At 36.9% G+C, this 144,179-nt stretch overlaps 1 protein-coding gene across 2 annotated transcripts; it reads left to right on the plus strand.

Moving 5' to 3' along the window:
- The first annotated feature begins 2,949 nt into the window (after positions 1-2,949).
- On the plus strand, positions 2,950-63,136 carry GABRG1 (gamma-aminobutyric acid type A receptor subunit gamma1). Of its 2 annotated transcripts, XM_066548464.1 has the most exons (9): positions 2,950-3,353; positions 19,888-20,036; positions 28,044-28,111; positions 40,956-41,176; positions 43,961-44,043; positions 45,226-45,363; positions 45,482-45,634; positions 48,759-48,970; positions 53,727-63,136. In XM_066548464.1, exons 1-9 carry the CDS (start codon positions 3,262-3,264, stop codon positions 54,003-54,005), a joined length of 1,395 nt encoding a protein of 464 aa, XP_066404561.1. In that variant the 5' UTR covers positions 2,950-3,261; the 3' UTR covers positions 54,006-63,136. The 2 variants fall into 2 exon arrangements, with proteins under 2 accessions (XP_066404561.1, XP_066404562.1); XM_066548465.1 differs by lacking the exons at positions 2,950-3,353; positions 19,888-20,036; positions 28,044-28,111 and adding an exon at positions 40,799-40,840.
- The last annotated feature ends 81,043 nt before the right edge of the window (positions 63,137-144,179 follow it).

Raw genomic sequence — 144,179 nt, forward strand, 5'->3', positions numbered from 1 at the left:
TTAACAATGTATTCACTTTTTTTTCTATAGACTTCACCAATTTGAAACTTTCATCTGAGAGGTTTTGGGTTTCTTCTCTTTGAAACCATTAGTTCAGTAAGTAATCAGTTAAATACAATAGTCTCAAGACCAGACTTGTAAGAACTCAACTTTTTAACATGGAAAGCTGACAGTAGTCTCAAGCAGTTTCTGAAAGATGGCCTTACTTTCCTACTGACCCCAGAGTTATGCATCTTCTTTAACAAATTCCTGATAGACCTAAAATGGTTTTGAAAGACAGTGAATTATGAAGCTCTGTTCTTCTATTGATAGATTCATTAAATATGACTGTAGAAGATAGAGATGTGGTTTTCCATTGCAGAAGCTATTCTGGTTTGTTCCTCCTTAGTAATAGTAGTGATGTGAATCCTGCAGTTTTGCTTAACTTTGGTTAATTTGATGATTCTGAAATGATGCCTAGCAGGTCTGAAGAGACATGATTAACTTGTTTCTTCATCTTGGTTGCTGTTTTTTTTTAAAGATGGCCTTCTTACTTCCAGCATCAGAAGGTGTTTTTAACTGAGAATTTAAATACTGTTGTTAGGTTAGCTGTGCCAGTACCAAGCCCAGGAGAAATATCTGCAGGTCTTAGTAACTAACTCACTATCTTTTAGTGTTTTGTCCTGTATCAATATCTCCTTCTTTTGACACCCAACTAGGTGATTTCCCCAGCTTTTCTTTGATATTCTCTTTTCTATTTTTCTGTTTTAAAATTCATTTATTGCTTCTTTTATTTTCTTCAGGAATACAGACAATCTGAGTTGATTTCTTTCCCTTCATGTATTCTTCTGATGGTAAAAGTTTTTTTTGTTATTTTCTGTTCCCTCTTTGCTTTTCAAAACTTTTATACCTATTTCTCATCTAGTATTTTACTTAATTATGGAATAATTTCTTCTCTAGTTTTTAGAGGGATGGATTTCTATTTGCATGAAAGTACAAGAAAAATTCACTACCTGAAACCAGCTTGTCCAGATGTCATCCTTAACCTGAAACCAGCTTGTCCAGATGTTATCCTTAGTTTTGTCTCATTTGAGAAATAGCATTGGCGCTGCTTTTAATTTTTTTAACAGTACTTCTATATGCCTTAGTGTTCTTAACCCTGAAATCAAATGAAAAATTCCATTTTCTCACTATTTGTGCTACATGTTATTTTAGCTGTAATCTTCCACCTCTTTCACTGTTAGCAAGCTGCTGGATCATCACAGGGGTGAAATTAAGTTTTTAGGTAGATGCTCCAAACTGCTCATGTAGAAAGAAGATGTCTTGGAATCCTGTAAGTATGTTTAAACTTCTTATGTCAAATTTTTGCAGTACTTACTTTAATTGCGTATCTCTCAGTGACAGGGTAGAATTTTATAGAGTGGTAAAGAGCTTTAATGATTCCAAAAACATCAGAATGCAAAGACATAAGCATTTATTGCATATTTTGCAAAATGCAGTCGATTTGACAGATAAATTTATAATAAACCTAAGGACCCAGGCCATTTTCAGGGCAGAGGGATTTCCCAGAGAGAAAGGGACTTGGGGGTGGGCTGTGCTCATTGTCTTGCTGAGAGGGACAGCAATCCTGCTTCTTGGAGCTAGTGCCACCAGCTGCAGCAGAGGAGCTGCTTCTGCACTTACTCTGTAATAAATGCAATGCTTTGAGCTTATGCCTTTGCCATCATGCTAGGATGCTGCCTGCTGTGTTAATCCACCAGTAAAGAGACCTCAGGTCATGCAATAATATGTGCCTTTACCGTCTGCCAGTACCCCCAGGACTGGCTATTAATTTTCAAGTTGTTGAATTTTCATTTAATGTACTGCAGCTCTCTGAAGCATGGTGAGTTTCTTTAACCATTAAAGCAGTAAGCTGTATATATAAAATAATAAGCAGATGATGATGTGTAAAGAAGACATAACACTGCCTTTCACAGGAAGAACCACTGGATGGGGGATTATTTACATTTCTGCACAGTGACAACTTGACTCAAAGGAGGATGATGATGATGGCTATAAAACGGTTTGCTACTTCCACCGAGAACTCGGTGCACAGGTTACTCTATAAGTGCCCTGTAGAGAGCTGCGAACAAGGGCATCGCCGGGGACGGGGATTTGGCTTGGTGACAGCCTGAAGCCGAGAGGAGAAATACGCGTTATCCAAGCGCTGGTCCCGCCGGGACGTGCCCACTCGCCCTTACTGCCGGTCGAAGCCTGCGAGCGCGGAACCTGTGGTCTCTGCCGCGGCGCTTTTCTGCCTGAGGTTCAGGGATGTGCGTGCGGGCTTGCTGGGGGCATGTCTGGCTACCTTCCCGCCTACGTCTGCGGAGGGAGCAGCCGAGAGGAGACACGAAGGAAAAAAGAAGAAAACCCCCCATCCCCTTGCGGTTTGCATGCCCTAGCGCATTTCGCAGCGCAGCACGGCGCGTCGGCCGCCTCCCGCCCGTCCCCGCGGGGCGCTCCGCGGCCGCGCAGAGCCGCCCGAGGCCGCCGAGCCTGCGCGCAACTCCCGCGGCTGCCCCTGCGCGCCCGGCACGCCGCCTGCCTCCAGCGCGGCTCTCGGGACTGCGGCTGCAGGGCTGTGCTCCCTCTCCTGGGGACCAACGAGGGGATGGCGGATGCCCCCTTCCCCGCCGCTAGGGCCGCCCCCCGCAAAATCTCGATCGTGCCAGACGTGGAGACCCGCGGGTGCCCGTGCACATCCCCCGGCGTCTCAGCTCCTGGTTGCGGGTCTCCGCTAGGCTGGGAGGACCGGACCGGCTGCCCCTCGGAGAGTCGCCCTCTGAGTAGCTTCAAAATTAGAAATATTTAAATGTATATGCGTAGCTATAAACATGCATTTAACATTTTATACATTTTGCCTATTTATATTTACATGTATATGTACATACGTAAGCTTTATTTCATTTCCCTCTTTGGAGGAAAATACCAAATCAATGCCACCCTTTCTCCCAGGCATGTTTCCCTTCTAGTAAACGAGGCTCCACCTCTGCTAGGGATTGATTCGTCCAGCAGTTTTTAGGATAATTTATGAAGCAACCTGATGAGCCTATTGGGCGAGTTGCTCGGTCCTTGCAGAGTGGGTTTCTACCTGTTTGGGTGTTTTATTTTATTTTTTTCCCCCTTCCCCTCCCCTCCCTCTCCCTCTCCCTGCCGTGTGCCGGGGGGTGGTGGGATCGGTAGGGTCGCAATTTCCCAGGCTCTCCGGAGAAAACTCGGGCAAGGGAGAGCTCCTTCTCGCTCATGGATGCGTGGGGGGGCCCCGCGCCCCGCTGGATCCGCCGCCGCGGGGCCCGGCTGCTGCTGCTGCTGCTGACCGTGCGCCTGGGGAGCGGGTGAGTACGGCGGGGCGCCGCGCCTCCCCCCGCCGGGACACGGTACCTGCGCATCGCGCCCCAGGCTGAGCTGGGGGGCTCGGGGCGGGGGCCGGGGCAGGAGGGGCGGCGTGTTGCGCCCCCAAACTTCAACCAGAAAGGTGTCGGTGCTGCCGCTGTGGCTCCCGCGGGCGGCTGCGGCGGGAGCCGGCTCCGGCAAAGTAAAACTTCAGCCGCATCCCACTTGTTCGCTGGGCGGGTTGGTGAGTCCAGGCTCGGCTCGGTGCTGGAAAAGTCTCCCCGTGCCGAGGGCGGCCCGGAGCCCCGAGCTCCCCGCGCGGTGCCGCCCGTCCCCGCCGGCGGCTGCGGGGAGAGGGCCCGGGAGCGCGGCCGGCGCTGCCGCTCCTGCGGCTGCTGGTGCGGGGCACCCAGCGCGGCCGCGGGACCCGTGCGGAGCCCCCGCACGGCACCGGCTCCTGCCGCTGGGAGAGGGATCGGGCTCACGCGTGGGATGGAGCAGGGCAGCTGCTCAAGTCCCCGAAGTTGAAAAGGTGCGTTTTAAGGGAGAGTTAGAAAATTGAGCTGGAGACCTCTGAAGAAACAACAGTTTGGTACAGCTGTGTACATGTGTTATTAGTACCCATAACAACGAAAACCAATGTGATAATTCAACTCCATTAATGATGCAGAACTAATGTGAACCATTCCACAGGTTATACTCATAAAAATCACAAAGCAGCACTTCAGGTATAAATAAAGGGTATTTGACTGTTGCTCAGTGTGTGTTTCTTTTAAATGAAAGACGAAGTTATCATTCTAGAGGATATAAAAATATGTAGTGTAAAGGCTAGCAAAAAGGAGGAAAAAATCTATTAAACATTTTTAAGGCTCATGTAGACCCCTTCACCACTGAATGATGTGTGAGGTATGTTGATCTCATCCCATCTCTCATCTTCAGAAGGCTGCTGTGTTATCCTAGTAGAAAAACCAGTGATTATACTTTTCTTAACCTGTGTCTTTTAAAACCTTGATAAATTATGGAAATGTTTTTCAAAGACATTGATGAAAATGATACCAGTGCAGCTGTGTGTCTTCAGAATGTTTCTTAATGATCGTAGTGTACCTCAGGTGTGAAAGAAATTATCAAGTGGTTTGAGAGAAAAGAATATGCATGCTAATTTATCAGTTCAAAGACTTTGTAACAAAGGAGGAGAACTAGCCAAAAAAAAAATTATTTTGCTTTGCTTGTCAGACTGTGGTTGGGATTATAAAACTAGGTGTAGATTACTATGGATGCATCTCATTAACATTATAATCTATAAATAAGTTGATAAGAAGTGAGAAAAAGAGGTAACTTACATGCATTGTTTTTTTTTCTGTGTTCCAGGACATTTCAGATAAAAGGGAACCTTTGGTATGAATATCTATGTATCTGAATCAACTGTTTTCAGCCTTGACTTTTTTTTCAGAGGCTACATGGAAAAGTGGTGTTTGAAAAATTTCCCCCCCCCCTCCTTTTTTTTTTCCTTTTAAGTGACCTCAAATGGACATGTGTTGCAGATCATGATTCTCTGGTATGTAGAGCATTGCAATTCATGGGTGCTTGCTTAGGACCTTTGGCACTCTTTAAAGTCTGCTACAAAGTAGGATGGAAATACTATTTTTCTGCTTCTTTGGATGCCTCTCTATAGTTTTGGCCCAAGATTTTTCCTTGAAGCTCAAAGTAAAACACAGGAGTAATGCTTTTTCTCAAGAGTAGACGAGGCTGCACTAACTCTGCCAGTTTTTCTAAAACTATCTTGCAGGAGCCAGTCTGCCTTTTCAACAGATATTTTTAAAAGGATGCAAATTGCATCATTTTTAGTATGCATGTATACACAAAGTACTTTGGGCTGAGTATGAATAAAGTTGCTTCAGCTGCAACAAATGGAGCTAAAGCCTAAGCAAAGGCACTGGAAGTTGAGCCCAACCAAGAGTTTATTCTATTAAGATACTGCCCCAAAAGCTGTTCCGTGACATTGCACCAAACTTCCCACACCAAAGTGTGGGAACTCTTTCCCATAAAGAAGCTGTTTACCTCCAGTTCTTCACCTTCAGCACTAGCAGATCAGAATGGCCAATGCCCTTGATTTAATTCCATGGGTCAGTATTTTGAAGGACTACTTTTGTCAATCTGAGATATCTCTTCTGTAGCAGAAATTGGGCCGTGAGCCTTTCTACAAGATATGTGCAGGGAAAGAATACTTACCCAGCAGTAACTGCAGTCCTAAATGTCTGACAAACCCATTTTTCTTGTTGAATTCAAATAAACAGATAATTGATAGGCAGAGCAAAAGAACTGACAATATAATTAATGTTATTTTCTCAGTTCCACCCGTACAAGTACACCATAACTGTAACTTTTCTTCCAATTTATACTTCTTTAAATGGTACATGCTGGTCAGCATGCCTAAAAGTATATTTTAAGCTTAACTTAATTTTGGCCATATCTTCCCTTTCAATTTGTAATCTGATGTTTTAAAAGCAATTATAAATGCTCTATTGAAATGCAACTGTCAGCAAGTACAAATGTCAAGCGATATTTTCTTTTCAAAGTATCTGTTAGGAAAATATGTAATACAGCCTACGTTTTCCTCTCATATAAATTCCTGGATCAGAGTTAAGCCTGTCATAACAATGTTGGTTTCTTAGCGCTTGATAATAGTGATTTACTGTTTCATTTGAACATCTGTGATGTTTATTCATTATTATCCTCACTCTTATGTGCTTTGTTCATGATGTGACAACAAAGAACTTGTTATTCAGCAGTCCCAGTGGTTTAAAATACAGTTTATTATATTGAAAGTTTGTTAATATTTTCTTTTGTTGGTATAAAGTTTAAAGAGACCTAAATATTGAGAAGTACTTATAGTCTTTGCACATAATCTTCTTACAGCGGTTTCAATGAAACCTTCAAACTATGTCGAACTGTTAAATAAAGAAAAGGCTCTCAGCAAATTGAAACAAATTTTCATTTACTTTTAACTTTCTGTTTTTTAAATCTGCCTGATGTTAAAAAAAGCACCTTTGCTGCAAATTCAAGCCTTTTTGAGCTGGACAGAAAAGTTTACAGGTGAGCACTTGTTGAGCTTGTTCAACTTCTTTTTCTGAATACAGAAGTCTATCTACAGAGTAGATTACAAGGAGATCGGGAGAATAATAAGGTGTTTTTTCTTTGAAGCTCTAGACAGATTGTATTAATCTGGGTAAAACAGAACACCTAGTACATAGGACCACTTAAATGGACTAGGTATATGCACTGTTTGAAAGTGAGTTGCTTTGGTTTGGGCTATCATAAATTTAAACTAAGAGTCGTATGTGTTGAATTCACAGAAAAACAAAAGTGATTGTCTCAAACCCCTTTTTTGTAGTACCATTTATGATAGAAGAGACTAACACTTTTTGAATTACCTGCATAACTTTCTTGCACTGCATCCTAAATTGGTCATGTGCATGAGTAAAATAACAATATCATAACTTAGTTGGTAAAGAGCAGCAGAGACAAGTATGAATTACAAATTACTGTAAAACACTGACAGGAACCTTTAAAGGCTGGTGGATGACAATGACACTAACTTTTATTTCTTAATTTCTCTGAATAGCAATAATTTGTACAGAGTGATTCAGATGCAACTGAATTAATCTGAATTTGACACAGAAGTCCTGATTTTGAATTTTTACACACGCAAACATTATTTAAGACTGAAAATAATGTGGTGAGTTCAGTGGCCTACAAGTCAATGTAAAAAATTGATTATATATATATATATAAACCCAAAATGGTAAATAATGGAGCAACACTGAACTAATAAAGGTAACAAGAGAGATTAGGAAGGTCATCAGGAGTTCATCAGAACAGAACTTATTTCAAAGAAGAGGGCAATTTCATTGATATGGATATGGTGGAAATAAATTGTTTCTAAAATATGCTTTAATTGGGGATTTTCCAGTCAGTAGGATCTGTTGAGATAATCTGGTCTTATATAAGAATGTATAAGAGGCTAAACAAAACTGGAGAATTTACTGTGGCACCTCTATTAGGTTTGCTCCTTCAGTTTAACTAAGTTCCTGCATACAGACTTGGTGAGGAAGAATCTGATGAAATATTACACGGTATTTCTAGTCTGAGGTTTCTCTGGCTTCCAGCCAGTGGATCTCCTGTTCCCAGTGTAACCTGCTACACCTGGCTCAGCCACTGGATCCCGTTGTCCATCTCTTTGTGGGAAAATCCACATCTTCTTTTATACTTCTGGTTCTGCAGGGTAGCCTCAAGGTATAGACCAATGGCTGCAGCTGCTGTTCAGGAGCAGAGTGTGGTCATCAAAGCTCCTCCTTGTTCTGATTGCCTCTGCCAAGTTTTGCCCTGACAAGAACTCAGAGCATCTCAAGTGAATCCCGAAAATTCTTAAAGGAATCAGTATTTTGGTCAGAAAACATCCTGGTTTCTTTCTCTTTCCAGCCTAATCTTTCATAATATGTTGTAGAAACCTCCTCACCTCAGGGCGACAGGAAGCTCCAGTGTGGTTAGATTCCACGCAGTTGTTGCAGGATGAATGATCTAGTTCAAAATGAAAGTTGTGTACAAATGTGTCACAATTGGAGACACTCTCTGCAGTGTGGAAATGTCCACTGAATTGGATTCAGCCATGCTGCAGTCATTTGAACTAACCTTTGAAGCACATCCCTGGTAGGTGTCGTTTAAGAGACGACTTGATAGCCACTTACATTCTTCTCTCACATGAGTAAACTGAGATACCTACATTTCTTCAGAAAATATTTAATTATTTGCTTGACCACTTTTTTGTGCGCTTTCCAATTTTTTGTCTGAAGAAGAGATACACACAGAATATTTCTTCACTGCTACTTCATACTGCTCAGATCCTGTCTCACAGGATTAGCTCCAATATTGTTCAGGTGTAACTCATGTTCTTTTTGCCTTGGTTGTCAAATTCTTTTCTGTGTCACTGCATTCGTGTCTGGTAAGGTGTGAATGTCTAATTCTCTGTTTCTAAATTTATATGCAGCAATTTTTCTTTGTTTTAAGGAAGACAGACAGACTTAGTGGATAGGAAAAATCTGAGGTAGAACAAAGGGGATACATCCCCTTTGGATTAAATTATTTGATGTCTCAAATAGATTGTTAGTCCTTTTCTTTAATATGGTTATCTTCTTGTTTAAGGCAGTGTATCATGAGGGATTAAGTGTTATTATTAGTAGTGGTAATGTAGTATTATTGTCCAATTTGTCTTTCTAAATAAAGTTTGACTGGATAGAATTTATATTAGTAAAAAAATGTAGCATTCAGTGTCCATTTAGATGGTAAAATGTAAATGTAAGTCACGAAAATTTTTTTATTTCATTGTCCAATGTTAAATTTGCATGACAGAATAAATTATGTAGATTTTTTAAAAAAAATAATGTGTCCTCATTGTTTTCTCTGGAGGAGAACAGTTCTTAATATCATTGCCATACAGCCATTGGATATGGATTGGGTTGTGTTAGACCTGCTGTAGGTGACCTATGGACGTATACCTTAGGTTCTTGCTTTGCCAGTGAGGGCTATCCAGCTGATGGCCTGTGCGTTGTGTCCAGCAGGGGACAACTCTGACTACCATAAATTTTAGTTACCATCTAACAAGAGGTGTAATTCTTCTGTTTGAAAGATATGTGTAATGTAATACACAACATCAGAGAAGACAATTTTGTGCATAGAGACAGCAAGCTTTTGATTACATGGTTTAGGTATTTCCATTAGTCCTTACAGAGTATATTCATCTTTCCATACAATTATTCATTAACTTAACTGACCTTTGGATTAGTCCATAATTGCCTAATTTTACACTAAAATTTCAGTAGAACCTATTAATTATATTTCTAGTGGGTACATGTTGTCATTGCCTAGTTATTGTAGTTGTGTGGCTTTTACTGTAATTTCAAGCTGAATTTACTTATATGCTGCAATTACAGTGTGCAATTCAATGCAAGTCTCTGGTTCTGTTGCTGCTTCAGTCATGCATATTTCTTTGGCTCTTGTGGGAGGAGGATAGCACCTGCTCACATGTGTAGCAGAATTTGGAACTATTTCACAGAAGTTTGGTTTTGTGAAGTGTTTTGGTAGATTTCTTGTCACCTGAAGATTTTGCAGGAAATATATGATGAATTGTGTTAGAACAAATACTCAAATGGATATGCTGAAATACCATCAGCTTAAATGACTGGAAATGCCTTATAAAGGGTTGCTCATATTTTTTGAGATGCTGGTGATATTTAAGAAAATTAACTTTGCAATTCGGTGAATTTTATAGTTAGTGTGGGATGGCATTTAATTAGGTTAACATCTTTTTTTTTTTTTTAGGTTATAGTTCTCAGCATTCATTTATCAAAGATTTGTTTTAAGTCTAGTTTCACTATGGAAAGTGTATCTTAGATCAAAGCACTAAGCCCATCAACAGTGTATCTGCTCATTTTGAATTTGATGGCAATTAACTTTCCATCAGTCAAGTGAAGATAATGTGTGAATGATGTGCTGATGTGTGACACATGGATTTATGTGTTCCTGTCTTTGTGTCTTTGTGTGATGATCAGTCTGAAACTTCCAGGAGATCTGGTACTGCCATGGTTAGTACGTGTTTCACATAACCAGAGAAGTTATCAACACTGGGACCTTCCTTAGCAGTTTGGGGATATTTTGACCTTTTTTTAATACCTGTTGTCCCTCTTCAATTATATCTACTTAGGTTCTATAATTTGCTTTGGTTACCCTCTTACTTTCTGTTCAAGTCTTCATTGGTTTCCTGCTGCTTTGTCTAGATGAACAGTGCACTATGGCTGTTTACATTTTGGTTATTTGATTGCATGCTTTGGCCAAAACCCACAAAGAAAGTAAAACCTACCAATGGAGAAAACCAGATTGCACCTCAAGTCCTGCGTTCAGTTCTGGGCCCCTCATTATGAGAAAAAACATCGAGGTGTTGGAGTGTGTCCAAAGTAGGGCAATGCAGCTGGTGAAAGATTTAGAGGTTAAGTCCTGTGAGGAGTAGCTGAGGGAACTGGGGTTGTTTAGCCTGGAGAAAAGGAGGCTCAGGGGGCTCTTACCACTCTCTACAACTGCCTGAAAGGAGGTTGTAAAGGTGGGGGTCAACCTCTTCTCTGAGGTAACTAGAGACAGGACAAGAGGAAATGGCCTCAGATTGTGCCAGAGGAGGTTCAGGTTGGACATTGGGATAGATTCATTCCCAGAAAGCATTGGAAGGGGCTGAGCTGGGTGGTGGTAGAGTCACTATCCCTGGAGGTGTTCAAGAAATAACTCTGTGTCACTTGATGCCATGGTCTGGTTGACAAGATGATGATCAGTCAAAGGTTGAACTTGATGATCTCAGAGGTCTTTTCCAAACTAAATGGTTCCATGATCCTGTGAAAAGACATCATACAACATGTTCTTTAAGTTTGTAATCAGAAAACAAAGTAATTGCTTCAAGGAAAGAGAAGTGAGAAGAGTGTCCTATTTCCTTCTTTGTCTGAGGTGGAGCAAGAACTGCTCAGAGTATCGGGAATAATGATTTCAGCCATAATGTTTCTTGAAGACATTTTTTTTCCATCTTGAAATATTACTTTTTTACCAAGTTCATATGTTTGCAGACAGGGCTGCTGTTCTGAGGGAGCAGGAGAGCCTGGGGTAATGGGTTGACAGGAACATTATAAAAGTCATCAAGGATGAGTGCTAAAATCTTGCACCTGAATGGAAAATCCCCCTCAGCAGGACTGGAGCTGGCTAGCTGGGGAGCAGCTCTTCCAAAAGGACCTGGAGCTGCTGTTGGAGAGCATGGCACCTTAGCAGCAGGGAGGGCCAGCAGCCTCCTGGGCTGTGGGATCAGTACACATTCAGGAAGTTGAGGAAATTGACTGTCTCCCTCTGCTCAACCCTTGTGAAACTGCATGTAGATACTGCATCCAGTTTGGGGTTTAAACTGGAGGGGGCTCAGGAGAAGATACCAAGCTGGTCAAGCAGGAGCACCTGTCCTAAGAGGCAAGGGCTGATCTGACTGGAGAAAAGATGACTTGATGTGGATTCAGCATCAGTCCCCAGCATTTACTGGGAGACAATCCAGAAAACAGAGGTAGGCACTCCTAGTGGTGCATGGTAAGAAAATGAGAAACAATGGTGATGAATTGCAATCTCAACTAGATATAAAGAAAAAATTGCTAAAAAGATAATTAAACAGCAGAACAAGATATCCAGTGAAGGTTTGGGATGTCTTTCCCTGGAATTTTATATATCAGCTGGATTAGGCAAGCACCCTGGTCTGAATTCAGATTCAGCCCTTTGACTAGAAGTAAACTTTTCAAGATTCCTTCTAAATTTTATGTGAAAACTAATAATTTCTCTGGAAAATTGCAGAAATCAGCTTGTATTTTTTGTTTTGTTTTGCTATGTGTGCAAAGTGCTAGCTCCCTATTGTGTAGCACAAAAAGAGAATTGTAGAAACAGGTAGTTTTCTGCCTCAGGTCTCTACAACTGAGTATTTTTGTCATCACATATGGAGATAAAGACATGGTCAAAGTAAGATTGCTATATTAATCAAGCTGAATATGTTTGAGAATCCAGCAGCTCTGAAGTGGTGCAGAGAATTACCTGTACTTGGCTAGAGAGATGTGAGAAAAATTGTCAATTGATTTCTGGGCTGCAGCTTGATAGGACTAGAGGCAGCAGTTATACTGGTTTGACCATATCAGTCTTTGGATGAACTTTCAAGGAGAGAAGATAAATTTTGTATTATGTTAGAAGACTGATGGATAAAGAATATCTGAGATGCTTTGAGTCTTTATGACAATTTAGTGAGATCAGTAAAATCTATTTGAATTAATAGGATTTGACCAGTGTTATTTCAAACAGCATGCAGCCTTATGTGAAAACTGACTTGGAGAAGAGCAATTTGTGTGGATTTCAGAACAAAATTGTTCTCCCAGAGGATAGCTTTAATAGTATCTGTTGTTCCTCTTGTTAAAAATCCACACTTCTATAAATATTTTTTGCAGTCAGATTGTGCCTTTATTCAGTGCTCAGAGTTAAGTCTGGTTGTATTGTTCAGTAATTTTGAATTAGTTTTTAATATATAGATGTCACAAAGATGTTGAAGATTTTTTGAGAAATGTGATAATGCTTTTAAGTGAAGGTATCACTGCAATTAAAATTAGTTGGACTGAAGTTAGTGTGTTGGAGGAAATGTTTAATATCTTTCAGAGATGTGCTTCAAAGATGTAATGGCTCAAAAGACCTTAATCATCCAATACTTGTGATATGCATGAACATACCACAAGGTTAGTGGTCCACTCAGATACATAGGCAATGCTTTTTGTTACAGGGAGTGAACACCAGAGGCGCATGTTTTTATTCTGTTATTGCTATGATTGTTCATTTTTTTTTGCAACAAAGCTTATTTAATACCAAGTGAACTTCCCTATGTAACTTATACTTCTAGTGTTCAAATGTTTCTGTGTAGGAATTCCTAATATTTTTTTCACGCTTTTCCCTGATAATTAATGTCCAAATTAATCCCTTCGCTAAACACTAAGGAAGAAGAAGGGAAAGAAAAAGCAGGGCAGGAAATTATAAACAGCCAGACAAATATGAAACAAAACAAATAGCACAAGGCACTATGTGTATTCAGAAGAAGAATCAACCTAAGAGTATGTGGTTGGTGTACTGGAAAGAAGATATAGGGAATAAGTAAAACATACTTCAGTGGGAGAGAGAAATACACTTTGACACACAAAAGAATATGCCCAAGTCTGGCAAAGCAGAAAGGGGGAGAAATTGATGAAAACATTGGAGATGGAATAGATGGGGGGAAAGAGATTTTTTCAAGAGAATGTCTAAACCAGTTTGGGAAGGATAAAGAGGAAGGACTATAATATCAGGGGGTCTATATCCCACAGGATTATGAGGCGTAAGTGGTGCTTTTTGGACACATATTTTCAGTAGCTGTAGTTTTTTGCTTGCAGTTACTTTTATTTTCCCAGAAAATTTCTGTGACACATAAAGCATATCAGGGACGATGCTGATGATGAAATGCAAGAGTTCACTTCCACAGAATTGTAAGGGAACTGATGACTATGAAGTCAGCCATAAAGTCTGAAAGATAAATTTTGAGAGATGAGTCTTGAGAGTGAATGCTTTAAACCATTCACTACTGACAGCTAGCAGTGATAGTGAGCTTTCAAGTCTTTTCTAGAAAAATGGAATTGATTTCTATTTTATGAGTCATGATTATGTGGTCCTAATTATTTTTTCTATTTGAGAGAAGTATTTGCATACCTGAAGGAGTGCTGGTAAATTCTCAACTTCTGAGGGTACTACAAGTCTAACTGACATCCATGTTTTATCTTAAGAAGATTCAATAACATATGCAAATATATAATTTAAATTTCTGACATGAGAGTAATTATTAATTCCACATTGAAGTTGCATTTTTTCTCTGTATTTAAGGAACTTTGCTCTGCTTCAGGCATTTCTTAAACTTATCATCCTGCCAGAGTTCAGATTTTCATCTACACCTGGTCCTATGCCCTGGTCATTCACATGGCACAATTAAGTACTTGCATTTGTGTCTTCTGAACTAGAATCATCACCAGCCTCTGTACAAATGTCTGATTCTGGACATAAGTGTGTCAGTGACCATGTTTAGCTTTTCAGCAGAGCTTTAGGTCTTTTCTCATGTGTGGAATTTGGCTAGTTCAGGTGAGCTCTGACCTCGCATTGATGGGGCCATGAAATAAATACACTTTACCACATACAAGCATACAATGCTTGGTGCTCTGGAGCAAGCTAGTGTCTGGTTAGATGATCTGTTGGAAAACTTTCCTGGGAACCTTACCTGTCTTGACTGACTTGTTATGAAGGCCAGTCTGGTTAAATGAACTATTTTCACAAACCTGTGAAGCAGTATTATTGTTTACAAAGTAATCTGTCGTGTTAACAATTCAAGAAATATTTTTTGATTTTTGGTGGTTTTTTTTTTGTTTTTGTTTTTTGTTTGTTTTTTGGGGTTTTTTAAGTAATACAAAATAAAGGTTAAATTGCATTATATTTAGACAAAGGATGTATCCTGGGGAGCACAGCCAGTGAATAACAGCTGTCTTATGGCATATTTCATCATTTAGGTAAGTGTCACTGTGCCCTACCCCTGTGTTGGTAAAACTACTGAAGCAACTGAAGATCCTCAGGTAAATGAAGTAACACAACTAACCTTACTGTTTTCATTCACATATGTAAGGCAACAAGGAAAGAAGTGTATTTGTTTTAGCTCTGTCAGCATAGAAATTATCTGAAACACTCACTTTCCTCCTTATTTATTTATTAAATAATCATCACAGTATTTCTTGTACAGAAGGATCACTATCTCCAAATAGACGAGGCCCCTATGAAGGTTGTCTAAACCTCACAGATACCAAGAGCTTGATTGAGTTGCTTCTGCACAGACTTAAAGCTTCAGCAGAGATAACTCAGGTTCCTTGACAAGTCTCTACTTTTCCAGATGTCTACAGGTTCCCTATAAATCAGCCCATCTTGGAGGACTGGATATCCTTCCATGTGTTGGATAAGAATAGGAGCCTGGGAATGGACAACTAAATTGATGCTTAGCTATATTTAAATTCTCTCACTTATGCCATACATGTACTTCTGTGCATAATACTTTGACATGTGTGATGCAAATAGCAGTCAGAACATTTTCACTATATTAATTTTTCTTCCAGTTCATTGCATAACTTGACAGATGTTAATTGCAGCACAAAGGTCACCTGACTGATTTTTATCATATTTAAAGGAGAACAAAAACCTATGATATTAAGATTATTCTGAAGAGAAGCACATTGCCTGATGTTAAAAAGACTTATTTAGTCTTTAGTCACTTGTGCCCAGAGATTTATTAGTCATGGTAATGTCTCAAATTAGTTGAAGGACAGAGAGCATAATGGGGGCACTTTTTGCCTAATTGCAGTTTACTGTTGAGTTTATGAGGGTAGCTGAAGTGTTACAACAATAAGCATCTTAAGAGGTGAGGTGTCTTTCTTATTTATAAAATCATTAAAATCAGAATTAGCACCTGTATTAATAGACATAAAGTAGCACTCTGCCATGGAACAGAAATGTTTTAATGTTTGATGATGTGTTTTTGTTCTCAATCATAATCTCTCCAGACATTCTGAAAAAGACAGTGAGTGAACTTAGCTGGAACAAATACATTTTACAGTAAATGGAGAGATGATCAAGTATTATGTTCTGCGTATAGTGAAATAACCTTTAGATGAACTTGGAAAGGAAAAGAATTCCTCTTTAATTAAGTTTGCCTTTCTTCTTGGGGTTGTGAAAGAGACAGGATAGTGCTACCATTAAAATGGGAATGGAGTTAATTGGCATTAATCTTCATAGGTTTTTCAGATTTATTTTAATGACGAAGAAGTAAAAAGGTCCTCAGCCCAAGTTAACTGTCACTAAATAATTGAATACCTGAATTTAACATTTTATTTTCTGGTTTAGAATGAAGTTTGCTGCCTTCTGTTTTTCCTTCTATCCCATTCCAAACCCTGGAGAAAATGCTGGAGATGCACAAAAACTTGGCAAAAGGTTAACCAAAAGTTTTGACCCATCTTGTTTTCTAAAGTGAATGTTTCTTTATAGAATATGGCCTAGCAAGGTCGATTAAGTGATAACACCATCTCAACTGACCCTGCAGACTTTTTACATCTGAAGGGATTTCTATCTTTAAAACAAACTAATTAAAATCTCTTTAACATGACAAATGTTTAGCATGACAAATCTGTTTAGCATATTGGTAATTCAGATTCCTGGAAGTGAATATGGACACAGTGCCTGTCCTGTTGCCTTCACATGACTAGGTGCTCTTTTGAGAGAGCTTTGTGCAACTCCCCCCAAGCCAACTGGACTGACAATTCAAGTTGGCAGGTGGTGTGCTCTGTTTCACTGAAGGGTGTACAAAAGACTTTCTGTATATTCTGGTCACTTCCTCCTTCCATCCAGTATCATTCATTCTTACCACAGTCTTGTTGCTGCACATCAGTGGCTGTGGTTTAGGAATCAGAACTGCAGAACCGGGTGCCATAAGCATTTCAGAGATACTATAGTCTTTACTGCACACTTGGTGATCTTGGGCACATTTTAAAGACAAGTTCAGAAGATGATAGTCAGGTAGTGAGATGGGTTTATCTCAATGAATCACCTCTGAAAAAAATAGCTGTTTTCACCTTGTAGAACAGCAGTGATTCAGGTCTTCCACATTTGGTTACATTATTATCTGATTCATGTTGGTTTCTTTGGTGTTTTACCAAATGGGTTAGTGAGTCACAAGCTCTTGTTGGCTATGTGTACTAGTGTAGAAGTCAATTGTGTTTCTCTTTGTGCGGTTGGACTTTTTTCAGTGTACAGTATTTCCAAGATAAAATCAATTAGTTCTGTGTAAATAGTCAGAAAGGCACATTTTTAAACCAAGACTTGTCAGACACCAAGTAAAGAAATGTTGCCTCTAATAAAACTGTCTTCTTAAATGGATTTATTTACTGGTGCCTGAAAAAATGCTTAGATGTTGGGATGGAATTTTTCCCTCTCCCCCTGAAATTGCATTAATAGCTTTCTGTAAGCTGTCATTGAATACCTATTTGTAGTTCAGAGTTTTAAAATTGGCAGAGGACCAGAGATACTCCAATTAAGTAAGACAAAAAGTAAAAAAATAAAAAGTGAAAATCTGAAATCGGTTTTATTTGCATTTTTTCTTGTTGTTAATTTCCAGTTTATTTAAATATATTAAATTATAGAAAAGAGCAGGTTGCTCAGAGAGGTTGTGCAGCTTCCATTTTGGATGTCTGCAATAGCCAACCTGATCAAGCCATGAGCAACCTGCTGTGAGCTCAGAGCAAGCCCTGCTTTGAGCAGGAAGCTGGAGTAGAGAGACCTCTCATGATCTCTTTCCGACGTGATTTGTCCTGTGAATCTATAAATAAAATTAAGGACTCTTTGAAATGTCAAGATATTCAAGTGACTGTGAGTTGAGGTGTTGTGGTTGTAACTCCTATTTGGTTTAGGTGGTCATGGCATGACCTCTTGTACTTTCCATTTTGGCTAAATCTCTGCTGTTCTTAATAGCATTGTGGAAAAAAGTTTAAAGAACAACAAAGTAGTGTCATAATCACTTCAAATTTTCTGCAAATAATTGGGCTGACCCAGAGAATCAGGTGCCCTGTATATGTAAGGAACTCTGTTAATTTCACTATACTTTCTACTGTTTATGGGATGGAAGACAAAAAGAAGAAGGTCAGTTTTGTGGTGATTATGTGTTTTTCCTTAGAGAGCTAGTTATAAATTAACTTTTAACTCCTCATCATCTTAATGCCTCTGGGAAAAGTCTGGGATTGCCTCTTCACTCTGAGCAACTGTAAGCTAATTTATAAAGTAATTAGATGCCAAAAAGTGCAAGCAGATCATAAATAGATATAAGATATAATAATAATAATAATAATAATAATAATAATAATAATAATAATAATAATAATAATAATAATAATAATAATAATAATGCTGTATGGTAACAACGCATGAAAGAAACAGGTAGCTCCGAGGGAGAAAGAGTGTACAGTTATGAAACTTAGCTTCCTAGTTTTAGTGCTCCCATTAGTGGGATCCTGCTAATGGGAAATGTTAAATATTTAATAGCTGACATTTCTCTATGTAATGCAGTAAAGATTAAGTATTTTATGGTGCATTTCAATTTAAAAGAATGAAAGCACTTTTCAGGCTGTTACAGGGAAGCTGTCAGTGAGCCTTGTATTTAGACTGCATATTACTTTCTGCTATAATAGACTCTTTCAACTTGTTTGCAGCAAGCTAGGTATGAAAGCTCTGATATCTGAACAGTGCTTTTTGTTCATCCTCTGGAAACCTATTGAGCTGTGGCAAGGTTTCCTTTCCCAAATTAAGCAGGCATGCCAAAACCACTGAGAGTTTCCACAGCCATGGCAGTGTTGATTTTCAGTGAGACTTGCTAGTGTTATCCAAGAGGTGATGCAAGGCCTTTCTATTACAGACTGAGGTTTGAGGTTTGAGGCATTCCCACAAAGGGCTGCAATAAAAGGCAGGCATGCCTTATCTCACTCTGTCCTTTCCTAACTTCTTCTGTCCTGTCTTCACATGGAACATACTGGTGGTCTTCTTTCCTGTAGTAAATTTGCTGAAAATTTCCACTCTTAGTTTTGAGGGCAGCAGATGTCTGTGTAATTTAGAAGCCCTTAATAAAGCCGTAACGTTTTTAGTTTTGGTGTACAATGTGAATTGGCACAAGGATAGTAATTTAATTCCTTTCTTTTACTGGAATATTGTGCTTGTGTTAACATTGGATCTGATTTATAAGGGCTGCATATTTTCTGTAATTGCTAGCCAGTGCCCATTTGTGAAGGTAGGTTGTGTGACTGTTAGTTACTGCTGTCAATCTCAAGCAGTGTGCTTTACCTCAAGCCCATAGCATTTCCTTGAAATAAACTAGATGAGTAATATAGATAGCAGTTTTTAGCACTGGAGGAATACTGAAGTCCATACTCATTTGATTGAAATGGAAAGAAAACTACTTTGGGGCATTCTTTGACCTTTTGGTGACATCTGAGTGAATTTCAGATGCAACCAAAGTATTGCAATTTTTTTTAATGATCTAGGGATTCACTATCTATTGCTGCTTATCTAATTAAAAGATAGGTAAAAAATGAATATGTAATTATTTTCCTTGTACAATTGTTTAATCTTGATAAAATAGGTAGCTAATAAATGATCTGAAAATGGAGTACTATTCCTTTCAGTTAACTATACCATGTATACATTCAGAGACATAATTGGCTTATGTCTGGAGCTTCTGCTTCTCCTGATGCTTAGTTGTAGCACATGGATGTAATGTTTGCTTGCTTAAAATGTGAATGGAGTTTAATCAGTATGCAAGTCTTATTTTTTTACATCATATAACAGAGTCTACTAGGAAGGAGATTCTGTTGATGCTTTTTTAAGTGGCATACAATAGGTATGCTATTATGAAGATTAAGCATCTCTTAGAAATATCAGCAGTATTGCTTGAGAAAGAAATGCATGTAGGGAAAAGCTTTTAAAACAAAAACTTTTGTTTTAAAAGAGGAAAAGGCTGACAGTAAGCTGATGCCTGCTGCTGCCTTTGTGGGTTTGACTCGTGGCTTGAGTTTTTCTATGTGGGTGATGTGTAAATGCCTCTATTAACACTTACACTCTCCACCATCATAAAACAAAATATTGGTAAATATTTATATAGATATATATTGTAAATAAGGGCCTGCTTCTTTCTTTTGGCACCAGAATGCATTTGTGTTTGTACAAACTATTCTAAATAGTTTTCAATATTTTTATCTCTTTCTTCTCCAACTCTTGTGTATTCAGTTTCACCGTGTCATTTGTTTTTCCCAATTTTGTTTTTTTTTTAATCACACAACATAGAGCTGATAAAGCAGATGATGAGGATGATGAAGATCTAATGGTGAATAAAACATGGGTCCTTGCACCAAAGATTCATGGTGGTGATGTAACTCACATACTGGACTCCCTACTTCAAGGATATGACAATAAGCTTCGGCCAGATATTGGGGGTAAGCTCATAAAATGGTTCAGTGTAATAGAAAATGTGAACTAGAGATGATGTGCATTTTGTCAAAGATGGCAAAACTATGCTTTTTGCAATATTTAAAACGCAATATAGCAAGCTAAATATAAAACTAATAAAATACAGTAATTTTCTGGAACTAGTAAAAAAATGTTCAATGCAAGATAAGACCTCATGTTCTATTTATAATTTTTTTTTTTCTAATGGAAGGTATTGGTTTTGGGGGACAGTGAGCAATCTGTAATAAATTACTAAAAGGCAATTATACTTCGCTTTGTTTAAAAAAGATCTTTTGTCAGAAAGAATTGTAGATATAAACCAGCCATGGCCATTTCAAAAATTGATCTTAAGTCTTTAGGACTTCCTTCAAGAATTATCCCTAGACATTTTATTCTTACTGTAGGAAATTCATTGTGTCTATTTTGAGCAAATATAACTCAACTCAATTGTCTTCTTCCCTTAGGTAAGATTTTGAAAAAAAATTCAAGAGTCTAAAAGTATAACTTAGGACCCATTTTTTAAGTGGAATATAGGAAGAAAACCTGCATTGCTATAGATCAAACTTTGCAGCTATATGAAGGCAATTTTGTCTTTCAATAGTCAAAGCATCAATTTTTGTATATAACTATTATGCATAAATATTTGGAAGAATCTTGTTTTGAAAATATGTAGTACATGAAACCTTGCCGGCTCTTTGCATGCAGGATCAAATAAGAAAAACATATATTTTCTCTGAGTTTGTTTCCTGAAATGTGAAGGAAGAGGTGGAGGACATAAGTATTTGTGATGTACCTGGCACTCCTTATCAAAGGAATGCCATGTAAGTCTGTAAGCTATTTATACTTTAAACAGCACAACAATCTAGACCTGTTTCATTTATGTAGGGGAAGAAAAAGACACAATCTAAAATTATGCATCTTCCTTTGAAAGCTTCTGACAAAGTGTTTTCTTTCTCAAACTTCTGAGTTCTATTTTATTGGTGACTGTTATCTTAGAGATGTTGAAAGGCAATAATTCTATCCCTGTCATAATATAACACATATGAATCTCATAAAGTTTGGTTTAAGTCTTTTCCTTCATGTTCATTTAATTGAATTACTAAAAACATTTAGACAAAACGAAAAGTCCTCCAGCATGTTTTTCCTTAAATTCTCAATGTGTGACAAATGTGTAGCTTACTGTTTGTTTTTGCCCATTTGATGCAACAGACAGAAAAGTGATTGTGAGGAAATAAACTGTCTCTTCTAGGACTCCTTCTAATGATTGGCTTGTACGTGGGGATGAAAGAAAAGAGAATTCTTTTTCTCCTCTCTCCCCATAAAACTTACAAGTAAATGGAACAAATACAGAGGAGGAATTTATTCTGACATGTCAAATGTATTTAGATGGGCATGGAAGAATTTTGATGTAATTCTTACCTTTATTTTTACGGCTATGTTCTGAGTCTTGATAGGACGAGAACTGTCTTTCTGTGAGTAACTCAATGTACAGCTTTTTGGATTCAAAATATCAGTTCCCAAAAGAAGACACTTAGTTCTAGCTTCTCTCTTATAAATGTACCTCTTCTCAAAAGTTCTGTACCAATATGACATTGCTATCTGGGCCCTGCATCCATCCACTATATTAGAACATAAAGTTCATGAATAATCAGCCAGAGTAATGAAAAAAGGAAACATTTGGGAGTATTCGCTTTGTTTTGAAGAAATGTTAAGTATGATTCTGCCACAAGGAAGACATTTTGGACAACATAAGATGAAATTTCTGACTTCAGTTGAAAGCACTGCATTCTGTCCAGTTGTTTGGAAACTGCAGCAGATATTTGACAGACAGAAAAACAAAATCAGGCTGTAGTTTATTCATCTTAATCTGCTTCAAGTATGTGGATAAAATCTGGTGTCAGATTCCTTTCTTCACGAATGTCAGTTCTTGTACAACAAGGTTATTGAACTGGAATTTTCATTATCTTTCAAAACATTAGAATCCCACAGAACATTCTTATGATTGAATTACAAAGCTCATTTACAATAGCAACATTTTTTTTGTTTTGAACTTGGATTTTTGGGTTTGAATCCCAGAGCAGAATTTAGTTTTCTTCCTGGTGTTGACACAGAATTTCACCATCTCACAGTGAGATAAGAGTTTGATTGTTAAACACGCAGTTAGTTGAGGGACATGCTAAAGGAGAACCAAATGAAAACTGGCATTTTGGAGGCAATACTGAAATTTAATAGGGGAAAAACACTCTGTCATTTTCTGTTTGTCTCATTCAAATATCTCTGAGTTGTAGTAATTTCTTAACTTGTACCCTTTGCTATGTTTAGTAATCTTACTAGCCTTTAATTCAAGTTATGTAGTAGGCTTGAGTGTTTGGAGCATAAATGTTCTATCATTCTTCTACTCAGTATGAAGTAAGAGTAGTTATCAGATAAAGTCTCATATCTGTGGTATAAATATGTTTAATTACAGATACAACCTTGGAGTGTTGATATACTAATAAAGCAGTATTATTCTCACTGTAACATTACCTTCTGGGTGCATGATTTTATAACCATACTGTTTCAGCTCTAGTCCTGCATCAAAGTCACCATTATTTTTGAACTTTCCTTTTTAAAGGAAAGAATTCTGGCTTCTCATTTTTCACCCCTCTCATCCTAGGGGCACTGATCTATTAATATTATCCTATCAATGTACAGATAATTTTTTCCAGCAGTGATGTGTGTATGTGCGAAATACAACTGCACTGTCTGAAAATTTAATTAAAAATAGGAAACCGTCATCACATATCTACAACTTTAGTGAGTGTCTTCATTAACAGTTTAAGACAACTCATCATTAATGGAAATCTTAAGAGTTTGGGATAATTGGGTGGGAATTTAAGGATAATTGCTCATGGATGTAGAAAAATCGGATACCTAGAGAAATGTGGATAGTTGTTATTACCCCATAAGCAGAACATGGGTGAATAATTACATCTCTCAAGTGCACTAATATGAATAGTCATGTTCTAAGAGATATCAAGAATACATGGAAAATACAGGGCTTTCAAACTGAAGTGCTAATTCTCAAAAAATAAATGTATTAGAAAGTATTCTGTTGAACAGGTGCTCCTAGTGTAGCAGCAATGAAAGTATGATATAGGCAGAAAAGTAATAAGCTCAAAATTATGCCTAAAGATTTTTAGATTTTTATATATTTTTCACATATTTGTAACTTTGCGGACTGTTAATGTATAGTTACAACTTTTAGTACTTTTCCTGACTTCTCCCATCTTTTAACAAACTCCTGGTTGTCGCAGATATCTTTTCATTAAAAATCTTTCCTTAAGATTTTTTCTTCCTGAGAAGCTGAGACACTTCAGGAACAAAATGTAAACAATGGTTATCTGCTGCCGTGGAATGCAACAGGTGGATCCGTGATTGATCTCATCTGCTTGTTTGTAATTAATGGCCAATCACAGCAGAGCTGACTCTGACAGAGAGTTTGAGGCAGCTGCCTTTGTTATCATTCTTTCTTTTCTGTTCTTAGCTCAGCTATCCTTCTGAGATGAAACTTTTCCTTCTATTCTTTTTAGTGTAGTTTCAATGTAATATATATCATAAAATAATAAATCAAGCCTTCTGTAACATGGAGTCAGATCTACGTCTCTTCCCTCATCCCAAGAACCCTGTGAACACCATCACACTTAGTAATACATTCTTGGAATTCTGTTTATTACTCTAGCAAGGACATTTTGTTTTGCACCATACATTGTAGATACAATAATGTAGAGGGCTGAAAGATCGAGGAGCTCCAATGGGGCAGGACCTTGGGGAAGTTACCTAGCCAACTGTTCTTCTAATTAGACAATATTTGTTAGATATACTCGTTAAATAACCTTATAAAAATTGTAGAAATACTGTAATGCATGTGCATATCGCCATATTGTGCCACTGTGAATGCTTTCCATTAAGGACTTGCTTTTACATTCTCATTTTAACACTGTTTAGAAGGTTTTTGAATTTTATTCCAGGCAGCAAAACAAGTAGGAAAATACCAAGGAAAGTTAGAGAGAGATGTATTTTAAGAATATTTTCCAAGAATTGAAGAAAATCAAAATACAAGAGCAAAATGTAGAAGGTACATATTCAGGGAGTGTTGATGGTATTGGACGTGTGCACTGCATAGAAAATCATGGAAATAATAAAATTGGTGGGGTAGGAGTATCTGCAAAAGATGGATTTCTTTTAAGTAGAAGTGCAAAAAGTTTAGAGAACAGAGCTCTGCCTTCATCAAAATCACTTTGAAAAAATTCTTCAGAGGTTGACCTGGAAGCCTGCTGTAGACACTTGAGACTAAATTTTCAATATAAGTAGCCATTAAAGTAATAATCTTAGATAGCTGGTTGTTAGAATTATATTATTCCATTAAAAGCTATTACAAATTGAAGGACTCTGTTATTTCTGAATATGGTAGCCACCGAATTTATTTGCTGAATAACTACTTTATCACTATAGGGGATGCTTCTTTAGGCAAGTATTGAGGAGTTATAGAAAACATGCTCAAAGAAAATAAGCCTTGATGAAGTTACAAAAGTGGTCTTAGTTAAAGTTAAAGAGCATAAGAAGTATTAATTAAAAACAAAGGTGATGTGGCTTAGACCTACCTTCATTAGAAAATGAGGGAATTGTGGTAAACTATGGGGTTAGTGAATTTAGGTGGACTACCATGCTCTAGGTTAATGTTTTGAAGTAATGGATTGGAGGAATGAAAATAGCAGAATTAAGGAATAAAAAGTGCAATGTTCTAGACTTTTACAATAATGATTATTATTTGTGTCAGGAGATAGATGTTTATAGAATGAGAATAGCTGATAAGAAGAGCTCTTAAGTGTAGCAAGAAGAGATATATCAAATATTAAAAGCTGAAAATTGAGCGCACAAAAATATAGGCTAAAAACCAGGCACTTTAAATATCAGGGGCAATTACTAAAATAATTTGTCAATTATTGAGATAGATTTATATTGTTATGATTTTTCTTATGAGGAATAAACATTTTTCAAAATTTTTAAACCCAGAAGAAGTTTAGTCTAGTGAAAAAAAAAAAAAGTCAAAGCAGGAAATCAGAAAGTGGGTATATCTCTCTAGATTGGGCTTACCAAACAGGTTCCCTGGGTGCTTCAGCTGCATTAGAAGCTGACCTTATGGTCAGCTGCTCCTTTGTGCTCTTCTTTCTCTGTCTCCCCCTTCCTCTTGAATATGCACTCTCACCTTCTTGCTTTATTCCAGCCTGCATCATACTGTCTTTCAGTTTAAATATTGAAAGTGTTCAAGCCCTTTCTCCCCTTGTTTAGAGCACTGCTGCTCTGCACTTCATGCAGGATGTGTTAAATAGCCTTCTTCCTACTTGTGTTTTCAGGGCTGATAGCAAGTTTTAAAGTAGAATAGGAAGCAGTCAGGGTTGGAAAATCTTCTCAATTTGTTCTTCTCAAAGTATCAAGAAGGTATTTTCCTCCAGCATTTGTAATTTTTTTGAACTGTTATCACTTCTAGTTCAAGAACACAAGAAGTATTAATTAATCCTTCTAATTCAGAAGTACATTTCTCTGTACCATACAGAAGAACTAAGGTAACAAAATAAGCTTCTTCCAGTCCTCTTGAATTGAGTTTCTCTCTCTGGATCATTTATGTCAGTTAAAATAATTTCAACAGAGGCAGATTTTTAAACTGTTCACTAGCTCTTAATGCATCTTATAATCTTACTCAGAGCAGTATGGAACAGGGAAAATTAACTGAGTGCCTCACTACAGGAAAGCCCTTGTGGCAGATGAAGTACTGCATGATGCAAGTCAGAATTTCTTAAAATTGACACAGCCCCCATTAAAAACTGTGTCACTGACAGAGTTTGAAATTTAGTTGTTAATAAACATCCCAGTGGCTGGGATATCTATAGTGTGGTCTCATAGGAAATTTTTGATCAAGAATAATAATATTTTGAATTATTTTAGTAATTAATTTCTGTAGTTACGCTGGCAGATGACACAAATACTGTTGGAAAGGAGTGGCTGCATCTGCAGAGTGTTTAGCTCCTTCAGTATAATGAATTGAGAGGGGAAAAAAGAAGGTGGAGGAGAAGGAATCCTGTGAGTTGTATTTCAATGCAGTATTCAACATTACTTGAGGAATAAGGCAAGATATACTTTAATCCACCTCCTTGTGTTCTGCTCTAGCAGTGGGGTTGCTGTTATAAAAATAAATAGGATTGCAAATTAAAGGAAGAGGATATCCATTTGCAGAATGTGATATATGTCAAAAGGATTTCGTTAGACATATGACTAAATACACACATTATCAACTTCTTACTCTGATATTTCAGTCTATGTGTATGGGTTCTTGTGTTGTCTCCCTTCCTTTATGAGCTTTGCAGAAATTGGAAACATTTGTAGCTCAGAATCAAAGAATGACAGAATTGCAGAATATTTTGAGTTGGAAGGGACCCATAAGTATCATGGCAGGAAGTACTTATTTTTTCCCCCAGGAAATAAATTGGTTTCCAGAATCTGTTTAAACTTTCTCTGAAGCATGCTGGGGACAGTATGGTGATCAAGTGACTCTGTGCTCTGTGGTCGTACAGAAAAACCTTTGTGCAGCCTCACTAGTGTGTCTTTCTGTCAGGTTTATGTTCACACCATTAACCAGATCTGGAATCAGGGCAAATTTCCTCCCAAGTGAGCTTGGCAGGGAAAAGGTATCTTGGGATATTTAGGAAATGCATCTTGCCTGTCATTGTAGTTGTCAAGGAGGTCACTGTTACAGTCTTGCTTTCTGTATATCTGTTAAAGTTTTCAGAAATTAGGTTTGTTGTTAAACCCTTGGCTTTTGCTGTATAAAAAAGTTAAATCTGATGATCTAGGGTCCCTCTCCTATGAAATCAAAATGCCTTTTTTTTTAACTTCCCACTTTTTTTTTTATCTGCAGCTTGAAAGAGATGGTTGTTTTATTTTGCCATACCATAAAAGGACTAGCAGAGCTCTATTATTATTATCCCTCTTCATTCCATTGGGTACAAGGACATATATTTTCTTGTGTCCACATTCTGCTTCTCCAGCGCAAACCAGAAGATGCTTGGTAAAATGATGAAATTATAATGCATCCTCTCCTCTTTCATTTGTGCCCTTTTTTCTGTATAAACCAGTTAGGAGGAAAAAAAATGAGCTATGAGAGCTTCCTGTACTTCAGGTGTGCCTTTTATGGAAACTCTTAGACTTTGCATCCTTCTGAAAATGTACAGAGTAGAGAGTACATTCTGTACTGGAATACATTTTTAGAAGTTTTTGGTTTTTTGTTTGCACAGTGAAAGTGTTTTCCCTGTTTTTAAAGAAAAATAAGTTTGGTAATGTTTACCTTTTAAATAACTTTAATTGATGAGCTTTCAATTTGGTCCTTTAACCAGTGTAATAATCAAGCTGATGAAAGAGCATTAGTAATCCCTAGGTGTGCTGTAGCTTTATGACTTGAAGAAACCTGTGGTGAACAGTTATTTTTTATCTGTTACATATTCTCAGTAGAAATTGATAGAAGGCACTTCATATTGACTCCTTGCAGCTGGTAAACACATTTGTCCCAGACCTCATGGTTTGTTTTATGAAAAAAATGTTCCAAACTTGTTTTCTTTTTAGGACTGCATTTTTATGTTGGAAGAGAGTTTTTGGGTTTTTTTGTTTTATTTGTTCTTCCTTTCTTTGCCTTTTTGATCTGTCTTATATTGATCAAAAAGCACAGGTGGAGTTTGCATTATGAACTAAAAAGTTAAAGTTGATATTTCTAAAAAGTCATATGAAATAAGACAGCCAAGTCATATATGATCCTTTACAGAATGAAAAAAACAGAAATTAAATTGTTCTGAATCTAATAAAAGAATACCAGATGCACTGTTTTTAGTTAAATAAATTAAATTGCGCTAACAATGCACAGAGTTAATGAAATATGTAATTATTATGGTTACTATTTTGTTTAGTGAGAACTACAGTGATTGAAACAGATGTCTATGTTAACAGCATCGGTCCAGTTGACCCAATCAATATGGTAAGTTCTGATTATTGACACAAAATATCATCTGCATGTTGCTATGGGTTACTATTATGAAATAATTCTAATCTCATTCAAATTTTTCTTTATTTCTTACTGTGTATTCTTATGCTGTTGGATATGATTGAGATACATTTAGTCCCTCTGTTTGAAATTGCTGTAATTTTAAAAGTAGTTTTTCTTTTAGAAAAGTCAGGTCACACAGAGTCCATTTTATCAGGTCCTTGTTTTATTTTGTGTTGAACATTTCCACAATATTTGTGTATATCTGTTTTATTTCTGGCCTGGTTTGATTTCCTAGAGCTACTCTTCAGAAAAAGAACAACTGATGCAGTATTTGACCAAAACTATTTTCAGTGAAGTGATCTATTGTTTGGTTTTTCTTCAAATTCATTCAAATCAAAATTTGAATTAACTCTTTTGTTCTTCTTTTTCCGTTTAGTCTTCTGTATCCTTTTCAGTGTGTGTATGTATAAATGACTGGTTTCCTAGAAGTTAAGAAATACATCTCGCCTAGTTTGTGGTACACCTTTGAGATCTGACCTACCTGTTTAGTACCAACACTGAAATAACAGCCATTACGAGGAAGCTGGGGATGTGGGGTTGTCTTAGCTCTCTCAGGCTGTGTGTTGTATGAAATGGGGGAGGCTTTAGAAAGGCCTTTTGGCATGACTTCTGCCCAGGACTAAGAAGGGGCCTTGCCTTTGGGTGATTTTGAGTTTACCTCCTTTACTTCCTCCCTACAGAATTGCTGACAGTATTGAATTTGCATGACAGAGAAAAGTTTTGTTCAGAGGCTAGAGCATGCCAGTGCAGAGGGCTTCTGAGAATTTCCTGAGAGTGCAGTAATTCTCAATTATTATTAAGAATCTTGTGGTTTAGACATGTGTCATCAGGTGGGGGTGGAGAACAGAAACTTTCAGTGATGGGAAGCCAAGCCAGAAAATCCAGTGGTACTTAGATACTGTGGGAAAAGGTGCAGGTCTGTGGCAAAGGATACTCATTCTAGCATAATGGTCTAACCAGCTTAGGGTTGGCATTGCCTGGGGCTGTGGCAGGGAAGTCCATGTCCCAGGCCAGGACTGTATGTAATGAAATCTGTGACAGCATAAGAGTGACGGAGTGGGGAACATTTTCCAGCTTCCATGTCCAGTGTAAGTGTTGTCTTTGTTTTGTCTGTCTCCCTTCTGCAGTCTTTCTCTTTTGCTTCTCTCTGTCTAATCCTCTTTTGAATTAACTTACTGTGGAAGGAAACTGGGAGGATGTGTAAGGAGGATCTAGCAAGTGGTAGAGACTTCTTTTTCCATTAACCTGTGTAAATTCTTCAGAGGCTGTTTTTTCTGACAGTGATGCTGAAGCAGCATATCTGGGAGTATGTTTGTCTGAAAGCTTCAGAGAATATGTATGAGTACTGAACATATGCGAAAACTATGAGAACAAACAGTTTTTTTTTTTAATTGTCTATTTTCCTGTTGCTATTTGATAAACTTCCACTTTCATAATTGAGGTCTATGCATGACATTCATTAGAGTTTGTTTTTGAAGGCTGTTGTGTTTTGGCTTTTACCATTTAGCAAGATCTACAAACTATTTTAGATTCTATAGTCACTTCATGATTAAGATACGTTTTCCTAGAGCTTGTGATCTCTTCGGGCATCTGCATCCTGAGTAAATACTTTAAACAAGTGTCTGGATCACTAGAGTATTTAGGCTTCTAATACTAAGTCTAAAGACTTGAATCTGTCTTTTAGAGCTAGTCTGTGCTATGTATTGTTCAACAACCATGTAAAATGCAGCTAAGTGCCATTACATGGCACATTCAGGACTACCAGGGCATCAAGCCCAGCCAACATGGACTTGTGAAAGTAAGGTCAAGGCTGACCAACCAAATCTCCTTCTATGACAAAGTGACCAGCTTAGCTGATGAGGAAAAGGCTGTGTTCTATTTAGACTTCAGTAAAATATTTGACACCATCTCCCACAGCATCCTCCTAGAAAAACTGGCAGCTTCCTGAATGAAAGGAAGATCATGGGGGATGCACTTTGGCCCATACTTGAGAATTTGTGAGGTTCCCTAAAGGTTGTGTGGATTCAGTGTGCAAGTAATGGAAACTCTTGAAAAGTCAAGTATATACACTTTATGCAAATTGGTTTAATTCTCTTTCAAATGGCAGGAATTCTGTGATCAATTTGTTCATAAGACAGGACAAAAGTACGAATGGGTCTTTGAATATGACCTGTTTTTTTATTGTACAGTATCTTCTTTGAAAGAAGTTATAATTATTTTTCCCAATGTACATTTTTATTTCAATTAGGGAAGATAGATTCCAATCATTGTGGTGCCTGTCAGCACTGCAAGTGATCATGGTTAATTGGCTTACTCAGATGACTGTATGAGATTGACAGATGCTGTTCATGACAGCAGCTGAGTAAATTTTTTTTTCAGTAGCCTTGAGCATTGTGGGGTTTTTTTATGGATTATACTTAAAAGTCAAACCAAATATTTTTGCTAGCATTTCTTATGTAACCATCTCTAGAAATTGAGTAATACTTCACAAGTACAATTTAATGATTGTTCTCTCTTTTTTTTATTCCCTAAAAAGATTAGCTTTAATTGATTAATCTGGTTCTTGCAGTTTGATTACTGTAATTGGAAAATACTTCTAAGATTTTCTTGTTCAGGGAGAATCAGCCAAATACATGCAGTATTCTGCTCATACTGGGACAGCATAGCAGTTCCTTTTCAGCAGCTGGTCCCAATCCCTGTGATCAATTTGAAGGGAATGGTGAGGGGTGAGGGAAAATCCAGTTACTGTACAATTAATGGGCTGAACAGTTACTGTACAGAAAATACAGTTAAAGTACTGTACTGTACTCACAAGTGTTGCTGTAGCCTTCTGAAACCAAAGCAGAGAACAGACATCTTTTTAGTCCTGACTTTAAACAGCATTCAGTATTTTTCCTGTTTTCAGCTACAGTTTACCAATTGTCCCTTAATAAGTGTGAAGCCAGGAGAGGTACTGAAGGTTCCACACAAGTCACTAGGAAAATCCATGCTCTCTACTGTAAAATATGGCCTTCTATGTGCCATGTAATAGCATTGCTATGTAAGTCTTTTTGTGCTGTGGTTTGTTCTTAAATCTTAGATTAGTTTATGCTTTAGGAAATACTGGTTTTGTATTGTACCACTGCATCACTTAAGCCACATCTGGCATGGTAGCAGTAATGATAATAATCAATATAGTAGTAGTAGTAGTACTAATACTACTACAACTACTGTTTATTTTTACTTCACTCCCCTGATTTCAGTAGAGTGTGCCAGCACGGTGTTTGGAAATCCTGTTTGTTTCATCTCAGATTCGTAGCATTCACAGCCAGCACAAAAACCAAACTGCCTCTGAAGTACCTGAGCTTTCATACATAAGTGCTCTGTAGTTGCACAGGGCTAATCTGTGATACTGTAACTTGTTAAAGAAAAGGCAGGAGTGCTGAGCTGTGGATGTGGATAGGGGCAGACAACAATTCTGAAAAAGCTTCCTTTTTACCTGTGGTCAGTCTGTCAGTGTGTTGTGATAAAGTCTCAGTTTCTTGTGTTCGTAGCATTTGTGCATTTAAGTATTGATGTGAATGTATTTCTTAAAGCTTTTCCTTTGTTGCTTCTGCACAGTAGCAGAAGCAACATGGTCACCTTTTCTTCTCCTATGCTCAGTTTCTTCTTGGAAGTTTAATGCACAAATTTAGACACCTTTTTTTGTCAATAGCCTGCTATTCTGTGTCTCCTTTTGTCCTAAGGAATCTTAGTTCTGTCCTGTGTCACTCATATGTGTTCACAGTTGTTTTGTTAGCTCAATATGGCTGAATTGCAGCTTTAAAGCTTACAAATTTTCACGCCTTATTCACTCTCAGTTGCTGTGAATAGTCATTAATTTTTGCCATTGAGGACTGGAATCTAAAAATTTTCTATGATGTGATGAGTCTTAGAACGAGGAGTAGTCTCAATTTTAGTCTTGCAAATTCTGAATACAAAGAGATTTTATATTTCTTTATTTTTTAACCCATTGCATGAAAACTCTTGTCCAAATCTCCATTGTTACGCTACGTATTTCTGTAACCTTTCCAGCTGCAGCTTGGCTCCACTCATAGCATCTAGAGATGTCCTACAGGTAGAACTTTTCACTTTTTCTCCCGACTTATCTCTTGTTCAGGTTCTTCTTTTGTCTTCTCTTTCATTATATTTCACACATAAACTGTTCCCTTTCACTTTCAAGGTACTTCAAAACCTGTCCTCAGCGATTTTTAGTTCGTTTTTTTTCCTCAAGAGGCCATTTCCTGCCTCAGATCTTGCTAGTTTCTGCTCCCATGCTTTCAACTTTTTATATTAATTTCTCCCAAGCTGCCCTTTATGCTTGAAAGAAACTTCCTAAAAATGTCTGCAAAGCAACTTCATTGTTTCTCATTTTGTTTCTGTTTAAACTTACTTTTCCTTTTGCTCATTTCCCATTTTTCCCCCTCTGTGAAGGTTACAAAATATCACAAAGAATTAAGCTCATGTTGTGCTAAAGTTGTTATCTGTAATTATGCCCCCTTTGGCTTTCCAAATCTTGCCTTTTATGCTAAATTCAGGCCATCAGCTCCTTGCAGAGGTTATGTATCCTGTATAAGCAATATTGAGTGCCTGCATAGTTCAGTTATGATCTGAGATGATCTAAACCATGAGTAATGTTAGTGTAAGTATTACATAGCACTTCACTGAGAAGGTAAGGGTACTTACTAGTGTTAAAGATGACCCAAACAGCACTTTACTCTTTCTTTTTACCCCAAAGCTGCACAGACTATGTCTCTGTTCTGATGTATAGTTTATCTTTACTTCCTGTGCCCTAATGTCTTCTCCAAATACTTTCTGTCTTCTTCAGCTGTGGTGTGTCCCTTGTGTCTGCAGCTAAGACAAGATCCATTTAATTTTTTGTCTGTACCTCTTATCTCTGTGTCAGCTGTAAAATAAATATTTTGAAGAGCATTACACACCTGTTCTTTAATTCCTTACCTGTCTGTCTATATGGACATAGGTCGTGCTGCATTCCAGTTGTGTGAATAATTCTGCTGGCCTAGATTTGAGCTGGGTTTTGGAGAAGAGGCAGAGGGTGTGCTTTGATTGTTGCAGTAGCTTGTAACAGCTTGTTGTGATAGAGGCTGACCTCAGCAGTGGCTCTTATCACAGGGGTTTTTGTGGCTGCCTCTGTGTCTGTGCACCAGCGAGAGCTGCTGTAATTCACTGTCCCCTACAAGGGCTGCTGTCAGCATCTGTGCTGACACTACAGAGTCTCCTTCTCTCTAAAGCCAGGCAGATACAGCTGGGTTTCTCTCCTCACGGTGTGTGCTACAGGAAGTTCACTTTGCTGACAGGGGAATGCTCTGGAAGCTTTGTCCTGCAGCAGCACCTCCAAACTGTTTACCAAGAAAGTAACCCTACCCCTGGAGAGAGTGTTGCCTTGCTCCCATGGCAGCAGGGCTGACTGTACTGACCAAGTTTTTAGGAATGGAATATTCTTTTGCTGATAAGTGAATGCAGCTTCACTGCCTGTTGACCTTGGCTTCCATTTTATTCTGGTTTTGCCCAATTTTAAATTTCATCGAGTCTTTCACATCTGGGTGCTTATTTAGACCACCATGGAGAATGCACATTTAAAACACTTTTTCTTGGGCTATATTGAAGTGTGTCATTCACAAGCATACAGAAAATGCTGATTGAGATGTTGCCTTTTTGAATAACAGTGGTGTCTCAAGTGTAGAGTTTTATCCCCACAACAGGTTATGTTCTTGAGACCAGTAAGACTAGTAAGTAAGTAGAGGCTCCTTTTATGAAGTTCTTCATGGCTGTACGTGCTCTTTTATATTATTTATCTTGTATGGTGTAGCAGATGATTGGTGTTTGAAGGTGATTTCTGCCCCATCAACCAGAAAACCAAATAGGTATACTGTATTTCATGTGGGATCATGTATTTTACAGGAGTTGCAGAGTAGAAACCAAGCCACAAATAAGTCTGTCTGCCCTCAATGTTGGGATTTTTAACCATGGCAGGAAAACCATGTACATTAAAGACCAAACAGTAAGTGAGCAGTTAGTCTTGCTTTCAAAACAGTTGCACCATACAGAACGGTGAAGTATTCCCTTTGCTTATAAAGAGAAACTACAAAACCATGTATGCTTGAGTAATGTAAGGCTTTGCTGTTAAAGTTGCCTGTGCGTCCAGTTTTGGCTAGAGTGTCTCTAATTACAGCAAGGTAAATGTAGCTGCTTACTTTAGAAGGTACAGTCAATGGAGCAGATAAATCACTATTGACAATCTCTAAGCCAAATCCTTAATCCATTTATTCATGTGGTTTTATATATATATATGTATTTACACATTTGGTGGCTGGTTTCTTTCTATTTTTGTGGGGCTTTTTTGTTTGATTGGGTTCTTTTTGTTTCAGTTTGGTTTTCTGTTTCAGTTTTTGGGTGTTTTTTGGTTGTTGTGGGTTTTTGTTTTGTTTTGTTCTGAGTTCTCTAGTTTTTTCTAGAGTTTAATGTTTGTTCATGAGAGCTACTGGCTGAAATATTCAATATTCTATTGAAAAGTAAATCAAAATTTTTTATATAATTTTTACCATGAGAATGTATATAGATTATGTATGTAACTTGTCTACTTCCTCTCCCTATGCTCTCTTCAAATGACCAAATCTGATTAAATAAAAGTGTAGATTTTGCTGCAGTGCTTAAGTTTCTTTTCTAGCTAATCCTTTCACTATTGGCAAGATTTTAATGATAGCTCGTAATCTACAAAACATTGAAATGAGTCTTGCCTTTGTTGTTTGCATCTGTCAATTTGCATGTTCAAAATAAGGACTAGATTAGCACAGATGCCAAATTATGATGTGAAGAGTGAGATTTTTTCCTGAATTGTGACTATGTAGGTCTTGCTGTACTCCCTCACCTTCTGTAGATATGATTTGCCATATTTCCACTTACCCTGTGTATATGTTCTCATAGCATCCTCCAGTGTGATTATCTGTACAGTTATAGCAATCTGACTGATTAAAACTCTGGAAGCAGACACAATGCACTTCTGTTCACTGCATGAATTCTGTTAATTGCATGGCTGCAGCATCATTAATGTAATATTACAGGTATGTGTCAGAAGCACTGTGGTTTGTTGGATCTCTTCGGTTTCACCCTAAGGTCAGTAAGTTCAGATTGCTTTAGAGACCAAACAAAAATGGCTTAATAAACCAAAAAATTTTACTTTTTCTTTGGTCTCAGCCATGGGGACTAAGTTCTGAAACCACTGTTGGCCCTGAGGCAGCTAAAAAAAACTCTTTAAAGGGCTTTTAAAGTAACCTACCAGGCAGAGTAGCCACATTTTCAACATTTTGTTGGGAGGTTATGCATCAAGGATAGGTTATTTTAATAAATTACTTTATAGCCCCTTATTGATGTTCAAAGAAATTTGGGTGAGGGAAAAGGTAAAGGTTACGAGTGTTTATTGGCACCCCCCTGGGCAGATGAAGATAAATTGACTAATGATTGATGCTTTATTTTGTGCTTACCTCCTAGGAAAGCTTGTGGTTACTGGTTTTGTTTATGACTTTTTTTTTTTTTTTGTTTTTAAAATCTTTTCATCAGAATACTAAATTGGTATTTGGTATTAAATCACATCTCTTATTGTGAAAACATATAGGCTGGTAGAATGCTTTCTTTAGTTTCCCTTTCTTTTTTTTGCTGTAAAATTCCCTGCCTCACTGACATTGAATTCCAGTTTAAGAAATTAGAATGCTGAATAGAATGATAAAACACCTGACTAAAGTCATATCAACTTGTTAGTTCAACTGCTTTGAGAGGCTCCATATGAAACAGATTTCAAAATATGCCATTACAGGAACACTGAACTGCCCTTCACACAAAATTTTGAATCTAGTAGAAAAGCTGGGGTGGGTTTCTGAGCAAAGATGAAATGATAGGAATATGTTTTTATTTATATTTCTATTAAATTCGCTGGTCATTAGCTGTATTGGAAGCCTGTAGCTGGCAAAATTTTTTTTAGTTCTGAGTTTGGTTTTGGGACTCTTTCTTGATTTTCTGTTTCAGAAAACAGAACTAGGCAACTTTTTTCTGTTCTCAGACAAAATGTGTTGCATTTAACATAATCCAGCCAACAATTTAGCTACTTGTTACTTGCCTTCTCCAATTTTTTTTTTTATTCTGGAATATCAAATCAGTTGTTGGACTGTCGGGAAAAATATACAAAAATTCTTTTTTTCTTTTTGCTACATTTTTTCCTATCCTTATTGATATTATATTGGAATTTTTATGGTGCAGTTTATAAAGAGAAACAATCGTATTAGATGATATCTGCCTCTCTTTCTTTCACAGCTTTCCAGTAAATAAAAAAGTAATCCACTGACCTTTCTCAAAGTCTGACTTTAATTGAACTGTTCATGACAATGAAATGTATTGAGGATTTTATTTATCCCCCTTCAGTAGCTGTTCCTGCTTTGTTTGAAGTAATTGTTTTTATATATTAAATGACTTCCACTGAGGCTATGAATCTGTTTTTCAGTAGTCACAGTTTGTGCCCTGCCTGGCCCTTTAATGGTAATCTCTGATTAGTCACACTGTTCCCAGCCTTTGGAGTTTGCTAAGATCTTTTAGAGAGAATAGAGATGGAGGAGGATTGAAGTTATCTGTAAATAATTAGGCAGGTGGGCACTTCATGCCAGCTGTGAAAAAAAAGTACTCAGAGATTTAATCAAATGCCAAATAGGAGCCAAAATGTGCCATTGTTCTTGGACCATGTGAGGTTAAATATGAATAAGCTGTGACTAACGCAGCCATAGATGGATTCCACTTTATTCTTCATGCCTATTTTGCCATTAGTTTAATTTGAAAGAGAGGGTAGTAAACCAATTTTTATGGTTGCACAGTGGCATTAAATGGTGAGTTTCATCAAAGACTAGTAGAAGTGATAGAAGTGTTTATTTTAAATTTTGTAAGAAAACAATGAAAGCAAGATAGTTGGCTAGAAAGATGTGTTGCAATAAAAGAATATTGCATTAATCTTGTTGCTGTTATGCTTACTTATGCAATCTCTGAAAAAAGATAGGGCTTTTATTCATCTTGTTTCAGAAATAAAGTACTCTCAGAAAAGACAGTATGGTGATTTTTCTACCTAATTTTTAATAACTTTTAGGGACCCAGATTTCCCACTCTTAAAAGGAAGTAGGAAATATTTTGGGGTAAAAATGTGATCACATGTAAGATGCATTTTGTGAAGATTATGTGCTGCCTCAAGATGTGTTATGTACCCTCAGAGAGGTCGTAGGGTAAATAGATACGCTGAAGAATTAGTTAGTAATGTCACCAAGGAAGATGGTAGAAGTGGAATAAATGTTCTTGGGTGAAATCAGAGCACTGCCTCTGGGTTCCTTCTGAAAGAGCAGGGTGAGCTGCTGCTGCCACCCACCATGAGGCTGCAAGTCCTTGTCTTTCAGGTGGGATGCATGGTAGGATTATGCCTGTAGTTGGCTGATTCCAGAGGGAGAGGTAGAAGGATGTGTCTGAGTGCAGAAGTGTGAGTTTATACAAGGAGGACAAGTCTCTTCAGGTGTGTTACAAGAGGCTAGCACTTGGATCTCATTTGACATTCAGCAAGATGCTTGGAAGCAATACATTACTAATTTTCTGACATTAAATTATTGTGTACTGGGTTATTTTTGAACAATTATAAATGTATTGTGGGAACTCAGCACGTCACTCCGGATGTCCAGAGTTACCGAGAGAACCCTTGGGGGGCTCGGAAATCCTGGAATGTTGCCAGGAGCGTCTGGTGGCTTGACTTCGATCCCTCTATGGATTTGACACCTCTTTGAGGACATGAGAGTCACTTGGGAGTGAATGGTGCAGGAATGATGCGTTTACAGGGTGAAATACAGATTTTAGAGTTTTGGTACAGGGGGGTTATGGAGACAAGATGGAGGGATCAGGGCGTGTCTTGTCCTTCTTCTTTCTTCTTCTTGTCATCCATTTTCTGTGGTGATGTTGGCACTTGGGGATTGGTCCATGGTGAAGGTGCACTTGCTAATATGGGAGAAAGGTATTGGGAAATAAAGGTAAATATGATGTACGTAGTTTTTAGTATAAAAAGACACAACCGCCCCGTGGGTGGTCAGAGTGCCCTTGGCTGCCTTGCAGATCAGACCTCTGCTGGGCAGAAAGAAAATTCTGTAGATAAGAAATAATAAACAATCTGAAGATCAAAAAACTGCAGAGTCCAGACTCGTCCTTGAAGCACGGGCTGCCCCAGAACCACCCTATGCGTGTCTGGGCAGAGACAGACACCCGACCAGACAATGTATCATGAAGAATTATTCTTGGTGGGGTTTTTTTGGTTTTTTGTTTTCTTTCTTTTTTTTTTTTTGTTTTTTTTTTTTTGTTTGTTTGGTTTGGGTTTGGTTTGGTTTGGTTTTGTTTTGTTTTTTTTTGTTTTGTTTTTGGTTTTGTTTTTTTCCCCCAAGGGTTTTCTAAACAGCTTCTCTAATACATGCTGGTTTAATCTGAGGTAGAATTATTTTTCTGCTTAGTAGCTGGCACAGTGCTGCTGTTTGGAGTTAGCAGGATACAAACCTGCACATTTAATACTGAAAGGCAAAAGAATACAAGCATCTGAGTCTGCTGAGGCCATTCCCTTGTTCTTTGTGTTCAAAATAATCTTCCTTTTTTAGTCTAATTTATTAGGGTTGCTGGTATTCTATGACAAGCTGTGTTTTCTTGCATGGGTGGATTTGACTATAATGACTTAGATAATTTTTTTTCTCAAACCAGTCATTGCTACTGTGAAGTGGCTGTTAAGAGTAGCACCTTCAAACTCAGATGGTCTTCACTTTTCGTACACTTCATCATGTCTGTTGATTCTGCTCGCTTCTTTTTTCATTTCTCCTATTTGTATTGTAAAGGCAGTACATAAATCTTTGTTCATTCTGTCCCATTAAAGCCCATTAAAACACTTCTCTGGTGCCCTGCCTTGGGGTCTCCTTTATACTACAGCAAGGCAAGTTTCATTTTCAGTTGTAACTACAAATGAGCACAGAAAGCTGAATTTTAAGCTTAAACAGTTCCAGGGTTTTCACAGGTATCTGGAATTCTGTTTGCAGAAAAAGAAATAAGTCAAGGACTTGTTTTGACCTTCAGAATCTTCCTCTGATGGCAGTGACTCTCAAGAAATATGCAACGTTTTAGAACAAAGTCACCTTAAAACTATATTTTTATAGTATTTTTGTTCTCTCTGTCTCTCCACTGTTTGCCTCATGCATTACTTGTTCATAACCTTTGGAAAACACTAAGTTACCACGTGGTAATTCATCTGCCATACATCATAGAGCAAGAGGAAACCTCCCTCTAGCATATCTGTTTCCTGAATTTGTACTTCTCCCATCTGGAGAGGTGGGAAAATTAAGAGAGATTAAGATAGTTCTTGAATATCTGCCTTGGTACTTCTCAAGGATGACGTGCCAAATTTCTCAAACTTTCCTAAGAGATGGGTGGTATCAGTTGCTGAAGCCAGTGAGGAATCTGTAACTTGTACAGTTGGCTGCTGTGATTGCTTAAAAGGAAAATGAACAAAAAAAATCCACTCCAATCAATGAAGCCTTTAGCTTTCATTTAAAAACAGAATTGATTGACTGCACTATGGGTTTTTATTGACCAAGTAAACAAGTGCTTACCCCTTTGGCTCAAGCAAGAGTGTGGACACCGTCTCTTCCTCACTTTCTCCTGTCCATTAAACCCATAACTGAGAGGTGAGCAACCAGCACCAAGTGTTTCAGCTTGGCCTCCAGCTCTTTCCCTTCAGGGGAGCTGCCCAGTTCTCATTGAAGCCCTCATGGGGCAGCCGTGCAGGAAAGATCACATCTGCTGTGGGGTAGGGAGACTGTTGCCATTAAGGTCGGAGTATGGTCTAGAGCTCTGACAACACGGAGAGCTGCTGCTTTACCCCTTTGTCTGAAGTGCAGAAACAACAGGCTGGATTCTTCAGAAAGAAGAATTCTTTTATGCATCTGTATTGATATCCCTCTCAAGTTTTACTGTGTCAAGAATTATTTCATAAAATGGGGTTACCTTTTATCTATTTATTTTGTTTTTCACCTTTCTTTTCTGGCCATAAGTCTACAGAGGAATTTGATTTTCTATTACAGAAGGACTTCCTTGAGGCTTTAACAAGTAAAGTGGAATTTCTTCAGGGAAATTTCCTTCTTGCTTATGATTATGTATACTTTTGTGTGTATGTTGGTAGGTGTACAAGGCAGATGGTAACAGATAGTTCTGCAAACTGGCATGTTTGATTTCCACATATTCATGAATTCTTCATAATCTGAAATTTCTTGAAAAATGTTAACTTGTGTGTTGAAAAGTTTTGGGGAAAACATTGAAAGCTTACTTTGTTTGGTTCTTAAAAGTATAGAATATCTGTCTTAACATAGTCTAACCCTGAAGTACTAAGGTTGCCATTAAATTTCTGTCCAGGGCCCCCAGAGGTGATTGCAGTGTGCGGGAACCTCCAAGTTACACTCCCATCACATATCTTCTTCCTGAAGTAATCAGTGTGTGTCAGGGGAGAGGAGGTAGCGACAGAAGGCTGTGTTCATCTTTTGTCTCTCATTCTGGGTTCACTGGCTGCTGTCTGCTATGCAAATGGTAATACAAACAAGAATAGAGGAAGTGGCTTCGGATTTCTATATGAGTCAAAAAACAGTTGGCTTGCAGATGTTGGTAAACGTAAACATAGATATGGTTGTTTCTCTGTTTTTAGGAATACACTATAGATATAATTTTTGCCCAGACTTGGTATGACAGTCGTCTAAAATTTAACAGCTCAATGAAGGTGCTTATGCTTAATAGCAATATGGTTGGAAAAATCTGGATTCCAGACACTTTCTTCCGGAACTCAAGGAAATCTGATGCTCACTGGATTACAACTCCAAACCGTTTGCTTCGAATCTGGAGTGATGGAAGAGTATTGTACACTCTAAGGTGGGTTTCTATTATTTGGGTAGAAAAATAATCAAAACATATTCCTGTTATGATCAGGAATATGAAAATAATGAATATGAATCAAATTCCTGCCATCTCTTTTGTTATGGACCATAGGAATTTGCAAGGAATTGGTTAAACAAGAAAATAAAGATCATTTGATCATGAAAAATATAAATTTGCAGTATTGAAATACAATGCAGAGATAATTGACTAAGGACAACTGAAGGTAATAGCAAATTTTGATCTCAATTCAAATTTTGAATTTGATCTCATTCAAATTTTGAATTTAGGTACAGGCAAGATTTAAAAAAGGATGCTATTATAGTATATAGCATCATGGTGGTCTGTCACTAATATATTGCAGATAAATTATTTTTGGTTGAAATACTTTAAAATCTAATTTCCACCAAATTATATTCTGTAAGTAAAATATTAAATGCTTCAAATAATGAAAATGATAAGAAGTTTGATTAAAGCTAAGGCCCCAGTCCTGCATGTACTTCTTAACATATTTACACTTGTAAGCTATTAAAATCAGCAGATCTATTCATCCAGAATAGGCATAAACAAACATGTTGGTGATAATTCTACTTGGCAAATGGGAGATGCTTGTGCTGCTTTTAAGCTTAAGGCTATCTGTACTGATTTTTGAGTCACTTTTCAAACAGTTCTTGAAAGGCTGTAGTCTACAGAAACTATTTTAGGGTCATCTCTGTCATATTTTCTAAATATGCTGAACAAATCCTGTAATAAGTCAGGGGCTGATCAAGAAGTAGTCTATGCAGAGGATGCCATAAATATGATTTTGTTCTTAACAGTTTGTTTATTTAGTTATCTATAAAACAAAAAGTGGCACTTTAAATTACTTTCTTCTCAATCATTTATACTCTGTTCATATGCAGTATATGTTGTATGAACGATGTATGAATTTCTCATGTATCAAATGTAAGAATTAGAATGCTTTACAAGGATTCTCTTCACTTAATTTTTTCGTAGTATGCATTATTTGAGAGCATACAGACATCTCTGAAGAGCACTTTTTAAATGGTTTATTATGCCAGTTGGTGTTTATAAAAGTCTCTAGAGAGCCCCTTCTGTTGACATGCTAATTTTTTTTCTTTTTCTAATTAGCAATTATAGAGTCATACTTGGACTTTACCCTTCCATTGTCCTTCATTTTCAATGAAAAAAAATTTTCTAAAGAGATTCAAAGTAATAGAAAGAAATAAATATAAGCAAAAAATCATGTGAGCCCTCGAAGAGCAATAGGTTAGAATTACTGTGTCAGAACATGAGAAATAAAGTACAATGAGCTGGTAACAGAACAGCAGAACAGGCTGTCACCCTGCACTGCAACACACAAACATCTGTATGGGTGAAGATATGGCCTGAATTTGACCTAAGGTAAAACAACATTTGAGAGGTTCATATCTGGCTTGTTGAAGGAACAACAATATGATCTGACAGTTCTCCAGGTTCGTGGGCTCCCCTGTATCACCACTCTTTCCTTGTTGGTAATTGAGGGGGCAGACGTGGTGAAAATATTAACCAGCCTTACCGAATGTCCTCTGAGGGTGTCCCATGGTCTGTCCGTTGCACCTTCTGTGATTCCAGATCTAGTTGTGGTGCTTTGAACACAAGGCTCATCTTGTTTTCTTTTTCTTTGAGTGTTTAACAATCCAAAAATCGAAAGTGGAAAGTAAAGGCAATAAATGCATAGACCATAGCTAAAAAATTTGAAAAAGATCTCCATAGCGATGCAAGTATTCTACTTGAAAGTGTGGGGAAGGGTCTTTCTTCCTTTCTCTCACAGGTTCCTTATAAACCTTTGGTCAGGTCATAGTGGCAGTTTGTGTAGAATAAATACTTTGTTCAGAGACTTATAAAACTATCTGGCAGCATGTCTCAGAGTCTTTTCCTATCTCTTGTCTAATATGTAAGCATTGCACACAGTCAAGTATGTGAGCATTATGGCAATTTTTAAAGTTGATTTTAGAAGACATTCTGCCTTTCTATACAGTGTTGCCAACAAAGGAGGAGGTATTTTAAATGCAAAGAAGTCAGTTTGAAGTCTAGCCCCTTGCTTTGGCTTACTAGTGAAAGGTAGCAGAACTGGGTTTTGCACTTATTCCTTGGAAGTCATGTGGAAATTCGTGATAGCATTTTCAAAAGCAGAAAGTGATTTAGTTCAGACAGTTATGAGTCCTAAACCAGTTCTAAAATGTTTATAAGTTGTAAATTATTTGAATGCCTTAGACATTAAATAGGTAGAAACATAGTTTGCTTTTCCTGTCCAAATGCTTTTTTCACCAGAACTGCTTCCATGAGTATAGAGCAAGTCCAGTGTGCCCCACAATTTTTCTCTTATGTAGAGCCACCAGATACAATGATGACAAATGCAATGTGACTTGATAAATGTGTTCTGCAAAAGCTTCCTTTTTGTGCTATCATAAGCTCCTCTCTTTCCCCTGTCTTCAGACTCTAATTTTTATCCCTTATTTCTTGAAGAGCTGAGAGGTGCCCCAAAATCAATTGAAATTTTGGAAATGGCTTGAAATACCAATTGAAACAACACAGATCCTCAAGTTGCATGCAATAATAATTCCTGTTTTGTTCTTTGGTACTAATGCTGGATGTTGTTTTCCTGATACACAGGAGGCTATTCATAATATCCATTAATTGGCAAAATTTATTTCTGTGCATGTTGTTTACTATGTAGTATGAAGTGTCAGAATTCTTGAATATAACCTGTTTTCTTCTTCCCCATCTTTTTCTAATTAGGTTGACAATTAATGCTGAATGTTATCTTCAGCTTCATAATTTTCCTATGGATGAACACTCTTGTCCTCTGGAGTTTTCAAGCTGTACGTGGTAAAACACTTTTGTCCTCTTTACATTCAGCTTTATATTTACTTAAATTTTGGCCTCAGGAGAGAAAATGTTTCCTTTTTAAAGCCTTGAGGCAAAAGAAAGAACTGACCATTCATGTTTTGACTGGATTTATTGTATTACTTAATACACTAATGAATTACTTGAATAACATGTATTTTTTGCAACTTTAAAAATAGTCTTTTTGCTTAGGAGTCTAATACAGTGCCTATTACAGTTAATGGAAATGCATTCTTCTGGAAAGACTTTGTTTTCTTATGCCTGCAACTTTGAATTAGTTTCATATGGTGTACTTAAAAGGAAGAATAAGATATGTCTTCAACTTGCTTCTATAAATGCTGAATCAGTAGAAGTCCTTTTCCTTTCAGTGGAACTTAGTTTATATGAGCAAACCCGCTACCTTCAGGCTCTATTTTTGATGCAAACTATGTTAAAAAAAATCCTAGGGAATTGTGCTATTGTAATCATACAATCATTAATGTTGGCAAAAAATTCCAGTATCATCAAGTCCAACCTATGACTGAACACCAACGTCTCAACTAAACCATAGTGCCATGTCCAGTCATTTCCTGAGTGCCTCCAGGGATGGTGACTCCACCATCTCCCTGGGCAGCCCCTTCCAATGCTTCACAACCTTTCAGTGAAGAAATTCTTCCTGATATCCAGCCTGAACCTCCCCTGATGCAGACATGAGGCCATGTCTTCTCACCCTGTTACTGGCTGCATGGGAGAACAGGCCAACTCCTGTATTGCTACAGCCTCCTTCCAGGAGGTCTACCCTAAACAATCAAATTAGGTACTAAGAAGTGTACTTTTAAGCTCTTTCTGATCATTTAATGATAATGTAATGACATTTGTGATTTAATAGTGATGATTCTGAGCCAGTTTTTATTACTGGAGTTTGAGAATACCATGTAGATATTTTCTAAACATTTGTATTTACACAGTTTTTGATTGATTGTACATTTACCTAGACTTAAAATTGAGACCAATTATTTTGTGGTTAAATTTTAAGTGTATCAAAAGGACTATAGATGGTCTCAAATCCACTTAATGTACAGCTCTGGTTTAATTTATAAGTAACTTCAGAGATCAGAAAATGTGCTTTCTATGTACATTCTATGGCTTAGTGTTTGATTTTTTTTGTTTCATTCTAGATGGATATCCCAGGAATGAAATTGAATACAAATGGAAGAAAACCTCTGTTGAAGTGGCAGATCCAAAATACTGGAGATTGTATCAGTTTGCATTTGTAGGGCTACGAAATACCACTGAAATTTCTCATACCTTGTCTGGTAAGGCAAAGTGTTGAGTATTATTTTGTGCAATATCTGTTTAGATCAAGACTAACATATAATGATACAATCGAAAACCATATGATATGTCATATAATTTTTTTTTTTTAATTTTTAGGTGATTATATTATTATGACAATATTCTTTGATCTCAGCAGACGTATGGGATATTTTACTATTCAGACATACATTCCTTGTATACTCACAGTTGTTCTTTCATGGGTGTCATTTTGGATCAATAAGGATGCAGTTCCTGCAAGGACTTCTCTGGGTAAGAATGTCTTTTTTCAGCCTTGAAGGATCTGGTACTCCTAAAGAAAAGAAATGCGCAGCAGGGAGTAAATTAACCACAATTTATGCCCCTTCAGACTGTGACCATTGGTCATTCTCTCTTTTGAACTGCAACAGTTGGAGTAGGAGAATCCTGCTGTAGTTGTGTGGCAGAGGTAAAGGAAGCAAAGCTGAGCATGGAAATCCCGATCCAAGTTTGTCGGTCTGCTGTTGTTCACATAAATACTTTTTTTTCTTCTTTATGGCTTTTTATCATCTCCAGGGACTGCCATGTGGCAATTATTAGTCTGACAATTAGCATTATGGAACAAATCAAGTCGTTACTACATGACCAAAAATGGTGTAAATCTGGTTTAGTTTTTTTGTTGCTTTTTTTGTGTTGTTGGCATTGGGTTTTTTTGGTTGGTTTTTGTTTGCTTGTTTCAGGGGGTTGTTTGTTTGGTTTTTTTTTTTTGTTTTTTTTTTTTTTTTTTTTTTACTAGAATTATTCAATTATTCTTTTAGGATAGGACAGAAAATTTGCAACCAAAGTTGCACTTCAAGAAGTTAGGCCTATAATTCCCAAAACATCCTGCTTTTACTACAGACAGTTCTGAAGTGTATTGCAAGTTCTAATACAAAGACAATTCTGTGTTAGTGTCATTTTGGCTGATCTGTTTAGCACAGCATCAGTCTGCTAAGTTTGACTGTTTGGGATTCCTGTGCTGCCTTGGAGAAAAGTTGCAGTCCCCACGTAAAGCCTGATAAATGGGTACACAGAGTGCACAGGACAAAGCTTTGAGCTTAGCAGGGACAGATGCTTGTAGCAGAACTAGTGACAGCAGTCTGACCTATTTTGGGGTCAAGAGCTGAGAGTTGTATCTTAGGAAGTTAGAGGTGTGAGTTAATTTTCCTGATCAGCTGTATTGCTGTGAACACACCATTCTCACCCCACAAGATAATTTGCTACCAGAAGCATGAGCCCGCACTTTAACTCCCTGCCTTTCCCACTGGAACTGGACCATCACCAAGCCTGCCAGATTAATGAGTCAAGAGAGAAAGTAAGCAAGAGCAAGCATGGCTCAGTAGCCTAATAAAAAGGTGAGGGAAGAAAATCTCAGTCTTGGACTCTAACTTTATGTTGTTTGAAAATGTTGCAAAATTTAGTGAAGTGAGTCTAAAGTCTTGAATAAATAAGTGAAAATTACTTTTGATAGGTTTAGACCTTGATGCAGAAATTTCATCTGATTTCTTTGACTCATTGAACATCATTGTGGATTCTGATTAGTTTCAATACAATAGTTATAACAGGAAGAAAGTGTTCTATTGGTATCCTTCTAGTTCTGTATCCAGTTTTTTGTTTTTACAAAGTACTTTTATATGCCATGAAACTAGAACTCTGTCTTTGATGTCACAGCTGAAGATTTCAAGATCTCAGTTCAACAGTACTAGCCTTCATCTACTCAAGATGGAATGTAAACTTTTGTAATATCTTATTTACAGCTCCCTGCAGGTGACTCTGAACTCCTTTCTTGTAAACATGCAAAAGCCATCACTTGACAGCTTGTAGGATGACTTTTCTTACATGCAAATGTTCTGGAGAATGAGAAAGAGAATACCTATCAAATAGACACAATTCTATGGAAAGAGAAATTAATACAAGAAAGCCAAACCTCAGCCAGGTTTATTATGGCAGGTAGCTGTTTTGCTGTTGAAGGTTTGCTCCCTGTGACAGCCCCCTATGCCTTTCACATAGCAGACAAGGCTGGAAAAATTTGGGTTTTTTTGTTCTCTCTGAACGGATGTCAGTACAGGGAATGGTGGGTGCCATTTCCCACCTGGAAGGTGTGCTGGGGTCTGGTACCCTGAAAAGGCTGGGCCTTTTTATCTCATACCTGTTGGAAGATCCTGGAACATTGTGGTTTCCCTGAGCAAAAGATTTGGGGTGATTACAGATATTTAAATATTTAGTTACACAGAGGAAATGCCAAATCTGTTTTCAAAAGTATCTGGTGGGAGTGAAGCACTTTTGAAGAACACTGGTTATCAGTTTGCCCGTTTAGGCATGTAATTTCATTGGGAAATCTCTTGGAAAAACACTACTGCCTTCCTGCTGCAGGAACAGTCCATAGCGACTAGTGATTCCATGCTTTGATTTGTGAGCCATAGACAGTTTTAGCCTGGTGTAATGCCTTTTTTTTGTTTATTTGTTTTATTTTGGTTGTTTTTGTTTAAGTTTTAAATAATCTTGTGCATGTAAATAAAAAATTATTTGTGTGTTCAAGTATTGCTCTTCAAAGGAAAGGTCACACTTAATTTTGGACTACTATGTAAATGGATTTGCATCTCCCTGAAGCATCAAATATAAGAAGAAAGTGTTAAAACCTTGTAAATGCTAAACTAATGAAGAGTGGTACAGTTGAGCATAAATTTTGAACACATAGTTATTAAGGCCAATTTGTTCTTATAATTAGCTTGTATGTAAGTGAATCAGGGCAAACATTTTTTATTACTTAGGACACAGTGTTGAAAGCATAGCTGGTAACTTAGACAATGAGACCAGAAAGCTGTGAATGTCATCAAATTTGATCTTCTATGTCTTCTTCAGAAGCAGACAATTGGAAACATTATTAATTTTTCATTTGTTTACCATAAGCTTGAAATCATTGGTAAATAATACACCTTTTATTTCTGAATGCATTCTTTTTAAAATTTTAATAGTTCGAGCTAAGGGACTTTCTTGTGCTTATAAAGTTTGTGTGCTTATTTGTACCCATTTTTCATTTATGTGTACATTTCATGTCAGACTTATAAAATTTCACAAACTTAATCTCACTGTTTGTTCAGTGTGAGCTGAAAATAGGATGGATTTAAAGGGAAGGTGAAATGTGCTGCTTTCTCTATGATCCCAGAGAGGATGCTGCATCCATAGGGAAGGATACTTGCCATAGCACCAATGTACATGAATGTAATCAGTGGTGAACCCACTGACCCCTCCTGTGGGTCAGTCCTTATATGACTCATTAATTAAATAAGAACTAATATGATTACTTTTTTTTTTGTGACAATATTATTTGATTACCTATACATTTCCCATTTTCTGTCTTTTTTTTCTTTCTTTACAGGGATCACAACAGTGCTGACCATGACAACGCTGAGTACAATTGCTAGGAAGTCACTCCCAAAGGTTTCCTATGTGACAGCAATGGACCTTTTTGTTTCAGTTTGCTTTATTTTTGTGTTTGCTGCCTTGATGGAATATGGCACCTTACATTACTTTACCAGCAACAGAAAAGGGGTCAAAGGAAAAGAAAAGAAGGCAAAATCAAAGCCATCAGTAAGTTTAGGCAAATAAGAAAAAAAAATACAGAGTGGTTTTTATTGTAGCATTCATTTTGAATGACTGCTTCTTAAGTAGAAAAGCTAATGTTGAAAGATAATTAACACTAATATTTATTTTTTCCTTTTTTTGTAGTTAGGGGCTTGTACTAATTTTATGTAAATACAACTAGTGAGCAAAGAGTTTAGATGATTTCACATATGTGAATGAGGACACATGAGCCTAAGGTGGAGAGTGGTTTGATTATAATATTCCACGTCCTTGGTGCTTCTAGAACTGCCCATGAAGTGTGTGCCCACGGAGATGGTTCTGTAGGGGCACAGGGCTTCTGAAAACAGCACCTGGCAGAACACAGCTAAAACTGTAGCAGTAAAGATAATGTGCATGGACTGAAGGTATGAGGATTTCTTTGGATCTGCATCACCTAACTTAAGTCTTACAAAGCTTTGCAAAGGAAAAAATGCTTGTTATCGGCCAGTATTCTGAATCCCACGACAGAAATTCTATCTTAACTCTTTTCTAAATTGGCTTCCATGTTTCTTTCTGGTTAAATTAACCTTCTGCTTTTACAACTTGATATTTTTATGGTAAACCTCTACACATCTCAGGATCAAGTATTATTCCATTTTAAGAGTCTTTCTGCTTGTGTAGTAAGAATATTGTAATTTCCAAAGAATTTATTGTTGGAAGTCAGTACAAATACTTAAAGGTAGTCTTTAAAGCAAGAAAACATTGAAGAGAATAAGAGAAAGGAAAATGTTATAAAGCCCCTTTCCAAATCATCTCATTAAAAGATGCAGGAGCATACCTGAACCATAACACCAGTTGTCTTTTCTGGATGAAGGCTGAATACCAGCTCTTTATGAGGTGAAACAGAAATTGATAAGAAATTACAGAAGCAATTGCGGGTATGGAAGTGCAGAAATCCTGTTATGAACCATATCCACTCTGCAGCTCATGTCAGCAAGGACTGGTGCACCCATTCTGAGCAGCACTGCTGTGGGCCTCTCTTCTGTGGGGACACTGAGGCTGTTGGGGCTTGATTCCAGGGAAATGAGAACCCTTAGGCTTCATTTGGTGAGCTGTTCCAAGGGGATCAGCTGTGTGTTTAGGACAAGGCCAGTGGTGAAGTGTTAATACTTCCCTGTGCTGCCTTGGTCAGACATCACTGTTGATCCTCAGGGAATCCTTCACAGTCAGGAAAACTGGAAAATGGAAACCTCAAACCTGCTTCCTGTTAGTGGTAGAAACACATGTGGGACCAACAGGAGGAGAGGAACACAGGCTTTGGCAAAGGCACACTTGAGTTTTGAGGTTAAAAGGTAAGAGAGCATGTGGGGGCATCCCAGTGTCAGCACAGCAGATTCAATTTCACGTTGCTGCTGCAGGGAGGTCTCAACAACGCTCGGTGAGCAGGGAGCTGAGTAGGTCTGAGTAGGCATGCACAACACAGAGAAGGCAAAGATATCAGGATGTACTGCTGTATTCAAACCAGGCAGATATTAAAGATCAGCTGCTGACAAATCGAAAGACACTGAAGCAGTTTGCAAGTATGCTCTATTGAATGAAATAATGCCACTTTGCAGAATCTGTTCACACGTCACCCATGTGTGCAATAATCTGCCAAATGCCTTGAGATTTTCAGTGCATATGAAAATTTTAATGCAAAATAATGATGAGATAGAAACTATGAAACTTACTGGATAAATAGCTGGAATTTGCACTAATAATAAAATTAGCAATATAATACTAAAATACTGTTCAGTTGTGTTTTACTGGGTTCTTAAACAATGCTTTTTTATTTCTAAGTTGAAAAAAGAAATCTTTTTGCACAGAGTTTTTTAAACATGTTATGGCTATAAGACCATACAAAATAAAGAGATTACACAAAGGGAGAATTAAATTTAATATACTTAGAGGCAAGGATTCTAATTTGGTAAAAGCTTTTCTAGTGATGTTTTATAAAAAGATGTGACTTTTCTTTCTCCAAATAAGTAAAGAAGGCATCTAATTAGTTAATAAGTCATACCATTACAAATCCTTTTCTTTTTTATTCTTTTTTTTTTCCTTTTCCCCCCTTTATTTTTGTCAAGGACTTCTATTAATTCTTTTTGTCTTGTAGTTATGGATATGCAACTCAAAAAAACCGTTTAATTTTAAAGACAGTTTAATTCCTTCTGAAAACTCACAAGTTATTTTTTCCTTGGGAAACTTGCATAGATCTTTTATTTCTACTGCAAAATGCAATAAATGGTTACTATTCCAGGAACTGATGCCAATAAGCCACAATAAATGATCTTGTGGAAAAAATGGCAAGATTTTGCAAATGATTACAGCAGTATTATCTTACAAAATATGTGCTGGCATCATTCAAGAAAGGTAGTATGAATTGGCTTATGCAAATCCACGTTAGTAAGGATAATGAGTTTGGGCAGGAAAGATTAAACTTAATTAGTTATGGATCTTATTCTGATCATCATTTCACCTGAAATGAATGTATCACATGTGCCATGTTCTCCACAGACAATGGCTTTCTTTTGTACTTGTATTAGTGTTATTGCAGAATAATTGGGGTTTGATCCTATCAGACTGTGTTATAAATGATCTCACAATACATGCTGTTTTATCTACAATTTCAGTAGGCATATCCATAAAAAGTCAGCAGGTACTTCTATATCTACATGTTGTGAGTGTTCTGTTGTTTTGGTTTTGGGTTTTTTTTCAGTTTCTTCCAATTTATATAAAGGCATTTTCTTGTTAGGTGGTGGTCTTTTTTCCTCTTTTCCCTCTCATTGCGTCTTAGACACATTTTATGTATTTCCTGTAGGTAGTTAAGCCTACAGGATGACTGTGTCTGCCTCTCTCAAGCCACCTCTTCAAATTTGTAATTCAGTGGCCACCTCCAGTCTGTGCTGGTGAGATGAACAGTGGAGAGCAGTACTGTAATTTTTTCCTTCTCCCATCATGTTTCTGTGTTGAGGATTCCTCTTTTACCCCACTAGTAGAAATAACTCATGCCATAAATCTTACATGGGCAAAACCAACAGTGAGCAGAGCAGAGTAGGTGTGAATCAGAAATAGGCATCTTTCCCTGTTTATCTTCAGCAGAATAAAGACTTTTTCTTAATTTAAAAAAATCCCTGAACCTATTTTTCATGTTTTGTAAAAATAACTCCTCTTTGCAATGCCTCAAATTAGGATAGAGGCATGTAACTCCTGTTTCTTAGTATTGTCAGTATTTTATCATAACTGAAAAGAATAATGAGGTCCTTCAGGATGATAATTAGCTCCCTAGGTCATCATGTATAATCAGTTTTGAAACAGCAGTCTGTGTGAAACTTTCTCTGGTAGAGACACTTATTAAATAAAGCTATTTGAAAACATGGTGGATACTGCACTGCATTAACACCATCCCTTGGGATATTGGGTAAAATGCCCCTGAAGCAAAAGAATGTCACCTTAACAATGTATAAGAAGTCTGTGTACTGGCCAAAGTAATTCCCAGGAAATGGGACAGCAGGACTTTAAAGCATAACAAGAAGCTAAATGATGGCTTCCCACTTTCCATATTTTTTCATGTGTTTTCATTGTCTATCATGTATAATTGGTTAATAATATCCAGTTAGATTTTCCCACTGCTTCCTTTCCTGCTGTTTTATGTCCTTACATAACAAAATATGAAGAATGTGGAAAAGAGAGAACACAATATAAGAGTAGTGTTAATGTAACCCTTCTCTTTGGTCAGAAGATTTTAGAAGAGATGCCAAATGTGGGGTGGGGTAAGTTGAAAGAATATTATGGAATAGTTTAAAACAGCTGTGAGATTTAGAAATAGAAGATATTTTGAAACAATCAGGAAAAGAAGGATGATGCATAGAAAACTGTGAAGAAACAAAGAAATAAAAGGGGAAAAAGTGGGTTGTGTTAGTGTAAGTAAAAGGTGGATAGGCAAAAGTCACAAGTAAGGGAATAGCAAACACTATATGTACTAGACAATAAGCCACCCAGATTTTTTCTATGAGAATTATAACATTTTACACTGAGTTTTTATCAGATACCAGAAGGTTGTTATGACCTTACAGAAGTAAATTAAGAATTAAGAACTAAATGCACTGGTGATTTGAGTGGCATTCTCCTAAGGAGTCATGTCTTGGAATCTAAAGGGGGGCTGTATTGTTCAGGGATTTAACATCTGAGGGTTAGAGGGCATGCATAGCCTGGCCTTACATGTCTCAGCCTGTTAAACTTCCCCAGCAATGCTGTGTTAAACCCCTTAGCTTTTTTTTTTTTTTTTTTGTGAAAATGTAGCTTCCGGAAACACATCTAGTCTCCTAAGGACTCCAAAAGATGGGAGGACCATCATTCCTTTGTTAGTGGTGATTATCGCCTGCTTGTGGGCTTGGTTGTGACCCAGTTGTCAAGAAGTGACTGACTTCAAAATGTTTGTCTGTGTTGTGTAGATGAGATCAGCTAACCTTGTCTGTGTGACTAATTATCTACTATTCCCAAATCCCAGCACAACCCAATTTTCACTGTGGCAGGTGAAAGTAGTTCATGGTCTTTTGCCTGCATGCGCTAATTACATATATCAGTTCATAATTTTCTAAGCTCCCCAAACTGTTTTCTTTAATATGAGAATTTCTGTATTTTTTAGTGAAGGTGACTTTATTGCCGGGGAAATCCTATGGAATTATTTAATGTGAGGATAAAAGCACACAAAATTGTATTTCCCTTTTTTTTTTTTTTCCTTAAGAAACCATCTGCAATTGCTGTTCGACCTGGATCAACACTAATTCCAATGAATAGCATTAATCATCTCCCTGAACGTGATGATGATTATGGATATGAGTGCCTAGAAGGAAAAGACTGTGCCAGTTTCTTCTGTTGTTTTGAAGACTGCCGCACAGGATCTTGGCGAGAAGGAAGAATACACATCCGGATAGCAAAAATTGACTCCTATTCTCGAATCTTCTTTCCAACTGCCTTTGCATTGTTCAACCTTGTTTACTGGATTGGATATCTTTATCTGTAAATTTCAGAGGTTTGACAAACTCAGAAAAAAATATTAATTGAATAGTCATTAATACTTTTAACTGAGCAAAGATTAGAGCTGGTCCAAAATGACTCAAATTGCTTGTATGCTTTAAAAATTTGAAACAATGAGAGGAAATATGATGATGTAGTCTCCCTCTTGTGATCAACTGTAGAACTGATACTGCTATTTTGAAGAGAACATTTTAAAATAAATATCCCTAAGATTTATCTTTTTTCCACCTCTAAGAAAATGCAGAATCACAGGCTATGCTATTTAACTGAACCAACCTACATAAGCTCTCAATTTTAATCCTAGATGACAATGCAGAAGGATTTTGTAGCATCTCTTACACCTTTGCAAAGAAAGCCTTAATTAAATGGAATTAGTTACTCTCATCCATTTCATCCATAAGGTGATGACTTTGTTAATCCCTAATTTTAAAAAGTTGAAATGTAACATTTCTCTTTTCAATCAGCCATTTGTTTGCTCCAGTATGTTAAAAAGTATGATTAGATGATAATTAATCAATTCAAATTTATACAGAATGCTGATATAAGAGCAGCAAGGAATGGATTTATCAAAACACCCAAGGATAATTCTGAGCTTGTCTTATCCTGACCATGGATAGAGACTTTTGGCTTTCAACCTTAGATTACATTTATATCTGTACTCCATTTCCTGTTACTTCATTGTCTTGAGTTCCCCCAAGTTGTCCAAGAGGTCTACAATTTTCAGAAGTTCTTATCCAGCTGCCATTGCCTGCTCATTTCATGGAAAGCAGACTGGTGTTGGCCCAGATTCTGGCCATCAAGCATAATGATCTTCACATACTCAGTGTTGGAGAAAAAGTCATAACTCTACAATTGGAAGAATTTGTATCAGCAGAATTTGGAAGCGCTGTAGTCATTGTACTCAAAGTTACTGTGTTAAATCCCCAGTCCTAAGAGTGCAGTGTGTGATCTGGTCCCCTCTTCACTCAGTGCGGTTTTGTAGATCTGGTTTGTTACTGCACATACTGCTCACTGAGCCAAAGACAAGTGGTATTAATGTATTGAATGTGTGGTGTGGATTGCTGGGTAATTACCTTCTTGATATTTGTTAGTTTCTAATGGAAAAGATGTGTTATGGAGGGGGGTTAAAATAATCCTTATGCATTGCTGAACCTTCTCCAAGATGGGATACATCCCCCCAGAATCATAGGACCAGCTGCCCATCCTTTCAGTGGTAGAGCTTGGGTAGAAGTCCTTCAGTAGTAGTCTTTCTGGACTGACCTCTTGGTGTTGACCATTGCTGTCTGGCAGCATTTGGTATCTAATTTCTCTTTCTAAATCCATTGTCTTCACTATGGAAAAGTGCAGTCTTTCCTCCTTTCTTAAAGACAAATTGGTCTCAAGTGAGTTTGCAAAAATCACTGTAAAATTAAGATATGCATTAAGTAAAAGTCAGCATTACACAGAAGACCTTACAGATCTTTAAAGAGGATTAATGGGATTAGTATTTGGCTGTAGGTAAGGATGTTCAGTGCTAAAGACATGATTAATAGCTAAGAATAGAAAATGTTACGTTAAGGGCTCCCCCTCTTCCCCCCAATATTTCTGTTGAATATGCTCCCTCCTCTGAATTTCTCAGAAGGGATTACTGTATTTATAGTCTAATTGGTACCAGGCATAGTAAGATATGATATACAATACACATATCAGAGGAAATGTTATTCCAGTGTTCAGCCCCAGAATTTAATAGAGAGTGCGAGATTATGTGCAGTTTTTGTGGAAGGAGGTGTGACAAAAGCTCCAACTTTAATGAAAACTTTATTTCAGTATTTAGCTGATGAAATATAGGAGTGGTTGAGAGAATCTGAAAGCCCTGATGATGAGGTTGGCTGGCATTATTTGTGGTATGACCTTTCTAAGGTCATTTGAGCTCATACCCGCTCTCCTGACTGTTGGACTGAGTGTAGAAGTGCGGTATCATTAATGGCACTGATCTGCTCTAATTTATTGAGCAGGTTTTTTAGAGTCTAATTTTCATAAAATGTTCAGTCCAAAAGAAACATGCCAGTTTTTATTCCATAATGTAGGTTGATGCTTTTTGACAGCATGCTGAACACTTTCCTCTGTAGGAGGGGTGAAGGTGCCTTCAGCAGTACGTTGATGTGTGCTTGAAAAGCAGTCAGCTTGCTGTACAATTCAAGGCCCAGATTCAGTGAGTTCCTGAGGTTCATTAATTCACCTTTAAACAAAGGAAACTTAAAAGAACTTGGCACTTCACTAGAGGAAATAAAAATTTCACAGCCTGCTCTCCTCTGGCTCATCTAGTTAGCTTTTTCTATTCATGTGGTTGTCAGTTGCCAATCAGCCTCCAGTGACTGAATTGGAGAACTGAAAACATTCAGAATTGGCAAGGGATGCATAAGTCTTTCATCTCTAATTTCTATGGAACAATGTAGTGGAGTATTAAACCTATTGAGTGTTATGGCTGTTTGGCTTATGGCTACACTTGCTTCTGTCTGTTGACAAACTATTCTGTGTACTTCATTTGTTTCTGATGAAATAATTTTAGTTTCTCATGGTACTGTGAGTGCAAATAGGAATGAGAATGCAGTGAACTGTTACATGGCATGTAATAAATGTGTTATTTTAGTCCTATGCATTTTCTTTCTAATCTGCATGTAAACACTTGATTCCAAGAAATCTAAGTGATTCTTTAAAAAAATAGTACTTTAAAAAAAATAGCAAGAAACAGACAGTATAATTAATTGGGGTTAGGTACTGCAATCATTTTTCAAACTTACCTGGATAAAAAAGTTTGTTTACTCTTAGCTGGGATCATATTTTTTGGGAGTCATATTATTCTGACCATTACTGCATAAGCACACACTTAAACATATTCCTAATTAGTACTGTTATTAGACCAGAATTCAGAAAAGGGAGTTCTTATGTACTGTCATAAAGAGTGATGCTATCATGAATTGATGCCATTAACACATGCTTAATTTGCACTAATTTCAATAATGAGTGTTCAGTAGCTCAAATAATTGAACATTAAGGATGTGAACCAGAGCCTTTTCAGTAAGAGACTTTCTCATTGAAAGAGAGGGACATAAAAGGAGAAATTGCTGTAAAGGCAGAGAGGGGAAAAAGTCTGGGAAAACTGTTTTATACTGCGCCTATCTTTGGCATATCTTGAAATGTATTTTTCAAAAAAGAGACTTTTCCTTGACATTTCTGTATTAGTGTTTACCAGTTTCCTGTTTTAGTAGTGAGTACAGTTCAGTGTGTTGTTTTTTGGTAAGGTTCTGTCTATGATTGTACCTCACTGAACTTTAGTGCATGTCTTCTGTGTCTGAATAAATCTGTTTTATGTAGTGGCAGTGCAACCAAAGCATGAACTCTGGGTAACGTATTTTGTATTCACATGTTGATGTGCTTCAAAGACTTTAACCTTATCCAGTTTTCTGGCATTCAGAGATATAGGATTGTGTTAGACTTTGAAGGAGAACCACCTCCAACAGTATTTTTAAAACTTTCTGTTCTTTATTTGGTATGGTAGTAAAACATTTGTTTAAAATTGATATATGAATTGTGCTTTGTAATTTGTGAACACCTTACAATCAAAAGAGAACAGGAGGAGTCTGGATTTGAGTATCTATCTGCCTAAAGTAAGATATGTTTCATTTAATTGTATCAGTCATAATTTCTGTCTACTGTTTCCAAATAGCTGAGAACTAGTGCAAATACATTTTTCTCTTACTATAATTATTTTTGTAGAATTCATTGTAGTTTCTCTCAGTTATAACTTAAATATGATCTTTCATGTTTATGAAATAATACTGTATTTTTAGTCATTATAATAGATATAGAAGATAGAAACTACAATTCAACAGCTGAAAAATCCAAAGCCAGGAATCAGAATTACTGTGCTTTTGTTCCTAAAAAAGCTCAGTGGATGCCCACATGCCTCATGAATGTGCTGGAGGGGGAACCTGACTCACAGGGAGTGGTAGAATACTCTCCAGACTGTAGAAAAGGCTTTTGCATTGGTTCATGCCATGAATTTGCTACAAAAGTGGTTCAAATGGAGGAAAGAAATAGATCTGTCCTCCTTTTTTCAGTGATCTCTTATTTCTGCCTTATTTCAGTTACCAACAGCAGTTCAAATGCTCTGTTTGCTGCCAGATGAAAGAAAATCAGAAAAATTATCTTTATTTTACTCTTAGTTGGTTAATATTTCACACAGATGGGTGGGATCATCTGACTGAACGCACAAGATTATGACCAAGTTTTTCTCCAAGACAGGTGGTGGGAGTTTGCAGCTGGAGGCTGAAGGATGGCTTGTTGTGATGGGCATTTTTCATTCAGTTGCAAATCTGCACTGAAAGCTGGTGGGAGGAAAGGAAACAATGGTATGAGGGAAAGATTGATGATGGCAGTGATCCCAGAATCAAGTTACATGGATCTGAGTGACTTACATTTAGTTCATAGGTTTCTCACTGGTATTTGTGATAAATCCCTTGATTTCTCTGCAACATAATTAAATATTTCTAATGTTTTAAATAAAAAGGAAAATATTGTGTATTTCCTATACATTAACTGCTGACTGAACAGGCAATAGAAAGTTATCTTGAGTTAACATGGTGGTGAATTGTTGAACCGAAAACAGAGATCAGGTTAAATGAGAAAAAGCTTTTTTTATTCTCCATTTATTATTGGAGATAAAACCATTTTTAAAATTACTGAGCATTAATCAGTTCATTAAGCACTGGGAAGGGCCTAGTACCCAGTCTAAACTGCTGTTAGTCCCCTCAAGGGCTAAAATATTTGGGAATAGAAACCTGACTCAGACTGCACTCAGTTATCATCCCCTATTTCCATCAGAAAGTGAGAAAGATGAATTGTGATTATGCCAGACATGAACTAGGATAGCTGAGGTGCTCCAGGGAGGTTGGTTTCTGGTTAAAAGGAAGGGTCATTTCTGCCCAAGACTGTAATTTGAAACATTCTTCCGTCAGAATATGCATCTGTGGTGTGCCTTCCATGATGATGAAAAAGCATCCCTGCATTTAATGTTTATCTTTGCACAAGAGCAGTTTCACTGAATTGGCTGTCCTGCTATGAGGCACTGAGATATTCCCTGTGTGGTATAGAAAAGTTCTGGTGGCACTCCTGGGCAAAATGTTTAAATCTTGTCACGGGGATCAGTCACAGTTGCCTTTTGGATGTTATGATGCCTGTGAAAAGGCAGTAAATGAACTTTTGATTTTACTTACTAGTAAAACTCACTGAGAAAGCCAGAGAGGTAATGAAGGCTTTAGCAGAGATCTCAGATCACCCTTGGAGAGAGGAGATTGGCTAAAACTGAAGCCCTTTTTACCATAGATGGGTCCAGTTCACTAGTAATATGTTGATTCTGAAAAACTGTGAAAGCCTCGTGGTATTTTAAGGGGAAAAAAATCTGTAAAATTCTTATTCCCCTTCTCAGTGAGTAATCTTTCTCTGCCTGCATATTGTGCTTATGGGACATCAACCTCACTTTAGCTGTGTGAGGAGAGCCATGGGGGATGTAAGACAGAAGACCTGCAAACTGTTCTACCTTGTGCTTTCTCAGTTCCTTTTCTTAGTCAAGAAAAGAGGTTCAAAAGGGTAGGTGTATGGCATGTGCAAATGACAATTTTTCTACTGACAACAGGGCGTGGGTCCCACTGACAGGATCAAGAAGGATGAGACTGCTCACAGTAATAAGGCTTCTCTTTTATAATTTTTTGTAGTAGCTACTTTTCCATACATCACTGCAGGCCTACCTGAGATTCAAAATATTTTTCGGGTTGGAAGTAATTCTTTTGTGTATTTCTGGCTTCATACAATGTCTTTATCATCAGGGTTTGAGCATTGCTGAATTCAAAAGGAAAGATTTCCTTTTGAAGTTTCCTTGTCCAGGCATTGCAGATAGGAAATGTCTTCCTGGCAAACACTGGAAAAGTGATTTTCAGTTGATCCTGCTAAGGAGACAGACTGGCTCTCAGGGGTGGCATTAGGATTCCTATTTCATTTAGACATGAGAATGTTGAAGGCTGTTAAAAGCAATGACCAGTGCTGCCTCCACAGAGGATGTATTACTTTTGCCAATTTGATATTTAAAAACAAAATCCAAAACTGTTACCATGGGTGGGAAATGAGGATGACTCATCACTTTACTACAGATATCTATTTCCCTTTGAATTGTTTTTCTTCCTTAGGAAGATGGTTTGTAGGAGTCTTTTGGCTTGTGAAATATTCAGAAAAAAGGTGATGGTCTCTTTAAAGTCATGTTAGTCCATCTGCCCAACGATAGCCTAAGATCAGTAGAATTGAAAGAACTTGCCCTATAGTTCAGATGTTCCAAGAAGGATAAATATAGAAATTTGCGTATTCATAGGCCCAGTATTAATATATAATCTATGTTTACACTTCAGTCACTGAAAAATCTCTTAATGGTTTGTGCATCTTCACAGTACCTTTTGTATTTCCCACTGTTGGCCACTACAAACACTTGGACTCTGTCTGAACATGAAGAGTTGTGTTATGATACCTTTGATTACAGCTTAAATTGCTATAGAATATACTTAAGAATCTGGTAACCTCATAGTTATTCCTATATTTAAAAAGTTGAATATTTTTACTTAATTTGCTTAAGCATAGTACTGCTATAATTTATATTTCCCTACATTAAAATTTTATAACCAATTGCAATTTATGGTCTGAAAACTAAATTTACAGAAATATCTTTGAAAAATAACACTTGTTGATTTATGATATGTCTCAGTATTTGTTATATTGAGGTTCCAGTATTCAAATGCACCCTTAATCCAAATCTCTCTCTGGCATCTATAGTTCACATAGTATTTCAGTTACTCTGACTTCGCTCCTTACTAGTACATCCTTGTTTTTTATTCAATGTTTAAAAAAATGCTGATATTTTTAACTACCTAGGTGAATATTTATACTATGCATTTAATTTAATAGAGTTTTGGCACCAATGGACAATGTTGCAAAATTATGCATCACTGTTCCTTTTAAAGTTATTTATTAATGCCCTTGTGGATAACTTACTGTAAGAAATATGGAATAGAAGATAAATGTTGTAATTCTCTGTGCTACTTCTAAGGTTTATATATAAAGTACATGATACTGAAGCAAATTTATTCTTACATTTCAGTTTTCTTTCAAAAAGCATCCTCAGTTGGGGTATTATTATTATTAATGTCATTATTATTATTATGCTGATATTTACAGTTCTGCTTAGTTCTTTGGTACTTTTCCAATAGTCTTGGAATGTATTCATCCATTATTAAATTCAATTACCTGGAAACATCAAGGTATCCTCACAGTCTTTCTACATGATTAAGCCATGACTTCTTCAGCCTCTCTTAAAATGCCATAATCTTTTGTGTGTAATACCAAAACTAAAGCATTTTCAGGTATTAAACTGAGTTTTACTTGCTTCTGAATTTTGAAAAAATCTGTCTGCTGGGTTATAATGAAACACTGATAACATCATTTTTATATTTGACAACATTATTACATGATCATGACTGAACCAGAAGACTTCAGAGTTGATAAAAAGATGATGCTCTTGGCTAAGCCCCATGTACAGCTACAATGGGCATTATAGAAATTATAATGGCAGCGGCAACAACAAATCTATATATATATATATATATGTAAATTGGAAAGCAAGGTATGAGAACTTATACATCAGTTTCTGACTGTCATTTTAACAAGATTACTTCTGCCAATAAAATTTATATTCTAAATGTGACCAAAAAAGTCATTAAAAACCCACTTAAGATTTGTACATTTGGAAAGTAGGAGTGGTTCAGAGCTTAAAATACCTATAGGGTTTTGTGGATTAATTTTTAATTTTACTCCTTTTTACTGAAGAAGAAAGGGAGAAGAGATAGGCAATGATATCACTAAAGGTAAATATGAAAGTACTATCTATGTGAATTGTATATTTTCATACATATCTGTAGGTAGGAGCAAATTTCCTCATTTTCAGTTGCACTTGCAGAGTAGGTGGATTCTGCTCTCTATTTTCAGAACTCTCTGGTATCATGGTAAAAGATCAAGCCAGAGTTTTGCAATTTAGTATACTCTTAATTTTGGATGCCTTATTTTCTGATGTGCAGTTTAAGTAATGAAAGAAAATAAATCTGCTTTTCAGAAATTTAGCCCTTTTTAAAAATTATCCCTTGAGCATTCAGCTTCAAGTACTTCAAAAAAAGTAACTAGTCATCATTGAGTGTTTTACATAAATTAGATTGCTATAGAATAGTGCTGAAAGTTCAATTATGGTTCAAGGCTAGAATTTTGTAGCCTTTAGGGGAATTTTCTTTTTTTTTTTATATAATTTTCTTGACATGTAGGAAGATATGAAAACAAGGAGACAGATTTCATCCTATGGTTGCTTGCTTTTCCTTTGTTTTCAGCAGCATAGCTCATGCAGGATGGTATATCAGCTGCTAAAAGCTGATGTTATGGAAGTGCAAATGAGACTTTGAGACTGGTAACAAGAACATCAGTAACAGGCTCAGAAGGGAGGTGCTTGTGGCCCTCATTATCAGAAGGGGCTTGGAGGCGCAAGGCTTTGGAAACAGAAATTCTGAAGTAAGGTTATGAGAAAAAGTTGGATTATAAGGACCTCTAGAGAAAAAATCTCAGAAACTTTTTGCCAGAAGACTAACAATGGTTTGAAGGATAGGTTTTATAGTTCATAGCTCTCCTGTGAATGTTAACATCTATTGAATTTTCATATAAATGTTGCACTAGTCCTTGTGCATTGAAAGGAAATGTGTTTGCACCCTGGTGCATGGTTCATACAGATGTTACTGCGATGTAATCTGTAATCTTCTAAATGTAAAACTCTGAAAGCCATAGTCTTAAAAAATAAATTTGTACCCCACCATTGAATAACGTGTTCTGTGCAAAATGAATAAATTAGATGTTTGTGCTCTGATGTCTCTTAAATTGATAAGAATCAAGAGAGTTTCAACACTGAATTTTGTAAAGCAGTTGTAATGCATTGTTTATACTGTATCTGCTGTGAAGTTGATTAGTTACACTGTGAAAAAATAAATAGTGCCTGGCTACTTACTTTCTTATGCTATTTATTTTCTATATGCCGTGCATTCTTTTCTCTTCAAGACGATGATGACAATGGTCATTCTGGTGAAAATAATTTTACGCCCTGCTCTGATATACAGCAATCCTTTATTTGCTTTAAATTTTTCCTTCTCCTCCCTCCTTTCCCGTCCTCTTTCCTTCCTTTGATAATAATGTAGGAACAACAGCAGTCATGCCACAGAAATAAAGCTCTGGAACTAAAATTCCACTTTTATCAGTCGTTTTGTATGGGACCAGTTTTATAGCTAATAAGTATGTCCTGCTTGTAACTGCCAAGAAGAGTGGTCATTCTTTCCCATACAGCTCTTTCACTTTGGCCAGAACTGGTGCTTGGCTAATACCACTCTCTTTCCCATTCCAGAATCCCTCATGGCCATGATACATGTCTCCCTCTTCCTTGTTCTTTCATTTTAGGAAAAGTTGCAATGCTCTGTTAGATATGCTTCAGATCAAGGAGCAGGGCTCATGCTGAAGCAAATATCCAGGGGAAAATGACTCCTTATTATTTTCCTCAAATACATTCTGTTCTCTGGCCTGACTGTCCCACCAGCCTGTGAGTGTCATCTTCCTCATGTATGCAGTCCCAGGAAATATTTTTAATATATTCTAAACTGAATGTGAAAAGGTGATCAAAGACATAAAAACCCTGGGAAACAAGTCAAAGATGTTTAAAGTCTCTGGTAGTTCTGGAAAATGCCACAGATATCTGCAGTCTCTTACATATCCTTTTCAGATTAAATTTAAGGATCCCTACATTTCCTTTAGCATTTAATGTTCTTTTTTCCCTGGTAACTACCTCCAGTATCATGACTTGACAGCTTACTTAAATTATTAATATCTTTTTCTTTAAGAATGTTGACGTCTTGTCCATTGTACATACAGTGCTATTTCATAACAACAAACCTTGGAGTTCAAAATGTTTTGGATGGACTTTTTAGGCCAAAAGAATCAAACCTCTAGCTTCCACAGTACTGTTGATGAATGAAGGAATTAGGCAAAGCCTTTATGTAAAGGCTTCAAATAAAAATCTGTCATCTGTATTTTTAAGGTAAACATTTTTCAGTATTATTGTCAATGGGGTGGATTTCAGATATACATGCCTGTAAGGAGCTAAAATTACTTCAGTTCTCATGGGAAAGCCAAAGTTTATTATTTTCTACCAAACTGAGACTACTATGACTTGAGGTGACACAAGCCTTGCTGACTGAAATTGCTAAATGTCAGAGCAGAGCCAGAACAAGAAAGTTAATTTTAAGAACTACTACCAACTACTTCATCTTATTAATATCTAAAATAACCTTTTAGTTTGTAAGAATTAGTAAACAAATGTCATAATAAATAAATATTTCTTAGTAATACCCAATTTTATTATTTGCTAAGAGTATCTGCAATTGAAATTAAAGAGTTCTTCTAAAGTGTGTATTAGGAACTCAAAGTGTATAAATGAAACCTGTGGATATTAAAAAATTCTTGTCAAAAGAAATGACTGCTATTTTTCAAAGTAGTAGGTAAAGCTGTCTCTGCGTTCCCTCTCATGCCCTAAGGTCCGGCACAGTGGTTTTTTGTGAGGGAGTAACCTGGTCCACAAGCCCTGAGGCTGCCAACAGAGCTTTTCTTGGCAAGGGTGGGTGACATCTGTGGTGCTCTCACTTCTCTTTTGGGAAGGGGACTGTGAGCACAGAAGTCACTCCACACAGGCCAGTGAGCAGGCAGCATGGTAACAGTTTTCAGACCCTACTAGCTGGCAACTGAATATTTTCATGATCTCTGCCATTTCCTCATGGATTGTGTCAGGTCAGGAGCTACTCTTCTGTTTTCTCATGTGTTCCATCCCACCAGCAAAACTTCAGGATTCTTCATCCCTTCTCCTTGTTTCGAGCTTTGGCTACCATCTTCCATAACTTTCCTCAGCAAATCTGGTTCTCAGTTCTTTTCCTTACATTATAAATCACTGGTGTTTCCTAAACTTCCACTGTACTGTCCATCCTTTTTTCATTTTATGCACCTTTGTTTTCTCATTTTCTGTTATTGCTGGGTTAATTCACACTTTCACAGCGAGAATTGCAGAGGGTGAGAGATGATCACTGTGGAAGTAAGGCTGGCATAAGAAATGAGACATTTCCTCACACACCACCAGCATCAGGCAATGCAGTATATCAGCATCCTGCTGAGTGAAGAACACCTCAGAGATTTTTGTCTGGCATAAGTCATCAGATAAAAAATAGAAAATAAGCAGTAGATCTTTCTTAACACTCTCCTAAGGATGGCATAAGACAAAAAGGACCAAAAATCCTTGAGAATGATTTTTGTTTAGGTTGTTGATTACACAGTCCTGCTGTTGAGGTCTGTGGGCTCTGAGCAGCAGAGTCTCCTTATGACATGTTTGGAGACATAACCTGGCAGAAGTTCAGATAATTTTCTAAGCTTCCTGCCAGCAGTACCTAAAGAACATCTCAGCATCAACATCTCAGCAGTGACCTTATTTCCCTTCTCCTAACTGTTATTTTTCATAGAGACCCCTACTAGAAGACCTGGGGGCTCACAGCATGAATCAATGGTTAGATATGAGCCTTAAGACTTGGAATTCAAAGTTGTCCTTTTCCTATACTTACACTGAATCTGCAAGGCCCAAATATTTCCTCTTTTATTTGAGAGAAATAATTTTGTATGTCTCAGTTTATATCTATAGGATGTCAATAATGCTACTCATAAAGCTGTTAAAATTAACATTGACTTAATGAATGCAAAGCACTCCGTTTTTTTTTGTAAAGAACTTGTCAGAAAACTAAAAAAAATTATATTTGTGAACTTAAATTCTGAGAAAGAAACATATGCATCCCCTTAGTCAGAAGTATACTGATCAAGCAGATGGGTGATATTTCTGTGCCTGGAACTTTCCTAAGGTAAATAAATCAGTAATTAATGAAGACAAATTCTCAGAATTTAGAAATCAGGGTTCCCCTCAGGAAGTAATAAGGAACAGAGCTATCTGGCTAATAAATTCTGAATCTGAAAACTCTTTGGAAAGAGGTGTGAAACTAAGAACTCTGATATCTTTCTGTTATTAATGATAATACACAGGAACATTTTTATCCTGCTTATCTGTTTCCTGTTTTGGGTCTGTTGCTGATAACAAAGCCTGCTATCTTAATAATGGGCTTATTTGTGGTTTGTCCTATAGGCAGTATTGGAAGACTCTAAGACCTTCATAGTTGCAGTAAATTAAGCAAGTACATCTAGGTTTGAATGAGTGGGAAAAAAAAATCTGTCAGCCAATAAGTAAAGTTAATAGCAAAGTTTAGTTGCCGTAGTGAGATTTCTGATCTGATTTTATTGAAAAGTTGACAGGATCAGAGTCTCAGTGTAAGGCAGCATTGCTCCTCTGCAATCAATAGAACTGATTTACAGCTGCAGCTGCAGGACCAAAATTATTTTATAACTAAGATCTATATGTTCTGATGTGACTGAGAGGTCTAACCAGTGTTTTGCATCAAAGTATTTGGTCTGGAATTACAGCCTTCTCAGTACATAGTAAGGTCACAGTGAGATCACATGGTCATCATTCAGACTGTCAATGAGCATCCAGCACTGTTCCCATCAGAAGCTGATACTTATTCCATGCAGTCAGTTGCACTGAGTACATAGATTTGTGGCTTAACGACAGAGCCATCTCTGCTGAGAAATGAGTTTGATTCCCTATATTTGGAATTTCTACAGCAACATGCAAAAGGGCTTTGAAATATAATTTACTAAAATATTTTCACCATGTAGCATTTGTTGGGCTAGAGATTTTTTGCTGCCTTCTGATAACCCAGAGTGCTTTAAAATTCTAACAAAATTATTTAACTAAATGGGAAAATCCTGTTAGAGACAACCTTCACATTTCCCAGCAGCAACAATGAAGATAAATGTGAGTGTGTTATCACCACAGCATTCCAAAAAACACATTAAGGGAAGTGATACATCAAAGCTGACGTGTCCTACAGACTGCCAGGGATTAGTGGTCAATAACTGGGCAGCAGGGCCAGAAGAGTGCAGGCAGCCATGGCTGGTGCCCTTGCTGTCAGAAGCAGTGCCCTGTAACAAAGGCAGCAGTTAGAAACTTGCAAAAACTTGGAAGTTGTGCAGATGTTAAAAGTTGTGTTTCTGGACCATTGCCATGTATGGCTACGGGTCCCACCTCAAGCCCACATGCTGTCATGTCCCTATGAGGGGAAGGTGACCCTGGGCACCCACAGAGGCTTCCCCTGCCCAGCTCTCCTGGGCAAATCACTGTTCTCTACTGCATATACCTGGGTGATCCTTCAGGCCTTTGGGTGAAGCAATCAAATCTTCTTGGAGCCCTGTGCATGTGTGTGTGTGTGTGTTTTGGGTCATTGTTCTTGTCCATGTGGTAACAACATTCCCGATGGGTACACCTAACTTCTGACCTGTTAAATTACATTGCAGTGTCTCTGTTGGTGACCCCCTCTGTGTTTGTTAGTTTTGGGAGTTGGCTTTAGTTGCACACTTGACTTTTTCTCTCTGTGAGGTTGTTTTTAGGTGCTTTAGCGACAACTCTGCAGCCTTTATGTCCAAAGCATTTCAGATTGCTCCTCTCCAGGAGCAAACCTCTTAATGGCTTTGTGTTAAACAAAGATGTTTAGGATGCCAGTAAATAGGATGCCAGTACCATCCTATTGCTACATTCAGAAACAGGGCAGGAGCCACTTTATGAGAACTTGATGAAGATTATTGGTGTAATTTACACTTTTTGCAACATCCCAGTGCTTAAAAGGGGCTTAATAAAAAGAGGAGCCGTTTCTTGTGTGGACAAATAGTGACAGGATAAGGGGCAATGGTTTTTAACTGGAAGAGAGCAGATTTACATTGGATGTTAGGATGAAATTCTTTACTTAGAGGGTGGTGAGGTACTCTAATAGGCTGCTTAGAGAGGTTGTGGATGCCCCATGGAAGGGTTCAAAATGAGGCTGGATGGGGCCCTGAGCAGCCTGGTCTAGTTAAAGTAGGCCCTGCCTATGGCAGAAAGCTGAAACCTCTCTGATGGCTGAAAGGGATCTTTAAGGTCCCTTCCAGCCCTAACTGTCCTGCGATTCTAGGATTTAATTGTAGTGCAGAGAACACACAACAGAAATATCCTTAGCTTACTCCTGCAGATTAGAAGATAGGTTTTCTAATGCTGAATACATATTTACCCAATGACTCTGTACTAGAGATATGTTTATTCTCTTACAAGCACTGTTTAAAGAATATTTTATACCATTGTGTTGAACTAGCACAGATTCTTTATTCATGATACAGTTTACTTTTTCTAAACAACTATTGATGTTAACTACTTACTACCAAACAACTAGAAGTCATAAAATAATTAATTACTTCAAAAGAGATACAAATTATTGACAGTTCACTATTGTAGTATAGCCTACATGTCTAAAATGCACCATTTAAGGGATTAGGGGTGACTGCTACAATTCAATTTCTGATATGTAGTGAAAATTTAGCAAAGGTTTGTGACGTGTTCACATTATTTTTAATAGATTTTTCCCTCCATTGATTTCTATTTTGATTTTGTAAATATTTTTTCTTACCTTCAGTCCATTATTCCTGCAGGGTCTAGTATCTGGTGATACCATTGCTTCCCATCTCTCACTTGCATTAGAGATTTTCATGATTTTGTTCTTCCTTGTCTCCTCCTCCTCTCCCTAATACAACTTTTCCCTTTGGGAAACTCAAGTGCAGCAGCTGAACTAGTACTCAAAAACTCTATCAACCTATATGGTGATGCTTGCATTGCTTTTTGAGCTACCAGCCAGGTAGATAAACAGCTCAGCATTTTGGGCACACAAATAAAGTTCAAAGATAGATAAACAGGCAGGACTGGACCAAGAAATTACAGCCTACCACTAAAATCAAATTTAAATATCAGAATTCTTGTTTTATAACAAAAAAGGCACCTGCACAATCTCATTTGATCCTTGCTTCTCAGAGCATGACAATGAGGGACAAAATGGATGAGTTCAAGGTAAAATTTGGAGTGGTTAGAGGAACAGATGTGAGTTCCTCAGGACCTATTAGCATTATTAGAAGTGCTGTGCTATGCTCTGCTAAGATGTGCTTTCCTGAGAGTTGTGATCCTTGCTAAAGCTATGCTTATACTTCTTTCTCAGAGCTGGGTGGAGTTGCATCCAGGCTCAGTTCTGTGATCAGAGAGAGAAGGGAGGCTGGGACAGGACCCAAATAAACTCTTCTGCTTATCTGGTGATTTCTGTGGGCTGAGGCCCAGGTGGACAATTGACCTGGTCCCAGAGGTCCAGACCAAGGCTGGTGGTGTTGCAGGCATATCTGCTCCATATTGCATACACAGCCCCAGTGATAACTGCCCTGCCTACTGTCAGTCTCTGCTTAATGCAGCAGAGAAAGAAGCAGCTTTAAAAAACCAACAGGCAGACTTCCCATTATTGCTCCAGTCTCCGTTCTCCTGTGAGAAAGGCAGTAGTGCTGTCTACTTAGAGACTAATGGCTCACTGTCAGGAAGAAGAGTATTATCTTTCTTCCCCCACACCAACCACACAGTCCATATCACCTTTTTTTCAGTGCTAGTTGCTGCAGTACTTCAGAATGAAACCAGAAATGAGTATTTGAGAGAATATCTATATTCTTCTTTCTTGGTGAAAAATTTGTACAGTTAATTTGGCAGTGCTATCAGAGAACACAAAATCATGTATTTTACCTTTCTCCAGGGCAAGTTGTGTTTTTATTTAGGAGTTTGCCTCAGTTTTACCAGCATTGCTGTTTCTTCTCTTAGTGTTTTATCTTGCTTGTCACCATTTCACTTTCAGACTGCTGCTCTTGAAATACCAAACAGACAGGTTCACAACTACACATCTTAAATGGATTACAGCAGAAGAGTAAATGAAAATTTCTGTATTCAAGGCCTTTCCCACCCTTAGGGCCTCTGGACCTCATAGAGAAAGCAGAAATCTTGCACCAAGCAGAGATTAACCTTTATTTGCTTTGTATTTCTAAACTTTTTTGTGTTCTCAATTAAAAATATTCCCTTTGAAGGCTTTCCCTCATGAAACGGATTATTGCTTGCCTGAGAAATAATAATTAGCTGATAATTTAGCCTGAAAATAAAAAAACCCCACTAGTTCATAGTTCATAATACAGTGAGGAAATTATAGTTGCCTGTGAGGTAATCCAAAACTGCTTTCTAATAGCCATTATTCCCTCAGGAAAAAGCTGTACAAAGGCTAGGTTTTACCTGGAGACACCTTCATTGGGAGATGGAAGGTGAGGGCTCCTCCTTGCTCCTTTTTTCTACCCAGACAAAGCTTCCCAAGAATAGTCTCTTCACAGTTTCCTTCTACAGGGTAATTTCCTAGAAAGAGGAAGCAATGGAAGGCAGGAAGATTGAGATCCAGTCCCTGAAGGAGGTAAACAAAACTTTACATGTCAGAGGAAGACACTATACCTCAGACGATGTATCACCCAGAGTGATGGTGAATAAAGTTAAATCCAGTTGTCAGTGGGTCACCCATGGTGTTTCCCAGGGCTCTACAAAGGGATCTGGACAGGCTGGATTGATGGGCCAAAGCCAATGGTATGAGGTTCAAGAAGGCCAAGTGCCAGGTCCTGCACTTGGTTTGCAACCCCAAGAAGCACTACAGGCTGTGGGAAGAGTAGTTGGAAAGCTGCCCAGTTGTAAAGGGCCTGGGCGTGCTGGTGACAGGGGCTGAACATGAGCCAGCTGGGCTCAGGTGGCCAAGCAGGCCACTGGCACCCTGGCCTGTGTCAGCAACAGTGCGGCCAGCAGGAGCAGGACAGGGGTTCTGCATTCAGCACTGGTGAGGCCACACCTCAAAGCCTGTGTCCAGTTCTGGGCCTGTCAGTACAAAAAACACATTATAGTGCTGGATCATGTCCAGAGAAGGGCAACAAGGGTGGTGAAGGGATTGGAGCTCAAGTGTTGTGATGAGGGCTGAGGGAAGTAGGGGTATTTAGCCTGGAGAAGGGAGGATCGGGGGAAACCTTATCACTTTCTACAGCTCCCTGAAAGGATATTGTAGCCAACCTGGAGGGCAGGCAGTTCTTCCACATAACAAGTAAGAGGACAGGGAGAAATTGTCTCAGGTTGCACCATGGGAGTTTTAGATTAGATATTAGGAAAACTTCTTGATAGAGATGTTTGTCAAGCATTGGAACAGTCTGCCCACGGAAGAGCTTGAGTCACCATTCCTGAAAGTATTTAAAAGATGTGTAGAAGTGACACTTGAGGACAGGGTTTAATGGTGAATGTAGTGGGTTGATCTTGGCTGGATGAAATGCCTTGTGCCTCTGTGGGGAAGTAAGCTCACCCAAAATTAACAGGGTTTTTTTGAGCTGCACTTCTAGATATTGATTTAGCCTAAGCCTGGTGCAAGAACATCTGTAGAACTAATTAGAAAGAGCAAGCCATTCTGTATGAACTGAATTAAACTATCAGCTGGGTTACGTCTTGTTCCCTGTTGCTACAAAGTCTATGGCTTGAACAGAAGATAAGAAATAATGGAGTCAGGAAGAACTATTTTTGACGTTATAGAGTTTACTTTGAACTTAAATTGAATTGCAGTCTCTTTGTAGGTGCTAGATGATTTTTTAAAAATTCTATGGTTCACAAACAGAAAAATAAAAGTATGGAAATAGAAAATAATTATTAAGGAAGACTTCCTTTACAATTGAAACTGTGTTGTTTGGATAATCTTGTGTACAGTCCTGCTGAAGATGACCAAGCTTGTTTACCTTGAGTCTTGGTCATATTATAGATTGTTTCAACCTTTGGAAGTGTAGAGAAGTTAATTAAACAGAGACCTGAAGGGAAAGAATCTCAACTGCTGTTGAGGCTTCTCTTTAGCAAGATAGTATATGAAATTCTATTGAAAATGCCTTTACAATTAAATTTTTAATTCCAACAGTAGATGACCTGTTTGTAGTTTACAGCTGCTTGCGACTGCCTCTACATAGTAGACAGGACAACTAAGTCATACTTTTACTGAATTAGCCTCTGGCCAGCAAAAGATGTTTCTAAACCAGAGTGCCATCCAGAGGGAATTTGGTATGAGTTCTAGCTTTGCTTTCGGCTGTGCTAGAATAAAAATCTTGTTCTTTCTGAGTTAGAAAGAAGAACATGCTATACATCTAGAAACAGGAACTTAAGAGAATTGCTACAATATCATTATGGGGCATAGGACTTTAGCAGATTGTACCCATATTTCTGTTAGGAGTTTTTAATGAGACTGAAGCTGGAAACAAAACAAAACACAGAAATTTAGGCATTGGGACATTTACACAAGTGAATCAAGCTGTGAGGATATAGTTTTGGAAAACAATGGCTCTTGTCATTGCAGCATGGCCAGCCTTTGTTATTGATCTGCAGAGCAGCCTTCCTGACATGCTATTTTTGTTACTTGTATAGTGGAAATTCTAGCAAGCCCCTTTGAAATGTTTTTCTTTTGTTGTGCTGAACTATCTGGTTATTCTTAGATGACAGGTAAAATGACCCCTTCTGTTTCCAGTGCTTCTGGAAAAAATGATTGTGTCTGTAGTGGGTTAGCTTTAGCCAGCAGCTAAATTTCCACCCAGCTGCTTTTCAGGCTGTGTTCCTCAGCCACTGGAGTAGAGAGAAAATAGGAAGGAGAGGGGTGAGAAAACTCCTGGGCCAAGATCCCTTGCCAGTTACCATCACAAACAAAACCAACTAGACCTGGAGAAAATTAACTTATTGCAAATTAAAATAGATATCAAATTACTGATTTGGGTGGGAGGAAATGAAACAACAAACATTAAACTAGTAATAGCTGTCCTTCCCCCTTTTCCAGGCCTCCCACCACTCCATTTTTCCTCTGCTCTGGCTTTGTCTCTTCAAGGCCTGCAGTTCTTTAGGAGTATCTTCTTCACCATGGAGCACCTTCTCCTTCTCTTCTGGTCTTGGTGTTCCGACTGGTGGGTTTCACTCCTATCTACATTTCTCCACTGCCTATGTGCTGTTTTCTGCCTTTTTAAAAATATGTTTTCACAGAAATGGCACCAGCTTGTCTTGCTCAGCTGTGTCCTGTGGAGGATCTATTGAACCCTCATCTCTTCCCAGTGGGGAATCTATCACCAATTCCTAGCTAGGCCTGAAAATTACTTTGAGAAGTAAACTTTGTGAAGGTATTTTGAAACATTTTATTTTGTATTGTGAAACAGTCATGACTGTACTAAGAAGACCATTGTCCCCCTTGAAGTCCTCCAGGACCCAAGACTAGCTGTAGAAACCATACATAGGAGGTTAAAAATCAGTAATTTATTTTAATGAATGAGAGTTATAGTCTGAAAATATAGTTTTTAATCACAATACAGAATATTTTCACTGAATCTCAGTGATTTAAAGCATTTATTTAAATCAGTGATGAATTACAAGTTCTGCAAGTATAACTCAGAGTTTAGAGGTAAATTCTGACAGTCAGTAAGTTGCAATCTTGTTGCCAATTTATAAATTCTTTTCATACTATTAGATAATTCTAACTGCTTGAACAATGTTAAAAACACCCATTATCATATTAATGGTTGTTTTTAACATTGTTCAAGCATTTACAATCTACTGCTACCAAAACTTTGCAATGAAGTCTGGTAACTAACTAAGTTTTCCTTTGGCAAGAAGAATATAATTTATTCCACTTAAATAGTTTTTTAGACTACATTGTTTTGATTTCTCCCTGTAGATGCACGGTACTTATTCTGTTTTATCCAAGAATAACATCTTTCATGAGACTGAATATTTACTGTTTGAAGTTCTAGCCCCCTTGATAATATTTGCTAGTATTATTGAAACATAAATGCAAAATTGCTGCTGTTCAGAGTACACCAGCAGGGAAAGGCCAGACTGTTGATCAGCCTGATGCAGAGACATGCTGACAGCAGAATATTTATTTACCATTTCTAATTCTGAGTCTGCCCCAAAAAGTGTCATTTGTTTTTAGCAGTGATTCCAGCTGGCATTTGCATTGCATTGCATTATATTAAGCAGTGTTATGGTTTGGAGAAATACTAAGCTTTGTAGGTACAGCACAGAATTTAAAACAGCAGCTCCAAATGAAAGACACGGCTAAGAAAAGGCCCTTGAGTTTTAGCACAGTTGTTGGAGGAAAGCTGAATGGAATTTAGTCTAGAAAGACTGGAAGACACCATTTCAGAAAGATAAGTGGTCTCATCAAGTCAGCTAGAGCCCAGAGCCACTTTCTGAGGTGCTCAAGTTGATAAATCTGCCTTAGAGTTTTTTACATGCATGCAAAATGGTTATTTCTTGAAATCCCTGCTAGTGCAATTGTAAAAATGGTCTCAAATGAACCAGCACCATTTTTTTTGTAGTTTGCTATACCTTCTTTCAGCCATAAATCAGACCAAACCCAAAAATACACCCACTGAACTCCCAGCTGACCTCTAACCAGACTTCCATATTCTGCTTTGCATTAGTCTCAACAATCTAGTAGCAGGTGAAAATCTCTTTCTCCTTCAATGCCTTGCTCCTTTCTTTCTATGGAAGCTTGTCATCTTCCAGCTGGCTCTATATGGAGCAGGCCTGTTTTTATTATTTGCCCCCATGTTTACCCTTGGAAAGGTTTTTAAGAAGCTCTAGCATGAGTTGTAGGAACCCCAAAGTAGTGATCTGTACCATGTAATGTTACTCAATGGTAGAAATGTGCTTAGATGCTCAGAAATGTGTAAGTTTAGTGATTTTTAATAGAAAAAAAAAAGATCCAACTCAGCTAAATGGACAAAAGTTAATATTCAGCAACAATTTAGGCATAGGCTAAATCTGCTCCTTCAGAGCTTTGTATTTAGGGTTATGTCAGATAAACAAGAACTACACATACAGGTATTGAAACTCATGTGACAAACTGAGGAACATGGAATAGGCTTTCCACCTCTTGTACATCTTCAGCTGATGACCCTGCTGCAGAGATGGGTGAGCTGAAGGCAGTGTGTTTTGCCTTTCTAGATATTACTGGCACCATTTCTGATCATCAGTAGATCTTTGTCAACCTCATTCTGAAGATGACCTGACCAAAATAAGTCAGAATGGTGTTTCTACAGCTGAACTTCAGAGCAGAAGGTTTGAATGTGAAATAGAGGTTCCCTCCTCTCCAGTTTCTCCTTTTCCTTCCCCAGACACATTTTTTTTTTCTGTCTCCATCTCCATTTGCATTCTGCTGACTAGCAGACTGAGTTTCTTTACAAAAATGCTTTACTCTTCTGATTGGAAAGGTGGCAAAAAGAGCTATCTTTCACTGGCACAAGTTTGCCAGTTCTTGGCAAGGCTTACAGGATCAGGGACCAGACGCTACAAAGGATTAAAATTCCTAAAGTAGGATTCATGCAGGCATTTAGTGATGAAATCCAAAATTGTGACCTCAAATTGTATCTCCTTAATCTTGAAGCTGTCTGAAATCACTAAGACTTAATTTCTGTCAGTACAAAATCTATTCTTAGACTGATGATATATGTGTACAGCTCCACAAATTTCGTTCCCAGATACATTTTCAAAACACAGAATGTCAGAGGACCACAGTATTTCAGCACAGCAGAAAGGTACTTTTTCTGGTTTTCACCTCTGGTTCTGTTGCTCTGACCTGAATATGAAATGCCATCCGATAATACTGCCTAATTCTATTTAGGAAAGGAGCATCAGAGGAGATTTGATGATACTGGAGAGTCCTAAAACTATATTTCCATTTCAGAAGGTGTAATTTATGTTGATTTGGGAGTTCTAGAGATTAAAGGTAACAAGAATAGAGCAAGGACTCTAAAAAATAGTGATGGAAGTGTTCTCTTCAGCCATTTTAAGTGCTATGGGCTAGGTCAGCATACTGGGCTTGAAACCTAGTCTGTTCTTAACTCTTTTTACATTTCAGTTATCTTTGCCAGTCCCACAGTGCCCACAACTTGGCTGTGGACTTGGGACTGCAAAGCTTGTTTCAAAAGCTTGAAAGTTCTTCTGCAATAACTTTAATTTTGGAATACAGTTACCTGAAATTTGTTGGCATGGTGAAGTTCAGTCAGACTGTTTAGAAGAGAGTGTTTCTGACTGATATAAAATGCAGCTGTATTTAGCTCCCCTCAGCTGTGAATTCCCTTTGCCTATCACAAGTTTAGGAGGGTGAAACTACTCTCTGTCTCTGATTATGCAGAAGCATCTTTGCCGCAACTGAGCTGCAAAGACCAATTGGTTCCACAGAGATTCATTTGTAAGTGCCTATGTACCAGCATACAGATAAAGACAACTGATAGAAAAAAAGACAAGAGATGCTATTTAAATGAATATTTCTGTGTACTTGCTTATTCTCAATTATTAAAAATAATAATTAGAAGGTTGTTACTGCTTGGAATGACAATGGCATTGTTATTTAGTATTCCCAGTGGTCTTACACCAGTACATTTCCTTTCATGTCAATTAGCTACCATGGAAAAAATGGAGAAGAAGAATGTTTAACAATGTGATACAAGTAAAAAAAATAATACATCCTTAGATATTGTTAGCTCAAACTAAAGCCTGACTGAAAAAGTAAAAGCTGTATTTATTTGGAAAATGACAGTAGATAATAATGAATTCTCATTAAAGAAAAGACTGCAGTTAAAACTTGGACCTTGGTTTCAAATTTTCTGGCAAATAGTTTTGAGCCAGTTCACAGTTAATGGTAAAGTGCTAAGAAAAACTTCTAAAACACCCTATTAATTTAAAAAAATGGAAAAGCAGTGAAGAAAACTTTTAAATCTTGTATTAAAGTTCAGATTAAAGGAAAATGATTATTGCGTGTTCTGGGGGGTGAGGGGACTGTGTTTACTTTTGGTGGGGCTTTGTTCTCTCTTTACTAGACCAATGTTTCCTGCAAAGAAACTCAAGCTTTGTGGAAATTTTGTCATGTGTGAAAGCATTTTTTCACCAATAGAATCAGTATTCCAGCCTTCTGGTAAAATGATCACCACTTTGACCATTGATGGTGTTAAATTCAGTATAAGTAAATATCATCACTGAATCTGGTGATGGAGGACCAGACTGATCAAAACTGATTGGAGATTTGGCCAGCTGACTCCATCCTGTAGTGAATAATGGGATTTTTCATTCTTTCCTGTGACTATCAACACTTCTACTTGAAATGTCTTCATCAGACAAGTATGAAACTTTTACACTATATCTTCACTATATCTTTGAATTCTTAGTGAGTACTTTTATACTGGTACTTATTTAGAACTTCTCCTCTGTAGTTTGTATGTCTAACAAGGCAACATGGCATGTGAAGGGAAGAAAGAATAAGAAGTCCTGTACAATTGTGTATGCTTCATTGGTGGCTGTAGAATAAAGAAATAAAACAGTAAGAAGAATTTGTGACTTTTACTATCTACTACTTGGTATAAAAATGTGTGTTCTAAATTTACTTTAAAACAGGAACAGAGCCTTTCATTTTAGAAAGGCAAATATTTTGTCTGCAAAACAGACAAAAGCTCCTAAGTTTCTAAATTCAGTACCTTAATTTCTTTGCTCCATGACATTTGCAAAGAGCAAGTGGTAGACTTGGTAATAAGCTCTAATAATTCATCATGGTGGAAATTACATTATTTAACACCTCAGCACTGAGAAATCTAGTAAAAAAAAGGAAAAAAAAACCTTTCAGTGCTGCTCAGAATGAGCAAAATTCATTTGGTATGTGGCAAGTATTATGCTATGGTACTTACACTTTGAAATTGAATCAGCTCTTACTCTCCCACAGAATCTTGAAATTCAGATGCTTAGAAAGATGGTCAGGAGAAACAGAGTAGCACAGATTTGTGCCTGTCATTCCATCCTACACTTGTCCCACAGGTAGTGGTTACTGGGCAGCTGAGTTAGCAGTAGAATAAAAATCACAATTTTCAGAAAGAGTTCTGGGTCAGATGCCTTTAAAGCTCTAGTCACATTATTGAAAGAACAGTGAAACTGAAAGCTCTCCTTAGATGCTATTAACAGCATTTTTTAAACTAGATTTTAATCATTGGTGTCATTTCAGTTCACTATTGACCATGAACTTACTGATGTGTTGCTTGAAGAAAGTGCTGTGTCTTGGGGCAGAGGGGTAGAAGGTATATTGTTTAGGTTCTTTGTAAGAAGAACAGTGGCCAGGTTCTGTAGTCTCAGTGTGTAGCCACCCAGATTTGAAGTCAGTGTTGGTTTTCTTTGTTCCTTTTCAGAATTTATAGACAGCTATCATTTGAGATGGGCAGATTGTGCATGCTGGGTGGCATATCTTATCCTGCATCACGTGTAACTCCAGGCTCTAGTCTTGCCAGCAAAATGGCCTAGAGCATGTAAAAAGCCAACTCACGGATTAGTGACAGCTGGCTAAAGCTGAACCCAGATGAGTTTAGATTTGTTTTGAATTCATGCCCTAGTTTTGTTTTCTACTTGGATTCTTCATCAATACTAAGCTTTCCCCTGTAGATACTAGAGTTAGGAGTAATGTTCAGGTCCTCTCATTCTTATGAGGAAAGCAATCCTCAGCTGTTTATACATGAAACTGCTGCTGGTTGGACTGCAACAATAAGCTGTGTCTGAAGTCCTGTGTGCTTTCAAAATTCTAGTGCAAAGCACTGGAATGAATATTCTCAGAAACAAGAGACTTAGACTATTTTTCACAATACTTCCTCCATTTTGCATCTATTGACAGAACATTTTCTCAGGCATAAAGGTCAGTATCAAATCTAGGCTGCTTACAGTGGAGGGAGTTTTTTCAGAAGAGATGGAATAGAAAGGAAATGGCTATAACTTTATGATGCCAACTGTCCTCTACTTTGCCTTGGCAGCTCCAGTTCATTAAAACAATGTTTTCATTGTGATCTATTTGAGTCAATAAGTCTTGGTACCAGTAAAACACAGTATTCATCTATTCCCCTCAGCAGTACTGCAACACTTATTTATGACCTACCAGACTGCTCTGCAGAAGGTACATTCATGCCAATTACATGCTGCTCATTGCATGAAATGCCTAATTAAAGTTTCCAGTACTAATATTAGTCTGATGGAAGTCAACTTGCTAACAGACACTAAGTCAGAGGCATGGCAAGACCTATGTAAGTCCCAGGAGATGTCTGAAACATTTTTCTCTGACTCAGTTTGCATTAAGCCACTCTGTAAGCCACAAATTCAAAGAGAAAAGGTAGGTCTAAAATCATTCATACATAGAAAAACAAATTTTAAAGTACTTTTAGGTAGCACAGCATAATCTCTTGCTATCTTGAGTTTTGTTGCTAGTTCTCCTAGGTTTCTCTGTAATTTAAGAATTTCATGTTTTATTGTTAATATTTTGACTTGGCTGATAGAAAAACAATTGACAATTTGCATTGAGTTACATTATAATTATGATCAATATAAGAATAAACATGTTTGGTCCCATCCTTATGAAAAGGACAGGAGTGGCACTGTGCAAGTGAAACTCACTCTCTGTTGCTATGCGCTCTAGAAGTGGACAGCATTTGTGAAGGTGACCGACTCCAGATACATATCATTAAGGTGGCAATAGGTGAAACATTGAGAAAATTTTTTATTTTTCTGGATTTTATAAGGGATAAAGAGCTATTTTCTTTAAAGTTCTTATTCTTTTAGACTTAAATATTAAAATTTTTAATAAAGCTTATATAGCTAGATATATACTTCGTCCTGATAAGGCCAGGTGAACATCAATTGAAATAATTTGCCTTTGTTAAGTGAGCATATCCCATTGATTATACACCAATAATTATGTGGTACAAGGAGGGACAATTAAACTGTAGATTTAAACTATTTTATTATATTGAACTATATTATGTGGTTTGTGGAAAGAACATGACACATTGAGTGTAGTAATAACAATTTTCCAACTCACAAGTCATTTAAACGGAGATAGATCTAATAATAGTCAGCAAAAGTGGCTTTCCTAAAGCTCATACTCCATTTCAGTTTCACTGCCTGGAGCTTATGAGGGATGGCATTTCAACATCCTTTTTCATGGCCTTTTCAGGAATGAAGCTGCATCTCATTAAGATAACTAGAATATGCTGCAAGGAGTAGATTATGGTCATTTCTAGGATGCTGCAGGTATAGAGAGGTTCTCATGTTTTCTATACTTCTTACTGAGAAGCTGAAAAGAGGGAAGCTGGCTTTTCTTTACATTTCATTACCATCCTGACAAAAAAGCACACGTGTCTGCATATTGTGCAAAGATTATGGACAACTTTTTATGTTTTCATTAATACCTTATAAATACAGGAAAAAAACCCAAAGAATAAACACAAAGACAGCTGAAGGAGCTAGAAAACAATGAAAACCACATTGGGAGCCAGGGGTTCATTGCCCTTTATGGTGAGGTCTTGAAAAGAAGTTCTCCTAGGTTATTTGCATGACGTTGTTTGGATCACAAAGTAAGGAAATAACTGGAGTGATGTTTCATGGTCCATGTTTTCAGCCAGAACAGGGTTAATTTTTTGCAACAGATGTGAAGGGGCATGGCCAGGATCCTGATGTTATTGGATATGACCTCGCATCATTGCCAGGGTGGGGGAAAGGGACTCTCACTGCAGGGGAGGAGGTCATTCCTTCAGGTGGAGAAAACATGGGGAGAGAGCCCCCACCATGTTTACCCCTGATTTACCCCTCCCTGATTTACCCCTTTAAGTTGAAAAAGGGAGATGAAACACTACAGCACAAGAGAATAAGTTTGTACCTAACAGCAGAAGATTGGAACTGAGCTTGCAAAAATGGGTATTTGTTGATTTTGGGGGGCTTTTTGTATAATTTGTTTCTTTGTCTTACACATTTTGTTATTAATATTTTTGCTGTTACTATTAATTTTCTTATCTCATTGCTGTTTCCAATAACTTGTTCTTATCTGAAGCCATGATCTTTGCCTTTTGTGCTTCCAGCTGGAGGGGGAAGGGGAAGTGAGTGGAGGTTTATAGTGCGAGTACTAAATTGGAGAATACCACTAAAAAACCATGATATCCAGTCATTGAAAATCTGTAGAAATCAGAAGTTTGAAATAAACAGAATTGAACTTCCAAGGAATGGCCATCAGTTTCATTAAAGTTACAACTGTGTTCAGACCTACCTGACTTGTGAGCAGTGTGGTAATGTTTTTCAGTATGTTAATTTTAAAAGGGAAAGAGAACCAGGATTCATTTTTTTATGTAGCACAAAAATGGGCCATGGAGGAATTGTTTCCAGCTGCTTGAGACTTTTAAAGGAGGGGAACTTTTCCAACAATAAATTGGACTTCTTTTTATCTTTCTATAGGGAGAAACCAAGACTTTCTGAAGTCTTGCTCTTTCGTACCTGCAGAGACACCAAACTCTGTTGTTCAGGTTATTGTAGCAAGGACATAGATTGTCATTATGTACAAAATATAAACCACTTTTTTATCCTTATCGTCTCCCTTCACAACTCTATGGATATATCTAAGCATTATGCATTCACAAGATGTCTTTGGATGTTGTCTTGAAAAGAAAAGAAATCATAGATAAATCAAAACTTTTTATAAAAGCAAACGCAAATTTTTCTTCCTAGTACTTTGGAAATGTTCTTCTCTTGTTGAAAGACACAAGGCTAGTGAATACAAAATGACCTTTCTTTTATGAACCTCTGTATGGGGGATTTGAAACCTAAGATAAAAATGTTTCATTCAGATTCTTCATGTTAGAGCTAATCTTCACAGAGATATAGTTTACTTTTTACTTCTGAGGTAAAAGCTGTATAGTCCCTTGGAAAAAAAAAATTACCGCATTCACTTAACAGCATCCACTTATCCCACTCTAGAAATGCAGATTTTTCTCAAACAATATTTTTCTCACAAGCAATCATGGTAGGAGTTACTCTAGGTAAAAACATATGCTTTCTTTATTAATTATGAAGGGGAAGCAAATGATAATATTACTTACCTGCTTTGCTAGAAAATGGCTGTCCCTAGAAAGCTAAACCATCCAATCTGATTGCAATAATTAATTTCATCATGATAGATGCAGCACTTGAATTTCATTAGACTATGCATTTTGTATTGTCTAGAACACTATAAAAATTAAATATGCAGAGAATTTGATTTTTTTAAATAAATGTGTCTATGAACATATTTATATCAATAAGCCATACAGGAAAGAAAATGATAAAATTGTTTTCCCTCATGAGTTGAAACCAAATGCATTAGTTTTTTTCCCTTTAAGATTTTTTTTCTGTTTTATTTTTGTTGTGTGCACCCTGCTGAAGGTTGATATACCTTATTTCTCCCTTCAAGCTGAAAAAGTGATATGAAATACTACAGTGGAAGAGAATAGGTTTGTACCTAAGAACAGATGATTGGAATTGAGCTTGAAAAGATTTTCAATGCTTCCTTGCGTAAATTTGTAATTAATAAAAAAACCAAATGGTTTCAAAACCAAGAAAGCCAAGATTCCATTGCAGTGATATTTTTGTCTACAGATTTTTACATGCTACCATAGTAGCAGAAATATTTTTACTTGGCTTAAATAGCAGCTGTAGTTCTTCATATCAGGCAGAACAGGTGCCAGTTCAGTTCAAGGAAATTTTGGGGTTAAAAGACCTTACTGGAGATAAAATAATGGATACAGGGGAAAAGATAGGCTGTGTAAGGCTATGTCTCCATCAACAAGTAGTTTAGGTTAACAGAAGAGGTCTGAGAAGCATTTGTCCCTGAGGACCTATCAGACATATCCTAATCATCTTGGAGGTGATACAAAGTAGATCTTGTCTCATATGCTCCTGAACTCTATTTTCCAGTTTGGTTTTATACAAAAGAAGAGCATTGAAGCCACTTTCATGCCTCTCCACAGTGCTCACCAAGGTGCAGTAGGTGGTAGTAAGCACAAGGTTCAATTCCAAAGTGCTGTCCTCAAATTCTCTAAAATGCTAATACAGATGCATATTGTTTCATCTTTTAGTTTGTGCTGACTAGACCTTGTTAATGATGCTCCATAAAACTGGGACATGTGGGTGTTAATTTACCAGAAAAAAAATCTGCTAATCCTTTCATAACTTTATGAGAAGGCAAAAAAAAAAAAAAACCACCTAAAATTAAAGGTTCAGTTTTTCTCTTTAAAAGGTTAATTTATTGTGAAATTTCCAAAGATAAAAAATAAAGTGCTTTGAAATCTATCCTTATATTTTGAAGATTTAATGAAATTATCACTGCCAATCAAAGACAATCTATAGTCTGTCGCTCCAGTAAACCCACTATTTGTGAATCTGTGTTTCCTATTGAACTCATACATTAAGTGTTGAAATAGAGAACTGTGCTATTTCTGAATGACACCAGACTTACAGCATAACCCACACTATTTGTGCACCTGAGATCCTATTGAATGTGAACAGAACTGATGGTGCTGAATTTTTCCAATCAGAAATTAAACCTAACTGCACCCAGCCCCCCTGATCTCTGAGGACTAGCTGGGAAGTAAGATGGTTTATTTTCTGCCAAATTTCTGTACCCTAAACAAAACAGTATGCTGAATCATCTGGACTCTCAGGATGTCATTAACTTGTTAAAGGTCTTCTACAGACAAGACACACATGTTTTAAAGGCTGTTTTTTTCTCCTTTCTCCTCCTACTAGAAAGACCCCAAAAGCTTGTGTCTTGAATTTTTTACTTCACTCTAGGCAAAGTAGCATGCCTTCTAAAGCCACTGGCAAATGCCAAAAGTTGATTTTTAGATGTGGGATTATGACTAAAAAAAGTTCTGAAATTAAAGGCTTCTGATTTCTTGGAAGAAGCTACATCTTTCCAAGTTAAATACAAACCTTGGGCTCAGCATGCTTGAGTCAGTGCCAGTCCCATTCACTATGGTGCCTCCAGAGGCCTTGTCTATACCCAGAAAGATCAGCTGGCAATTAAAAGGAAGCAAAAAAACCAAAAGCACACATTTCATACCCAGAGTATGAAAAATGTTGTACATAACTTTGGTTGAAAACTGTTTCAAACTTCATTTTTTCACAGAGGCTGTCTTGGCCAGTAGACTCAGTAAAACGTATGTTAAAGAATTTTCAAGCACAAAACAAAAGGTATATGGTGTTTTATCTACAAAACTGATACGTTTTTCTTGTTGAAAACTTAGCAAAACATTCTCAACAAATAACAGAATTAAAGCTTCATTAATATTTATAGGGATTCTTGGTGCAATGTTACCATTTAATTGGCAACATTAGTATACACTTTTTCTATTGTTTTCAATGACTGTATGAGAAACAAGACTACTGAGTATACTAAAAATAAGGCATAATGTTGTTTTGATAAACTAGTTGTTTCTTCAAAAGGAAGCTAAATTTGGTGTATTTCCAGTGTATTTCATTCATATTTTATATTGTATTATAAATTGGTGTATTTCCAGTTTACATTAAATTCCAGCAAGCTGGATAAGCTGGCTGATATTCTTTGGGTGATGTGGAAATTGTAAGGTTACCATAACTTTGGAGTATGGCTGATATCAATAGGGACTGGAACATCTCTCCCTTGAGGAGAGGGTGAGAGAGCTGGGACTGTTTAGCCACAATGGAGTGGTTGGAACTGGAATATATTTAGAGTACCTTCCAGCTCTAGACTGCCTGTGAATCTCTGGTTCTATGATTCTATGATGTGTAAGAGCTGGAACTAGCTGAGGACAAAGTCAACATGCAAGGTTTGTTTGCTGCCCCTGTGTCACCAATTGTGACACAGTAGAACTTGCCACAGGCTCCAGCAGAGCCTGCTGCCCGTGGCTTACGAGCAGGTCCCTGGAATGCCGGCATGGACACGCAGCACTCTCTGGAGGGGTTTGCTTTGCTGTTACGACATCAGGGCACTTAGGATCATGAACAATTGCCTTCCTTCTCTAGTTGCCTCATTGCCTGGAATAATCATCCTTTGTGGCCTGATTGCTTTGTTCTGCATTGTGCTTTTCGACACCACACCTGCTCGTGGGCAAACAAGGACTGTTAAGTTCAGGGAACCAGAAAAGATTGAATGTGGTATCTGTAATGCAATTGCCAAACCAAATGCACCTCAAGAAGATGTTGAATTTGATTCAGATGATTTACTATTCAAGGTGGAGAAGGAGATCAGTCCTGATTCCAATGTAGTGAGTAGCAAGATTTTTATTATTACTATTATTATTACTATTTTACCTTTGCCATCATAATGATTAATTTTCTTTTATTTGGTTGTTGCTGTTCCACACTCAGTTTAAAGTGGAATTTAACTCTGTTTTTAATTCATCTTGATATGTAAGAAAAACAAGGGGATCCCTTTACAGAAAGTAGTGGAAATTAATAATATTAATATAAATTATTTGTAAAAACCATGAGCTGATATTGAGAAGTACTTAAAGATATCATATATTGTTTATAGATTAAGCCTTTGAAAATAGTTCATTAGCTTTGAATTCAAAATTAGTATTTGTACATCTCTGATTATGAAGGCAGGCCTGACAAGTCAGTTTGTCTGTTTAAAGGAAATATATTTATAGCAGATGGAAACAGTCAGTGCTAGTCTCTTGTATTTCTATATGTATATATGCATGGACTACAAATTTATATATGTGTATTTATATGTTAGAACATGGATTTTTTATATATAGAATTTAATATATTTTAATGCTTGAGGAGACATGTTCATCTGATCCTTCTAAGCATCCTTCCATAAATTTACCATATTTTTCATCCTTTTATTCTAGTTTTTCTCTGTTTGTTACTAGTTTATGGCTGGGAAAAAAAAAGTATGCTGATGTTTTTATTGTCAATATTTTATCCAAATTTGTATTGTCAACAGTATGAATAAAAAAAAAATATATACTATTTATGTTTATGGAGAAGTCTACAGCTTTTTCAATGCAAATTGTTTTGGACTTCATCCATCTGACACCATAGGTTGTATCATCTGTTGATCTGGTCCCTTCTTGCTCAGAATTCCATATAATGGAAAGAATTCAAATCTGTACATATTTACATATACATATATATGCACAGACATATATATATATATATGCATATATATAATAGTAGATAGATAGATAGATAGATAGATAGATAGATAGATAGATAGATAGATATACTATGCATATATAATATATATGTATAGTATATATACATATATATACTATATATATATATATAGTAGGTGCTGAGGTCCAGCAGTGCTGGTCAATTTTTAAACATCACTGTTTTAGTGATGTTAGGGTACAGGACACAGGAGCAGGCAATTCCCAAAGGTTGGAAGTCAAGCAGACGAGGCAGAAGGCATTACTTATGGCACAGAAGCCACTGTTTCATACTGGTTTCAGAGATGGTTGCATTCTGCCATGTGCATAATGAAGCTGTCTTGATGGTCTAACAGTGTGTAAACTTTGAATAGCTATCATTTTTAGGTAATGTTGTTTTCTATAATGATGCACTGTAAAAGATAATGATGAAGTTAAATCTTTTCACTTGTAGAACCATTTGCGGTAATGTAAGTCCTTTAGACAAGCAATAGAAATACTGGTTTTGGTCCATTTGAAACTGCTGAGTACATTATGAAAATGAATAGAAGAAAATTAATCAGCAACAGTAGATGGTAACTTTGCAAAACATCTGACTTTTCTGTGTTTATATTGCACAGAACTCTGTAGATAAAAGAAGGGGAAAATAGCCTGGCATAATGGAAGTGGGAATAGTGTGTTTACTGGTACACCCTGCCTAAATATTTTCCTGAGAACTGCAGAGCCTACAAGAGCTCCTTCTGGTCTTTATGGGTTTTTTGTATGTGTGAAACCAGATATGATAGAAATCCAGTTGTGGATTGACTTTTTAGATGCTAGCACAGTATTAATTAAAGAAGGTAGAATATCTTTGAGCCAGTGATCAATCTGACATATTTTAGCTAAAAATAATTGAGGTAGGGAATATAACTGCTGCTACCAGTACTTACCAGGCATTTCCCCACCCTTATAGAAATGAATGCTATTATTTCCTTTTCATTAGAACTGTAAATATGATTATGTTTTGAGAATCAGTATTGAATTTCAGTAATGCTCTTCTTCTGGGCCATTACTATCAGAATACTGAAATGAACTTCTTTTTTATTAAGACCTTAGATTTAATTAACTTAAGTTCATGTTTTTTTCATTTATAAAGTGCCTGGAGATCTTTCCAAAAGAGCAGTTTGCGCCTGGCAGCAAGGTATGGCAAGTACAACTGATGACTGATGGAAGACAGAAGTTCAGATGAGAAAAGTTATGTTTTGACTTTCCACTACTTGCAGAACACTTTATGGATCTCTCTGGAGATAATTTCTGGCACTTCCCAGAAGAGAGGTGATGTGAGACTTACCACCACCAGTAAGAACAGAAAGTCCAAGTAGGCAGCAAAAGCTAAGCCAAGAAGGCAGCCAAAGTGAAGTTAAAAAGAGAGAACCTACCCTATTTTCAGTTTGGCAACTTGCCCTTCTACAACCTTTGGTGCAAAGAACCTTCTCTCCTTTGTCACCTCAGAACTAAGCTTTGCGGGTGTGTTTCTCACTGCTTCATTAAAGATTCACTGTGTTTAACACTCATACTAGATGTTTGGGCTTATTTATAGCTTTTTATATTTAAATGTGATACACTCACATTGTTGGTATAATTGAAAACCAAATTCATTATTTTAACTACAGTACAGAGGAAACTATGGGGAAGTAAATTATTTTATTTTACTTTTCCTTATAAGAACTAGAAATACTGATAAAAAAAGGATTTTCTCTTAGTGTTAAGAAATCAAAGTCTCCTTCTATTAATTGATGCCTGCACAAAAATTCTAATCTTGACAAATTAGAAGGCTGGGAATTCATCAGCACGTGAAGTTTAACAAGGGCAAGTGCCAGATCCTGCACCTAGCATGGGGCAACCCGGGATGTGCATGAAGACTGGGGAATGAGGTGCTGGAAAGCAGCACTGCAGGAAGGGACCTGAGGGTCCAGGCTGATGGCAAGCTGAACATGAGCCAGCAGTGCCCTGGCAGCCAGGAGGGCCACCCATGTCCTGGGGGGCATCAGGCACAGCATCACCAACCAGGCAAAGGAGAGGATTGCTCTGCTCTGCTCTGCTCTGCTCTGCTCTGCTCTGCTCTGCTCTGCTCTGCACTGGGGTGGCTTCTCCTGCAGTGCTGGGGGCAGTTTTGGGCACCATAATATAAAATAGTCAAAATGTTATTAGGGAGCATCCATAGGAGAGCAACAAAGGTAGTGAAGAGTCTGAAGAGGAAGCCATATGAGGAGTGGCTGAGGCCATTTGGATTTTTCAGTCTTGAAAAGAGGAGACTGAGAATTAACTTTACAACTTCCTCATTAGGGGAGGCAAAGGCACTGATTTCTCCTGTCTGGTGACCAGGATCCCTCAGGATCTGAGGGGACAACACAAAGCTGAGTCAGGGGTCATTTAACTTGGATATGAAGAAAAAGGTTCTTCACCCAAAGGGTGAAGTTCTCTCAGTTGAGCTCTGGAACAGACTCCCCACCAAGCCTGCCAGACTTGAGAAGCATTTGGACAATGTTCTTAGGTACATGTGTGACCCTTGGGGTTGTCCTTTGCAGGGCCAGGATTTGAATTGTGATGATTCTTTCGAGTTCCTTCCAACTCAGGATATTCTATTATTCATGTAAGATACACATATGTTAGCTCTAGGTTTTTCCCACTATAGCAGGACTACATTTTTTTGGTGACAGATGGAGGTCCACGGAGTGCATGGATGCTGTTTGCTGTGGAGTGGCACTATCTTCTATTACCAGGACCCATAAAATTTTTACAAAACTACATTTTAATGTATCTTAAAAAAGTGGGTTTTTTGAGTTTTTTTAAGTATCACTGAAGGATTTTCACATAGTTTAAAAGGTTCTTGTATGAGCTTTCAGATTCCAACTTTTGCGAAAGGAAAAATCCATGCCAGGAATATGAAAGAATTCTTGATTAAAGATCTCATTTTAAAAATAAAGGTCTTCTCAGATGTCTGGGAAAGATATTATTACAGTTCTCTTTTTTTTCAATAATCCCTGGGGAAATGCTTGTCCAGACTGATTGTTAGGTTATTTAAGTTCCTGAGCTATTAAAATAGTGTAGAATATATACTGCTCTGCAATTATATTCACATTTGTTTCCCTTTAAATTTAAATCTTTTTCAAATATTAAGTACTAATACTGAATTACTGAATGAATTAACAGTGAAATAATGAATTACTTTGTTCCTCCAGAAACATTTTGAAACTCAGCGAAGATCATGTATGCAAAAGTTTAAAGAAGTATTTAAAAATCGTTAAAATCAGTACACACCATTTTTAAAAATTATTCACTTCAGTCTGAGAGAGAAGTTAAATGAGGAATTTCACATTGCATTCTTTCATTTTTATATTTGATCCAAGCTATCAAGCCTTCTTAGACCTGTGGTGACTACCTTGTCAACACTTTACCACCTCTCTTTTCTGTAGCTGGAGAAATACTGCTTTGAATGCCTACCCCCCAGTACCCCAGCCTACTCAGTTTTAGTCATTCACTTCTCTTCCAGCAACCTTTAGATTCCTGACAGGTGTCTTGGTATGTCATTATCTTTAAATTCCTCCTTTTGCATTTCTTTCGTTTACAATTCTTACTTTTTGCCAGAAACTGCCAAGAAAAATAAAGTGTCCAATCATAGAATCATAAAATTGCTAGGTTTGGTAAAGACCTCTAAGATAATTTAGTCCAACCATTAACTTCATGCTGCCAGGTCCTCCACTAAACCATGTTCCTTCCTAAGCACCACATTATTACTGTCATGACAGTTTTGCACCTGATATGCTGCAAAAGCTCTTTTTTTTTTTTTTTGGTGGTTGGTTGGTGGTTTGTTTGTTTTTGTTTGTGGTGTTTTAACTTTTTTTCCCTAAGATATCTTTACTTAGGTATGCAAAAGTTCTGAAACTTTCTGAGCTGCACACAGACTTCAGTACAACACTTTTCTCAGAAGTATACAATATAGTAGGTATAACACCTTAAATCTTTTTATGTGAAAAAATGAATCCCATGCTGACTCCATAATTGCTTTTATAAACTTAAAAGTATTTTTGGGGGGAGGTGGGTGTAAATGTGAAGAGATGAGAGGTGGTTGTCAGTTCTAGCAATGAATGATCAAAAACTTATTCCCACTGAAAGATAAGGAAGAGGTGATACAGTCTCCTCCAGTGTGTGTCTGACATACTAACCTGATTTGCTCGTGACTAACACTGCAGCAATAGAAAATTAATCACTGGTGGCTGAATGTCTTGTTCATTCATCAGGATGTGACATGCAGAGACAGCCATTTTGGACCGTTTACTGCCTAGGAATAATAATATCTTAGAAAAGATAGTAATTTTTACCCCAATTCTAGTATAGTTACCCAATATTTAAAAAAAAAAAAAAAGATAAGTGTTGGTTAACCACATTTGGAAATGGCCCCAGGGAAAATGTAAGCTAGTCTTTAAGGACTCTTCCTTCAAGAACAAAGATTGCAATATTTTTAAAGCAACCTATTTTGCTCTGGTAATGTGTCAATGTTTCCCTCAGAGACTTGATGCCTCACTTTGCTTTCCTTCTCATTCATCCAATAAATGTAGAGATGAACATATAATGATGTATATATTATACAAATATATAAATAAATAATTACATATGTGATTAAAAAAGCCTTTTATAAGGATCTGAAAATACCTTGATGTGGGCAATTTTAATAATTTTATGGAAGTTATGCCTCCTTCCTCTCTGATTATGAGTGATAATTTTTGTTTGTTACAATAGATTAAAATATTGAAGAGGTTGATCTAATGAAAAAGAAAGAATAATTGAATTCTAGATGGGATCTGATGTGTTAAATATCAGAAACCTAATTCTTAATTCGAAGACCAACGCTAGTAATAGAAAGAGCAAGTACTGAATAAAAAATTAACCTGTGATAAGAGAGCAAAACTGGGTCTATTGCTTTACCAACTTCTCAGAACTGGCACATCCAAATTTAACCTCATTTACTATATCTGATCCACAGAAAAATATTCTTAATCATATTTGTGTTTAATTAGAATCAAATAGTTTCAGAGAGGTTTTCAGTTTTGCAAGTTTGCAGAATACAGGACTTTTCCTCCTATCACAGGATATCAAACCTTAGCTCTGACTTGGCTCATACACAATGCAAAAACTGCCCTCTTTCCCCTTTGTCCCTTACTTACTGTCCTCAAGCTTGATAGCTGAAACTTTGCCAGGATGCTAACAATCTGTGCAGCTCTAAAAGGAACAGCAAGATTATTTACAGCCTAAATGGCAAGTTTCACCAGGACAAAGCCACTATTAGGGCTGTTAGAACTCAAAAGCTTTGGTTTCCCTACAAGGTGTGTATCTCATTATTTTACAGAGGACTTTCTTCTTATCTTTCTCTGATTAATATTTTGTCTAATTCTCAAGGAATTAAAAAATTAAGAGAAGAACTTTTAAATTTTTTTGTTATTGTTTTAATCTTTAATAACGTTACTATTTTCAGTTGAGTTTTTTTAGTGTACTTTCTTACAGGAAAACAGAATCAATTTAGATATATTTTTTACTTTGACCTTTATAATTTATTTTTAAGGCTCAAAGGTGCCACAGAAAGGTACATGTTATGTTGACTCCCTTGAAGGCAAGGAGACCCTGCAGAGAATATTCTGTGCAGTCTAAGAGCTGGATTCAATGATCCCTGTGGGCCCTTCCAACTCAGCACATTTGACCATTCTGTGATTAACCCCTGGTACAGTGCATTATCTCTCCTATTAGACAGCTGAAGGACGACTCAGTAAATTTAACTAGCAGCAATTACAAAGTCATCATATGGATTTGGGCAGTTAAAGCATTTGAGTAGGGTCACTTCATAAACTTTTTCTCATCACGCATCTGCATTTTTCCTCATTTCATTAAAAATCACGTAATTTTACTCTTTCATGGAAAAATAGTTTCATCTGAATTCACCCAAATTATTTTGTTAATGTGTTTCCTGTCAAATGAGTTGAAAAAATTGCAGAATCACCTTGTATAATCTCTGGAATTTGTAAATCTTGAATGGATATTAAAGATACTAAAGAACTTCGATAATGCAAGAACACTACTGATTTTACTGCTATCACTTTTTCTTTGTCCTAGTAATTTTTATTCCATTTCTCTGTATCCTTCCCTAAGTCCCACAAAGTAAGATGGTAGAAGGTGCAACCTTCAGGAAACACGTCTCTGAAACAGTCAACCACTCAGCTTCTCTTCCACTATAGCTCTTCTGGAATAAATGAGGTGGGTTTACGTCTTCTTAGGTCTGTTACCTCACTTTATTTTAAGGTGATTTGATACATCTACTGCTATTCTACCTGGGGCAGGTAGGATGTTGGTGATCCTGAAGGAACCTGGTACCCTCCAGGATTCCAAGACTTCCTGGGTATTGCAAGGGCAGGACTGGACATTAGCATACAAGGAAATAATATCACATAGAAATTTTATTGTTATGGTGCTCCTAACAGAGATTGTCAGTTAAAATGTTTCTGTTATTAGTTATCCCAAAACAAAACTTTGGGGTATAGAAAACCTGGCATTTTGGATAGGATATTGTTCCCAAGTTTTAGTATCAGACTCACTTATGTGCTGAGAGCACTGGCAATGCTTAAAGAAAATATTCATTCTAGTTATTTTTTCATTCTGGAGACCAGTATTCAGAGTTGTAACATATAATTTAATTTTGTAACTTGACTATCAAACTCTGAGGTCTGAATTTTTTGTTTGTGATAACTAAGGTTGGTAAATTGCACATTAATTCAGCTTTCACAGTTATTCACACCTTGGGTAAAAATTGAATCATGTTGTTCTTACAAAACCTTTAATAAAATAACTTTCTAGTTTTTCAATTTTAACAAAACCTATAAGAGATTGCAACATAAATTGCAATAGAGTATACAGAATAAATAGAATAAAACTTTCCTACTGCTTCTTGAATTTGTTGAATGGAATTATCCTTTGTTTGAAAAAAAAAAATGGGATGCAAAACACATCACAGCTCTCCCCACGGATATGCTTTTGGCCAGTGCCTTTTCTTTTTCAGTCATATGTCAGAGTCTGCCTCAGGGTTTGAGTAACAATGACTTATAGGAGTTTGCAAGGTGAAAAGACGATTCTTTCACTTATTAAACTTAATGGGAACTTTTTGTCAGAGTTAAAGAAGTTTTTAAAAACATCTTTCCTTCTGTAAAGTTTTAATTGTTTCTGTCCACAACACAAACCTGGCTGAAAAACATAATTATGGGTAAGGTACCACTGTGTAGTTTTATGATTCTGTACAATGTTATTTTTAAATGATAGTTCAAACTAATACTGGAGTTATTTTTATTCAAATGTCTTTCTTTGGTGTGTCACACTATTATAAGTAACATTAATATTCAAACATAATGCATTATATTTAATTCTACTACAGGGATAAAGAACTCATTATAAAGACTGAGTTCTTAAAAAGGGTTGCCACTTGTCCTGCTCTGTGCTGCTTTGAGTGCATTTTCAAGTACATGGCTGTACAGTGACCCACATATCCTTGCATGGGTTCACTGGGATTCCAGTCAGGAAAAATAATCTTTACATTGCAGTTGGGGAAATTGAGCTAAAAAGCACTGTGACACAATGAATATGGCACAGCAGAATTTAATTTTGAATGTTTGCCTAAACTTTGTTACATTTCCATTAAAAAACAAACAAAAGGATAATAACCCCCCAAAACCACCAGGAACTGTCCTCCCAAACAGGACAGAATGTGGACACTGTCAGCCGCCATGGGAAACAACTGAAAGCAGGCATTTTAATAGGATACTGGAAGAGCTGTACTCAAAACTAAAAGCAGTTTTGGGCTGCAGTTTCATCTGGCTTGATTTTGAACATATTTTTTGAGAGAAAGGAAACATTTTTTTAAGCTTGGCAGCTGTCATGGAGCTCACATGTGGGTGCTGACTGATCTGAGGAAGATGAAAATTTGGAGACATGGTACATCATTAGGAATGACAGTGAGTCAGTGTGTAAGCTCTTGTTTCTGGCCACTTAACTTTTGAGGCAGAATTCTTATTCTTTTTTTTTCTCCCAGAAAACATAATTTATCATCCCTTTTTTTCAAGTTTTTTGCATAAAATAAGTAGAAGCAAAATGTACATTGTTAGGAACAAGCCAGTTCAGAACTTAGAATTTTTCAACTCATAGAACTGAGTGATAAAAGCAAGTTAAATTAAGCAGAAAATGCTGCTGATAGTTTGGGCCATGTAGACTTGATAAAATAAAGTTGAAATAATCTGAAAGCCTTAAGATTCTGAGCAGGAGTTTTATTTTCCCCATGAAAAGCCATCATTTCCCTTAAATGTAATTAACCTTAACCTTTCCCTTTTGGTTGCAGCTTAGTTACACCAATAACATTAACTTGTGAACATCTGGAACAATTATTCCTTCTTTTTGGCTGATCAGTGGGTAGCACAAACTGAAGGGAGGTGTTACTAAGGACACCAAGCAGTATTGATTATATACTCTACATATGATTCCAGAAGCATGTGGGAGGACTTCATTGCCATAGTCTTCTACTGCAATAAGCAAACAGAATTTAGATTTCATTGTGGGCAAGGGAATTAGCTGGAAATGTAGAACCCACTAGGCTGTAAGAAGGCTATTAGTAATCTAAAGTGAAATCTTGGTATTAATTTAATTAAAATATTTTATCCTACCCTTCTAATCTAAGGTGCTCCTTTATCTTAGATAATGTGCATTGTTCTGAATATCTCCCTCTCCCACACTCTTCCCTTTACAAAAAGACAATAATAAAGATAGGAAAAGTTCAGAGAGGGATAAAAAACAATTCAGAGGATGATCAAATATATGGAATACTTTTCTACGAGGAATAGGTTGGAAATGTAGGACCCCTTTCTTAGAAAAGAAATAGTGTAAGAAACTACATAATGACCTGTAAAAACATACAAATCATGGCAAAGATGCAGCTCAAAATTTCTTCTGGTAAAGACCAAGGAGCCAGATGAAACTGTTGAGAGTCGTATGCAAAAGTAACTAAAAGAAGTGGTTCTGTCCATGAGAGGTAGGTGAGCTACAGAGCTCCATGACATGACATGAGGTGACTGTTAAATGGGTGCAAAAAGACATTGGGCAAATCAATGAAATCCAAAAAGACTATAAAATTCAAGCATATATATTTTCAGAGTAAGTACCTGAGCTGAAAATACTGGAGGCTGTGAGGGAGTTCTGGGAAAGCATTGCTGCCCACTTGGTTGGTCCTAGTATTTTCCCCTGACATCTGCTCTTGACCACCGTGTTGGATAAGAAATAGTAAGCAGAGGGAGTTTGCTTGGATGCAGCAAGCCATTCACACTTCAAAATATTATTCATTTTGCAATAAGTCTTTTTTAGGACTAGAAAACTATAAAAAAAACACTACAATCATAGAATATCCTGAGTTGAAAGGTCCCAAAAGGATCATCAAAGTCCAACTCCTGGTCCTGCACAGGACATTGATAAAAATCACACCATGTGCCTGAAAGCATTGTCCAAACACTTGCACTGAGCCAGGCTTGGTGCTTTAACCACTTCCCTGGGGAGCCTGTTCCATTTCCCAACACCCTGTGGGGCAAGAACCTTCTCCTAATATCCAGTTTAAACCTCCCCTGACACGAATTCGGGTCAATCCTTCTGGTCCTGTCACTCGTCACTACAGAGAGAGGTCAGTGTCTGCTCCGCCTGTCCCCCTCATGAGGATATTGTAGGCAGCAATGAGATCTCACCTCAGCCTCCTCTTCTACAGGATGAGCAGGCCAAGCGACCTCAGCTTCCCCTCAAGGCTTTCACCACCTTTGTTGTCCTCCTTAGGATGCTCTCTAATAGTTGAATACCTTTCTGATATTGTGGTGACCATAACTGCATACAATATTCAAGGGAAGGCTGCCCCAGTGCAGAGCAGAGCAGGACAATCCCCTCCCCAGGACAGGGTTGGCCCTCCTGGCTGCCAGGCCACTGCTGACTCCTGTTCATCTTGCCATTGACCAGGGCACTCAGGCGCCTTCTTGAGACTCGGAAAAACAAAGCTCTGGGAACACTGCCTCAGTATTCCTATAAGGTTGCCAGGTTACAATGTGCTTCATTATCTCCCCACAGAGACACTTGCACTTGGGCAAGAGAGAGAAAAATTGGTCATCAGACTTGAAATGCTAATCCAACAGCTTTCCAAAGTACAATTGAGGAGCAATTATTATTAATTTAATACTTCAGATAAATTAAAGGACTGTGAACTGAGTCAGTATCACAATTTTTTGTGCTTTATTAGTAATGAGGAGCATGTTTAAATCAATGTATAAGGCTTAAATATGGCATTGTTTTCTGAGACATCTCAACTTAGGACATCACTGGAAAAAGAATTGTTGAGAGAAGTTGTCCACTCATTATTATTGAAGAATCAAAACCTCCATTTCATATATCCACCTGATACCTTCTTCCCCACCTCTACCATGTGCTGTCTTTGAGACTTTAAAGGATAAATTTTCTTTTCAGAATGTTCTCTGACTCAGAGAGTGCCTGCTAGGTCACACAACCACCCTGAGTAACATGCTGAAAGAAGTGTGGGTTTTTTTTTCCCTTTGAAAGCTTCACAGCATTCCAGAACATAGAGTATGATTCATTCTTCATTTTGCAAATTTTAATTAGACAGGCCCTTGCTATCTAATGATGAGTTCTACTCTTCCTGCTACAATTCATCCTTGGTGATGCCTTGCATTCATGGAAATCTCATTATAAGCCTTCTATGTTTCACATCTGGTTAACTGCCATGATGTAAGCCCCAGCTAGGCACCAGAGCTGCTCCCCACACCCTCCTTCCCTGGTGGGATGGGGAGTAGAATCAGAAAGAACATACAAACTATAGGTTAAGAACAGTTATAATTGAGATAAAATTAAAAAAAAAACCAGCAACAATTATATTAAAAAGGGAGATAACACACCCCAAAAAAAGAGATAAATAAAGTCCAAGAGAGACAAGCCATACACATACAATCAACCAGCACCTGGAGACTGATGCCAGGTCCATCCCCAAGCACTGATCAATCAGTAGCTCCTGGCCATTCTTCACAGTTTTTATACTAAACATGACATTCTCTGGCATGGAATATCTCTTTGGCCAGTTTGGGTTATCTGTCCTGTCCATGTTCCCTCCCAGCTCCTTGTCCACCTGCTCACTGGCAGAACATGGGAAAAGTCCTGGACTTAGAGTAAGCACTCCTTAGCAACAACAAAGCATAAGTGTGTCATCATTAATCTCATACTAAATCCAAAACATAGCCCTGTACCAGCCACTAGAACAAAAACTTCATTTCAGGTGAAACCAGGACATTAACTCAAAGCAACAAGAAAAGAATTCATCTTTGGATGTGAGTCTAAATTCTCAAAATTTGGGCACATTTAGAAGCAATGTAATTTCAAATGAAAGTGTGCAGATCAACATCTCACTGCAACAAAAGAATCTCTTCTTGTAGATGTGGGGTTGATTACAGAAATGAAGATTTTGGCATTAAGAAGAAGCTATTCATTTCAGGCTGACTACAATAAATTGGTTCAGAATGAGCATTTATTACTTCTGGGAATAGGAAGCACTTTGTATTTATACAAGGCCTGAATGAATGCTTCTCCCTTCCTGAAGAGACAGCACCAAAAGAAAAAAATAAGTTAAAGCAAGAAACTCACTGTTCTCTCTTTTTTTTTTTTAATTTTTTTTTTCCAAGGATTCATGACTGATTACAAGTAATACCTTGTTTCAGATTCTCAAGATTCTCTTGCAGCCTAGAATGCCTTCCAGGATGAAGCAAGTATATGCAAGAAGGCAGGGGGCATCATGTGCCAATCATTCTGGCTGACACAGCAACTTTATGGCAACTTCTCCCAGTGCATCTTCCATTATAGGTATCTGAAAAGGCAGAGGAAAAGTATCCAAGCACTGTGAAAATGAGAACACTGGGGACATCTGTGATTCCAGTTCACTGTGAGATTTGTGTGCATTTCTACTCCCAAGTAACTGCCTAACTAACCTGATGTAAATTAATTTTTCACTCATTAAAATGCTGTAATATGGAAAGGATGACAATTCAGAGACCATATCTATCTTGTTTTCACTCAACTATTTCCTGATTAGTACTTTTGTACTCTTGCTCCTTTCGTGATTAACAAATGTATGTTTTTATTTTAGGGTATTATCTCCTGGGGAAAGAAAGAGACGTTATTGTTAGGAGACATTTCAAAGCAAAGTGGAAAAAAAAGTTCTGATAATCTAGAAAAAAAAGAAAATATACCTGGCATGCCTTGCTACATACAGAAACAGGATTGCACTGGGTACTTTTTAGTACCTTCAAATTGCAAATAATACTGAAAATTTTACCTAGGAAACCCAGTGTGCATATATACATAAAGGTATCCTCTGTAGCAGCTGCTGGAATGGGTGGAAAGTATATTAGCTTTACATTCCAATGATATTATTTATTGGAATTTTCAGTACTCCTTGTGGATCAGTTGTATGTAAAATATTTAGATCTGTTATTTTAGGGTGTTAAATTTTTAATACAATGTATCAGTTGCCAAAGATTTTATGCTATTTCAGTGGTGATTGAACATTACTTGAGATAATAATCTCTAATTTTGAGGCTGACTTGAAGTAAATATTTCTGTAATGGTTCATTTTATATGGACTATTAAAGAGGAGAAAGCACAGGTTTTTTGTGGTTTTTTAAATAGAAACATTGTTGCAATCTTAACTAACATAGCTTTAATAATGTTGCCATGGTAATTCTTAAAGATTGCATTTGCTTTTATCTTGCACATTCTAATTCAGAAGTCAGTGGGGATGTCTCTAAGCTTCTGAAGTTTTTTAAAGATCAGACCTGGATCTATAAGTTCGAATTAAAGCACCTGTCAATAACAACTCTAATGGGTCACCTTATTTTCTTCTGCTTTCTCTTTCCTTCATCCCTTTAGAGAATTCATGGAAAGTTTCACACTGTACTAGCCTTGCAAGGCTAGTACACTTAAAGTTATCATCTAACAAATCTGTCATGTATAAATTAGCTTGAATAGCAGCTATATAATTTAAAGAAAATTCTCTATTTAGATCAGAAGTCTTATATATAATGAATTAGAATTGCATTCAGTTTCCTTAGCATGGAAAGCAATATTAAAAGAGTGTTAAAAATAGACTAGTGAAATTTATTGATTTTGCTAATCCATCTGATTATACATATAATTTCTTGTTAATGAATATTGTTAAAGTTAAATAGTAATTCAAATAAGATATAATGATCTTTAATCTAAGATATTAACCTGTTTGTGCAGGTTTGTGTTTCCCTGCACAAACTTTGAAATGTTCTGATAAAATTCATCAAGCATTTCTTCACACTTTTGGAGAATTAAAAATCCAAAATCACATCAACAGCTGGCAGTACTGACCCCATATATACAACAGGAATCTCCTCCAGGTGGACACTCTGTGGCTGAACACAACCCTCTGGGACCTGCCATTCAGCTGTTTCTCAGTCCACTGCGCTGTCCACTCATTCAGCCTAGCCTGCACTTCCTGAGTTTGCTTATGAGTGTGTTGTGGGAAACAGCATCAAAAGTGGTGTTGAAATCAAGGTTAACATTGTCCTCATCTACCAGGCAGCCATTCCAGGAGATTGCATAGGTCAATCTCCTTGCTGAATCCATTTTTACTACTCCAGTTAACTTTCTTTTCCTCTGCATGGTCAGTGACATCCAGAATGAACAGCTGTTCCACCCCTTCACCAGGGATTGAGGTGAGGCTCACTGTCCTGTAGTTTCTAGGATCCTCCTTTCTGCCCTTTTGAAGACTGAAGGGACATTGGCTTTCCTACAGCTCTCAGGCACCTTTGCAGCTTTACATGACCTTTCAAACATGATGGAGAGTGGCTTATTAATAGCACCCATGCATGTGTTCCATCAGGGCCCATGGATTTGCCACTATCAAATTTGCCTAACTGATCTCTAGCCCTATCTTACTCTACAAAGGGAAACCCTTCCTCCAGAGGTTCCTGTTTCATAGAGCAGGGATTCTTGAGGTCCAGACTTAGTGGTAAAGGCTCAGACTGGGAAGGCATTTAGTAACCACCTTCTCTGTGTCCATTGCCACCAGGACACCAACTTCATTCAGCAGTGGGCTGACATTTTCTCTAGTATTCCCTTTCTTACCAATACAATTGAATAAATCCTTCTGGTTGTCCTTGGCATCCCTTGCCAGCTTTCATTCCAAATGGATCTTAGCCTTCTTTGTCCCATCCCTGCATACTCTGACAACATTCCTATATTTCTTCAAAGTGGCCTGTCCATTTTTCCACATTCTGTATGCCTTCTTCTGTTGGAGTTTTGCCAGAGTCTTCTTGCTCATCTATGCAGGACTCCTGACCCCTGAGTTCTTACTTACAGAAATACACAGATATTGAGCTTGGAGGAAGTGAAACCTGAATATTAATTAGCTCTCTTCCAGAGCCCTAACCTGAGGAATTTCTCCAAGTAGGACCATCAAGAAAATAAAGTTATCTCTCCTGAAGTCTGGGGTTGTAATCCTACTTACTGCCTTGTTGCATGCAGGATCCTGAACACCACCATCAAATGTCACTGGGACCAAGACTGCCTTCAACCTTCACATCCAAAATCGGTCCTTATTTGTTAGTACAAGGTCATATTAATTTCAGATGACTAGTAAAAATGTATTACAAAATGCAGGATTGCCTAGTGTAAATACTTGTCATGAAATACATGTGTCTTTTGGTGATTACTGACTCTGTGGCTAGCACTAGAGAACAACAGGAACCATCAAGGTTTTCTTAAAAAAATAAGCTCTTCTAATTGAGATTTTCTGGCTTTAAGTATTTCTACCAATTGATTTTGAGTAACGTTTTCTACACTGGCCAAGGTCAAGACTATATGCCTGAGTATAAGAAAGTGGTGGTTCTTGGAAGCTAAAAATATGAGTATAAATTTCAGAGGTACCCAGGTGACTTACAGTTTGTGTTCACAGACAGTTAATCAACAGAAAATGAGGGAAATAATTTATAGCACCACTTTCTATCCGGGCAGATCAGAAAAGCACATGTAGATTGGACTCACAAAGGTTAGCTTTAGCCTAGCAAGGTTAATTTCCCCAGGCTTCTCTAAACTCAGAGGAAGGAGATATCCTAATCTAGAGTGAGGCTCAGCATGGGACCCCTCATCAAAAAATAACGTTTTCCAGTCTTGGAGTTAGAATGAAGAAATTACTGAGGTGTAATCATGATGCACTAATTGGGCCATGAACAAAAGTATTTACAAATCTATGATTTATTTTCATCCCAAAAGGCTAATTCTTACTTAAAACTATCTCTTGAAATTTAAGTTGACATATTTTTCATTGATTATGCAGGAGATTTTGTATGTTGTTTTCATTGAGAAACTCTGACAGGCAATACCCAAATTTCTCCTTTACTATTGGGATTACTTGTAAAATATAGATGCTCCAGTTTCCACTCTTCACTTCTTCTAGGAAGAATGTACTGTTCCTATTATACCAAGTTCAATTATTACTTTGTCACTGTAAAAGACTGAAATGTTAATGGTCAATGACTCAATCAGCCATTTGCAAAAGCAGCAGATGTTTTGCTGAGGATGAGCACAGTAACAGCCCAGGTGCAGAGGGTGTGAGCTCTACAGATTAACCATGGCAAAACAACATTTGTTTAGCAGAAGCTAGGTTTTGAGGTAGGTAAGGGGAAAGGCTCATAAGAAGCAGATCCTGCAGAGTGTGATAATGCTTTTCACCATGCCAGTGTCCCTTACTCAAGTGGCTCAGCAGTAAAACTCTTCTCCCTACCTCACACTGTCAGCTGGGGAAGGTATTGGAACATTATTCATCCCTTCTGATGAGGCATAACTGGTTCAGCTACACTGACATGAGAGGCAGCTGTAATTATCACATTTTACATCTCTCATATACCATCAAAGATCCCCCAAAGCATGCTCAAACTAAATTCTGGGGGCTATCCATGGTCCACACAGCTACAGTGTTGCAAAAGACAGTGTAAAAATTCTCCCCCAGGGGAGGTACCTGTGTGTTTTCACATAGCCTGAGCATATATAATTTTATCTGTGTTTCACAGGCTTTCCCCATGGCCAATGGATCAAGAATGCAACCACCAATTTTGACCAACAGACATGGACATTGCAATAATCAAGTCTTGTCACTATCCCCTGAGTGGTGATATCTTTCCACTTTTATCCTTTTCTTTCTATTTTTTTCCTGTTTTGTTATCCTTATACATTTTCTTAAGTAGGCTTTTATATTATTATATTACTATAAATAATAATAACCATAATGGCTACATACCTCCTTTCCATTGCAACCAAATTGTTCTAAAATTAACCCTACACGTATACATATTTATAAACACTGATCATTTACTATTGTTTCACTCTAATCTACTCCAAGGGAAAAAAAGATTTACAAGAACCTGAGTCACTCTGGCCTTCAGGCGCCCTTCTGTAATCGTCAGAAATAAAGAGATAGAAAGAAACATAGATATAATCCTGTAAAAAGAAGACACAGTTACCCATCACATCTGTAAAAGCAGAAACCTTGCTGCTTGGAAACACACAGATGAATAAATGACTGGGGATACTTACATTGCCAGCAGCTGAATGTATTGTGAACTTTGTCAGCGTAAATGTCGTTCATGTCTCAAATGGCACTGTCAATTAAATCAATTATAAAATATGCAGCAACTGTTAAAATGCCTAATTTTCAACATTTTGTATTAAGTATATTGTTAAAAATCAATGTTTACATCCCATGAAGTCCTTTAGAAGGACAGGTGCCTTCTATCATTAGTTCTGCAATGAAAGTTTCTTTTTTCTTCCTTTGAAAGTGGCTATCTATCCAGTTCTCCAGTGAACAATCACTAGCTTGATTGGCACAAAAAATATTTTTGAAACCTTAATGTATTCTGCCCTTTCTGACAGCATAAATGGTAGCAGCTACAATAAGAGATAACAAGAAAAAATATGGTAGCAAAACCAATACTCACAATTCCCTTCTCAAATGAAACTTATCTCAGGAAACAAGCCCAGAACGTCTGATATCCCAAGTAAACCCAAGCTGGGTGACAATTATTAATTTGACAAACTATAAAGAAATAACAGAAACACATCTTTATTATCTGCCATCTGTATGAAAAAGTTACAGCTATGTGATTAGAAGTTGTAACAACAGATACCTGTGGACATTTGACATTAAGAGACACTTAACAAACAGCTTATTAAAGCTGCTTTGCTAAGATGGATAAAGGCAAAGGCATTCATAATTAAAGCAACTGTTGTCCTTAATTATCCTCCAACTGCTTGTGTGCTAGATGTCCTGAGGGACAAGAATCTAAAGTTAGGTCATGTCAGATAGGCATATTACTCAGAAGAATACATTTAAAATTCATTGTTCCCTACCTTTGTACAAACTAAAGGATATTCCAGTTTGGGCTAATTCTATAAGACAGATATGTAGGGACACCTTTTGCTTTTGTTGCACCAATGTAACATACAGGTCAGAAAGAAATGGGCTTCTCCCATCACTGTCAAGTCGTATGGTGACTTCTACATTTAAAACAGTGGTAAGCTCCCTAAGCAGAATAACTTCCCTCAAACTGTCATTATTTTCAAAGTGGATCTGATCTTCTTGTCAAGCACAAGAGCATTACAGGTTGATGACATTTGAAATACAAATGGGAGAAAGGTTTGTGTCTGTTTTTGGGAAAAATTAACCCCTCATCACCCTCCCCCAAAGAACTAGTGAATGCCCTCCAAGTGTGCTCTGCTAATCTCCCCAATTTGAGATGCACAGGGACTTAGAATACCTAAATCTAGAAGAATAAGGAGATTGTTATGCAGCTGATCTCCAGCTATCCCTTTCCTGTGCCCATTAACTGGTTTGGCTACTGTTTAACTTCCAGAAAGCCAGTCTTAATGGGAAACAATCAAGACAGAAATAGGAAATCTATCACTTCCTCTGATAATTGTTTTTCCACTCATTAATCAGTATTAAAACTCTGTGTGTTTGCATATTGGATTCGTCTGGTTTTGGCTTCCAGACATTGGGTTTTGCCTTTCTTTCTCTTATAACTCACCAAGTGCCTTAACAGAGATTTTCTCTGTAGGACATTGTGAAGCCACTCACATTAACCGTTATTAAATTTTTTTTTCCATAAACTATAGTGAATGAATTCTTTCTATCTCACTCAGGATGACATTTTCTTTAGCCTTTGACTACTTTTCTGCACCCATTGTGATTTCCTATGAATGTTTTTGTGCAGCACGAACCCCTATTGCTACTCATTATGCTTGTGTTGATCTTTTCATTACTTAAGGAGAAGTGAAAATCACTTTGCTGTTGTTGCTTTGTAATCCCAGTTATATTTCTTCTTTCAAAACCATTTAAAGATGTGTTTAAAGTATATTTTTTTCACATTTTTTCAGTACATATTCAGCTTTTCATATTTTCTATGTGTAGTTTTGTCAGTAGCTGAAAAAACTGCATTCAGTGTGATTGAACCTTGTTTATCACTGTAGGAATATTGGCCTGTCCTTTGTGCTTTGTCCCTACCACTGTTTATGATGTGACCACCCTTTGTGTTACCTGCACAGTTTATATGTAATAACTGTTGTGTTAATTCACTATTTCAAAGACAATAGAATACCTTTGTGTTGTGCTCTTCTGTCTCACTTTTAATTAATATTTCTCCACAGCTGTCAGGTACATGTTTCCTAATCATCTACGTGCTCTCACAGTGCTGCACAGCACTAACATTTTAGTTGAAACACTGAACAATTAGGTTCAAATTTAAACAAGGTGAAGCATTCACAATAGACAAAATAATTTGTTTAGAAGGGTTTTTATTTTCAAGACTTCTGTTTTTCCTCTTTCCCCACTGGCATAACTCTCTGAGCCACCCCTTTCTTCCTCTGTCCCTTCCTGTATCTCTTTTGGCTGATCCTGGCAGCAAAAACTCACATAGGTACCAAGTTAATGATGGTAAGAGCCATTCCACCTCTATCAGACAGAAGTGCTTTTCCATTCTGTTAGTCTGATTTTTTTTGACATCTAATGATGTAAAGAAAATAGTTCCTCCTTTCCTTTAGTAAGCTTGTACTAATCATGCTTGCTTTCCTGTAAAGCCAGATGAAAGAAGGTGGGCCCTCTGCTTTTCTTTGTATCTGTCCCTAGGCAGTCCCCAACAGACTTCTGTCCTCTTCATGAGCTTCAAAGGCTTCATCTCTTTCACATTAAAATATTTTCTCGAGCTTCTCAATTTTCTCCTTCCACAACACTCTCATTATCTTCCTTCTTTCAGCATCTCCCATTACACCCTTTTCTGTTCCCTTAGATTTCTCAGTAGGCTAGACATAAATGCTTCCCTCAGCAGGATTTGGGGTAGATGTTCCTCCCCGTGTCCATACATTTACTGCTCCAAACAATGAGTCCTTCTTGATTTCTCATTTAGGAAAGTAAAAAACTAAAAGCCCTACAATGAGTAATGCCCTACTCCCATCAACCTCTACCAATAAATCACAATTTCCTTTTGGTGAGATTGAGGAGATGGGAGACAGCCCTGCAGATGGGAGAAATTTGTGACTACTGCATTCAGCAGGTAGTTATTACCAAGCTCAAAGTCACTTTAATGCTTTTTCTTACCCATCTGAGATTAATTAGTTTATTATAGTGATCTAGGAAGGTTCTAGCAGAAGAATGTATTTTTCTTATCTGCAAACTGCTGAAGAAGATGACTTCTGTCTTCTTTGTTCTCACTCCTTCTTTCTTCACTGCTAATACCTTCAGCTAATTCTTTTCTTCTTTTACCTCAGGAAGGCTAGACAGGGGAAAAACGGAGGGAACAGACTGTTTAGTAACTCCAGATCAGAAAATGCAAGAACACATAAAAAGTTTTGTGTGTTTGCACATATTTGGCCCCATTTCCTTCTGAAATTTTCTTTTACTTGGGGCAGTCAGTGACTTCTTAAATTCTCCACAAAATTTGATTTGGATCTTGGTTAAACTGAGCTAAACGAGAATTGCATTTCATAGTATTAAATTAGGGGAAACTTTGGATGACTGACATTACAATTAGACTTTTATACTGTACAACTTTTGACTTTCTGGTAAACTGGTTAGAAGAACTTCCTCTGAATTTCTGTAATCCTGGGAAAATCTGCAGTTGCTACTGAAATGTAATTATTTTAGGAAATTTTACTCTGTGTGTTTGATGTGATATGACTGTTCTGACAACATTCTATTTTGTGTGGGTTCTTTGTGACCTTACCCCAGGATACCATGAACCTACGTAACTTTAATTGAATTAACAAACATATCATTCAAAATACTGTTGTGGAAATAAAGTTTCTTTTTTCTCTTGAATTATTTTTCAGTTTACAAGGTTAGAGGATCCTTTTCTGGAGTAAATAAAGATTCCTAGTGCCAGGCAGGGCTAGCATCACTAATTTAGCTATTTGGATGTGTAATGCATTTGAACAGATTTCCAGTTGCCTATATTTGAGTCACTTGGGCCCATGTGCAAAAATTAAATTAAAGCCAAATACTGTGTTCTACAGACAAGCATGATTAAAGGCAATATATATACTCAAAGATATTAGTCTTACTATGAAACCCAGATTCAATTTCTGTGCTTTTGTTCAAACTTACAATCTTGACATCTCAGACTTGCCACCAAAACTTAGATGTGCCTTTCAATACCTTTTTCCTCAACAGGTTTTATTTTGGTATCTGAGAATATTTCTGTTCACTCACAGAGCTACTCCATTGTGACACCAATGGTATTTTCATCTCTCAATTCCAAGGCCAGTAGTATTTCTTTAGGTAGTAAGTGACATGTGTTTTTCCTGCTGGAGAAAAGCGAAGAAGAGAGTTCGCAAAGTAGTTTTTCTTCTGAATCACACTTTAGATAAATGCCTAGAATATTATTAAATTTTCTGTGAAGAATAGATTTTCCTTCAAATGTTGAATTCAGTTGTTATGAACTCATTTATGATTAGATTTAATATGCCTAGCACTAAAAAAGTAAAAACTCATACAATATGAAAGAAAATAATCTTAATCTGAAGCTTTGCTTTAAGAAAATCAATGTCTAGAAAACTCTCTACCCCTTTTTTAAAAAAGAAACATTCTGATACTACATTTGAGGTAGTATTGGGAATAATGTGCTCCAGAAAATTTAAGACATTAAAGAAAACCAGGTTAAAAATCAGTATTATTCCACAAATGTAAAATTCTTCAACTATGCACCATCAGTGTAATAAAACTTGCAGTGTGTAATTCTTAAAAAAAGTCCATATTCAGCTTTTGGTCTGGAGTCAAGATTGAAAATATCTTGTAAAGTTGATTAAAAAAAAAATAAAAAAAAATATATATATAATTTTATTTATTTTTGTCAAAGACTGTGGCTGAATTTGATTAAAGTATTTGTTTTTCCTCACATTGAGCTAATAAGTTTGGTATCTCAAACCTTATATACGTCAAAGAAATCTTTTCTGATTTTTTCCACTTTGTGACAATTAATTTCAGGTGATATATTTATGACCACAATATGTATCTTCATCTCTGAGCTGCAATTTATCATTTTATGAAAGCATTCTTGTCCCAAACTTCATACTCAACAAGATCAGCTTATCAGAGTAATGATATTACTGCATTAAAGCTACTTGCTTTCAGAACCTGAAAGTCTCCATCCTTTATAGTTATCTTTAATTTTAAAAAAATTAGGAAATTCTACTTGGACTCACTTGATAGTCAAAGTAATTTCTTATAACAGGAAAAACTTTTAATTTTCTTTAATTACAAAGTGCTAGCCATACAGCCTGCCTATTCTGTTCTAGCAGAACCTAAATATTTTCTGTAATTTTGAAAATTTTTTGATGACTGAAATTATTGTGTAACAGAAGATCCAGTTTTCAAGAGCAAATTTTAACTTATGTACAATGTACTTTGCTGTCTTAAGCAGATCATTACTTGGACAATTAGCTTGAAGCAAAGTAATTCTCCTTTGGCATTGATTTGTGGATAGAACAACCTGCTCCCTCATTTGCAACCAATGACATTCTGCCAAATTTCAAGCCATTTATTTTTAACACACCTTCTCCTAATACAATTACTATGTTGCTACTTTTAAAGTAATCAACCAGTTACAATGAGTAATATTATTACTTATTCAGCTTAAATAAAATGTGCTGGAAATATTGTCATATTTATGTACTAGGACAACAGCAATTATGGGAATTGTTTTCTCAATAATTTTTGGTTTCTTCCACTGATAGGGTAAGTGCAGTTTAAAAATATACACCTAAAATAATAGTACTTCCAAATGTAAAGAGAAAATAAATCTAATCCTCTGTCCTGTGCCTAAGAAGAGCTGAGTTAACATTAACACACAAGCTTTGACTTTCCTGAGCTCTGCAACAGTCCACTGAGGTATAGGAGACAAAGCTTGAGATCCATGCAACAGGCCTTGTTTCTGGAGAAAGTCTCACTAAAATTACCATTTTCCCATTAAAAATGTCAGATTCATAAACAGTTTTACTGGTATCACAACTGTATAGAGACAATGACAGTTCTAGGGCTGTGATTCATAAGCTATATGGAATCCTCCTTAATTTAAACTATAAAGAGTGATACTTCAGATAAGGCTGTATAGTTACTTGCCATGTACAAATGCTGCTCAGGGGGAATACTAAAGATGAATAAACCAAGGGCACTTTTTGCTGGATAAGGCCTTTCCCTCAGATGAGTGGAGGCCAAGCTCAATCTCTTCAAATTCTATTTAGTTGTGCATACAAGAGGCTGTTTCAAAGGGAAAAAATCTTCACATTCTAGTATATTCATTAGTATTTCCATATCCCTAACTTAACTGCAAAGAAATTTTTGTAAAGTTTTGTACTAAGAAAAATCTTCCAACTAAGCCCACTGGTGGTTTCTGCCAGAGAATGATGTGTTCATAAAGTAACTCTTAATAAGGAGGAGGAGGGAAGAGATTTCTCCATAATCACTATTGCCATCAATACTTTTATTTTTTAATTAAAAACTGTATTTTGGCTCATCAGTTACTAGTGTTATTTGACCTTATGTTTGACACAGAAAGTGGTCCAATGATCATCATACTTTATTTGCTACATCGGGAATTGCTCTGCACAAGACCATGAGTCCCAGTAGCAGTATATTTTGTTAATTCATTTTAGTTGTGCAAAATAGAATATTCTCCAGTGCTATCTGCTCAGACTTTTGGCATCAGGGCAGAACCAGGGCCATTTTTTTTAAAAGGCTCAATAACATAATGAGATTCATGGACAGTGTTGCCATATATCCTGCAGAAGCTAGACTATGATTCACTGCAATACCTACAAAAATGTCAAAGCAATTTTCTGGAGCTAACTTACTTTTCCCAGAAGACTAAGAACCTGTTCTATTAGGTTCTTTACATCACTTCACAAATCTGAAAATTTTCCAGTGATGTATTTTTCTCTATGACTGACATCTGTCAGCATTTCTTCCTTATGTCTCTTCTCTGGGAGAGAGGGAAAAGTGTGGTCAGTGGAGTGTTTCTGGGAGGCTGACTTTTTTTACTGTTAGTCTAAAGTATCTCTATTCTGTTTCATGTTTCTACATTATTGGAGGCAAGGACAAAATTATCGTTGTATGTAAGATTAAAAAGTGGTGGTATGTTTTTGTTTGATATAGATTTTCTACAGTGTTAGAAAGTATTCTGAAGAAGGAGTCTCCATATATATATATAGGTGTACTGTACTGTTTCAATTTATCTGACAATCCATGACTATTGGTTATTTCATATCTTTAAACAATCTTGGATTTGTAAGTCATCCTTTAGATGACTTACAATATTCTGATATTCTGATTTGTGTTTTTTATTTTGTTGATGGATGGATTTGTTTAATGTAATTATGTCAATTGTATGGCAAGCATGAAATTTTAGGAGAAAAAAGGGCAAAGAATTCACCCAAACTTTATGCTCTCATTTAAACACTAGTATTGATTCCTGAAGCATATTTAGCACTTTCCCTAATTGTGCTGTGCACTCAGTGTAAGCCAAATTAGTGCAGTGTTGATAACTTTCATGGGGAACAAACAAAAAAAACAAAACAAACCAAAAAATACCTAAACGAACAAAAAAAAAAAAAAAAGAAAATCACAAATATAAGTTTAGTTTGGTCTTACTTCTAATCTTGAAAGTCCTGCCATCTTTAAGTTATATATGAATTGCCTTAAGTGATGTTCAGTAATTAAACTGAGATCCAAGACAGGAATGGGAAATGTAATGTTCAAGTAAAGATAAAAAAAAAAAAAGAGAAACATCACTGTTCTTGTAATTTCATTTTATTGACTCCTGCTTTCATTTGCCCTGTAAACCTAAAGCAAAACTTATGGACAAATCTAAACTTTAAAGTATTAAAGTCTGTGAGTTTCTGCTCTTTACTTCAATTGACATCATATGTGGGAATTTTAAAAAGTGCTTTAACATTCTGATTGACTGTAAATGTCAGAATGAACTGTGTTGTCACGGGATTTATAGAGGAATGTTTCAGACAGTACAATTAACCAAATTTTCTTAGGATTTATGTCCAAGCCCTCTATGTTCTCACAAAGGCAAACTTTCTCTAGGATCAATCATTCAAGGTAACATAACTGTGAATGTCTCTGCAAGTCCAAGATTTTCGAAATGGTCTCAGTGAAACCAGGGAATTAACTTTCTCAAAAAATATGTTGCTGTGCTAAATCATATGCTAGATGATTTATCTCCAAGACACTACCCAGAGTAGTCAAAAAGAAATAACCAAATCTAAATGGATCCGAAACACCAGAAACTTGAGCCTACTTTATAAGGCCACCATATATTAATGGAACTCTGAGGAAATCCAAGGAAACCAAATTCTAAATCTCTTTGGAATCACTCCATTAATTAAAATATATTACAACTTCAATACCTAAGTCTCCTTTCTTCCTAATGGTAGATTGATCAGGAAATTATGAAGGGTCTCTCAGATTAAAATCATTACAACTGTAGTTAGTTGTAAAGTCTTTGCTTCAGCTCTTGTTTTCATACAGTATTATTTTTGTCTTTTTCTTGGTTAGCTTTTATCTTTGTTTTGTGCAAAGCAGTTTTGCAGAACCAGAATTAGGTTAAATCCCATTAATGACGATGTATCTAGAGCAGTTAACCAGTTGGAATGAGTTCAGTGTTGGAACACTGTATTTTACAATTGCTAAGAGCTGGCATGCAAGAAATTACTCTCTGTGGAACTGAGATTCTCTTGGCAGCTTGCCCAGGTACTCCAGCACCTCACTGCAGAAAGAAAACATCTCAGCTTTACATGGATATTTCCTGTACACTGTGGGCATGAGCACACTGCCTACAATGGCGCTGTATGCAAATATATTATTTCTGATGTTTTTAAAAGACGTTTCTAGGGCTAGCTAAAGTTATCACACTCCCAGGAGAGAAATGCTTTTCTCTTATCCAGTTATCTTGAAATCACTCTTAATTCAAACTGCTTTCAAGGTAATATGCATCACAAAAATATTAAGATTGCAATAACTGAATAGACAGACTTGCTACAAACATTTATAAAAGTCAGAGGTGGAGGAATGAAAATTCTCACTTCTTTATCCATGGGACTTCACAAAGTCATTTCTTCTTCCATTTCAGTAAGTTTTCTTTTCTTCTGCAGGCCTTAGATCTCTGATTGTGTCCAGTAAGAAATTTCTTGAAGTAGGGCTACCCAAAATTAAAAAAAACAAAAAAACAAAAAAACCCCAACTTTGTGTTTGCACAACAAGATCTTGTTCTTGACATCCATTCAGGTAAGTTTAATCTTTCTCCATGAAACTTTTTAATTTCTGTTTCATTCGCTAGGAAGTTTTGTCATTCCTCCCAATTAGTGTCAGTTCTTATCCTAATAGGCTTCAGTATTTTTCTAAATCCAGATATCATTTCCTGTGTGTGACTGATGAATGAGCAACCTTTTGTCTCAGAAGGAATCAATACCCTTCTTTGATAACTCTAGATGTATCTTTCAGTGTGAAGTGTCTTTTCTGCTGAATCTTTTATTTTATAGTCATCTGTACTTTAATGAAAATACATGACACAGAAATCTAAATGGGTAAATTGATGTAGTTCATTAATCAATTTTAATTAAAAAACAGGCAATATGGTAGGTAGCCTGTTCAGAATGGCTTGAGGTGATTAATCTGGAAAATTTTCTTTTAAAGCTACTATAAAAGGCCTTTAATCTCTTTGCCATTCCCTCTTTCCACTTACATTCACTAGTACTGGGCTTGTGAAAAGGGTATCTGGAATTCTACAGAAAAAACCCTAAATAAGAGATTCCTGGAGATCTGGAGGAATGGGCTATTTTGGGGGAAAGGAACCTTAGGTAAGGCCTCTCCCTGTGAGCAAAGACTTTTTCTAAGGGTTCTGTCCTCTTTTGTACTTCTCTGTGAGGAGATTCTGCATTAAGTTTTGAGTTTGAACACCTAGATCATAATGGAAGTAGCATTGAAACCACACTATAACTTCAATTGATCCAGGCTGGAGAATAATTTTCCTTATCCTTGTCCTCATCTGTAGAAACAGATGCAAAGTCATAGAAACCCACTCACAAGTTATTATTTGGGAATGTATGCACTGTTGTTGACCAACAACATTTCATTTTAAAGAAGTCAGCAAAGAGAGCCTCCATTTGCTCACCACTGAGGGAATTTAAGGGTGCAGTATTCACATATTCACCAGGATAAGGCTCTCACACACAGTAACTGGATACTTACAGTTCAAATGTGAATATAGGAATATATTTGACAAAGTGTTTGATGTCTTAACTGGTATTTTGAATTTTCTCTTTTCCTCATTTCCCATGCATGACAGATTTTAAACCCTGATTTTATATATTGTTGGTTAGGTTCTGGGTCTTTTTGTGAGATTCATTTCCTCAATTTCCTCAACTTAAAAAGTTGCCATAGTTAAATTGCTTTTTGTTCAGAATTCTCAAATGAGGCCAGGTGCTTGAAAATAAGCCTCGTACAAAGGATGTAGTTTAATTAAGAGAGTCAGATATGAGAACACTGGGGTGATGAAGCCCACTGGTTAAACCGGTGCATCCATTAGCCTACTGGATTTCCAGAAGTCATTTGTCCTGAAGAAATTTGTGTCCTGATCACAGATGACTTTGGAAAGGGATACTTGGATTCCAGTTTGCTGTTTTATATGGTAAGAACATATATTCTGGTTTTAAAATATATTGAAAGCTACTGGTCGATACTATGGGTAAAAAATCAGTTTGACTTTTCTTGACACTTGGAGAAGATAGTTTTTAAAACAGTTTTTAAAATAGTTTAGCAATTAAAAAGAAATAGTGCAATTTAAATATATTTTAAATCAATACCAATATGTACCCCTGCATTTGATTTTTCTATAAAATTATATCAATAATTATTTCAGGTTTTGCTGTTTTTATTTTCTTAGGCAGGGGGAAACGGCTCGAGATTTTTGCAATTTTTACAGAGCCAAGCCCTCTGCTTCTGTTTCTTTAGTGCATAATTTCTCCTTGGGAAAAAAATGATCAGTTTTCTTTAATCAGTTTAGCTGAATTTTATTCCTTTGCCTAGCCTACCTTGGTATGTATACTATCTCAGTACATATGTCTTAAATATTTTTCTGTTTGCTATTCTCTTACCTGATATTAAATACTGAATATTTTATTCTACTCTTTTCTACTTTAATCTGTGAACAGACAGAAAGCTGGAATGATTTAAAGTGGACTATGACTTGTGCTGGGAAAGCAGCCTAAGGAAAGGGAAGCTGCATTTAGTGAAAATTCTCTGTGTCTTACTGATGGAGGCACATCTTATTGAGCCTATCTGGCTCTGATCATTCAAGTGACTGAAACACTAAGCAGAATTTTAGTAACTTGGTTTCTGGAAAATCAGGTTATTAAGGCTCTGGCATTTGTTCTCTTGCCGTGTGTGTGGGGTTAATTTTGTCTGGATGCCAGGTGTCCACCAAGCTACTCTATCACTTTCCCTTCTTCTGTGGACAGGGGAGAGAAAATAAGATAGAAGACAACTCGTAGGTCAAGAAAGGCAGTTTACTAGAGCAAAAATTGAAAGTTGTACATGCACATGCAAGGAGGAAAAAGTAGAATTTATTCTCTCCTTCCCCTCCACAAGCAATGCCCAGCCATCTCGCAGGAGGCAGGACTTCAGCTATGACAATCTCTGCCCCAGCCCCAGTCATGGAGGAGGCTGGCCAGCTGCTCACCCTTATGCTCAGTCATCAGCCCTAGCATGGCTGAGATCCTTCTGGCAGGGCAGGGTCTCCATCACTTCTGATTGAAAGTGGTGTTCCCAGCCTCCAAAACCTTTTACCTTTCAGCTTGAGCAGGAAGAGATTTTTCTTACTCTGATAATGCAATATTACATTATACTTTTGTCTGATTTAATTTCTTGCATAATGATGTTTTATAAAAAATCCATATTTGTTTAAGCATTTAAATAATTTAACATATTTCTAAATTCACATCATTATTTTTGTACTCTGTCATCAATTGTTTAGTGAATAAACTTGTAAATACTGTCATGTAATTGATGCCTGCATATACTTTTCATTTTGAAACTCTTCCATGTCTTGATTTGTCAGTAGAGGACTTATTCCCTATGCAGCCATGAAATGCATGTAGCCAAGGTTATTCTTTCCACTTGAAAATACCAAGCTTTGATAGAGTTGCTGGAGCTAGAGTTCTTAATTTTCTTCATGACTGCTCTTTATGTCACACATCATAACCATAATATGTTTATCTAAGGGCTAATTGGTTTTCACTTTCTCAGCAGCAATGTATGCATTCAACACATAGACCATATTCTACATAAATTGCTTTAGCAATATTGTATATTGCTGAGTTACACCAGTATACACCCAAATTCTACATGCCTAGACAAATTGAAACTCTGAGGAAGACAAATATGTACTTTGTCTAGACATTCTTTACACTTGAAAACTGAAATTGGTAACTGCTAAATTTCATTTGCATCTCTGTGTATTTGTTGTATATTGGATAGCATATGCATTCACACACAGAGATCTGCAAACTGAGGCACAGTTCTTACCCCTATTAACATAAAGTTTTAAAGCAGAGGAATCCCAAATACTAGGACAAAGGATTTTTCTGAATTTTTAGATGGAAACTGAAGAAAAGTGAAACTGTTACTTGTTCAACAGTTCTTTTGGACCACAAACACACCAGCTACCAGCTTCCTTAGGATGCATCCTTGGAGCTGTACAGGACATGGCAGGAGCAGACAAGAGAAATGGTCCTTACACTGTCGTGAGGAATTGAAGTCAGAACAGAAGAATCAAGAAGGGACAGAAAAAGGAGCATTCTGTATTCTGAGTTTTCTAGCAGATTTTGAATTCTCTTGGGTGTAAAGACAGGAAATTACAGTTTGAACTTCCTCAACTGATTCGGGAATTGCCAGGAAAAGAGCTACTGAAGGTGACAAAAGTCATTGTAGATTGAAAACTTCATCAGAGGTAGCATCAAGTATGTAGCACAAGAGGGCAATTGTATCCAAAACAAGAAAACCTTGATTTAAAAAAAAGGGAAAAGGAAGAAAAAAACCTCTGAAAGATCAGAAAAGAAAGAATTTGTGCTGGTGGTGAAACTTTCTTTTCTACTGCTGAACTGTATGCTTGTGACGATGTACTGTCTTCCCCTTCAAGAAATGCACCTTCAAAAAATGCTGCACAAGTTCAAATGAGTATTTTTCTAATACGCTGAAAGAAAAAGGCAACATGTCCAGCAGCAATGGTATGTTCATAACAGTGCTCATAAGGTTATAAAAGCATTTTATTTTCATACAATTCCTACCATGAAGCTGTTTTCCTGAGGGAAGGAACTTAAGCTGGATGATAGCCTTCTTGGCAGACCCTCAGAAGACAAAGACTGACCCGGGGTTACTGTGGAATCTCTGAAACTTTGTGTTGAGGATGTTACCCAAAGATGTGTGTGTATACTGCTAAAAGGATAACACATATGTCTCAAGATTTATATGGAGTTGTATTGTACCATTTCTCAATAACAAAATGAAATATATGGCTAATATACTAACAGCCAAAGAAGAATAAAATAAATTTGCATGGAAAGGTAGGTAGCAGAATGTGAATTGTCTCCATGGCACTAAAGATTGAGGCTCAAAAGTCTGATTAACAGTCATATTTTATGGACTTAGTTATGGATTTAATGTTTAATTATAGATTTAATTTCTAGCAAATAATTTTGCTTCCTGCTGTGGCTTTGTTTTCTGCCAGGTGGTTGCTTTCTTAATACGTTTGAAGAGTGAAAATACCAACGTAAGATGTTTAGATAGAAATAAACAGTTCTATTAAAGGAAAAAAAAAAACAAAAACAAAAAAAATCTCTACTATACAAAAAAAGGGAACAGATATACAGGAAAAAAAAGAGGAAAAATAAATTTTAAAACTAAAAAAAAAATGATTTGCTAATAGAAATAAAGTCATTAAAGTGAATATAATCTGGTTTAATAAAATGAAATAATCTGCAAAAATGATAATTTAAGCCTTTGTCTTGAATTCTGTTCAGCTATAATTGCCAGAGTAAAAAATACAAAACAAACAAACAAAAAAATAGAAGTATTAGCATGAGTCAAGGTTTTTACACACATTATTCTGTTTCTGGAGTGTTTGTGAATATCAATCTCTTATTCCATATTTAAATAGTTCTGTCTTTTTAGTGCTCTATTACTTTTCATTATCATTTAATTTTGTTATCTCTTTTGAACTGAATTATTTTTCCTCCAATGATCAGTAAAAATATATCTGCATTATTCATGGATTTTATTATTTTTTTAAAAACTTCCCTGTGTTTAACTCTTGTTTACACACAAAAACACTAAAGGTTTTGTCTGAGCTACAGAAATGAACTTTATATCCTAATTTTATAAAGTTGTGGTCTAACCAATGTTAATCATATTTGTTAAACAATTGCAAAATCTTGTAAATCTCCAAATTATTTTTTCAAGATTTCTTCAGCTTCCAATAATTTTCCTGTTATTTTCACACCAGAAAATGTGCTTTTCATTAAAAGCTGTGTTTACTTGGGGAGAGAACAAAATGACTTTATCAAGTAACTTCCTGTTACTTGGAAAATGTGGAAGAAAAACGTCTTTGAAAGACTATTCTGGAAATTTAGCTTTCTTACTAATAAAGGTGTTTTTTTGCTGCCATCACTATTGCTGTGGTCATGCCATATGAAATACTCCTTCGCTCCTGGATATACAAAGTTGTAAGTTCACGAGATGGCAAATTCATTTTTATAACTATGTCTGGTAATCCAGGTCTTTGCTGGAGGCAGTTAGCTCTGTGGGGATAGAGTCTGTTGTCAAATTGTGTCTTTTCCCAAGTGCTACCATGGAACTGCTCCATACCACTGTAGAGTGTCCCATCCTGTCTTCGTTCAGCTCTTCAGGAAGGTCTCTCCCCTCACCTCAATCACCCAAGGAGTGAAAATCTCCCCTTTTACTCCCAGGTAGCTTAGAAGCATTATATGATTCTGGGTCCTGTCTAGTGTACAAAACTACTGGAAAGTAACATTCATGTGCCCATTACCAGATAAAAATCTTGTTGAAGGAATTATTTGAACTGTAAAGCAAGAGGAGCTGCATGGAAGCCACGTGCTGAGCATCAAGGCTCTTATCACAGTAGTTTTTGTCATCTCTTTTCCTTTACAAGAATTTAAATATATTGATAGCACCACATGTAAATAACTTATGTTGATTGTTCCTTGCTGAAGTTTCTGGAATGGGTAAAATTTCCAGGAGTCATGGTTTTAGAATTTGCAAGTTGTCATGTGGGGTTTTCTTCAGAATGTAAGAAACAGAGGATGGTAAAAATGGAAATACTTGCTAAAAAGTAGTCCTACTTTAAATTAATGCCTCAAGGACCAGAAGACCTCTAAAAAAAGTGAAGATTGACTATTGTTGTTTTTCCTCTGTTTGGCTTAGCTAGCATTCTGTTATATTTAATGTTTTTCCCAGCTGTAAGATGAGGTAACTCCTCCTCATGCCAATGTTATCCATAGCACCTCGGGTTACATCTCAATGATTCCTCCTGATAGCATGCATCAATTCTTTGGTGATGTAAACCTTCTCTGAAAATGTTAGATCTTTCCTGCTGGATCTTTCCTGGTGCACTATGCTGCTCATGCTCTGTGTGTTAAATAACCTGTCACCTTTTGGTGCTGATTGTTCACAGCTGTATTCCTTAATTACAGCCTATGCTGCTATAGTTTCAAAATTGAAAACAGCAGAGAATAAATTCTCTCATAGCAATTTTGGCTAGCTAGTGGCCAAATGTGTAGCTAAATTAAATTTCTCCAGCAAAAGCAAACAGGTAAACAAATAATCTAACAAAAGCTATCAAATGTAATAATGATGTTAGAATGGGAACTTAATTAGCTTCTATGTTATAACCATGATGCCAGACTGGATTGCACTGGTTATTCATTTATAAATCTTTCAACTATAGTATAGAAAAGCAAATAATACCACCCTCAGTTCCTGTGACCCAGAAGAAGAATCCAGACCAGAAGAATCCAAGAGTGTGAGTGTATTTCCAACACAGATCTTCATGGAGAGGAGCTTCAGTTTTCACTGCAGTTCTTGAATTTATATAGAATACTGGCATGGAATCTAGTGGAAGAAAGAAAAGTCATTGTTCCCTAATGACTCCCTGTACAAAAGGTTTTGTATCCCAACTCTTTCTATTTGCAGAATAGCATAATACTAGCCCATAATGCACTTTATAGTTGCTGTTAAAAGTGTTTACTACTTAGAACAAGAAGTACCTTCTTGCACATTTTGGTGTTGAACATGATGCCCTGTCAGAGATCTGCTACAAGTCTTTGGTTTGGTTATTAGGCAGATTGTTGGTTTGCCTTTCCAATCTACTCTTGAAGCTCACTAGATATTTTCTGCAAACTAAATGCACCTTTAAATAATTTGAAGCATGAGACTACTGTCTGTTCTCACAGCTTGACTTGCTAGGAAATGGTAAAAAAAAGACTGATAATATGTTTCTTTTACAAAAAGGGCTCATTCAGATAATCCCAGTTTCCCTGGGAGATCTAGACCTGCATAATTCACAATAATTTACAGGAGCAGTGTCTAGGAAAATGCTAGGGGATGAATTCTTTGCAGGAGTTTTATTCAGCACCCATAAGTTACAGTTTGCTTTTGTAGTATGCTGCCTCCTGGCTCATAAAAGCACATCCCTGCTTTCTCCCAACAGAGATCTTATGTTTCTCTATAAAGTTTCTCTGTCTGGGTCCTGTTGAATTTCACCACTCCTTCTGTTGCCCTGTCCAATCTCTACCTCATATTCCTTCCCTTTCCATCAAGACAAAAAGGAGATATTTTCCCATCTCTAATGAGCCCTGAGCAGAGTGATTATTGATCATAACTGGAGTGTCAGTTTGTTTGTTTTGTAGAGATGTTCTGACAGATGTTTAGATTATTTGTCAGAAAAAAGAGTATTCATTTGCATGTAGATGTGTGACAATTTCGGCTGTAACAGCTTCACGGTGTTCATGAGAATTTGTAAGTTTTGCATCTGTTCCTCAAATCCTTCCTAAAATCAGAAGGCTTCCATACAAATGTTTGCCACTTCAAAGCTAAGCTCATGCTTAGATGTATTTCCTGTTCAGGTCCTTAGTTAAGATACAGCAAAAGAGTCTAATAAATAAATGGAACCAGGATGGGGAGTTTTAATCATTTATTGATTGTATGAAGAGAGCTATTTTTCATTGCAATTCTGTGTGCATAAAGCTTTTCTTTAGCAGAGAATGATACTCCTGACAGAGAAATCATTCATTGTTAACTAAACAGTATTTGCAAACTCTTTAAAATTTACTTGTTGGGGAATCCTTTTCCATTAAGTATTTCTTAATATGTCTGATTTTTCAACAGTCATTATTCTGGTTTTGTTTTTTACCTTTAAAAAAAAGCATGAAAACATATTGTACTTTGACTTCCAACAAATAATGTTATCTAAATATAATTATAAATTATTGATATTACAATGTGATCATTTTTATTATTTATTTGAAAATTGAATATAATTTAAACACAGTAGTATATTTTGTACAATGTCATTATCCACATTAAGTTTTGATATTTAATATGAAAATAAAATCTCAGTTGTTCTCTATAGGCACCTCTGAAATGAACAGTTTGCTTCATGTTACCAAGGAAACAGATTTTTGCAAAGATATAAGGCCACTTTGATGTCATTGTAAACCACTAAAGTGGAAATCTTTAGTATTTGTCAGCCTCTTGAGAGTAAGCAGTTTGCTCTAATCAAAATGAATATAAAATTATTCTGAGCATGTAGAAATGCAGTATTCTTGAAGCAAGCATGCTCACTAGTAACCACCCATCTTTTTTTCAACAATGATTCAGAACCAAAAGAAATCTGATTACTCTTTATTGAAAGATACATAGACACGTAACCCTGCATATTCCTGAGCAGTTTTGTTCCTGAAATTTAAATTGGCACAAGTATAACAAGTTGAAAATATATTATTCAATTCAGCTGCATATTGTGAGTTGCTCAAGGGGATAAAACATGTTTATTTTTGAAACTCACTAACAATAAAATGATTGGAACATGGTGGGGGGGGAACCCCCAGTGAATAATTCCTGCTGTTCAGGGCTACACAGTGAATTCAGAGAACAAGCCAAATCCCTTTGTGTGAAATGGCCCCACAGGCATTTTGCTTAGGGGATGAAATTACTAAGTCACAAAAACAGTAGAAAAGATCTACAGGGGAAAAAATAAGTCTCATTTGAAATATATAACCCCGTCTCTGTGAATATGGAAGGTCAATTTCTGCTTATCTGTCATTCAGAAGTAAAATACAATGATAATAAACCCCAGAAAAAGACAGATAGCTGTTTAATGCTTTCCAAAATTATTCTCTGGCTACAGGAGCTAGAAAGAAGTACCTATACAAATAAGTTAAATCAAAATTTTGTCACTGGAAATATATCAATAGAAATTAAGGAAAATGTGAAAAATTACCATTACACTTTGACACTTCATTGAGACAGAATCTTTTCACTTGACTATGCTGCTCTCATTGGAAACAGCTGGATTCATGATAAGGGGCGGGGGGAAAGAGAACAACAAAGTTGGAAAGTACTTTTGGGGAATGGGTGAGGGAAAAGGAAAGTAAGAGGAAGAATATGGAAGCAAATTGCAAGGGAGAGAGTGGAAACAATGAGGCTGTGAATGACATCAGCTACAGAAATCGGGGAGACAGGGCATGCATCCACAGAGGAGATACAAATAAACCAAGCAGTGTAGCAGTGAAGTCAACTAAAGATACTAGCAAGAAGTGGTGGGAGTGGAGAGCCCTCGCTTACCAGTGGCTGATTGTACGTGGTTGGTTTTTTGCTGTCATGTGCTTTCTTCACTTTCCAACCTCCATGTTTATTTGTTGGAAATTATGTAAGGACAGGACACTAAACCACTTATCACTTCGTTAAGTACATTCTGCTAAATAAACACCAGATTACTTATGTTTGTTTAGCGGACTGTAGGCCTTTGGTTTGGTTATGCATTTCATTTCTTCAGCACCATCAGGAATGGGGTCATTGTGGCATTATTATCATAGTCTGATGTTACAGATTGATAATGTCAACCCCAATACTGCTTAAATTCCTTAAATTTCTATGAAAACACTATTAAAAAAATTTACTACTTCCTTTACACATACTCTGAAACCACAACAATGTTACTGATATGCCCTCATGGTAAGGACAAATCCTTGTGTATATATATATATGTGTATATGTATTTATATATGTATAATTCTTTTATATTTTTTCAATTATTATAGCCTCCTGAAAAGTCCAAAAAAAAAGCTTTTTAATTTCTGGTTAATTTCTCTTTGTCAGCTGGAACAGCTATCATTTTCTAAAGGTATAATATAAACAACAAAGCCATGAACTTACAAAACAGATCTATAAATTTAATATTATCCATATACAATTGCACCTGTATGCAGTTTTTCTATGAGACAGAGGGGAAAAAATTACTGCCCCTCTGTTTGGCATGGATAAAATAGCATTATAAATACCATGTATCTGATAAGTCAAGTCCAGTCAAGAGGTATGAACACCTATGTTAATATATATAGAAAAATCTCTGTTTTGTTAACCAATAAAAATAAGTGCTCCAAGGATATATATTTATTCTTTATATAAAAACTGGGAGTGAGAGATAAATGGCAAGGAAGGAGAATAAATATTCTCTAGGTCAATGGTGACATAAAAATAGGAAGGAACTGTTGATTTAAAAAGATCTTAAGCTGTAAATCAGAAGGATGTTCCAATTATGAAAGAAAAAAAATTCCAAGCTAGCTTTCCTACAATCATAGTGGGAGAAAATATTTTATGATTTTTACAGTTTATCCTTGGTATTTTTCTTATCTGGATTGTGTACAACTGAAAGAAATGCTCTTTGATCTGTGAAATCACTTTCAGCTTTTTATTCCCCTTTAATATAAGAATCTGATTGGAAGGTGTGCCAGAAAATCGATGGGTGATCAATACCAATCGTGTAAGAAATGCAAGCTTTATAAATGCACACACACAAAGTCTGCAATATCTGCTCCCTGTGCTGCTGCCTAAGCATCAGATACACATAAACTGAGCAGGATACATAGAAATATAAATTCAGTCGTGTAAAGTCACATGAACACCATGAGATTAATATATACTGAATATTAAATACATAAATGTTGGCTGGGGTTTCCCCCAGTTTTAGCTGTTTAAAAATTAGGTATCCAGACTAAGTCATGGCTCTCTTTGAGCTCTGTGCAGTCAGCCCTGGCAGCATATACATCCTACCTGCCTTATACACCTATTTTATAGCGAGGTTAATTATTTTTTCTTTATCATAACCACTGCCTTAGTTGGCTGGCTTAAATTAAGTTTGTAATTTTAATTACCGTCATAAATCTGCAATTTCCCTTTGAAAACTGTAAAAGGAATTTTTGCAAATCCCACACAGAATTTAATGACAATAGTTTCTTTTTAGTAATGGTTACTCTACTAGGTGTTCAGATAATATGCACAGTGGGGCACAGTGAATGAGATGAAAGACAATGTCTGTAGAGAATTAGAGATTCCAGCTGTACAGGATAATGAGGGGACTGACCTTCCATTCCACTCTACCTGGTGTAGACAGCAGGTTGGCAACATCCAGGGATCAGCTGAAAACTTCCTGCTAATAAAGATGCAGGCCAGCCTAAATCCCTAAATAACTTCCCCCAGGTCAGCAGGGAGTTGGCCACCTACACCTTTGATGAGTGGAGTCTCTTGTGCCATGAAGTGTATCACATGCATCTGGGCTAAGCAACAGCTGTTGGAAGAACTTTCCTCAGTTGGAATGACAACGCAGATCTAAAGTTCATGCTTCCAGCTAATGCTGGGGGAAGGAGGGCACAGTGCAAGGAGCAATTCTTACAGCTCTGCCTCTATTCTGACAATAAAACCACTGCCAGCCAGAGATGATACCTGTGCACAAAACTACGACACAAGCTATTTCATACTGATATGGTATAAAGGCCCTTTTCCTCTTGGCTAATACAAACAGTGTGTTCTATGGGGGAATACTGGTAATAATAAAGGGAAAACAGCTCTTGACAGGGCTTGTTTGCAGAAGAATTCCAGTCATATATGTGTCAATCACCAACCAGTTCTTTTTGTTAAATATATATTGCAAACAGCATTCAGCTTGCAGCTTGCACAGAGGTTAAGTCCTAGCTCTACCACACCACCCAATGCAATGAAATTCCAGAATTCAAAAGTATTTCTTAACCACCAACACTAAAGTCTGTGAATTTTAAATACAGAAAACAATGACAATGCCAAGGTTCCTGCAGATTTAATGACTCTGTTATTCTCTATCTATTGCTTTTAATGTTATTGGGGTATGAAATACTTTTAACAGATAAGTTGTTCCACAAGACAGACTTTCCTAGCTGGGAAAAAAACAAAGCAAAGAATCTCAGTAATGTACCAGCAGGGCATCATGCCAGCATTTTTGATTTTTTCAGGGAAAAAACAAAAAGAAGAAAGAGAAAAATGTAAGGGGAGAATGGCAAAATTATACTGGAAGTAGGAAGTAATGTGCATTATATTAACCAAGCAAACTTTGTGCTGAAAGATTAATGTACAGAATGTCATGCAGAATAAATCACATGACATTAAGAAATGGAATAGCTGAAAGAGCATAAGTTTTAATAAGGATTAGTAGTACCAGGAAATTTGAATAAAGTAATAATAAAAATGCAGTGCCTTTTGCATGAAGATTTTTGTGCCAACAAGAATTTCTGATACAAACCTCATCATAGGAAAACCTCTTCATATCAATATCACATAAAAGAGAGAATTTCATGTGACTAGCGGCAAACTTGAAACTACTGGTACAATGAGGACCAGAAAAGGAAAAATGTAATCATAGAAATCCAGTGACACACAGTGTGAACAGAGAATTATAAATGATATAGAAATGGAGACAAACTAGCCAGGAATAAAAATAAGCTAAAAAGACACAGCAGGTTCTTAAGACAGTTACATGGTTTCATCTTCTTCTATTGAAGGAGTAGAAAGCAATAAGAATGAATAAAAACAACAAAACAAGAAGATTTTCTTAAGAGATAAGCTTTGTAAATTAATAATTTTATGGAGCAACATTCTGGAGAAACAAATTACTATATCTGAGGATTAAGGATATCCCTTCCAATCACACATTTGTATTTTGACAAAGTTGGAAACTATATTGTATGTCAAAGATGACTGCATCTTTATTCAGCAATATGTGCACTGCACCTGGAGAATGTTGTGAATATTTTAAGGTACCTGAGAATGAATCAAAGACAATTTACATGCCTAATTATCCAAAATGAGATAATAGAAACCTTGGGAACAAATTGTAACAATTATTTTTGAAACTATTCCTAGGACATGGTCTATTTCTGCTGTAGTATATGAAGCAAGAGATTCCTATAACAAAAAACCCAGCTCTGCCTGGCCAGAAGCCTTCTCATTTCAGATGAATTCTCATCAACATCTGCAGGTAAGCTTAGATTTGTAAGGATGCTCAGGATGTAATAAACAATAGAGAAATGAGGAACTGAGCCTATGGAACAGCAGCTGATTTTAGCTGCCTCCATGGTGTTTCAACTTCATAAAAAATCCTCAATCTTCTTGAAAGATTAGATATTTCAGTAACAAAGGTCAGGCTTTTCTTAAAATCATATATAATTCACAGTCTAATTGAATTGTAAAAACTACAACCTACCTTGAAAAATTAGTAACTGAGCTATTGAGGATGCTTGGATAATTCAGGGAAAGTTCACCAAGTAATAAAAATAGAGACACCTCTAAGTCAAGTTTGGTAAAGATGGGGTTCTTTCAGTATAAGTTATTTTACAAAGGTCAGCATTTGACAAGGATTTGAAGTAAAAGACTAAAATCTTAATAGCCATATAACATAACCCACTGTGGTAGAAGGTACATATTCCAAATTTTCAGAAGTGCAGTCCATTACTTAGCCTATAGAGAGATCACTGATTTGAGCACAGAAAGATACTAACCTATCAGAGAATGTCCAAAGGAGAGCAACAAAAATGGTGAAGGGCCTTGAGGGGAAATAGTATGAGGAACTGCTGAGGTCACTTGGTCTGGCCAGCCTGGAGAAGAGGAGGCTGAGGGGAGACCTCACTGCGGTTACACCTTCCTCATGAGGGGGAGAGGAGGGGCAGGCACTGATCTCTTCTCTGTGGTGACCGGTGATGGGACCCAAGATAATGGTTTCACTTTGTGTCAGGGGAAGTTTGGGTTGGATATTAGATAAATGTCTTGCCCAAGAGGGTGTTGGGAAATGGAACAGGTTCCCCAGGGAAGTGGTCAAAGCACCAAGCCCATCTGAGTGCAAGAAGTGTTTGGACACTGCTCTCAGGCACATGGTGTGATTCTTGGAGATGGTCCTGTACAGGGCCAAGAGTTGGACTTGAAGATCCTTGTGGGTCCCTTCTAACTCAGCTTATTCTGTGATCTCAAGGTTTGGCAATTCAACAACTATACCAGGGCACTGAGGGCACTAAAGGTGATGGCTCTCATTAGCCTGCCCAGAGGTCTCCCCACACCCTGCTAGTGGCCATATCATGTCCAGCCCCAGGCCTGACCTTCCTCTTAGAATAGCTGAATACCATCCTTTTTTTGGTCCTACTTCCCTTTGCTCCTGGTTGGGCTGCCTGTTTGTATGCTGGACCAGTATATTGCCACATCTAGGACTATAGAGAGAGCCTTTCACTCACAGTCAGCTCTGGTGGTCTCAGCACAGCCTGACCTCAGGTCCCTTTATATCTCTTCAGTCTTTTTCTCATCACATTCCAGCCTTGATTCCTAGCTTGTTTTAACTCTTCTCAGAGGTAATTTTGCACCTACAGAATGAATGGGTGCTAATAAGGACTAGCAATAAAGTCTCTGATAGACAGAGTCACCTCTCATCATTGGCCTCTTGATTTGTTTCTAAGTTGGCTGTTCTGAGCTGACCCATCCTGCTGGTCAGATTACTGTGTTAGGCCATTGTTGATGTGAATGGTAGCCGACTAAAAATTAATAGGGGCATCAGGAGGACTTCCCCATAAGTGAATACTCACTTTGTTGTTGTTTGTTTGTCTGGGTTTTTAGTTATTATTATTATCGTTGTTGTTGTTGTTTTTCCTGACACACTCAGGACATCTGGCATTGTGCTTTAAATTACTGCAGTGCGTGAAAGTGCAAATAACTGAAATAGAGATTCATCAGCAAAGCCACAGTAGAAGGTGAATTAAACTAAAGATTTTGTGCAAGTGCATTTTCTGAGCATTTTTCCTGGTAGGCAGTGAGGTGGCAGTTTGTTTTCACTAATCTTATTACTCATCAATTCTCATGTTTCTAGCAAGAAGACAAGTGAATTGTAGCTGATTTATAGATCTTTAGAGAGGCCTGAAGGTGCAACCTTTAATTTCTTTTCAGGTTCAGACATTGTCTTACAGCTTTGAAATGGTTACTGCTGCTGCCTAAAAGATTTTAAACAAATATGCTGACTTCCTAGATAAGTCCACTGCTGTTTTGAAGCACATTGTTTCCATGTCAAACTGTTATCTGTTATTAGAGTAATAGGAGGAAATAGAAAAAAATAACTGCAAATTTTGGAAGCTGTCAAATTCATGCCATCATTAATTTTAATTTATTTACTTTTATTCCAGAAGCATCTCTGTAAACAGTAGGAAGGAAAAGTCAGAAAAATTTCAGGTCCTATCAAAAAAAAAAAAGAGAAGCTAATTGAACAGGAGGAAGGAGATGAAAACAGCAATTTAAATGCCAGTACAAGTGACAAGCTTGTTAACCTGTTCAGTCCATGACAAATAAGAACAATTGAGATGGGTGTTGCAGTGGAGGTGGAAGAAACTCAATCAAGTTTTAAGCAAAATACATCAAATAAATCTTTACATCTGCAAGTAATACTGGAGAGCTCTTCTGTGCTCTGTCTACCAATGTGACTGCAATACACATGTGCACCCTTGGATGAAATACTTCAGACAGCAGTGTTTAATGGTAGTCTAATCCAGCTTTCTGGAGATGTCTTGCTTGGCTTTTTTTTCAGTTCTGGGTTTAAATAGCTGTACTCCTTACAATGTTCAAGCTAGCTGATTGAAAAGTAATTTCAGGTAGGACTACTGAACTGTGGTAACAGAAAAATATTTATTAAAGGATTCCTATTAGAAGCGTTCCTTTTAAAGGAAGGAAGTTCCCTTTTGAACTTTAGAAGTGTCAGACAAATATTAACTATTGCTTATAAAAATAGTAGTATACAAGTGGGAGGAAGAAGCAGAATACCTTCCTCTATCTCATCAGTAGAAGTGCACCTTAGAAGTGCACCTTTTTTACTGTCTTTTCAAAAAGTTATAAGTGAGCTGAAAAAGCATTTCTAAAGTGTCTGTGACATGTCTCTGTGAATGGTAAGGCAAAAATTATAAGAACTATTTAACATTTAATATAAAGGTTAAGCACTAAAAAAGGTAAAATGTGCCTGTATAATAGCTCAATAGTAATGTGTTAAGGGAGACTGCTGAAATTGGTTTTCCATTACAAAGAAAAAAATTTCAGACCTAGTACTGCCCCCAAAACATTTGCCTCAATATGAGCCTTTCCATTAATTTCAATGGGAATTGGACTTATCCTTCTGCTCTCTAGACCAAGCAATGAAACCAGTCAGTCTTTAAAACCATGATTTATTCTAAAAGTAGCCTGCAGAATGTCACCAATGAAGCATTCCTTTGTGCTCAGAATAGTGTGTCTTTTCAAAATATACAGAATCTGCAGTCAGAATCAGCATTGGACTCATGCTTGTGTTAATGCTTCTCACTTCTAAAGATGTCAGCTTTTAATTGGCCAGAGTATGCCACTGAAATGGGCAGCCAGACTCCCTGGTTGTAAGTTAGGATAACATCTGTCTTTTCAACTTGCTTTGGCAAAGAAAGTGTGCACAATTTTTTGTTATTCCAAAAGCCCTTGAAGCATGAAGAACACAAAGTTCCAGTGAACTGGAACTTCTGCCTTCTACTGATGTTGTGAATAGTTGATTTATTTTCTTTTCTTATCCTTTTTCCCCTCTATCATTCCCTGATCCTTTTTTCCTGTCTTTGGCAGTTTTGGTGAAGCTTTTCTCACAGAATCACAGAACAAGCTGATTTGGAAGGAACCCTCAAGAAACGCTGAATCCAACTCTTAGTGCTACACAGCACTGTCCCTAAGAGTCACACCATGTGCCTGAGGGTATTGTCCAAACACCTCTTGAACTCTGTCAGTCTTGGTGCTTTGACCATTTCCCTGGGAATCCAGCACCCAACTACCTTCTAGGGGAAGAATATTTTTTTAATATCCAACCCAAACCTCCCCTGACACAAATACAGGCCATTCCCTTGAGTCCTGCCACTGGTCACTACAGTACTTAATCAGAAAGCAGAATGCACATGGCTCTTCAGCATAGAACAGACTAATTTTGGTGAGTTTTTATAACACAGGATAAACAGAAGGATTGAAGAGAGCAGAGGAGAAGAAGGTAAGATGGTCAGATGTGCAATAAACCTAAAGAAATGCAATTGTAAGGGAGCATGGAAAAGAACAACTAGTTGCACTGAGGTAAAGGTAATGCCACCCAAACTGCTGGAACTCCTGATCACTTCCAAAAGACATTTTGGGATGTGTTTTAGCTGCTTATCATCCTTCCAGCTTCAACACTGGGCTGGTCTCAACATTGACTGCCTGCACTGCCAAGGAGCGGTGGCCTCTCTAAAACCTAGGGATCAAGAACAAATCCCTGAGCGAACAAGGATGGCCAGAAAAGCCCTTCACCTTTCTTCCAGCATAATTTGGATGTTATCCAGACCTTCTGAAGGTAATTTTATATACACTGGTTTTCACTAAAGGTCTGAAGGTGGGAACAAACACCATGTACTTCCAGCTGAGTCTGAGATGGGGTATTTCAGGTGCGTCAATACCTTTGAAATGTAGACCTCCAGAAGCAACCAAGGACAGTGTTCTTTATGGTATAATGTTATTACATGTGACATGTCTTTGACAGACCTCTTTTATGTGCTTTTAGCCTATGGCAACATGTTATGGAGAGAAGAATTCACTGACATATCTAGGAAAAGAAATCCAATGCATAAAATATTGAAATGACAAGGTTGACAAGGTTATTTTGTAGCTTTTGCCGCATTATGATAATAACTAACAAACTGGTATGCTGCATCTGAAACTTAGGATAAGTGATGCCTTTTTCTCATATTCTTTTTAGTACATTTGGATATTTGCTTTAGAATATTTCTCTTCTTCTCCCAGTAGAGTAAAATCAAGCATTTTGTAGTTTGTTCACTAAATACCCCTCTCTGCAATGTGGTATTTTTTGTCCTCTGTTAGTGTTGGTAGGTTTTTCTGTTTGGTTTAGCTCTTAGATTGCTTATTTGTTTATGTTACCATCCTGCCTTCTAAATCCAGGAGGGGAAAGTACCACAGCAGCACAGTCCAGGACTTTTTCTCTAGCAAGAAAGGTTCTTTGGTTTTGTGTGTACCTACATCCTTCTCCTCCTATGGGCCCATTGCAGTCACTACTGCGCTTTCTCTCTCTTCCCACTTCAGAGACCTCAGTCAGTCTTTCCTAAACAATACTTGACTAAAAATGGAGGCATACATGATCAGATCCTTCCCTAAGAAGGTTTAATAAGTGAAGAGGGTTTGTGACCCATTGAAGATGTCGACTGTTGTTGTGATTAGATCTTTGGTTTTTTATTCTTGATAAGAACTTCCTTTTTTCCCCCTTTCTTTCCATTTGCTTGTTTGTTTGTTTTCAATAGACTATGTAAAACCTTAAAATGGATCTGCCTACATAAACCCACTATGAATGGATATTATTCACTGAATTCTATGGGCCATTTAAATAAGCTTGCTTAAAATATTGTTAAAAATTTAAAGTAAGAAAGTTACTAGGGAAAAAAAATTCAGTCTCTGAAATACACAGAACCACAGGCTTCAAAAGTCTATTCCTTTTTTTTTTTTTTAACAGTATGAAAAACCTCTTCCATGCAACACAATATGGAACTAGCTAACTCATAACAAGCTTCTGAAGCACTAACACATATGCCCATATCTGTCTTGTGCCTGTAACATTTTGTAAACAACTGTCTTTGATGTTTTCTGTTGCTTCTTTGATCTTGTAAAACCCACCACAGAGATATGAATATGTTCAACAAAATCTAAGAATATTTCTTTTCTAGTCATGGAAGTCACATTGTATCCTTAGAAATTTGTTTTCCCACTAATGATGAATCATTTCAAGTGATGCATTTTCGTTAAAGGAATCAAATTCACTTATGACAGATTTTGCAGTTCAGAGGTAAGATCAATAATTTCTCAAGTCATCATGAAACAGCTGTACAATGAAACTGCACACACAAAGAAAACAAACCAAAGAGATATTTTAAATAAAACTATAAAAATTCTTGATCATTGTCAGAAAAATCTATATCTGTTTCAGAACAATCTGCATTTATTTTCTCTGAAAAATGCACAGACAACACAGTGTATCTGCACTAAAATGTCTGATAGCTTAAAATAGTTCATGCTCTCTTTTTGTTCTCACATATGGTACGTCTTAAATTGTTTTTCAGTCAAAAAAGGAATTTTCTTTATATGAGATGGTTTTCTGCTCTAAATGTCTTAGGTTTTTGTTTTCCAAACATGCACTACTGGTATAAATGGTAACACTAGTAAAGACATCTGGAAATTCACCTTTCTGCTATGCATAGGGTTGTATGTGTAGAGAATACTATGAAGGTAGAAGGAAGCATGCTGGCTGTTCAGCCTAACTGGAAATTATGCAGGCTGTATGACCTCCTTCAGAAACCTTGGAGTGAGCCTGCAATCTCTGCAGGAGTTCATCTTTCCCACAGCCTGCTGAGGAGCTGGTAGGAGGCAACCAGAGAGGGGAAGTGAGGTTGGAGCACTAAGCGGAAGGCTTTGGGAAGCCATCAGGATATTGCTCTTCCTGGGCTTGTGGAAACACCAGGGCCTCTCTAGCAGGAATTGTAACTGGAATTCATGGGGTGTTTGTTTTCTTCTGACTGTGCACGGACTATTAACACTGTGTGTGTGTAGCAGACTGTTATTTAAGAGTGAAAGCTAGAGAAATTTCAAAGACTAGATAAAATGCAAGAAAGACAAATATAGTTTAGGTATATCTCAGCATAGTGTCCAAATGGAAGCCTAATTTTTGATCTATATTTCTGAATCTACTTTTCATTAATTCTTTCTATTTAGAAGCTAGATTTATATTTAAATACTCCACCACTTTTCAACAAACAGTAGCACATTTTCAGTCCTATCAAGCAGGAAAGTTTGATTCAATCCTTCTTAGAATAAATTCTTGAAATGCATATGAATTGTTTGTTGCAAATTGAACAACTATGCGTCTCCATATTAAGATTATGCTTGAGGCACCTTACCTAATTTTATTGCAATTGTCCAGTGCTGAACAATGTTTTACAAGGAAAAAAAAAGAAAAGAAAGGTTAGTGATAAAAATCTTCCACATTTTTTTTCAAAAAATGTGATGTGTTTGAACATTCCCCTTTGAGAGTCCTCCAGATTATTTGTCTAGTTTGAATGATTTCTGCAATACAGCAGTGGAAGCATTGGTGATTTTATGTGAAGTAATTATTAAAACAGAGTTCTTTGTAACTTTTCTTCTATGTAGCAATAGTTTGAAGTAAACAATGGAGACATGAGTACTGAAAGGCTGCTCCCATCTCTGAGACAGAAGGTTGTGAGAAATTAAGAACATAATAAAGATAATGATTTAGAAATTAAAGTCTTGTGTCAACAAGCTTTTTAAATGTAGTATTATATCTCAGAAATTTCCAGCAGAGTTTGGAAAATGTCTATTTTTTGTCAGTATATTTATTTTAAAAATGAGAAACAACTCAAATTTTAACTGGAATTTGAGCAGAATATGGCAGTGTTGGTCTGATGCTTTTAACTTTGGTTTAAGCGCTCCTGATTTGAGGAATGGAAATAGATGACAGTGGTGGACAGGATTTTGATTAAGACACTGAAGCTTTCAAGCTTACAAGAATACAGTTATTCCTGAAGGATTGGGTAGGATTCAAATGGTATGAGCACCATAAATTTCCTCCTAAGGTCTGGTGAGCATCTTCAGACTAGGAGAAAAAAAATTTATATTATTATTCATGGGAGATTTCATAAGATATAGCTTAGCAGTAGTGTTTCAATCCTCCTTCTGGATGCAGAACTAGCTCCTTCTGATATAGTGGCTTCCAGTAACAAGATATTCCTAATGTTGCCTTTAGATCAGCTGTTGTCAGGTTTACATAACTGCATGAGGGGGAAGAGTTGAATAGAGATCAAATATAATGGTGGGGTCAACTTCTAAAAATTTATGTGGAGGATAAGATGGACCTACAGAATGAGGTAGAGACATGGGTGATGGCAGCCAATAGAGTTTAAAGCAGACATCAATAATGTAATACTGATTGTTCAGCTGTAAATATTTTGTTCCCATATACTGAATTGCAATGTGGGGGAAACTGTCTGTAATGAAGAAATTTCTCTAGTGAATAATCTCTAGATTATACTAAACAGTGTGTTTATGCAATGAGGCTGCAAGCAGCCTCTGGGAGCTCTTACCGACCTTCGTACACATTCATGCTCTCCTGAGGATGTCATCACCTTGGGCTGCTATCCAGCAGTTTGTGTGAGAATAACTTTGTGCTCTATTGAAGCAAGGGACACTACAGAAACAGCAGAAATGTCTGGCAAAACTGTGCTGGAACATCCAAAGGGTGAAAGCTGTGAAAATTTGACATGTTTGCTAAATAGGTCTCCTCTTGCCTAAGTCAGAAAATCTGCCAACTGCCACAGCATATATGGCACAGACACTTCAATGATATTAATACTGTTAATTTCTCACTAAGCATGGGGATACCTGCAATTTGCCCAAACAAAAATGATGGTAGGAAAATGTTTAACCTTCATCTATGGTTTAGCAGCAGCTTTGGGTATCTGCTTTGATTTGGCAATGATCTAGCTCAATGCTTCCTAAGTTGGTAGTATCTAAGCCTTACATACAAGCTTTTTATTATCTTGTGGCAATATTTCTTCACACTTGTATTATAAACAAAAGGAGGTTTGGAAATGCATGAGAATGTCTGGAAAAGCCTGGGTAACTTTCATAGTATCTGTGACAGATTTAAGAGCATTTAAAATAGCAAGTAGATTTTAAATTTAGTAAAGTTATAACTTAGGAAAGTTAACTTAACAAAGGATATATAGTTTGTGTTAATGTCATAATTTTGCAGTATATTTGTTAGTATTACATATAAGTAGGGAAAATAAGCATGTTATGGTAATTTGAATGAAACAATGTGAGATGAAGCTACATGGAGATCACATAATTTGTGAAATATAAAAACTTATTATTTCTCAAATTGAGTCACCTGAAATTCTTGCATGTAAACAAGGAAGTGCCTATAAGGAGCAATTATGCAAAAATCCTCAAGACCCTCTCCAGGGACTCAACATGCTGAAGTGCATTTCTAAAGTGCCTGTACCCTAATACATGCAGTATGGGGAATAAACACACTGAGTTGAAGACCTGTGTGCAGTTTCAGGGCTACAGATTTTTTGGGATCACAAAGATGTTGTGGGATGACTCCCATGACCGGAGTGTTGCAATTCAATAGACTCCAATAATGAAATGGCTCAACTGGTAAATTAGGGGTGAGCAATGGATATTGATTACCTAGACTTCAGTAAGGCCTTTGAAACCGTTGCTCACAGACAAGCTGGTAAAGAATTGGCTGGATAAGGAGAGTGAGGTGATTGAAAATTACCTGAATATCTAGTCCAGAGATTGGTGGCACAAAGACCAGCAGGAGGCCAGGTAGTGGTGTATCCAGGGGTCAGTGTTGGGTTCAATCCTGTTTAACACCTTCATCATGGGCCTGCTGATGACACAGAGCTGGAATTAAAGGATGATAAGCCAGAGTGTCACGCTGCCCTCCAGCCCTTACAGCCCTTACAGGCTGGGAGAAATGGGCTGAAAGGAACCTCTGGTGCTTCAACCAGAAATGTGAAGTCTTGCAGCCGATAGGAAACAATGCCAGGCACCATAAATTCTGGAGGTCACACAGCTGGGAACCAGCTTCACAGAAAATATACTGGGGGTCCTGGTGACAGCAGGCTTCACATCATCCAGCAATGTACCCTTACCAGAAAAAAGGTGGAAGATATCTTGGGCTGCATTAAAAAAAGGGTTGTCAGCAGGTTGAGAGTGGTGATCCTTCCTTCCCCTCTACTGAGCGCTGGTGAGGCCTCATCCGGAGTTCTGTGTTCAATTCTTGGCTCCCCAGTACAAGAGAGACATGGACAGACTGGAAAGAATCCAACAAAAGCCAACAAAAGTGATGAAAATGCTGGATCATCCCTCTTATGAGGAAAGAATGAGAGAGCTGGAACAGTTTAGACTGGAGAAGAGAAGTCTCAGAGGGGAACTTGGTATTACACATAGATAACCTGATAGGAGCATGCAAAGAGGACAAAGCTAAGCTCTTTTCAGTGCTGCCCAGTGGCAGGACAACAGGCAATGGACACAAATTACCAATACACAGGATATTCCTATTGAACATCAGGAAGCACTTTTTTACTCTGAGCATGACTGAGCACATGCACAGACTGCCCAGCAGATTGTGAAGTCTCTACCCTTGGAGAGCTCCAAAAGCCACCTGAACGTGGTCAATCATACCGAGGTGGTCCTGATTGAGCAAGGGATTTTGAGCAGGTGGACTCCTCAGATCTCTTAACTTCAGCCAGTCTGTGATTCTGGGGCAATACTGTGTCATCACAAGTCCTGTGATAGTGTGCAGGTTTTATGAGAGTAGAATATCTGAAAATAAAATGGGATCATTCATATAGATTATAATGAACCAGTGATTGAGATGATTATAAATAGCATACTGCGAAGTTAAAGTAGCTTCTCTGTAAACGAGGTCTCTGAGGGATTTTGATATTGCCAAGACGGATTTGTTGTGTGCATCATAAATACTCAAGTTCTAGTTTGTAAGAAACTAATAGATTTTTGTAATAAAAACTGTTTAACATATGGCTTGTTCTTTAGATCATGAAGGATACAGTATTTTGTCTACTACTTCATTTTTTATTGTTTGGTGTGACAAAACCTGTTACAAAATATACTCAGTTGCTATCTTTTTATCTAGCAGGTACTAAAAGAAAAAAATTAGTCCTTCAGAATCACTGTAGGTAGTTAAACCTCTATTCATCATAGGTATTCACTCAAACACTGCAGTTTTTTTGTATTATAATGGTCCTCTCTTTATAAATGCTTTGATATGCAGAGAAATTCTTAACTACTGGCATCTGAGCTACTATCCGCCGACATGCTCAAACTCTGTAGGGTTTCCTATTTGTGCTGAGACCACTTTATATCTCTCTGACAGCATGAAGTGGGCACATCACATTTGTATTCATTTTCAGGCTTACTTATCACTGCCAAGTTGTTGAAAAGTTGCCTTAGTTTTGATCCACACTCAAAAGTCCTGTCAGGCATAAAAAATACTAAATGGGAATCAGGGACAGTGCAGATACCACCCTTTAATATTGGGCTGAATTTTTAGATAAAAAAAGTATTGCAAGTTGAAGTGGATTTCCTTGTGAACTACCTTAATTAAGGGACGAGGTATGTATATTGTGGTGGCAAGTTTGGGTGAATGCTGTGCTATATAGTTTTGAGGGCTTTGTTTTACATTTGAAGCTTTGTTGTCTGTGAAATTCCTAAAATTCCTGAGACAAAATTGGTGAACATTGAACTATGCGAGTGGGGTAGTCTTCTAACCCTGCATATTTTATCTAGAAAGATATGGCGATGTTAGTTTGCCCTTTTATAAATATTTTTTATACTTGCTATTAGAATAAAATTTCCCTGGGGATATTATCTTCTTTAAAAAAATGAGTTAGATTATATATTGCACAGAACAGTAGGGCTCAGGCTTGTGAATAAACCATATAAATATACATAGCTCAAACGGCCGAAACGGGGAAGAGTGTCTGAATTCTTGAAGACAAGTAGGTATGATGTAAAACATATTTTATATTCCCTAAGTTGGAACAGGATCCACGTTTCAAGTCATGAAAAGAAGGCTTGCTTAGAAAATATTGCAGCACTATGAACTTTCACAGCAATTAAAAGTTGCACATTAGTGAATGAATTTGGAGGTAAGGAATTTAATTTTCATAAGAATTTTATTCATTATAAGATAAGGGATAGGAGATAAAAAAAGAAGAATATTATATTTTTCAATAAGTATTCAACCCAACTTGGATGCTTGTCTCAGTAACAAAATGAAAATGTTGTGCTCTAAAAAGGAAAAAAAAAACCAAACAACTATATGGTTTTGTCCTAGATCTTCCCAGATCTATTAATTTCACTGCTATAGGTGTCTGTATTCCCATTCCCAATGAGATTTTAGCTTGTGCAAACATGCTGGTATTGCTAGACTTTTTCATCTGCTTTTTAGTATCTGTTCAGCTATATCAAAGTTTTGCTTCAAAGCAAATACACTTTATGCTCTCTCCATAACATTCTTCAGCATGTAGAAAAAATACATGTGAATGATTGATTATTTGAGGATCAAATATATGTCCCATTGTACGATTTCTAACCAGTTTTTAAGAGATCGAGTGCTTTTTGATGTTTGTGTTACTTAGAGCTCTGGGCAACACTCATCACTGTTGTTCATAAGATGGATGGTTGTAACTGCTATTATGTCTACTGTGTGCAGTTCCAGAGAGCCACTAATATAAATGTTGTATGCTTTATTGCTTCATGGAAAAATGAGCCTCTTAATGCAGCATGGCTCTGGTTATTCTTCATTACCTGAAATACTGTGGAAGAGCTTGTATTTCTAATGAGAATTATAGATTCAGCGCAGAGTGTACAAAATATAATTATCACTGTTTCCAGACTTAAAAGGGTCTTATTCATCATGTGCAAAAAATATTCAAGGAACATTAAGAAACTTTGTTCCTACTTATTACACTGACTGCATAGAAAAATGCATAATTAATGAAGGAAACCTAAATCTTCTCATTTCCGTAGGTCTTTTTTGAACCATTTGTTTGACAGTGAATGAACACGAAGCTCAGTGTGACAGAATCTTGTATCTATACAGAACTATTGTCTATTTTCCTCCTGTTTCTTTCTATAGCCATATACAATGGATGATGACAGATACACCTTTGTCTTCCATTTTGCAGTGATGTGATAAATGAAGACTGTAGATCAGAATCTAAATATCTTCCAAACATATAGAGACTGCAAAACACTAGGAAAAATTGTATAATATTTTGTCTACTGTTTAAGTGGAGAGGTTGGTGTTTAAACCTGGCTTTTCCTCCATAAAAATTAATTCATTCAGAAATATGACTGTCTATATTTATGTATATGCCTTACGACAGGAGCACTTCTCAAATGAGAATAAGTAACAGTTATTTACCATGTTCTAGAGTTCTAGTTAGCATAATGGCCCTGTCACAGACTTTTTAGGAAAAATCAAAAGTACTTACAAATCTTTATATATTTTTATAGTATAATGGTACAAGCAAAAAATGGAAAAAAACCTCATAGATATTATGAAAATATTTTGTCAAATATAATTTTGTTTTAGTTACGTGCCATTCTTGGATTGAATGTGACACAAATTTCCACATATTGAATTATGGGCAGTAGATTTTCAGAAATACTAAAACAAAAAGACCTTAAACTGTTTAGGTGGGTTTTATAGTTCAGCTTTAATGTTGCCTTTTTTCACTTAAGTTAAACTCAGTCTTTAAAAGATATTCTCTTAATTTGTTGGAGCTAATCTGTGAAATTAAAAGCTGTGTAACCACTACATAATGCCAAAACATGTGACTGTGTTGTTAGTACCCAGAGAAGTTTACTGAGATTAATGTTCAACCTTACTTTGCTACAGCAAAACTGTCAGAAGCAGGAAGAACTTTATTACATGATGCTAAGTGTCTCAAGTTTCTCATTGGTTTAGAGACAATTTTCCTCTGATTTGTATGAAAGACCTAGGCAAACAGAATAAAAATGTCTTTTTATGCAGGGACTCAGGTAAATGAGAGACAGGATTTTCTGCCCATTAGCTAAAGGAGCCCAACACCTGGGACAGGAAAACACCAGATGCCAGCCTAAAAATTATTAGTATAGAAATTGACAGAGTAATTAATATAATAATAATAATAACAACAACAACAATAAAAAAGCTTCGATCTTATAGCATATATTAATTTTTATATTTACACTGGAGATAAGACTCAGGTCTATCATTCATCTTTTACTATGAAGAGTGAAATACCCACTGATTTTATTGCCATGCTTCCTCCTGTCTCCTGCCACATGATCAGTGAATTATTCCATGGAATGATGAATAGTTTATTGGCAAGGTTATTGTGAGACCTACTCAGAATATTCTTTAACATGGTAATTGATTTGCTGTCCATGTAGACAAGTTCTAAATACCTCCAATGTCACACATCAGCTGCCTCACTGCAGTGACAAAAGTTAGGTGACACATAGGACATTCTAATAATTAATAAGAGCAGTATGATTTTAAGGAACTGAAAACAAATAAATATAACTGTACTGAATTAAGGAATTCATATGTGAATACGCTCTGAAGCTCTTCTCTCCCCAGACACGCAGTGCACAGTACAGATTTATGAAAAAGCTTGTGATCCATTACAGTATGTCAGTAACATCAATAATATGTTTACAGACCTTTTGTCCTTCAAAACATTAAGGTCAAAATTTCATGGATGATATAAAAGGCAACTATTTTCAATATATTGTTTTTTATAATGACGTTAGCTAGAATTAAGCTATTTTTAAGACCGGAAAGATGTTCTTTGGCCAAAATAATATTGAATTTGGTGGAGCTAAGAATACTCTGCATTAACCTCATTGAAGCCAGTAAATCTACTTCTATGTATATCAGGTAAGAAACAGAACTACCGCAACAGAAGAGATTAACATGGATGGTTGCATTATTTTTAAATGGATGTAGGGTTTATACCCAAACTAATAGAGGAGTGCTAAATCACTGAAACAGGATAGCATTTCTTTCTACTTTGAATAATGAATCATACAAGCATGTGTAGCTGTCTAGGTTTTCAAAATCAACAGCAGAAGAGTAACCAGGGGTGTAATGGGGGAGGGAGAGGGAGTGACAAAACAAAACAAAACCTTAGAGGTTTTTTACTCAGATCTATTCATTTATCCCTAATTACCACAGAACCCTGTTCACTGATGTTGCTGATACTTGCATCACAAAGCACTATAGAAGACATTTATATAACAGCCTAATAAATGAGAATTTCAAAGTGAAATTGGCTCTCTTTTCCCTCCTGTAAGCAGAAAAAAAAAATGCAAATGCAGATGATAAATCTATAGAATGAAGTCACTTTACAGATGTGTTAAATCAAATTAAGAGCACTTTTATAATATTGAGCAAATGGCAGCTGTACAAAATTACTCATTTGTAAGCCTCATCTATTGCAGTTAATTTTGCTGACTTCAAGTACTTAATTTACATTTGTTAAACTAGCTAAATAATGTAGGAGGCGTTACGAATGGTATGTTTGTTCATTGCAGAATTTATCATGTAGCTTAGGATACAAGTGTTTTGGCTACTTTGTCATTTCCTTCCTTTCTTGACAGCTTTAATCAATGAAATTGAATTGCTGAAAGGTATTTTAAAGACTTATTTTAGAGCAGGAATCTACTTTTTAAATGAAAATCAGATTGTGGTAAAAATATCTCAACAAAGAACACAAAGCTTAGTAGAAAGTTCAAGGCTATCTTAACTCTTTTGCTTTCTGATACCTCAGAAATGGTGCCAGCTTCTTGACCGTATCTGTTTCTTTGGAGCATGCTCAATAGAATGAAAAAGTTTCACAACACCAGTACTATTTGTATGGCTGATGTTGAAACTAGGAGGACTCATAATCTTTCAGGTTCTTTATTTATAATGATGCGAGAATATATTCATAATTTAGGATGATACATGTCATGGTTAGTTTTGGACTCGGCAGGGAGCTAAACATATTTGGAGCAGGTAAGCTTCTCCTCCACTAGATTAAAATTAATTTTGGTGCCAGTCTGCTGGGAATACTCAGGTGCTAACATTTTTATTGACCTCAGTGAAAAAGGAAATGGTTTTTCTGATGTGCTACTAGACCTGGTTTTCAAGATTAGTTGGAGTGTATAAATTGAAGAAAACTGCATTAAAAAAAAATAATGCTCTTAATATATAAACACAAAGTCCTGTCACAGATTTTTCTCTGCAAGAAGTTTTCCAGCAAAAATACAGCGATTTAGTCATTTCTTGGCAGAGGGGAAAATAAAGGCATCCACTGAAGACAGGACAAATTACCTTGTCATATTTGGGTAATGGCATGGGATAGTTACTACTTTTTTGAGGTCACTTTTGTAATTTTACTACCAGAACGTTTTATATAAGAACACCAAAATACCCAGAGGTAGTTTATGAAGTTTGTAGGTCTCAGTGTTTCTGTTTCCAAAGTTATTTTTCAGTCTTTCCCTAACTCCTAATATTTTATTTTCTTAGTGAGTGCCACCAAGCACTTAGCTACTGTGTGACCATGCTCCTGTCACAGCTTCAAAATTAGTCATAAAGGGTGACTTCAGAAACCATTATGATGTGTGAGGTTAGTGTTATTTTTGCTATTTTTTAGCAAATTTCTTTGCCATCTTAATTTCTTCAACAAAATGGCTGTCAGGCATTGGAACAGGCTGACCAGTGAAGTGGTGGAGTCTCCTACCCTGGAGTTACATAAAAGATGTAGAGATGTGGCCCTTAGAGACATGGTTTAGTTGTGGGTTTAGTTATGCCAGCTTATGGTTGGACTTGATGATCTTAAAGGTCTTTTCCAACCAGAATTATTCTATAATATTTATCCCACAGTTTGTCTCAGAGGGACCTTCTGCAATTCTGCAGTTAGTTCTTGCCTCAGATACAACTTTCATATTGCTATTATAACAGTAATGTAGCTACATATGTATTTTAACATTAATAAATTTTGTGTCACCATCAAGCTTTAGGCTTACTGCTTACTTCTCCAAATCATTTTTGGATGCTTTGAACAGCACAGGACTCAGCAGGCACTCATCTGCATCTCCACTGCTGGCTTCTTTTTTAAAGATGTATTCCACCCACTGAAACTGACTGCTTCCACTCTCTTAGAATACTTTTATTTGTACTAGGACTTTTTTATGCCACTGCTGATTACTTTTCCTCAAGGCCCCTGCTTCCTCAGAGCAGATTGCCCACATACTTGCTGAGCACTTCAATGAAGGGCAATAAGTTGGTAGAATGGCAATTTCCTTTGAAGAACTTTTACTGGCTTAGCAAGGAAACTTGTAATAATTCTGTAATTCACTAATTCTGTACTTTTTATTGAAAAAAGTACAGAATTAGTGAATTACAGAATTCAATTTTTTATTGGCAATAGACAAAGTGTCATGAATGTGAGTTTACTAATAATCAACATGAAAGCCTACTGTATGATGTTAATCTTAGTGGCTCTCAGTATAGTAACTGACAAAACATCAGAAATGTACAGGAGTTTAGAGGAACACCAGCAAGTTACAGACTGACAATGCAAGCTGACATGTCATCAGTCACTCTGATTTAAATAGTATAGCAAGAAACCACCACAGACAAGAAATTTCAAAAATATGTGCAACTGAAACTTTTTGTTTTTTGTTTTATGACAGGCTTAACCACAACCAACTGACTCAGACACGTACTTCTGTAAAACTGGTGAAATACTGGCAGAAAGAGCTGTGGATTGAGATGGCAAAAATTCTGCTCTTTTTATCCTGCGGAAGAAATCTGAAACTTACATTTATATTGCAATAATATGTGATTTTTTTATCTAATCTACTTGCTTAGTGCATGGCTACATGATGAACTTTAAATTATTTGTGGTTTGCTCTCATGAGCACTTTGTATCTCTGGGATTAATTTTGAGTTTCTTTCTTGGTCTCTAACTATCTGTAGAGGATTCAAGAAGCAATTTACATGCATGTCAGTAAAATGGAGTTCTTATGGGTAAGAATATCCGAGACATTTATTGAGTCAATATTGGGTGAAGGAATGAGAAAATATAAGATTTGATTAATATTTGCATTTCCCTCTCAATTATTGTTTGTGAGTCCTACTTATCAAATTGTAGTATTCCTTGCTAGGACTAATATTCTGAATTCTGGTAAATCATTTATAGTACAGTAAGTTTCTCGTGGATCCTGACTGGACATTTTAAGGGCATCCTGAATATAAGTACAAAATAACATTACTGCTTATGTTGACAAACCTATACCTGAAGTTATACCAGACAATTTGAAATCTCTCAATCAGTGTTTCTCTCAACTTTAGAATGTTTATGTTACTGACATGAATGAATTTTCATCAAAATATTAAGCACAAGGGAACACAAATTTGAAGAAAAGGCTGTTGTCTTCAAGAAAATCTGTACTATGTGGTGATTTTTTCCAAAGCTTATTCAAGTGCTTATTTTGACTTTGATTTCACAACAAGTATCTCAGTGTCTTTGAACAACTCTGATGCTGCCACAAGTAGTTTTAATAGATGAGGGAAAAGGTAATTGGGGGTTTCATAACACATTTTCAGCTGTCAGTTTAAAGAACAGTACAGAACACCAATTCCACTAAAAGCCAACTTAAAGTGCCATTCAAAATTCTGAGTTTTCTTTCAGGGGTGCTGCTGGAGTTCACTACCCACAAAAAAAAAGAATGGTGCAGCCAGGCATACACATGTACAACAAAGCCAAAGAAAGAAAGGAGAACAAAAGAAAGAGAAAGATGATGTAATATTTCCAAGAAATGTGTATGCCATATTTTTACAAAGATGTATCTACATGCTATATTTGATTAGTTTATTTTGAAAAACATCTCTCTGGAATTTTTGTGATATAAAAAGGGTGTAGCACTGCTGGTTTCAGATAGCAATAAGAAAAAAAAAAGGAAAGATAAGATCTCAGCAAAGAGAGA

Source organism: Molothrus aeneus, chromosome 4 (assembly GCF_037042795.1).
Source record: "Molothrus aeneus isolate 106 chromosome 4, BPBGC_Maene_1.0, whole genome shotgun sequence".
NCBI lineage: Eukaryota > Metazoa > Chordata > Aves > Passeriformes > Icteridae > Molothrus > Molothrus aeneus.

Bases quoted from the DNA above. Each gene is read 5' to 3' on its own strand.
- GABRG1 (XM_066548464.1), top strand. From the start codon at position 3,262: ATGGATGCGTGGGGGGGCCCCGCGCCCCGCTGGATCCGCCGCCGCGGG. The intron at 44,044-45,225 runs GTACGTGGTAAA...GTTTCATTCTAG, and splicing joins TCCTCTGGAGTTTTCAAGCT to ATGGATATCCCAGGAATGAA. The intron at 48,971-53,726 runs GTAAGTTTAGGC...TTTTTCCTTAAG, and splicing joins AGGCAAAATCAAAGCCATCA to AAACCATCTGCAATTGCTGT.